This window comes from Lonchura striata, chromosome 1A (assembly GCF_050655825.1).
Source record: "Lonchura striata isolate lonStrDom1 chromosome 1A, ASM5065582v1, whole genome shotgun sequence".
NCBI lineage: Eukaryota > Metazoa > Chordata > Aves > Passeriformes > Estrildidae > Lonchura > Lonchura striata.
In genome coordinates this window covers 18630188-18753840 of record NC_140741.1, presented here as the reverse complement: position 1 = coordinate 18753840, position 123653 = coordinate 18630188, and the positions used below count along the sequence as shown (strand labels likewise).

The following is a 123653-nucleotide window of genomic DNA, read 5'->3' as shown; positions in this document are numbered from 1 at the left end:
CATGCTGAGATACTGGCAGCTTTTACTGCAATGTCCTAATGGCTCCAATTAAAAAGGCTTGTAAAATAGCCCTGTTTGCCTCACTGGGGAGCTCCAAGGGGGCTCTGCCAGCACAGGGCTCCATGACCACTCAGTGCATTTATTGGCTGCTATCAGGAAAGTAGGAATCAAGCCTATATAATATACAAAATCCAAAGGTGTTAAAAAGCAGCAGCAAGAGAAGTACAATGAAAGAAACATTTACAGCTGTGTCATTAAGGATTTAAAAAGAAACTTGGACAGGAAGTATTGGTCTCCAGCTGCAGAAGAACCTCTTCAGCTTTAGTTTGAGCTGTGCTGCTCCAAGATGAGATTGACTCTCCATCTAAGGGCTCTGTATATTTGGAGGCAGCCACCTGTAAGAAAAAGCCATAAGACCATCTGTGCTAGGTGTGACCATGGGTCTGTGTGTCCTCCCATGGAGGCTGCCAGCAGAAGGTGACCAGAGGAGACTATGAACAGAGCACAAACACTGGAGATGCCCTATATTTTGTACACACACACACACTGTACTGTACACAAACATTAAACTTGCCTACTCTAGTGTCAGGGGTTTCCTGCACCAGAGCTGGGTCTCTGTATAGCAGCCTTGGACGAGTTTGTGCTCCATGACCATGTGTACAAGGGTGTGGGCAAACGTGCTGGGGCCAGAGGCCAATCTGGGGACAGTACAGATTTACCAAAGGGTGCTGGAGAATCAGAACACTGGTTAAACATTAAAAGCTGTGATCTCTGCTCCCTGACAGTTCCTGCCTAATTAAACAGCTCTCACACATCAGTGTGAGCAGCTCTGCAGGGCCCATGATGTGCAGGACTGCACTTGCTGACTCCCAAGCTACTGGCTAAATCCCAAGCTCTGTACCCCTCCTTGGTTTTCCAGCTGTCAGTGTCCTGTGACAGCTCAGGAAACCTGTGAAATCCTAGGCCTCCCAGAAAGTTTTGGGAATATCCTATCCACCATTCAGTTGTTGATTTACCTGTAGCTACTGCTGTCAGGACAGACAGACAGCTTTGGGCAGTCAAGAGACTACACCCAGCCCTGCATGGGGCAGTCAGATTTGGGCTTGGAGTGTTGCAACCAAGGGGGGTGTGTTTGCACTTCGCTGCATGTGGAGATCCCTGCTGCCAGTTGCCAGGAGACTTAGAACTCACCTCTTTGCCTGGAGACAGATTTCAGGTTGCAGGTGCCAGCAGGCAGCTTGCAGGTGTAGAGCCCCAGGCAGCCACCAGTCAGAGGGCTTCTGGCCTCTGGGACTGGATGCTGTGGCAGGAGTGCTGCTGAGAGAAGGGAAGTGGTGGCTGCAATGCCCATGGCAGCCAGGACCAGCCCAGTCCCAACTGCGCCGTCACTCTGCAGCAGCTCACCAGGGTCTAGAGCAGCAGCTTCATTGCAGGGAGCTGGAGAAGCTGGGGCCCAAGGCAGTGCTTCCATGGGCAGTTCATTACTGGTTTTGGCTGGAAACACTCTAAGCTGGCCCCCACAGCCACAGCACACCCCTGCAGTGCCTCTGCCCTTTTGCTCTGGTGGCACCCGCCCCAGCTGAGTGGCATCTGGCACGGCGTCACCCAGCACTTTGTGGTTAAGGCAAGGTCTACTTGTGTGCCGCCAGTGTGGTTTGGGTTTGATAAAGGAGAAGTTGGTTATTTGTGGGATTCTGTGCTGAGCCCGTGGAGCAGATTTCCCATGGGCTGAGAAAGGCTGAGCCTCCTTCAGGTGCTGAGAGGAGCTGTGCCCATCAGGGCATCAGGGCATGGTGTCCCATGGCAGAGCTTGGAGAGCTTTGTTAGCACTGCACAGAGTGAACACTGCAGGGGCTGGGGCTGGAGCAGGGCTGCCCCTGCAGCTCTGAGGGCAGCACATGGGGACAATTGCAGCCAGACCTGCACCCTCATCCTGAGCTGCTCACAGCCATCAGCTCTGCTCTAAGCCTTGCCAGGTGCCAGCTGGGGATGTGGGGATGTCACTGCCCCACTCCCTTCTCAGACCTGTGCTGTGTTGAGAGGCCATGTTGTGACTGGCACCCTTAAGAGGAATGGCCTCAAAAACACCTTTTCTACCTGGTGTTTGCAGGATCACGGCATGTTCAGCTTGTCCTGCTCCTGCTGTCCTGTCTGATCCCAACTGGTACCCCGCTCACCCTGCAACCCCCAGCGCAAACCCTCTCCCTCTCTGTGCCTACCGTGTCGCTGTTGAACTTCCCGTGGTCCTTCAGTCTAGCCTCACCATCCTGCTGTGGGAGGGCTGCAGTGGGAGCCTCCAGGGCTGGCCAGGGGCAACTTGCTCCCCACTGCCCAGGAGAGCTTTGGCCATAGCCACCCTGAGCTGGGGTGTGCCTCTCTCATCACTTTCCATGCACTGGCCAGAGGGTGGCTCCTCTCTGAGCCCTGCCCAGGTAGCTTGTCCCCTCCATCTCCAAGTGGCCAAGGGGTTTCTTCAAGGAACTCAGCCGCTGCCTGCCTCTCCAGGTTGCTGGCCTGGCTCCCCAGATGGTGCTGGGGCTGAGCAGAGCAGCACCAGGAGGAGAGTGGTGACTGCCAGTGCCTGGACATCCATCCTCAGGTCCTGCCTTTGCTCAGGGTCCTTCTGCCTGGACAAGGCTGTTGCAGTCAGTAGCAGAAGTGGAAGCTGCTTTTTTCCCCTGACTCTGGATCCAGCCAAAGTGATTTTTATAGTGCAGGGACATACCTTGGGGGCACAGCCCTCCTCCCCCGCCCTGCTGTGTCCCACCTCACAGTTTGTGAGCAAACCCAGCTGCTCATGTGGGCCCCAATCCCCCTCCCTTGTGTTCCCAACCATCCCAGCACCCTTCTGCCACAGCCACCCTGTCCCTGCTCACATGGGTGTGTGCCATCTGAGCACAGAATCTTTCAGCTGAACCACAGTTGCAACCAAGGTTTCAGTAAAGGAAAGCTGATGGTAGATGTTGTGTGTCTGATGGAAAGGTGTGGGCTCAGAGAGAAGGAGTTGCTAAGAGCCTGGTGGAAGCAGCCTCAGGTGGGAGAAAGGCACCCAGTTAATGCCTCTATCAATTGCAGTGGGAGCTCACTGGTTAAATGGCAGAGCCCACCCAGGAGAGTGATGTTAGAGCTGTCCTGATCAAGCTTTGGTTGATCTCAGTGCTGTGTCAGACACCAGGGAGCTGCTCCTCAGCCAAAGGGTCTGACCATGGTCTCTAGATGAAACGGAGTCTGTACTCCAGGTTTACTATCAGTCAGTTTAGGAACCAGCTAGCACCGAGACCCAACTCTACTAGAAATCAGTTTTAATGAGTTTCAGTGGTCACTGATCTGTTGGCACCCGCAGTTGCATCCTGTGCACATTACATGCTTAGAGAGAGAAGGTGACTTTTCCTCATGGCTTCCATGGGAGATGCCTTGGCTCCCTCTGATCTCTTTTGCTTCAGACTTGACACTCAGGACTTAAGAAGGAGGAAGGAAGCCCCAAGTTCAGAGGAAGGCATGTGGAACAAGGGGCTATCATCTTTTAAAGGCCACCAGCTGGTCCCTGGTCACTCTTCTTTACTTTGTCTTGCCTACTTTCTCCAGGGGCATTGGGACTTCAGAGCAAGAAGGTGTGGTGTGTGCTGGCTGGCTTGGGAAGATGGATAAGATTATCCTACAGTGCCATGTTCCTGCCAGCTGCACCCTGCCATCGACTGTGATCCGTGGGATAGGAAAGAGTAAGCGGCAAGAACAGATGTTGCTGCTGGGCCCAGCTGAAGAGACATGGTCCTGAAGATCCAGGAGTCAATGACAGAGGAACTACTGTGATAATGGACAACAGTGACACAAGGTGGAGGAAGAGAAAATTCCCTCAATAGAAAATCTAGAAGGCCTGGAGGTCAGAAGACCAGGAGGTCTGAAATGCTAGAAATCAGCTTTTCATTCCACAGAAGTTCCCTGGGTAGGGATTTCCTTTCTTGAGGGTTTACTCAGGAGCAAAGCAGATAAATGTTCTCAAAGTTCAAAACACAGTCCAGTTCCTGAAAATAGGATCGCTGCAAGTGTGATGAGGGGATAGATGAGAAAGCCACAGTGATCTAGTCCATCTTCCACACCTTTGCCTCTGGCCAGCTCCTGCTCCTGACTTGCTCCTGGCTGACACTGGAAGTGCTGATTTCTGGGGAAATGGGCTCATAGGAACGAAGAGACAAGCTGGCAGCCAGCAGACCCATTCGGACACATGTGCCTGTGTCATGTTTAGCAAGCATCCCTGCAAGGATTCCTGCCATTAAGCTGTGGAGGGAAAAGAAAGGTGGCTTTGAACAAGGGGAGAAGAGCTTTGGACCCAGGAATGTGGCTGTTCATTTGTAAGAGCTTTCATTTGGACCCCAACCAGAACTTACAGCAGCAGAATATGTCACACAGGAAGGCTGAGGTTACAATGAATGGGTTTTGCTTTTTCTGTATCCATTTTAGAGTACCTAGTAGAGTAATTTATTTGCATTTTTTATTCTTCTCATCTGAGAAGTTGAGGTACTTCCTCTTGTACCATGTTTTCTATTCTCCTCAGATTTCCAGGTGAGGCAGGGGAAAACAAAGGAGCCTAAGAAGGGAAGAATCTAATTTTCCCCAGCTCTGTAGTTATTTTGTCACTTATCTGCTCTTTGTTGGTGCCTCATTATGTTCTCATTATATTGGTGCCTTCTCTTCCCAAAGGGTTGGATAGGGTGGGAGATAAAGTTTCTGTATCTATGTGAGAGGGACAACAGGCACAGCTGGAAAAAGAAACCCAAAGCTGAAATTACACTTTAAAGTCAGATTTTTGGGAAATATTTGCTATGGTTTCTCATTTGAGATTTCCCAGTAAAAGTGATGTAAGTGCAATGTTTGGGGCAGATTGGGAGCAACTACTCCATTCACAGCAACTACTGAAAAAATGTTCAGAAGCTAGGAGAGACAAAGGAGAAGGGAAAAGGAATGGAGAAGACAATCACGTTTTAGAGGAAGAAGCAAGGACAGAAAAATGTGATGGCAGGGAGGATTAATAAGCACATCTATGGGAATGGTAAAAGGAGCCCTTATTTTGCACTCCATCTAATTACATCAACATCTTTTTATCCATAACAAAGGCACTGAAGATTATGACTTCTACAAAGTGTCCAGTCTCTCAACAGCTCCAGGAGTTGAGTGTAAATATTTGGGGGAGCATCCCCTAGCAATGCCATAGGTGGGCATGTGGTGTTAGGTTGTCATGGCAGCCAGGGGCAAGGAGCAGACAGGCACTGCACACATGCTCAGCTCATGGGCAGATCTCTGGAGCTGCAGAAGAGCCATAGGGTGGAGGGGAGGCATGAAGTGCCCTGGGTCACTGTTTCTGGATAGCGTTGTCCCCTGACCAGTACTTCTAAAGTGTGAAGGTTCACAGGGGCTAAGCTGGGAAAGTGTTACATTTTAGATATTAGGAAAAAAATTCTTTACAATGAGAATGGTGAAACATGAACAGTTTACCCAGAGAGGTGTTGGATGCCCCATTCCTGGTTGGATGGGACTCTGAGCAACCTGATCAACCTGCAGATGTCCCTGGTTATTGCAGAAGGATTCAAAGTAGATGACCAGTAAAGGTCCCTTCCAACCCAAACCATTCTGTGTTTCTACAATAGTCCTTTGAAAGTGCCACCAAGCTGGGCTTGGGACACGTAACCAATTTATATGCTGTGGAGTTGGCTTGTATGGCATTGCAGTGTCCTAGCATTTCCAGTCTGTTCTGGCACTCTTACTTTCTAGAACAGGGATTTCCAGAGTTCAGGAGAGCAGGTGGGGTTATTAAGAAAAACCCTGGATGAAAATTCCCCCATGTGGCTTTGGGGACTCTGGGGAGAGGAATTTCCAGACCAATGTTACTTCAGGAATGGGAGCAGGAATAGGCCCCAAGCTTTCAGATAAGTTTGTAAGGAAAAACAAGCTTCCAGGTTCGCTAGTGTAACTCAGTGGAGGTGGTTGGCAGTGGTGCATTTTATCTCACCTTTGATCTTCCCTTGAATTTTAAAATGGGAAAGGAACCCCTAAAAAAGACATTTCATTTAATTAACCTCTAGGAAAAAACCTTGTCCTGCAGTAAGCAGTATTTTTGTTTCGAGCAGATGGTGCAGAGGGGAGGCTGTGTCCCTGGAGGGGCTGGCTGGGGTCACCTGCCTGAGGTAATGAGCAAAGCTGAGCTTTCCTTAGGTCAGGCTGACCCCATGACACTCCCCATTCCTCTGCTGTTATTACACCTATTGCTGCAAACAACCATTTGGTCTTTGTTGGAGAAGACCAGCTTGCAGTTGAGTCAGCTCACTTCAGAGGTGATCTGGGACACAAACAGCATGTCCTGGTGTTAAGCGGGCTCAACAGCTTGGCAAAAAGTTATTGATTGATTTTAAGTAAAATATTGAGGAGTCTCTATGTTTAAAAAAATCCAAAACCACAAAAAACCTTCTCATTCTGGACACTGATCAGAGAAAAAAGTGTTGCCATGTTGAGTTATTGCTAGGTAAGAGTAGAAAGGGAAAAAGGAAATATCTGTCACATAAGGACTTTTGGTCTAGCCCAAGACAATGAAAGGACAGAATCAATTATTGCAACATATAAAGAAAGAAGAAAAAAACAACCTGACTGCTACATATGGTTTGTCAAGTTAACAAGAAGCATAATAAAATATTACTCTGACAGACTGAGAATTGATCACTGGGGCTAGGAATAATAGCTGTCATTTCCCACTTCTATGTATGGCGTTGTGTGAACAGCTAGGCCAATTATACAGCAGACTCTTTTGAAGCAAGAGTTTCAAAATTGCCAGAGGCAAATGCAGAACCTGATGAAATGCTTTTACAGGGCCATTTTAGCTCTTGAGTGGCAGTTCCACTTCCATTGGAGAAGTATGGAAGTAAGGCAGTTAGTAAGACAGCTTTGATGTAAGGTGGTTTACTTTGCTTTTAGCAACTCAACCCGGAGTAATTCAGAATTCTTAGATTGCCAGGAAAGGCTTGGATCTTGAAGAAAAGCAAAACTAATAATGACAAGCCTGGCTTCCAAGATGCTTCAGGGTACATTTTTAGCAAGCTTTGCAAGGAATCACTGTAACCAGCCCTGGTCTTATCCTTAATGTCTCTCCCTCAAGCAGCAATTGCTTTTCCAGTGGAATTTCAAACTAATCCGATTAAGGCCCTTTCACATGCAGCTGGAGAGGACAAAGCAGCGAGGATATACCTGTCACCAGCTCCTGAGACGTTGACTATCTCCTCCCTGCTGATGGGGATGGCGGGGTAGTGGGCAGCACAGAGCCTGGCAGCAGCAGCCTGTGGGGGGAGGGAAGGGAAGTTAGTGGGAATTGCCCAAGCTGGTAAGGCCTGATGCACCTGATGCCAGCTCTGCAGGGATGGCAAAAAAAGAAAAGGCTGAAAAAAAGGCAATAATTTTTTTTTGCACTTTGATCATTTAAATGAAGCTTCCTGCAAATGAAGCTCACACTCATGAATATTCACATAAGCACATTTAATTCTAGCTGACTTTAAATACTGCTGCTAGGAGCCAGCAGTACAGGGACAGACAACTTGATTTTCTTTCAGAGCTGTGTATTCCACCCTCTCAAACACATACATTTTCCAGCAGTGATGCCATGTTTCCCAGGACTGCTGCCATGACACCAGAAATAGCAACAGTGCCATATGGTCCAAGAAGGAAGCAATTGAGAGCTCAGAGTTAGTTTTCCATGCCCTTACCTGTTGGTGAGCTCCTGGATAAAGGGAGATGCTCCCACCCAGGCTCTTGCCGCACAAGAGGACGCCGTGAGCGCCGAGGGTCACCACCACACAGTGCAGATGGGCCAGCAAAGGGCAGGCCAGGGCCACTGCAACCTGGATAACATCCTCCAACCTGGACGGCAGCTCTTCAGAGAGAGGGGAGGGAAAAATGTGCTCTAACTGTAAAGGTCCTCAACCAGCCTGTCTGTGGGCTGACAGCCTATTTATGGCACTTCTACTACTATTTATGGGCACTTCTGAAATGTAGTTGGTAAAATTTTTTTCTTTATATTATGGGAAACATGGAATTCTCCAGAGTTAGACTTCCACACTGTACTTCTATGCTGAGGAACCAAATTCTTAAGGGACTAAGCATAGAGATCAAAAAGGTGTCTTGAAACATGTCTTCCTTGTTTCAATGCTGTTGGATTTCCATCTGCATTTGGGGCGTGTCATTTCTGCAAAGGGCGGCACTGCTGGACCAGGTGCCCTCTGAACACCATGATTCAGGGACATGTTGACAAACCAGACATTACTCCTGTTTAGGTGATGAAGTGAGGCAAATGGGACCTCTGGTTTTGGCCAAGGAGCCAGCCCAGGCCTACTGTGATCTCTGATGGGTCATCAGTCCATACAGCCCAGAGAGAGATGGCAGTAAGGGGCAAGATACCATGAGCACTTATGAATCCCCACTATGTTATAACCCAATTTGCCTGTATTAGAGGCTGAAGCAGAAAATGCTCTTCTCCAGGATCTAGGTTATCTAAAAGTCTGACTGACCCTTTAAGTATTCAATACCTGCTGGCAGAGGGTTCCCGAGGGTCCGATTTATTGCTCTCAGCTCTTGCAGGTTGGGGGAAATGTATGTGAGTGCTTTCCAGCTGTCTGAGAGAAATGGCTTAGAGGCCTTGTTCTCATCTGTTGGCTCATAGCACACTTCAAAACAACAATGCAATTGGTTAGTTAATTAATTAATTAGTGGTTTATCCCTGTGTCAGAGCAGGATGCAATGTAGAACACTTAGCATAATCTGCACAACTAGAGTTACACCTTTAAATTATGAGGCACTTAAATATTATTTCCCCCAAATTTGGGACAAGGTCTCCCAAGGTTTCCTTCTCAGTGTCCAGCAATGAGACAGCTGCTTCTGGCTCTGGATGATATAACCAGACACCAGTATTGTTCCTCCAGTTAGCTGGTTTAGGAGCCTCTGCCAGGTTTTTAGATCACTGTGTCCTTCTGTGGGATTTGCTTTAAAAAGGAAGGTGTAACTCTAAAGGTTTAGGAAGCCTTGTGAAAAGTCTCCAGCATACCAGTGGAGGGGAGCACTTATTTTATGGGAATGGAAGAGAATTCCTCTCAAAAGATGCCTAGTACTGCTGAAGAGTGGGATACAAGAAATTCATTACATATGATTTTGGGGGTTTGAAACTCAAATTAGCTGTGTGTCTCATCTCCAGAATTACTGGGAAGAAAGGAACCTACATCTACTTCAGAGGTGTGTGTTGTGTTCCACATGCCCTCCCCCCATCTTTCTTCAGGGGAAGAGCATCCTAACTTTGAGTGGCTTAATCCTTCCCTCTTTCTAAAGTACAGAGTGTGAGACTGAGGTCTCCATGATTGGTATTTGAATGGATTGTGTGATAGATATCCATGTCCAGAGTGTGGATTAAACCTTTCTGCAGTCAGCCTGAGAGCAGGGCATCACTTCAGCCCCAAGTAGCTGATGACCAGATGTCATCCCCCTAAATGTGGAACTTAAACAGAGAGAGGACCTTCATGCCAGGCTTCAACTCACAGTTTCATTGAGCAACTCCAAGCAGAGGACTGGAAAGAAGGAAATGTAGTTATGAACTACAATGTGCATGAGAACATCACAGCTCTTCTGGATGCAGGAAAATGAACGTGAGGGCTCACAGGGTCTTTTTCATCTGTAGTATCTGTGATATGTTTCTAGGACTGCATCTGTCTGTGTCAGGGTTTGGACACTGTCCAGCAAGCAGCTGGACTTCTAGGACTATGGAGAGAATGAAGCAATTGCAGGAATGCTTGAGAACAGGTCTTTATGTCTGATGTGGGAGGTGGGAGAAGACCGGCGGATCCCTAAACAGATTTTTATGGCAAACCTCAGAAATTTTCTGCTCTTAGAATCTTTTGTTTTTGGCTTTTTGCTGCAGATCCACCATCAAAGGAAAACCCTTATGAAGACATTGAGACCAACAGCCGCTGTTTGGGGAAGAAATGTGTCCTGACCTTCCCAGCATCCCCCACCTCTTCTGTACCTGGGACTCCCACAAAGGTACTGTGAGTCAAGTGGCCACCTCTTCTGCTCCAGAAAGTTTTTGGGTGAAATCCAGGTCCTGTGTGGAAAAAGTGGATACCTTCATCATGTTAGGGATTTTTCCTTTATGTCTTTTGCCACAGAGTACATTGTGATAAGAGGGGATTTACTGTCCTTCAGTGAGGTAAAAAACAAACCAGCATTCCCTTACATAAATGTTTTGTTTGCTTTCACTTTTTTTTTCACTTCAGGATTGCCTTCCCTGGTGGTGTGGGAAGATCTTTCTCCCCTCAAAGAGGGCATGGAAGTATTTGGGTAATCAAGGGCTGCAGTAGTCCTGTCTCAGTGTCTGTGGGCTGTGCAGTCTGCCCATGCTGGTGCCCAGGTTCCCCTGCAGCACATCCCCCACCCCCCAGGAGCCTTTTTTGCTCTCTCCATGAGACAATTTGCTGGTAATAAGGCAGTGCCAGTCCCCTGGGTGGAGAGCCAGTGCTAGAAGGGTGTCCCCACCACAGCCCAGCTTTTTCCTCCTTGTCCATGGAACCAAAAGAAGAGGTAAAACTTTGACTGGAGAGAGCTCAGGGTTTACCAAGGTCCTTCTCTCTCAGCCTCCCAAGCTGCTTTGCTTGATTCATGGTGCCTGTTTAGATAATCCAAGCCTAGGACAGCAGGGACAGCATGACAGCCAAAGTCATCTTGGCAATAGATGGGTCCAGAGTGGATAGCAGGATCTAAACACAACTTTCCTAGCCAAAGGGTTTTCTCATGCTTTCCAAGTAACAACTATTATTAGAGCTGTTATTCAACATTTTCAGAAGTTGTATGTGCAGCATTCCTTGACATGCTGCTCTTTTCCAACCCACTTAATCAGCAGCTGAGGTGATTTTGGATAATTCAGCTCTTTAAAGTGAAAATTGTTCTGTGGTTCTCAATCCATTTTCCTTGTTGCTAGTTAGGCCTAGAGCAGCAAGGTGCCATGTGTATGAGTGTTGGGATGAGGCTGATCTCCCTCAGAGAGATTTGCAGTCACCCATGCACCCAGATTTCCCACATGTGCTATGGGAAGGGGCTGCAGTGCTGCACGGGGATGCCTTTCATTAGAGATACTATTCCCAGAAGGAGAGCTGAACAGGAGTCATGTTACTCTACTGTGCTTTGGTGTCTAAAAGCCCTGATCTGCATCAGTCAGAAAAGAAATGCTGCAGCTCTTTTGGCAGCTAATGGGTTTGCAGCTGCAGTATTCATCCTGCTGGAGAGCCTGGCCAGGCTGCAGTGATGAGGAATGGGTCTGGACACTTTCAGGACTCCTATAGATGTAGCAGCTCATATCCCTAGTGCAGAATGAGATTCTTCAGTGCAAAGACTCCTTACAGCCTCATTTTCCACGACTTGTCTGTAGGTGGCAAACGTTTTTGTGACCTGAGCATCTTCTGCCAAATCAACAGACACCTGAGCTTAACTGAGTGGATTAATTGGTGTGACTAATAACTGCTGAGTATGTCTGTAGATGGAGGCAAATGGTGGTGCTGCCTGAGCTGCAGTCGTGGTGCTGCTGTGAATTGCTCAGAACTAGGCTGGATAACTCTCCCCCACACTTCTTTGTGCCATATACATCTTCTGGCAGTGCAGCTACTTTCCCACAAAAGGTGCAATTTACCTTGTCATAACTACTGGGAAGTTCTATAGGAGAAGATAAAAAGTGTTCTTATTGAGCATTTTTCTGGTGAGAAGTGGTTTGCCCCTCTTTATCTGGAGCTTAGCTTTCTACTTCTCTGATGCTATTTTTGGTCAGAGACTTTAGGAGATTTACTCTGCTACTTAAACATCTTCTGTTGTACTCCCACCAAATTTGCTAATGAGTTTAGGAGGAAAGCAGTCTCAGTAATTGTCTAACAGCATCAATTGTACCCTTTGAAATATCTGATTCTGGCTCCTGTCAAAGGCAGCCATACTGACAGTGCTTTTTGCCTGCTCTCACTGCTTCTCTGTTCCTCCTGGCTAGCTGATCCTTATCCCAAATGCCTGTGGTTGGTTGGTTAGTCTTGTCCTGTTTACAATCCCAGCCTCTGGATTACCCAAATCCTGGGAGATTTTTTTTTTTTTCACACTGGAGCAAGGACTTCTTGCCCAACTCCTGAGCTTGTGTTCTGTTCTGGAATGAAAATGGGGTGGTTAAATTGCTGGCCAAGATGTAGCCTGGCAGCTGGATGGGTTTCTTGCATGTGCAGAAATCCATGGGCACTCTCAGGCTGTTTTGACTACTGAGTGCTGTGGCTGCCCCACTGGATTTACTGATATGACAGTGCAAGCAATGGAGTAAAGATACACAAGGTTCTGGTGGTCATTCATTCCTTCTCCTCCATTTCCAGTTGCTTTCCAAACCCATGTTTTTCCGGCAAAACTCAGAGCGGCGGAGTTTCAAGCTGCCAGACATACGGAAACTGAGCCGGGACGGGATTGGGTCACCATCCAAAGTCAGCCCTCCCTCAACCCCCAGCAGTCCAGATGACACCTTCTTCTCCTTGGGAGACGCTCAGAATGGCAAGAGGAGAAGGAAGATTCCCAAGGTAAATCTAGGGCTTTGCCTTTTTTGTTTGGCTTCTTCCAAGCAGAAATGTGAGTGTGAGACCAGGTTTTCTTTAGTTTCCAGTGTGTGGCATCCCTGCAAGTTAGCTGCTATCCTGGCTGTTGACTTGACTTGTGTTTAACCCCCTTTCTGCCTGAAGGAGAAGGCACACAAACATGTCCTTTCAAAGAAGTTTTTTTTCCATCTGAGATTTCATAATAATCAAAAAAAAAAATCATTGTAATTTTGGGATAGAAATTGAAGTATGTCAGAGGGGAAAAAAGCAGGTCACATTTTGCAGAAGATGTACCCATCATACTTCCTTCTGTGCTTCTTGGATGGGACAGTCAGAAATTGTCTGTGTGTTGTGTGTTTGTTTCCTCCTGGAAATCTGTTTTTTTTTGCTCCTTCAGATTGATGTACTGGCTGTTTATAATTTAAGGTGTGACTGTAGATGAGCAATGAACATAATGACAATTGGGTGACAAAAGGACTTGTCTGCAGTTATGAACATTTTCTGCAGCAACATTTCCTATTTCTTACTTGGATACAACACTACTCCATATTAATTTTATTTTCTTTCAGATCTGGCAGGATGTTTATTTCGTCCAAATGAGGTTTGGCAGCAGTCTATCTATTGAATGTTTCAAAAACAAAGCTATAAAAAACACAGTTGCTTATCCTGGTCTTTGCAGGACAAGCAGAGGCAACCAGGGACAGTCTGTGGTGATTTTTTTCCAAACTCACAGTTTGCATTTGGGGAAAAAGGGATGTATTTGTGTATCTTCTTTGTTTCCAGGTTGCCAGATCTGTGTTCATGTTTGCATATCTGATTTTTGAATGCCCTCTCTGTGTGCCTCAGCCTTTCAGGAGTAAGCCAAAGACTGAAAATGTTTAGGGTTTCTTTCCCAGTATGTCTTCACATCTGTACATGGCTTGAGCTCTGTCAGTGTGTTCACACATACTTTTATATCAATTGAAGAGAGGATTCCAAGTATTTATTTACCCCACAGTACCACTGAGCAGCCTTGCAGGGCCAGCCCAGAACTGAGGTTTGCTGTGTCAAGGGCAGCATCACCTGAGGCTTGAGCTGGGCATCTGGGTGAAGGCTGCACTTCCACATCACAGCATCCTGCCTCCCACTTAAATATTTGTGTTCAGAATTGCCTGACCAAGTAGGTGGTGGGCCTGTCTTACCTTGAGCTCACCAGGTGTGTGGAAATTAATAAATTCAGATTCCACATTTCAGTTATTTATGGAATAAATCAGAATGCTGTGTCCATATCCTACCTGGAACCCTGAGAAGGAGCAGATCTGCTCAGGCATGGCTCTGCTGCAATTCCCCTGCCCTGCAGCAATGGACAGGGAGACCAGAGGCACTGAATGAGCCACTAAGCCCAGCTCTGCCCAGCACTGCAATGTTCTCTCTCTTGGTCAGCTGGGACCACAGGGGTTACAGGATTTGTAAAGGAAACCACTGATGTAAAATATTTCAGTATCACTGGCCTCCACCCTTCTCAATTTCTTCAGTTATCCTCCAGCCAGTTTTCTGCTTCCAAACCTGCAGACCAGGACAGGTTGCCAAGGGACCCTCTGGTGCTCCCTGGAGCATGGATCATGGTATGGAGAGATAGACTCTGTGTAGCCAATACATCTGTGGAAGTGCATTAAGGTGGGGCCTTTGATCAGGGTTTGTTACCCTGGGCTCTGCTGGACCAGAGTGAGTGTGGCCACAGGCAGTACAGCGTAGATCCTGGGAATTGTGCCTCCTGCACCATCAAGGGAAAAGTTTTAGTATGGCCAAGATTGGAATAAAGAATGTTTTGCTCTAAATTCTAACTCAGTTTTTTGCCTGGGGAAGAAATTAACCTTGTTTGTTTGTGTGTTTGCTGAGCAGCTAGTGTTGAAAATCAATGCCATTTACGAGGCTCGGAGGGGAAAGAAACGTGTCAAGAGACTGTCACAGTCTACAGAGAGCAATTCAGGGAAAGGTAAGTGAGCTTCAAATCATCGTATATCTAACACTTTCTGAGGATCTGCCACGGACTTTAGACTGCCTTAGTTGTTTATGTGACACTTTGTAGCACTTCTTCCAGTCCAGACTAAGGCTGAGTTGGGGTTTCCACTCTTTTTTTTTTTTGTAAGATAAGGGCTGTTCCTCTGCCCAAACAACTTTGGTTAAAATGGAAGTTTTCTGTTTTTCTTGCTTCGTTTTCAGTTCATGCTTTGCATGATAACCTTATAGGTCACCCCAAACATGTCCCCTCTTTTTGAAGTTTATTTCTGGAACTTGCTGGAAACTGTGGAGAGGAATGTTCTGTCCAAAAACTCTGATTTGTTGAGATCAAAATATTCTGTGGGAATGTGTCACTTCAGTGAACTGTCCAATGGAAGACAAGAGATTTTGGAACAGCCCTGGTTCTTTCACCATCCCCATAAACAAATAGCCTCAGTTGTGAATCAGGGTTTCTGCAACTAACTGTAGGACCATCTCCATCATAGCAGGATTGAGACTTTCAGCCTCCTACTGTCAATTAACAACTTGCCCAAGGCATTCAGACCCTTCAGAGCAATTACATTTAAGCATCTAATCTCTGTAAAAACTGTCTTACCAACCCAGGATTTTTGTTCCAAAACACTTTAATTTCCAGCAGAAGGTGACTACCTCTATTTGTTTCCCAAATTATTTGTTACTGTTTATCCTATTTCATAAAGCATAGACAGCCACAGGGTGGATGAGTGGGTTTATAGAACTTTCAGGGGAAGCATCCCAGACTTTTTATACCCCTCCCTATAGCATCATTCAGAGAAACAGATCATTGGACCATATAGACCTTGAATCTGATTTAGTCTGATGATTTTGTTTGTTTCTTTCTTTCTTTTCTTGGTTTTACCACATGTCCCAGAAACTACTGCATATTAATGAGTATTTTGCTTTGGTATTGTGCTTATACAAACTTGGGTAAAATACTGTTCTGGCATTTTATTCTTTATGCAACTCTTCTGGCTGTGCACAATTGATTTTGCTGTTGTTGCTGGTTTGGGTGTTTTTTTTTTTTCCTGAATGAATGGGAAGATACCAGTGTTGGTAAGCTGAATATCTGTGGTTATGTGCATCATTGAAAAGAACAAGGCCCTTGGGACCTAAACTGCTTCCCCCTGAAGTTGCCAGGCCCAGCTTTCTCATGCCAGGAATAAAAAATGCACATCTATAAATAGGCTTTCCTTAATTCATCTTCCCCTTTCTTTCTTTTTTTTTTTTTTTTCCTAGTTACAGATGAAAACAGTGAATCAGACAGTGACACTGAAGAGAAGCTGAAAGGTAAGGCAAATGTGTGGAGAGAGCAAATGGCTCCTATTAAACTCTGCTCTGAGCTCATAAGACAAGATCTCTCCTCTGTGTTCTACCTTTGGAGAAGGAACTTGTTTCTGTATGGAACACAGTGAGAAGGCAAAGATCTCAATGCTGCAGGATAAAATCCACGGGCAGAGGGCTACAGGAGCCCAAAACAAACATCTCTTCCAGCTCCCATCAAAGCTCTTTGTTGACTGACTTTCCCAGGAGGAATATTGGACACTGAGGAAATACAGTGGGATTTTTCTAAGTGCAGAGTCAGAAATGTGTGACCAGACTGGCAGAAGCAGTGTTGCATTGCACTGGCTGTCCAAACACCTCACCACATGCTTACTATGGGAGAAAAGCCAGCAGCCAGACTGGCTAGCTGGGAAAACAGAGTCACACTATGTGATTTATTGTTGGTTAAACTCTCCTGTACTGGCTGGGTTGGGATAAAGCATTGCATTTCTTCCTTCACTCTTGTAGGATTATTTGGTGTACGGGTCTCCAAAATACTCTCCTGAAACCTTGTACTGGTAATTAGCCCCTGCACATTCTGGGGATGTTGCTGTTTTTTGGGAATTTGTGTGGCATATTTAAAATTCTGGCAGAGTTACAATGGAAGATGGAAACTCCCTCATATTCCAAAGTTTCCTGACTCACATGCACATCAGGTCTGGATAGCAGGTCAGTTCAGTTCCAAGCTGAAAAGACAGGCATGAGCAGCAGTTGGGCTGTGTGTCAGCCACCATGCATTGTGAGTGGGAGTGCTCATTCTCACCCTCTTCCAGGTTTTTTAGAAGTGAAAGCTCAGGCTGAGTTCCCTCTTGTGAGCACAGCTTCCCACTCAAGAACTACTGATGCTTTTGCTTTCATCTGCATTGACGCTTTTATCTGTATTGCTATGTTAGCAAGAGCAAGCTGAAAATTGCTGCCAGTGCCTACCTTCTGACAGGTTCTAAGGCTAGCCTGGAGACAGGAGAGAGGGTTTGAATCAGGATGGTGCAGAAATTATATTCACAACCCTCCTGAAATGTGAAAATACAGACCATGTTCAGATTTAGCTGAGAAAGGCAGTGTAGATGTGGCCAGGAAGACTTGAACTCTTGTCTGCTGCTGGTTGCCATAGTGAATCACGTGCATCATCCTGTGTTTCTCTGTAACTGCAGATCAGAACTCCCTAGAGAGAGGATGATGGAGATCATATGAAGTCACCTCAAATCCAACAGCACTGGGCTCTGGACAATATCCAAATCCAGACCTGTGTCTGAGTGACTATGCAAGTCTGCATAAGTATGAACAGGTGCTCTGGAACTTGCTGTTTGCTCTAACTGCAACTGTATTCTGCTTTATGCCTTGTTGAAGTGTTGACTTCCCTATTTTTAAATAGGAAAGTGAGATGATTTAGCAGGTCTCTTGTATTTGGGACTTTGTACATTTTGTGTAACACATCAACCACACCAGCCAGGTACCTCTGCATGCGAGTCACTGTACATCATCTGAGACCCAGTGAATCATAAGGCTGCATGTCAGAGCTGGAAGTGCTGACCCTCGAAAAAGAAAAATCTTGGAAGACAAACTTTGCCATGATGACAGCAGTAAAATTCTGGTATCTTTAGAATATAAGCAGTGCAGATCTTGAGCAAGCTTTTCAGAAGCACTCAGATTTCTGTGACACTGCTCCTTTTGAAGTCCCTGGTGAAACAGAAACCACTTCTGAAAGGTTTACAGCCCTAGAGCAAATAACATAGTAGGTGACAAGGAAAAGGACTCTAAGCCTTCTTTTCCAGGCCTTAACTGCCCAGGGTTTGTTACACTTTCTGATTTGAGAGGCGCCTCAATATTGCTTTAAATTACATTGTCTGGAATAGTCCATGAGTGGCACAGACAAAAGATCAACAAGTATATACAATTTCTCAGGAAGTCCTGTGTCCCAAGCAGATATATTATATATTGGAATTCCTATAGTGTCTCTGGGATGGTTGTTTCCATCAAAAAGTTGTATTGCCACCCACCTTCCCAAAAAACAAAGCTGTGAGAATGTGCTGTAGTCTCTACTTGTAGTAAATTCTTTCTTTCTTTTGTATCAGGGATAAGGGAGACACCATGGAGATTTAATTTGGATGCAACTGTAAAACTAAGCAGGGGGGTAGTCTCAAGGAATCTCATCTGGTCTCTTCTCAGCAGGCAACTTTTCATTACTTTCCATGCTGGAATGTTTATTGTCCCATGGCTCATGTGTGTGTTGCAGTTACACATTGCTTGGCAATTTTTCTTGTTTTCCCATTGTCTTGGGTGAACTTGTAGAAGCATGGCACTGAGAGATTAGTTTTAGGCACAGGAAGAACTGGCACGAGCCAGCATTTTTCACTGGCACCTCTTTTCACATGTTTTCTGTTGTTGGCCTACAGCCCAGCCTGTGTGCTGGAGCTGGGAGTTCCCAGCATTACTCAGACTGCAAAGCCCTGGTCTGACCCAGGTGCTGGTCTTGTAAAACCGTGGGGATTGCTGCCCACAGCCTCCTCTAAACAAAGGTGGTCAACCACCTCACTGTGCTGGCTTTGAAAAGTGCATAAATGAGTGCTAGGATGAATGAATGGCTGGACCTTATCTGTTATATCATGTCCTACATGGATCTCAGCTTGGGCTGTAAAAGCTATCCATGGTATCCTGCTGCCAAAGTTCTTCAGGGTGATGGCATAAGATTATGGCCCTTCTCTGTCAGTGCTTATAATGCAGTTTCCAAATGGTTTCCACCTCTTAGTCAGCCACTGAGAAAGCCACTGCAGTGAGGAGATTTCAGGTTTATCCATGGGTCTCTGCAAGGCACTATTGATGCTCTGTGCAGAACCAGACTAAGCCAGGCTTTCTGTGTGTTTCCAGCTCACAGCCAGCGCCTGGTGCACGTGAAGTCGCGGCTGAAGCAAGCCCCGCGGTACCAGACCTTGGAGCAGGACCTGATCGAGTACCAGGAGAGGCAGCTCTTCGAGTACTTCGTCGTGGTGTCGCTGCACAAGAAGCAGGCTGGGGCTGCCTACATCCCTGAGGTCACCCAGCAGTTCCCACTGAAGGTTTGCCTGACTGTCTTGGGCTGTGTGGGGCACTTGGATCCCTGGAGGAGCTGCAGCTTCTCAGTTGACCGCGAGTTGTGTCAGTGACCCTCTGCTGTGTCAGCATTAAGGGAGACTGAAGACAGTGGGAGGGCTTCAATCACTGCCTGAGAATTGTCATGGTATTGCTTACTCCTGAAAGAGCAGCTGATTTAGATCTTTTGCTGCCCTTGACTATGACTTTTATGTAGCTATTCCCTTTCTCCCCCTTTCCTCTTTGAAGAGAACTGATGGCTGGGAGAAGATACATGTTCTGAAAGGGAAGGAATGACTTTTGGTGATAGTCTAGCTCAAAATGGGGAAGGAGGAATGGGAGAAACACAGAGCCAGTGTGACAGAGTGTTTGTAAATGGGATGTGACCAGAGCTCCCCTCAGACTTCAGTTCTCTTGCCCCTTGCTGGAAGGTGTGTTAAAGATTAGAGGCACAATATAGCAGAGGCAGGTGATGCAGAGACAGGGCTTGGTGGAATTGGGGGCACAGAGTTACCTTGAGATATCTAAAGATTAGGTGAGCCAGAATCACAGAAATTTTAATATCTTCCAGGCAGAAGCTTAGCCTCTGTCATCACCTCTTCATTTGTCACAGGAAAAATATTTGAAGTCATTCCATCCCCACATGACTAATTGGAAACATTCCTTCTCTCTATTCTGCTAGCTTGAGCGCTCCTTCAAATTCATGCGTGAGGCAGAAGATCAGTTGAAAGCTATTCCCCAGTTTTGCTTTCCTGATGCAAAGGACTGGGCCCCCATTGATCAATTTGCCAGGTAAATACTGTACATTGTATCCTGACTCATGAGAAACAGATTTCTTTATCAAGCTAATTAAATACAAGAGCTGTTATGGTAGAAGATTGGGCAGAACTCTGAGAGGGGTGTATGGGAAATGCAGAAATACTGGGGGTTTATTGGATTTGCATGTCTGGGACTGGTAATGTGGCTGATGGTATCTTGTCATTCTGATTTCTCCTTCTGCAGTGAGACATTCTCATTTGTCCTGACGGGGGAAGATGGAAGCAGACGATTTGGGTATTGTAGGAGGCTGCTGGTAATTATCCCTGAGTTTTTTTCTTTTCCTAGTGGCGCAGCCGTCTGTGGGGTTGGTGTTACTGGCACCCATTCTGGAAAATGGAAAGCTGCTGCTCTTCTCTTTCAGTGTAGAATGAAAAGAGTGACAACAGAGCAGCTTTGCTCTCTTCTGTTCAGTGCCAAAGTCCCTCTCTGTGTCCCATCCTCCTCTCCAGACATAACTGTGTTGCATTCTCCTTGCACCAGCACTTTACCATGGCCATGGACTGTTGTTTCACCCCTGAAGCTGAAAACAGGGTTTATCCTCTTTAGGTTTGGATACCTATTAAACAGTTGTCTAAACCTGTGCTGGTCCTGAAAGTTCAGAGTTGTCTCTGTAGATCAGTCTGCTCTGCCTTTGTCATTTGATTTAGGTAAACTGGGACCACATGTGGATGTGCCCATTTCTCCTCCCTGTTTCTGGTGTACCAGGCTTTGAGCCAGGTTGTCATCATCACCATACTGTCAAATGCCTGCCAGTTTCTGAGCCAGCCAGTGAGATGCACAACTAAGAGACGAGTCACTCTATCTTTGCAGTAGTCATAACTCTGACATTTCCTTGGTTTTTTGTGTGTGTGTGTTTGTGTTTGTCTTGAAAGCCTAGTGGAAAAGGGAAGCGTCTCCCAGAAGTTTACTGTATTGTGAGTCGCCTTGGATGCTTCAATCTCTTCTCTAAGGTGAGGGGGGAGAAAGAGGGAATTTGTGCTGTAGGTGAAGAGGGGCCTGAGAGTGAAGCCAGCACCTAAATGAATGGGGATCAGGGAAGCCAATAGCTGAAGAAGGGAACTGAAATGGTGTTGGTGAGGCAACCACATGCCAATTCCAGAACCTAGCAAAAGCATTGTGAGTTAATAGTTAATAGTTAATAGGAAAACTAGATTGTCAATTCTTGTCTTCTTCCTTCAGCAGAACTCCCAGAATGCAAGAGAGGTTAAAAGGTGGAGTCCTGGCTTTGAGTGTAGTGGGAAGTTTGCAAATTTTCAGCTTTACAGTGACCCCACTGGAGCTGTGTTTCTCCTGATAAAAGAAATCAAAGGTCTTTAGTTGCACCTTTTGCCTTCTTGCTTTTGATACAAAGCTCCATGTCAATACTGGATTAAGAAGAGGACACAGATAGATACTGGTACACTTAATTCCTGGTGTTATCTCCCTCTTCATGATTTCCATGGTTTTGTGTCTTCATGCCTTTATTTCAGATCTTGGATGAGGTTGAGAAGAGACGGGGCATTTCCCCAGCCCTGGTGCAGCCTCTCATGAGGAGTGTCATGGAAGCACCTTTCCCAGCTCTGGGCAGGACAATTACAGTCAAGAACTTCTTGCCAGGCTCAGGAACAGAGGTAAAGACACTTCCTAGAGACAGGGAAGCAGGTCAGCAAATGGTGCAGGATTAGCAACTGAAAGTTAGGACTGTGGCATAGGATTGGGGATCTTCAAGAAGAGATCATCTATCAACTGTGGGGGGAAGCTGGGGAGTAAAACAGAGGGCCAGAGGGGATGGTATGGAGACTTCAGTGACTCAGAATCAAAATGGAAATCCTATGATAAAAATGAATGTAAGCACACAGCCTAATATAGCAAAAGGATACAGGACGGTGGCCTTGAGGCCAGGAGGCACAGACAGCAGGTCCTGTGCTGCCCATCATATGACCTTGGATCTGCTCAAGGACACCACACTTAACTTCCTAATGACAGGTTTGAACAATACAGAACCTCTGTTTGTGTGGATCAGGTCAAAGAATTCTTGAAACCCCACCAAGCTAATGTTGCAGCCTTTGAGAATGGCATTTTCACAGTGTGGAGGTGAAGCTTTGTGTTGCATCTCACATGATGTGGTGCAAGGACAGCAGAAGGGTTTTAAGAGTGCAGACCTTTAGGGCATGGCATTGAAGGATTGTGGGGGGATGGAGGGAGACAAATTGAAAGTAGTTTTGGCCATACTTGCTCCATGGCATGGTATGCCTTGAATGTGAGAGGGAGGAAAGCGAGCAAGTTGATTAAGTTGTGTCTGTGGGCTTTCAGCAGAGCACTACATGATGACATTCTCCTCAACCCAACTGGAAACAGTCCCAACTAATGACATTATTGCAGAGAACATGCAAAGCTGGTTAAAAATGTGTGCTGGAGGAGCAAAGTCCCAGTGGTGTGCTGTGAGAATGTTGTGGCTGGTTTGTGTCTGGGATTCTGTTCATTAAATATCTGATTGATGGCATAAACTCCACATTTACATGGTACAGCACTGGGATGGGGGCAGACACTTTGGAGAGTAAGGGATTAAAAGTGCCCCACTCCCCTAAATTCAAGAAACACATTGAAGTGTTCAAGAAATGACTGCATGTGGCACTGTGGTCTAGTTGTCATGGTGGTGATCAGCTGGACTCAATGATCTTAGAGATCTTTTCCAGTCTAAATGATTCTGTGATCCTGTAAATGGAAGATCTGGTGTGAAAATCAATATGGACAAGAGCAACATGCTGGGAGGAAGAAAGGAGTAGTCTAATACAACATAAAAGTAACTGAGTGAGCAACAGTACTTCAGAGAAGGATCTGGTGGTACTATGGTCCATAAAGTGAGGAAAAGTAACAGTGTAGTATTATTTAGACAAAATCTTTCATTGTGAAAACAAGTGAATGGATGAATAATAAAGGAAAGCAAATTTTCTGCTTTCCAGTGTTGATGGAATTTTATTTAGAGTATTGTTTTCCAAACCATGCACCCACTAGGAGAAGGCCCTAGAAGGGCAGTTCTGCTTCCTACGTGGTCTAGAAAATAGAGGCAAAGCTTGAGAAAATTGTTTACTTAATATAGAAAACAAAAGACAAAGGAAGACACATGATAACCTTTCAATACACAAGAAGTTTCCTACAGAGAGGAATGTGACCAGTTGTTCCCAGTGTATACTGAGGGTAAGACAACAAGTAATTGAAGTAATTTGCCACTGACGTGCTTCAGCTGCAGGCTTGGTGTTGGTGAGGGTAGTTCAGAACTAGAGTAATTTTCTTGTGCGATTTATGAAATGTGTGGTGTTGGAGGCTTTCAAAAACAATTTCGATAAGCATCTGTCTAAGATAAGGAGTATGAAGTGCTAAGGTGCTATGACAGGCATTATTTAAGCAGATATGAACAAAGAAAAATACCCACAGACTGTTCTTGTCTGTAACTGATATAAAAAATTTACGGTCAGGAGGTTAGGCATCCAGATTCTTGCAGTAAAAAATAAATAAATTGTAACTGTAAAAGTCAGAATGTAGATTTGAAAGGCTCCATGACATTCTGCTGCTTGAATACCAGAAAGACTGAAAACCATTCCTAGCTGGACACAAAATAGTTTTCCTCCTTATGAAGAGATCCCTCTCTTATCAAGAGTCCTCAGTCCAGTGGGACAATCTTGTGGTTGATCTCATGCTGTGCCTATTGGAGTGGACTCTGGATCGTCTTCATCTGGAAGAAGGATTTATGGGAGGCTTTTGGAAGAACTGTGTTTGAGGACTTCCTGCTGTGTGGTGGGTGCTCACCAGCAGTCAGTGAGGGCTGCTAGCTGTGAAAATACCTGCTAGTCCTTGGCACACTCTGGGTGGGCAGCCAGAGCTCACCTGTGCTCTTTTTGTCCCCAACAGGTCATCGAGCTGCGGCGGCCCCTCGACTCCAGGCTGGAGCACGTTGATTTCGAGTCCTTGTTCACCTCCCTCAGCGTGCGGCACCTGAGCCGAGTCTTTGCCTCCTTGCTGCTGGAAAGGAGGGTGATCTTTATTGCAGACAAGCTCAGGTACCCTCTTGCATTTCCCTGAAGAAAATGCTGGCAAGGAAGGGAGGCTGGGAAGGCTGCAGTGACAGACCTCTCTGCTTTGTTCTTTTTCTTCTTCTCTGCCTTTTTCAGCCTCGCAACGATGTGAATAGGGATGTTCTTCCCAGGAATTGGGAACTTAGGCCACAAACCATAATTTCATTTTGCAGCTTGCAAAAAGTGCTGCTTCTCGTCCCCAAGGAGAACCAAATTCCACTTCCTCCAGATAATTTCAGAGCAGATCCCTGGTGCTAAGGAAGTGAAACCCCTCCTTTTGCTCCATCATGCTGCACTGTTCCCTGCTGAGCTGTGCTTGGGTTTGCAGGGATCAAGCCTTGTGCAGAGATCACTGTCCCTTCTGAGTTTTCCCCTGATGTCACAAAATCATCTTGATTTTTCTGCTTGTATTTTCATATTGGTTTCTAAAGACTTCTTTTTTTCCTATGGGGATGAAAGCAAAGGATGCAGCAAAATGGGGAAATGAGGAGGGTAAATGACACAGAGGACTTCCCCATTCTATTTTGAATCTGCTCAATTTGCTCTTTTAAAAATGTATTTGTTTGCTCTCCTAAATTATGAAAATGGGTCCAGGTTTCTTTAAGATCTTTTGCAGCTGGTGGCTGGCAGCTCTCCAGCCCTTGAAGCACTTGAGGATTCAGGGAGGAAAGTTCGCCAAAGCTGGGGAAAGAAAAGCTGCCTGGATGAGTAATGACACTGAGGAGCACGCTCAGGTTTCAGGAGTGTACAATGCCCCTAAGCTGTCTGTTTTCACAACTCCAGGCAGCAGCCTGCAGCTCTGGGACTGAGCACTGGGGCAGAGAATGGAGAGGCCCCTTCTAGAGGAAAATGAAGGGGAAAAATTCATTCTACATTCATCCGGGGCTCTCTGTGGGCAGAGCTCAGGCAGTCTCATCACAGGGATAGAAAGCCTGGGGAGAGGGAAACTGTGGCACTGTCTGCTTGCGGGTTTTGGCATCTGTCTTGGTTCAGAAAGAGGAAAATTTGCCTCTTTATAATCACTGATACATTATTTGTGTAGAGACTTGGTATTCTGGATACTTAAACCACACATTTCATGCAGAGCATTTAGATTTGTATTGAAAGTGAGAGAATTCATCCAAACGCTAGATCTCTATGTAACATGTATGATTTATGGCATAATCTATGATCACAGTCTCTCAAATATTTTTCTCTTCTTCTGTAGGATAAATTTTACATTCTAAGAAAAATTTTAAGGACACATATTGACATTGTAATCTCTACATGAGAGCTGGGTGGTATCAGGAAATGGCAGGGAACTTTTTGGGGGGGCATTGAGACATTGCTTTAGAATGAACATTTGTTTAACAAATCTTTTCCTATCACATCTTTACATGACAGTACAACACTGCATATTCTGAGCATGGGGTGTGGTATCTCTAATTTGAAAGCGCCTTGATGGGTTTTGGTGTTCTTTTCCCACCCCTGCATCTTTTGTCAGGATATCTAGGGTCCTTAGGAATGAATCCAGCTGTACAAGCCTGTAAAGAGAGTGGGAGAGAGCTACAGAATCATAGTTTCTAGAATCTTTAAATATCTCAAACAGCTTTATTTTTTCCTGTGGAAAAGGAATTATCATGTTGAAAAGATCCAGTTTGTTAGACCACAGGGCTCAGATTCAAATATTTACCATAGATTTGCCAGCTCTCTATGAGACTTTTAATATTTAATGTTTCTGAGAAGACCTTGCTCTTAGCAATTTCAGGATAGTCTTTTTGTTTTCCTCTTAAAAAATATGAAGTTTCTTTGGCTTATTTTTGTGGAGCAAAAGCTTGGAAATTATCCCAAAGGACTGTAAACATGTGAAATGAAGAAAACAAAGAAAATGTCCCTCAAAATTAAGTAACTGCTGTATTTTAATCCAGTTCAGTGACTTGAACAGACTGGCGTAATGGGCCTTTCCTAAGGTGAACAGTCTTTTATACTCATAGGTGGACCTTCCATGTTTTGAAAGGTGATGCTTGTCAATGCAGGATCTTCTATTCAAATTATATTTTTCCTGGGACAGGAACACATTGAACTCAGTGAGTATAAAACAGTGTTCACTCTAGGAGTGAAAATGCCAATTTGAGAGGAAAGATAAGAAACACTTTTTGGAAATGGCTGAAGAGAAGGAAAAAAAACTATAAAAGCAGCTATTGGAAACTGCTCAGAGGTTAGGAATGCTATAAATAATCCATCTGAGATGGATTAATGGGAAGAGTGCAGGTGACACAGTGAAAGATGCACAGTAAATTACATTTATCATTAATCTTTGCAGTTCTTCATGTGGATGCTATCAATAATTATCTGTCCATGTTTGAAAAGGTGTGTCTGGGTGTGAGTGACAGAGAAATGGTGTGTACAATTTATTTACATTGTTTAATTGCTATAAAATCAGTCTGTGGGAAAAGAAAGCTGAAAGGTCTCCTGCCAAATACTGCATGAACTGTGAAATGTTTTCAAGCTGAGCCAAAAAATGCATCTAACAAGTGTACAGCAAGTGAAATACTTTGTCTTTTCCATCTTTAGAATGAGCACTGAGTGTTTAAATACCTGTCAATCCATAGCTTGGCAGTGGAAAAGGAAAGTATTTGGTTTATTAGTTTTTGGGTGGGTTTTTTTTCTCTGTCACTATGGATACTGGAGTATACATTGCCTTGCAACCCAGGAAAATGACTTTGTTAAAACTGTGTTGGTCTGTGTAGTCTTCCCCCAGCTTTTGTTCATTGCTGCAATGTTAACTTTAGTCCTGGGGCAGTGGAGACAGTGTCTGCAACATGAGAGCTGCTTTTGTTTCAAAGGGACATCGCCTGGCATGCAGCTCCTGGCACTGCCAAACAACCTTTTAGAAGGCATCTTTCAGCTAAAATCACATGTCACAAGGTACCTCAAGCTGGGCAGTTTTTAATGGCCTGAGCAGGAGATCTTGTGATTCAGAAGGCTTTTTAAAAAGAAAAGCTTGCATGAGTGTAAAATCAAAGAGTCCTTTTTCCAGATCTCAAAAGCTTGCTGTGGATCTGACCAACTCAAGCAATTGCCTCTGTCTCTGCCAGAAACCACAGCTGTATCAACAACACAAAGTGGTCATTGTTATCAAAGGCAGATCTGAAAGAATTAGAGTAGACACTTTAAATGTGGTCATCCCCAGAAAAAGGTAATTAATCATCAGGAGGAACCCTTTACCATGTGCTACAAAAACAAATCTGGGACTGAATATCAGCCTCGCAGGTTTCTCCTTTTTTGTCCTTTTTGCCTTTTTGATTAGGGAGAAGAAGAAACCCAAAGATGAAGTTTGGATATCAGATAATAGTATTGTCTCTTCAGATCATCTTAATACTAATTTCTTCACCTGCACAAACCTACCAGGTTCGTGGGAATCACTGAGGGTCCCCAGAGTGCTGGTGGAACTTGGCATCCTCCTGGTGGGATTTGCAGCACTGCTGTGTGAAGTCATAGGACAATGCTTGGAAGCTCCTGTGCCTGCTGCATGTTGTAAACCAGAACTGTAATCCATCATAAGTAACTCCAGATGTGACACAGTGTCAGAAATCTGAAGGTGTTTGTAAAACAAATCCTACTGTGGCAGAGCTTTTTCTAAAAAATACATATTCAAACTCTTACATATTCAAAGTCTTAAATTGCCAAATGCCAGCATATTTTGAGCAGTTTAGTTAGTGCATGTACCACAGGACTTCCTGGCATTAAACTACAGCAGGATGTTTGATTCAATGGTGTTTTTCAGAATTCATGCAGTATCCTAAACCCAAAGATGGAGTCCGATTTGGAGGCTTTTTATCACATATACTTGCCTTTGGAGTGGAAAGCAACCAGGCTGAACAGCCAGTGTCCCTCTGTAGAGGCTGTTGCAACTTGTCAAGGTGTCTTTTAGAGCAAGTCAAGCTCATCTTGGAGTAAGTTTTCCCAGGAGAGGAAGGGTTTCTGTGTAGCTGCAGCTGTCGTGTTCAGTGTCTGCATTGGCCACCTGTGTTCAAGGTGGCTGCCAAGAAGCAGCAGCTTCACAGGGTGCTGTGTGGTGGGTGTGTGCTGTGTGCTGGGAAGGCCTGTTGTCCAAGCAAACAAGTGTCACAGGTTGCTGCAGTATCATTGTTCTGACCAAGGGTATGCTTACCCAGAGAGATCTGTGTGCCAGTCCCTATCCAAATCAGCCCTCTAGGGAGGGGTCTGAGGGTTCTTGTGTACTCAGTACTTTTTAGCCTCTGTACTATTGATATCTCAGCCTCAACTGCAAGCAACACGCAGCTCAACCATGTTCCCTGCAGAAGGCTGAATGAACCCATGAAAATGTGCTCAGCATCTTGAAAGCATTCTTCAAAGACCAAAGACCTGCAGCATTTTAAAGGTTACTTATGAAACCAAAAGCCTTAGAAAGTGGTGTCTGTGTCCTGTTTGAACGGCTGGACTGAACCTGTGTGGCCTGAGGGTGGCTTCTGACACTTCCCAGAGCACACTGCAGTCACGGCGGCTGCTGGCTGAAGAGTCACACAGATGGCATAAAAGTGATTCATCAAGCTGGATTCTTTTGCAAGGCTCATCAGCCTGGTGTGAATCAGCAGTCCCTTAGTGCTTGTTGCAGTGCCAAATGCAAGAAGAAGAGAGATCTTAGGCTTGAGTCACTCCAGATGGCCATGGTTCTCCTGGGCTCCTGGCAACCTGCAGCTCCCTGAGGCTACTGCAGAGCAAGTCTGACATGTGACAAAGGTACCTCAGTGGTACCTCCTCTGTGTCCATCCCTGAACTGCTCTGCCTACAAGGGAGGCTCACAGACCTCAACCCTACCAGCAGTGTTCCCTGGAAAAGTCTTCCACAGTGAGAAATGTTTGGAAGCAGAGATCACTGGGTTTCACCCTGGAGGCGTTGAGTCATGCACAGATGGAAGGGTGGAAGGGGAAGTTATCTTTACTTCCCACTGCCTGGTGTGTACAATTTCAGACTTAACACAGCTCTGTCTTAGAATTCCACTCGCTGGAGCTCAGCCATCTCTCCTCCCACTCCATCTCTCACGTACCATGTGTACTCGCTGGGACTTGAGAGCTGGGCTGAGGGAAGAACAAGCCACCATAAATATAGTAGGAGACAGCTTGCCATAATATCTCACCATGCCATAAATAACCACGGGCTTCAGCTGCTCACTGTTCCTCTGTGGAGCTACCTGAAATCAGAGATGTTTTCCATAGGTTTTCACATGCTGTCTATAAATTCAGGTCCCATGTTTAGGCAGAAAATTTTGATACACCTTCAAAATAGAGGATTGGTGACAAATGTTAAACTTCTAACACTTCCACATTCACTCTCTGCTCAAAGAAGAGGAACAGTGGGTGGTGATAATGCCCCACTGCTGTGCACAAGTGATGAAAGGTGCAGTTTCTTCAGCTTTCACTATGCTGCTGCTGCTATTACCAGGTCTATTATCAGTCAGAAATTGAGGAGTAGAAAATATGCTCTGCAGTAATGGAGAGGAAGAGAAACCCTTGCTTTTGTATCTGTTAACATGACCTGGAATGTATGAGTAGCACAGCTTTGAAGGGGATAGTTTTTAAAGGATTTCATTAGCTTGGAGTGCACTGCTAAGATGACATTAACTTTTGTTGCAGTTCTTTTCAAGATTAGCTTGTAAGAAAGATACAACAAAAATAATCTACTTTGATATTATTCCCACATTTTTTCTGTTTCTTTTTTTTTTTTATGTTTCTGTTTCTTGCTAGCTCAGTGTTTCTCATTATTTTAATTTTGCTTCTCTCAGATTCATTATCTACCTTCCATTTGTGATAGACACAGCAAGGTATGGGCTAGCTGATGATGGCAGGCACAGCTGGAGAGCAGCACAGAGAGGCAGCCTGGAGGAGTCAATGCAGGGAGGGGGATACATTCACACCTTCCCAAACAACAATGTGGAACTGAAGATTTTTTTCCATTTAAAGCTACCAGTCTGTAACAGAGCCTTTGAAAGGTCTTCCTCTTTTTACAAAGTATGCCTTTAGAAAAGACAGTCCTCTGGGAGTGAAGGGAAAGGAAACTGTCCCCAGTTTGTGAAGAGACTTCCCTACCTGTCCTACAGTTCCCTACCTGTCTCAGTCTCAGTAAAATTTTCAGGTTAAGCAGATTGCAGCTTCTCCCCTGGGATCTCCTCATCTCCAAAGAGTGTCATGTGTTTAACAATGTTTGTTGCCTGATTACTTCATACTGTCAGACTGATGTCCCAGCAACTACAATTTTGTTCTTCCAACCTGAGCTTACGTGGTGGAAGCCAGCCAGCTGTCCCCCAGCCACACTGCTCTGCTCAGCATGCCCTAGTGCACAGGGATGCATATCCACCAAACTTAACTGGAGTAGAGAGGGAAAGCAGGCTTCACTTTTCAGAGCAAGCTCAAGTCCACACTCATCAAACCCCTTCCCTCTCAAGTCAGCAATAAACCCAGCTTGTTGAATGTAAATTCTCCCATGGAGTCTAATGGGAGCCAGCTGGGCATCCTTCTTTATCCATGTGACTTCTCCATGCTGTACCAGACTCCTTCCTCTCCCTCCTCTCCTTTCCTGGATGCTGGTAAAACCAAATGACGTTATATATACAGGATTTATAGCAGCTAGCCTTCCCCCTCTCTTGACACGTAAAAATGCTTCCAGACCCAGAAGAGATTAATAACTGGTGCCCTCTGGCGAGCTCTGCCATGGCTAACTGGCTGTCCTGCCTGACTCCTGCCAGAGAGCTGTGGGAGAATGAACTCATTTCTCTTAGGAGAGGCGGTGGCATAGAAGATGCAGTGTTTGTCTGATATTTTCATTCAGGACACTGGAGCAGCAGATCTCCGATTCATTGCAACCCATCTCTTGTCACAGGAGCGTGGGCTGGGGTCATCTTTCAGAAGTCATTGCTTCTGAAGCTGAAAAATGGGGTCAGAAATATGGGAAAGCCCCCAGTAATTAGCGAGATCTGTCAGGAACTTGATTTCTAGGAGGCACCCCTCATTCCCTGACTGACCAGGGACAGTTGTGTTTTGACCCTTGGTTGTGTTTTGTCTTCTAGCACTCTCTCCAAGTGCTGCCACGCCACGGTGGCCCTCCTGTACCCCTTCACCTGGCAGCACACCTACATCCCCGTGCTGCCGCCGTCCATGATCGACATCGTGTGCTCGCCCACGCCCTTCCTCATCGGCCTGCTCTCCAGCTCCCTGCCCCGCCTGAAGGAGCTGCCCGTGGAGGAGGTGAGTCCTGCACCCACACCGTGCTGTCCTCCAGGCTGTTCCCCGTGGGCTAAGCTGTGTTCTGGCAGCTGGCAGCGCCAGGGAGCAGAGCTCTCATCCTCTGGCTGCCGTGAGTGTAGGGTAAGGGCAGAGGTGGATGTTCCCCCAGGCAGACAAAGGTCTGTGCTCTGCCTTGGCCATAGCTTGGGAGGCACGGGGCTGGAATCTCCCACTGTGGGGCTGCTGTGGGTAGGAGGAGGTTTTATTTCAGTTTGTACTGGTTTCTGCATGGTGCTGTCATGCCAATCCTGTCAGTCCTAAGTGTGATTGCTACAGCCTGGCCAGGACAGCTGCCCCTCAGGTTAACACAGATAGCAATAAATAATTAAAAATTGGATTCCTGAGGTACAAGGGTGAGCACAGCAAGGCTGAACGTGCTGAGAGAGGGATTTCCCTCCCTGCCTGCCCTGAGAGAGCAGTGCAGCACACAGGGAGAAAGGAGGAAGCTCTGACCCTGCTGGGTGGTGAGGAGCAGTGGGCCAGGCCTGGAGCACAGCTCCTGCTGTCCAAGCTGAGCTGTGGTTTGCAGTGGCATCCCCTGAAAGCCACAGCACGGGCTGTGCTCCTGGGTCATGCTAGGTGCCTCCTCCAGCTGCAGTGGATGGTAGGAGGAGCAGACAAGTGTTTCCTCCAGAGCAGTTACAGATTAAGATAAACTCTGATGGTGGAAATAATTACTTTCCCTTTTGATTCTTGCTCTTTCATTCTTAGGTCCTCGTCGTTGACCTTGTAAATAATCGGTTTCTGAGACAGGTGAGCAGAGCTAATTCACATCCTTTTCTCCCCTTTTTCCTCCATAACTTAGCTCCATCTGTGTTTGCTGACCTGCCTGGCTGGATGGATCACTTTCTCCCCACTCAAAAATCAAGGCAGACTTGCAGTCGGCAGGATTATAGGGATTGCTGTATATATATTTAACATCAGTATCCCAAACCACAGCTGTTGAGGACTATATCATTGGGAATTATCTCTTTCTCCTTTTTTTTTAGAGGGGAAAATGGTGGCACTTAGACACTATGGGTCCTTAGGTGTCACCCTGAAAGGCAGAGGACAGAGCTGGAAAGCTTTGGCTCAGCACTGTCTGTTGGGGAGCAGTGTGGGTCCTTCTAGACTGTGTCTGTCAGTCCAGCTCCCATCACATACTCTGCCCTGAGTGGGAAGGCAGGCTTGATGGTTTTTTGAAATCCTTACTGCCTCAGGAGCTTGTGGTTCCTCACTGCAATCCTTGCACTGGATGGGTCAGAGGCAGGAAGGTGGTACCTGGGAGCCTGTGTGTTGCCCTGCAGGCAAGATTGCCTGCTGATTTTCACTTCCCTTTGTTGTGGAGAGGAGGAGTGGGAAGGGGAGGAGGAAGGGAAGAGGATAAATGAGCAAGCATAGTCCTGACCCAGGAGGCTCTTTTCCCCCCGGAGCTCTTTGGCAGGCGCTGAGCAGGGCTGGCAGCGTGGGTCTCTGCCGGGGCTCAGCCCCATGACTCAGATGGGATGATCGCTCCTCCTGCTGCACGGAGCAGCGTGTGGGCGAAGGCCAAGCCCTCCCACCATCCTCGCTTGCCAGCTGCCTTAGCTCTGGGGTAATGCTTTACCTTGCACCTCTCTTCTGAAGGCTTCAGCTGAATCAGCCAGGGCTGGTAGCAGGTCTGCACAGTCACTGGCAGTTCCTTGGCTCCGATGCTCCCTGGGAATTCCTTATGCCTGTGTAAGAGGTTTGGTGCCTGAGCAGAGGCTCTGTTCACCTGGCCACGTGCCAGCATTGTTCACACACCTCCTCTCTGTGGCCGGGCCAGTGCTCATGGGCAGATGGTGAGGCCACTGGTGAGCCCTGCCCAGTAGCCTCTCGGGTCAGACATGTAAAATTCTTCCAGGATAGGGGAATATTTAGGAAAAGACACCCCCTTTCTCCTTCCTCTTGTTCTTCTTGATAGTACTGCGCAGGGTGGTGCTGGGAATGTGCCAAACATATTACGCCTTCTCCCTCTCCTCATGGTTCATTTCTAGCGCTCCCCCTGCTGTGCTGGAGACAGGGTGGGAGAGGTTTTTGTCCTAGCCCCAGTCGCTGAGGAGGTGGCTCTTTCTTACAGATGGAAGATGAGGACTCCATCCTGCCCCGCAAGCTGCAGGCTGCACTAGAGCACATTTTGGAGCAGAGGAATGAGCTGGCAAGTGACAAGGAGGAGGGCCCTGTCAATGGCAAGCAGGGTAAAGCACAGTGCCTTTCAGCTTAAAACCATGTCTTTTCCTGCCCCTTTCTTATCTGTCGCTTCTTAGAGGAGAGCTAGGCTTGTGCTGAATTTAACACCACAGGTATTGGAGGTAGATCATGATTTTGTTTAAGCTATATGAAGTATTCCAGTGCACAGGGGACAGTTCTCTGTGTGAAGAACAATAGTACTTATCTCTTCGCAGCTCTGGCCATGCTTCCCTTGCAATTCCAGTGAGCCCCTGTACTCCTTTTCAGAGGGGTTTCATTCATTCCACTCTGCTGCTGGCCATGAGTGATGCAGGCTACTCCAGGGGACAGCCACCTGCAGAGCTGCAGACTCGGCGATGGCTATGTGGCTTATGGTGACTGGGCTGGGACAGCTCTCTTGGGGGACAGTATGGACATCTCCTTGGTGCAGAGGAGCCTGGAGAATGTGCTGGTTTTGGCTAGGACAGAGTTAATTTTCTCCATAGCTGGTATGGGGCTGTGTTTTGGACTTGTGCTGGAAATGGTGTTGATAATACAGGGATGTTTTAGCTGTTGCTGAGCAGAGCTCATACTGAGCCAACACCTTTCTGCCCCTCATCCCACCCCACCAGTGAGTGGGCTGAGGGTGCACAAGGAGTGGGGAGGGGACAGAGCCAGCTGACCCCAAATAACCAAAGGGTTGTTCCACATGGAGTCATGCTCAGCATATAAAGCTGCAGGAAGGAGGAGGAAATGGGGAGACATTTGAAAATAGGGCATTTTGTCTTCCCAAGGCATGCATACTGGAGCCCGATTTTTCTGGGAAGGGCTGAACACCTGCCTGACTATGGGAGCTACTGAATAAATCAATTATTTTGCTTTGCTTGCATGCACAGTTTTAGATTCATCCATTAAACTCTCTTTATCTTAGCCCATAAGTTTTCTCACTTTTACTCTTCTGATTCTCTCCCCCATCCCACTAGAGAAAAGTGAGCACCAAAATAAAGCTTGGTGTCTTTCAAAGTAGTACCAATTTGGTCTACTTCCATGACAAGCACTTCCTAGGACTCTCTCTCTCTTAAGCAGCCTTTTCTTCTCAGGCTGGATCTGAAAAAAGCCAGGGAATTTTTACCCAGAGATATTCCTAGCACATTCTTACAGCACTGTCCTGACTACTGCCTCTTTATTTTTTCCTTAGAAACCAGCCCTTTGAACGAGGTGGTGTCCGAGGCCTTTGTCCGTTTCTTTGTGGAGATTGTGGGCCACTATTCCCTCTTCCTGACCCCCACGGAGCGAGAGGAGCGGACCCTGCAGCGTGAGGCTTTCCGCAAATCCGTCTCTTCCAAGAGCCTGCGCCGCTTCCTGGAGGTCTTCATGGAGACACAGATGTTTGGGGGCTTCATTCAGGAGCAGGAGCTGCGGAAGCAGGGGGTCAGAGGTGAGGGGCTCCAACTGGGCTCTGCTGTGCTGGAAGCTGCTGTTGCTCCTACAGGAGCAAGGAGATGCTCCACAGCCACCACCTCCATCCCCAGTTCCTTGGCTGGAGGCTGCAGTGTCTGTGCAGGAACACCAGAAGGGAAATCTGCTGGTTTCTTGATGGGGTTGGGATTGCAGGCATCTTTAACTCTTGCAGTATCCTCCACATGTGCCTCTTCCATTCCACGCTGAATTCCACTGCTGCAATGACATTTATTCTCACAGTCCCTCATGTCCTCTTCTTATGTCTAGAGGAAAAATGGGCTGGATTGGTCATGGTTCTTTTGTCTAGTAGGAAGCTTGATGCTCATCTGCTTCCCAGAGCTGTGACTTCAGTTTCACTCCTGTTATCCTGCAGTCCCAAGGGCTCTATTGGCAGCTGAGATTTCTTATCCTTGCTGCTACTGGTGCTGGCTTAGCAGCTTCCTGATGAGCATTAGTAAGCAGGGGATGCTTGAATAGGTGGCTGAGTAAAAGAGATAAATTCTGCATGATGATTCCCCAGATGATGTCACTCCCTGGGCTTAGCTGCCTTCCTAGCAGAATGAAGGGAGGTACATTCTGTACCCGGAGTGAGGTAAAGCAGCTTAGTCACCCTTGCAGTGGGGAGGGAGGGGATAGAATAAAGCTTCTGTGCCAAATCTGGCCTCAGCTGATGGAGGAGGTGGGGTGAGTTGTTCTCTCTCCTGTGCAGTAATATGTCAGTAAGCTGAGACAGTACACTTTCAGGTGGGCATTCTTACTTGGATTTATAGAGAGACAGCATAAAAGCTGTTGATTTCTGTCTTTCTGCAGGTCTGTTTGAGGTACGGGCTCAGGAGTACCTGGAAACACTTCCCAGTGGGGAGCAGAGTGGAGTCAATAGGTTCCTGAAAGGCCTAGGTAAGGAACCAGCAAAACCCTTGGCTTTCCAAGGGCTGGGCTTCTTGTTGCCTTCAGTTGGGCAGCACAGTACCTGCCCAAGGGTGACAGGGCCAGTGACTATGTGTGGCATCCAGTGCCTGGCCATGTATCCATGTGCCGGCACGCTGTTGGCTCTGGCTCTGGTCAGTCACTGTCTAGAGGCTGATGGAGAACCAAAGACTGGGCTATGAGCTGTATCTGTGTCTTCTAAAGGAGACAGGTGGATATGAGGAGGCAGTGGAGCAGCCAGTGACTTGGGGATGGTGGATGCAGTCTTTATGGGGGGATTGACAGAGTTTTCATTGCCTTCAGGTTTGCCTTTAGGGATCAGCAGTGGGAACTGCCCAGGGGCATTCTAAGATTGAATCTATTTTCCATTCTAAGGGGAGCTAGCCAAGAGCTCCAGACTGAGGTTAGAAGTCATTTGACATGGTGGCCGAGTTTGATCTGGTGTTAAGATCACATTGCTGGTCCTCTTCTCTGTTCTTGGCCATTTAAGAGCAGCAGTGCCTGAGGAGCTGGTTTGCCCTGGACAAATGGGCTCTGGAGGGTGTGCCTGGGAGCTTTCGGGGTCCCAGCCTGCAGCACTGCTCCCAGGGAATGGGCAGAGCTCTGCAGGCCCCTGCTTCCAGCATTGCAGAGCAGCTGCCTGTGGACAAGGAGCCGGGGTGGCAGCAGGGCCAGTACATACTGCACAGGACAGAGGTGGTGGGAAATGACACTTGTTTGCCTGTTTCTGTGGGGAGTCAATTTTCTTTTCTCTGTCTCTTCAGGCAGCAAAATGAAATTCCTCCACAAAAAGTAAGAGTGAAGCACATCCTCACGCCACAGAAGAGAATGGCTTTACCACTTAGCAGCAATAAATCAGACTCATCAACCATTCCCACTGAGCCTGCTCCCAGGAGCCAGCAGCCTTGGGCACGCTGGCCACGGCCGGGACGCGCTGCACGCGGCGTGGTGCTGCAGGAGATGGGATGGCTGCGGGGCTGCCGGGACAGGCTTCTGGATGTCTACAGTAGCAAGCACTGGACCAAGCACTCCCTCTGACCTCTGCACTAGCATGTTGCAGGCATCCCAGCGGATTGGATCTCTTAGCTAGTCAATTCTTTATTTGGTTGTATTTTTCTATTTATATTGAGGTTAGAACAGTTATTAACCGATGACTCTTGCCCTGCCTCCTCTCTGCCTGGTGCTGCAGGAGGCCAAAGCGGGGCTCCCGTGGGACTGAGCAGGCAAACAGGGCATGGAGGGGAAGAACAGAGATGTATGAAAGTAGATCTCTGCAAAGCAAGGACACTGAGGGCTGCAGGGATAATGTGGACTGACCAGGAGGAGCTTCCAAGCAAGGGAAAAGGGTGAGGGGGAACCACTAAACCTACTGAGGACTTGGTGAGCCAGCCAGCTCCCTGGGTGGCTGTACCAGGGAGTCTTGGCACGAGGAGAGGCCTTTCCTCATGCAGTGTAATTAAAAGCGAGTTGTGTAAAAAGCACATGGATCCATGGTGTTTTCGTGGAAAGGGATGAGCTGTGTCTTCCCACCATCCCAACTAGCGCCAAGCATGAGCCAGAGAGGACATCAAGCAGCTGGACCCTTGACCTGGCCAGGCCCTCAGCTTCCCTGTGAGTCTCAGAGGCCGGGTGGTCTCGATCCCTCACCTGGCAGCTTGCCAGGAGAGCCCAAGGTGGAGCTCACCTGCGGGATCTTGTCTGGGAGACCTGTTTCCCAAAGCTCAGGTGGGCTCTCCTCTGCTGTCATGGATGCTGCTGCTGGGAAGCACAGTAGGGAACAGGCAAGGGCAGAGTGTCTGCTGCTGCCTTCTGTGCTCCTGCCTGGGCAGGAGGTGGGGCCTCCTGCTCCCCTCTCCTCTGCCTGCGGTGTCCTCCTTCAGTGAGGAGGTGTCAGGGGAGTTGAGTGGAGGTTGAGGCAGGGTTGAGGGCTTTTTTCCAGCTGGTGTGAAGGCTGTTGCACTTGTACTGCTTGGGAGGGCAAGAGCACCTGGAGCATCCTTGAGTCTGCTCTTTGGAGGAGAGTCTCTTTGCCAGCTGCTGTGGGGTTGCAGAGTGAAAGCTGCATATGGATACCTTTGCTGCAGCTGTGCTATGCTGGACTGCACAGGACTCCCAGAGGCTTTGAAAATGATCCTTGTGCTTCTGTGGTTCATGGGCCTTGCCAGGTGAGAGAACCTTTCCGACCAGCAGTGGCGTTCAGAGGACCTCACCTGCACCCCACACCAGAGCAGAGCAGTGCGTCCAGTGCTGCTCTGTGAAGCTTTTGAAGCCATGTAACCAGGTAGGTTGGGCAGGTGGGTGGCCCTGCTTGAGCAGGGGCATGGCCCAGGTGACCCCCAAAGGTCCCTTCCCACCTCAGCCTCTCTGTGGTGAGCACAGTAGGTGCTGGACAGCCACAGTGTCATACCAGGCAGGAGGCAGGCAGACAGCACCTGCAGCTCTGCCCCCCAGCTTCTGTGTGGAGACAGAGGAAGCAGCAATAGAGGGGCTCAGAGAAACCAGCAGGATTTACTCCCCATCCCCACCCAGGGTCAGGCTCCCTCAGAGGTGACCAGGTGGAGGGTGGTGGGGCTGCCCCGTGGGTGTGCACAAAATTGGTGCCACTTCAGAGTCACAAGAGGTGGTGGTGGCTCATTGAATGGAACTGCAGTGGGGTTCGAGGGGCATCAAATGCTGTGCTTTGGTTCTCATTTTAGAAGGAGTTTTTAATGAAAACATGAAGCTTTGCAAAGCTGGGGTCACCCCCACACGTGTAAAGGTGGCCAGGATGCCTGCAAAGCTCTGTGGGATGCTAAATAAAGCTGATCTGTGGCTCGGCTCCAGCCTTCAGAAGTAGGTCTCCTACATGGTCCCACACTGCCAAGCCTGCTCCTGGGGGACTCCACATTCCTCTTCTTAAGTGATGTGGGACTTGGCTTTCCTTGGCAGGAGCTGTGGTAAGGAGCAGGGAGGGATCCCAGGCTGCCCAACGCTTAGCTCAGCTTGAATTGGTATGCAAGCATGCTGAGATACTGGCAGCTTTTACTGCAATGTCCTAATGGCTCCAATTAAAAAGGCTTGTAAAATAGCCCTGTTTGCCTCACTGGGGAGCTCCAAGGGGGCTCTGCCAGCACAGGGCTCCATGACCACTCAGTGCATTTATTGGCTGCTATCAGGAAAGTAGGAATCAAGCCTATATAATATACAAAATCCAAAGGTGTTAAAAAGCAGCAGCAAGAGAAGTACAATGAAAGAAACATTTACAGCTGTGTCATTAAGGATTTAAAAAGAAACTTGGACAGGAAGTATTGGTCTCCAGCTGCAGAAGAACCTCTTCAGCTTTAGTTTGAGCTGTGCTGCTCCAAGATGAGATTGACTCTCCATCTAAGGGCTCTGTATATTTGGAGGCAGCCACCTGTAAGAAAAAGCCATAAGACCATCTGTGCTAGGTGTGACCATGGGTCTGTGTGTCCTCCCATGGAGGCTGCCAGCAGAAGGTGACCAGAGGAGACTATGAACAGAGCACAAACACTGGAGATGCCCTATATTTTGTACACACACACACACTGTACTGTACACAAACATTAAACTTGCCTACTCTAGTGTCAGGGGTTTCCTGCACCAGAGCTGGGTCTCTGTATAGCAGCCTTGGACGAGTTTGTGCTCCATGACCATGTGTACAAGGGTGTGGGCAAACGTGCTGGGGCCAGAGGCCAATCTGGGGACAGTACAGATTTACCAAAGGGTGCTGGAGAATCAGAACACTGGTTAAACATTAAAAGCTGTGATCTCTGCTCCCTGACAGTTCCTGCCTAATTAAACAGCTCTCACACATCAGTGTGAGCAGCTCTGCAGGGCCCATGATGTGCAGGACTGCACTTGCTGACTCCCAAGCTACTGGCTAAATCCCAAGCTCTGTACCCCTCCTTGGTTTTCCAGCTGTCAGTGTCCTGTGACAGCTCAGGAAACCTGTGAAATCCTAGGCCTCCCAGAAAGTTTTGGGAATATCCTATCCACCATTCAGTTGTTGATTTACCTGTAGCTACTGCTGTCAGGACAGACAGACAGCTTTGGGCAGTCAAGAGACTACACCCAGCCCTGCATGGGGCAGTCAGATTTGGGCTTGGAGTGTTGCAACCAAGGGGGGTGTGTTTGCACTTCGCTGCATGTGGAGATCCCTGCTGCCAGTTGCCAGGAGACTTAGAACTCACCTCTTTGCCTGGAGACAGATTTCAGGTTGCAGGTGCCAGCAGGCAGCTTGCAGGTGTAGAGCCCCAGGCAGCCACCAGTCAGAGGGCTTCTGGCCTCTGGGACTGGATGCTGTGGCAGGAGTGCTGCTGAGAGAAGGGAAGTGGTGGCTGCAATGCCCATGGCAGCCAGGACCAGCCCAGTCCCAACTGCGCCGTCACTCTGCAGCAGCTCACCAGGGTCTAGAGCAGCAGCTTCATTGCAGGGAGCTGGAGAAGCTGGGGCCCAAGGCAGTGCTTCCATGGGCAGTTCATTACTGGTTTTGGCTGGAAACACTCTAAGCTGGCCCCCACAGCCACAGCACACCCCTGCAGTGCCTCTGCCCTTTTGCTCTGGTGGCACCCGCCCCAGCTGAGTGGCATCTGGCACGGCGTCACCCAGCACTTTGTGGTTAAGGCAAGGTCTACTTGTGTGCCGCCAGTGTGGTTTGGGTTTGATAAAGGAGAAGTTGGTTATTTGTGGGATTCTGTGCTGAGCCCGTGGAGCAGATTTCCCATGGGCTGAGAAAGGCTGAGCCTCCTTCAGGTGCTGAGAGGAGCTGTGCCCATCAGGGCATCAGGGCATGGTGTCCCATGGCAGAGCTTGGAGAGCTTTGTTAGCACTGCACAGAGTGAACACTGCAGGGGCTGGGGCTGGAGCAGGGCTGCCCCTGCAGCTCTGAGGGCAGCACATGGGGACAATTGCAGCCAGACCTGCACCCTCATCCTGAGCTGCTCACAGCCATCAGCTCTGCTCTAAGCCTTGCCAGGTGCCAGCTGGGGATGTGGGGATGTCACTGCCCCACTCCCTTCTCAGACCTGTGCTGTGTTGAGAGGCCATGTTGTGACTGGCACCCTTAAGAGGAATGGCCTCAAAAACACCTTTTCTACCTGGTGTTTGCAGGATCACGGCATGTTCAGCTTGTCCTGCTCCTGCTGTCCTGTCTGATCCCAACTGGTACCCCGCTCACCCTGCAACCCCCAGCGCAAACCCTCTCCCTCTCTGTGCCTACCGTGTCGCTGTTGAACTTCCCGTGGTCCTTCAGTCTAGCCTCACCATCCTGCTGTGGGAGGGCTGCAGTGGGAGCCTCCAGGGCTGGCCAGGGGCAACTTGCTCCCCACTGCCCAGGAGAGCTTTGGCCATAGCCACCCTGAGCTGGGGTGTGCCTCTCTCATCACTTTCCATGCACTGGCCAGAGGGTGGCTCCTCTCTGAGCCCTGCCCAGGTAGCTTGTCCCCTCCATCTCCAAGTGGCCAAGGGGTTTCTTCAAGGAACTCAGCCGCTGCCTGCCTCTCCAGGTTGCTGGCCTGGCTCCCCAGATGGTGCTGGGGCTGAGCAGAGCAGCACCAGGAGGAGAGTGGTGACTGCCAGTGCCTGGACATCCATCCTCAGGTCCTGCCTTTGCTCAGGGTCCTTCTGCCTGGACAAGGCTGTTGCAGTCAGTAGCAGAAGTGGAAGCTGCTTTTTTCCCCTGACTCTGGATCCAGCCAAAGTGATTTTTATAGTGCAGGGACATACCTTGGGGGCACAGCCCTCCTCCCCCGCCCTGCTGTGTCCCACCTCACAGTTTGTGAGCAAACCCAGCTGCTCATGTGGGCCCCAATCCCCCTCCCTTGTGTTCCCAACCATCCCAGCACCCTTCTGCCACAGCCACCCTGTCCCTGCTCACATGGGTGTGTGCCATCTGAGCACAGAATCTTTCAGCTGAACCACAGTTGCAACCAAGGTTTCAGTAAAGGAAAGCTGATGGTAGATGTTGTGTGTCTGATGGAAAGGTGTGGGCTCAGAGAGAAGGAGTTGCTAAGAGCCTGGTGGAAGCAGCCTCAGGTGGGAGAAAGGCACCCAGTTAATGCCTCTATCAATTGCAGTGGGAGCTCACTGGTTAAATGGCAGAGCCCACCCAGGAGAGTGATGTTAGAGCTGTCCTGATCAAGCTTTGGTTGATCTCAGTGCTGTGTCAGACACCAGGGAGCTGCTCCTCAGCCAAAGGGTCTGACCATGGTCTCTAGATGAAACGGAGTCTGTACTCCAGGTTTACTATCAGTCAGTTTAGGAACCAGCTAGCACCGAGACCCAACTCTACTAGAAATCAGTTTTAATGAGTTTCAGTGGTCACTGATCTGTTGGCACCCGCAGTTGCATCCTGTGCACATTACATGCTTAGAGAGAGAAGGTGACTTTTCCTCATGGCTTCCATGGGAGATGCCTTGGCTCCCTCTGATCTCTTTTGCTTCAGACTTGACACTCAGGACTTAAGAAGGAGGAAGGAAGCCCCAAGTTCAGAGGAAGGCATGTGGAACAAGGGGCTATCATCTTTTAAAGGCCACCAGCTGGTCCCTGGTCACTCTTCTTTACTTTGTCTTGCCTACTTTCTCCAGGGGCATTGGGACTTCAGAGCAAGAAGGTGTGGTGTGTGCTGGCTGGCTTGGGAAGATGGATAAGATTATCCTACAGTGCCATGTTCCTGCCAGCTGCACCCTGCCATCGACTGTGATCCGTGGGATAGGAAAGAGTAAGCGGCAAGAACAGATGTTGCTGCTGGGCCCAGCTGAAGAGACATGGTCCTGAAGATCCAGGAGTCAATGACAGAGGAACTACTGTGATAATGGACAACAGTGACACAAGGTGGAGGAAGAGAAAATTCCCTCAATAGAAAATCTAGAAGGCCTGGAGGTCAGAAGACCAGGAGGTCTGAAATGCTAGAAATCAGCTTTTCATTCCACAGAAGTTCCCTGGGTAGGGATTTCCTTTCTTGAGGGTTTACTCAGGAGCAAAGCAGATAAATGTTCTCAAAGTTCAAAACACAGTCCAGTTCCTGAAAATAGGATCGCTGCAAGTGTGATGAGGGGATAGATGAGAAAGCCACAGTGATCTAGTCCATCTTCCACACCTTTGCCTCTGGCCAGCTCCTGCTCCTGACTTGCTCCTGGCTGACACTGGAAGTGCTGATTTCTGGGGAAATGGGCTCATAGGAACGAAGAGACAAGCTGGCAGCCAGCAGACCCATTCGGACACATGTGCCTGTGTCATGTTTAGCAAGCATCCCTGCAAGGATTCCTGCCATTAAGCTGTGGAGGGAAAAGAAAGGTGGCTTTGAACAAGGGGAGAAGAGCTTTGGACCCAGGAATGTGGCTGTTCATTTGTAAGAGCTTTCATTTGGACCCCAACCAGAACTTACAGCAGCAGAATATGTCACACAGGAAGGCTGAGGTTACAATGAATGGGTTTTGCTTTTTCTGTATCCATTTTAGAGTACCTAGTAGAGTAATTTATTTGCATTTTTTATTCTTCTCATCTGAGAAGTTGAGGTACTTCCTCTTGTACCATGTTTTCTATTCTCCTCAGATTTCCAGGTGAGGCAGGGGAAAACAAAGGAGCCTAAGAAGGGAAGAATCTAATTTTCCCCAGCTCTGTAGTTATTTTGTCACTTATCTGCTCTTTGTTGGTGCCTCATTATGTTCTCATTATATTGGTGCCTTCTCTTCCCAAAGGGTTGGATAGGGTGGGAGATAAAGTTTCTGTATCTATGTGAGAGGGACAACAGGCACAGCTGGAAAAAGAAACCCAAAGCTGAAATTACACTTTAAAGTCAGATTTTTGGGAAATATTTGCTATGGTTTCTCATTTGAGATTTCCCAGTAAAAGTGATGTAAGTGCAATGTTTGGGGCAGATTGGGAGCAACTACTCCATTCACAGCAACTACTGAAAAAATGTTCAGAAGCTAGGAGAGACAAAGGAGAAGGGAAAAGGAATGGAGAAGACAATCACGTTTTAGAGGAAGAAGCAAGGACAGAAAAATGTGATGGCAGGGAGGATTAATAAGCACATCTATGGGAATGGTAAAAGGAGCCCTTATTTTGCACTCCATCTAATTACATCAACATCTTTTTATCCATAACAAAGGCACTGAAGATTATGACTTCTACAAAGTGTCCAGTCTCTCAACAGCTCCAGGAGTTGAGTGTAAATATTTGGGGGAGCATCCCCTAGCAATGCCATAGGTGGGCATGTGGTGTTAGGTTGTCATGGCAGCCAGGGGCAAGGAGCAGACAGGCACTGCACACATGCTCAGCTCATGGGCAGATCTCTGGAGCTGCAGAAGAGCCATAGGGTGGAGGGGAGGCATGAAGTGCCCTGGGTCACTGTTTCTGGATAGCGTTGTCCCCTGACCAGTACTTCTAAAGTGTGAAGGTTCACAGGGGCTAAGCTGGGAAAGTGTTACATTTTAGATATTAGGAAAAAAATTCTTTACAATGAGAATGGTGAAACATGAACAGTTTACCCAGAGAGGTGTTGGATGCCCCATTCCTGGTTGGATGGGACTCTGAGCAACCTGATCAACCTGCAGATGTCCCTGGTTATTGCAGAAGGATTCAAAGTAGATGACCAGTAAAGGTCCCTTCCAACCCAAACCATTCTGTGTTTCTACAATAGTCCTTTGAAAGTGCCACCAAGCTGGGCTTGGGACACGTAACCAATTTATATGCTGTGGAGTTGGCTTGTATGGCATTGCAGTGTCCTAGCATTTCCAGTCTGTTCTGGCACTCTTACTTTCTAGAACAGGGATTTCCAGAGTTCAGGAGAGCAGGTGGGGTTATTAAGAAAAACCCTGGATGAAAATTCCCCCATGTGGCTTTGGGGACTCTGGGGAGAGGAATTTCCAGACCAATGTTACTTCAGGAATGGGAGCAGGAATAGGCCCCAAGCTTTCAGATAAGTTTGTAAGGAAAAACAAGCTTCCAGGTTCGCTAGTGTAACTCAGTGGAGGTGGTTGGCAGTGGTGCATTTTATCTCACCTTTGATCTTCCCTTGAATTTTAAAATAGGAAAGGAACCCCTAAAAAAGACATTTCATTTAATTAACCTCTAGGAAAAAACCTTGTCCTGCAGTAAGCAGTATTTTTGTTTCGAGCAGATGGTGCAGAGGGGAGGCTGTGTCCCTGGAGGGGCTGGCTGGGGTCACCTGCCTGAGGTAATGAGCAAAGCTGAGCTTTCCTTAGGTCAGGCTGACCCCATGACACTCCCCATTCCTCTGCTGTTATTACACCTATTGCTGCAAACAACCATTTGGTCTTTGTTGGAGAAGACCAGCTTGCAGTTGAGTCAGCTCACTTCAGAGGTGATCTGGGACACAAACAGCATGTCCTGGTGTTAAGCGGGCTCAACAGCTTGGCAAAAAGTTATTGATTGATTTTAAGTAAAATATTGAGGAGTCTCTATGTTTAAAAAAATCCAAAACCACAAAAAACCTTCTCATTCTGGACACTGATCAGAGAAAAAAGTGTTGCCATGTTGAGTTATTGCTAGGTAAGAGTAGAAAGGGAAAAAGGAAATATCTGTCACATAAGGACTTTTGGTCTAGCCCAAGACAATGAAAGGACAGAATCAATTATTGCAACATATAAAGAAAGAAGAAAAAAACAACCTGACTGCTACATATGGTTTGTCAAGTTAACAAGAAGCATAATAAAATATTACTCTGACAGACTGAGAATTGATCACTGGGGCTAGGAATAATAGCTGTCATTTCCCACTTCTATGTATGGCGTTGTGTGAACAGCTAGGCCAATTATACAGCAGACTCTTTTGAAGCAAGAGTTTCAAAATTGCCAGAGGCAAATGCAGAACCTGATGAAATGCTTTTACAGGGCCATTTTAGCTCTTGAGTGGCAGTTCCACTTCCATTGGAGAAGTATGGAAGTAAGGCAGTTAGTAAGACAGCTTTGATGTAAGGTGGTTTACTTTGCTTTTAGCAACTCAACCCGGAGTAATTCAGAATTCTTAGATTGCCAGGAAAGGCTTGGATCTTGAAGAAAAGCAAAACTAATAATGACAAGCCTGGCTTCCAAGATGCTTCAGGGTACATTTTTAGCAAGCTTTGCAAGGAATCACTGTAACCAGCCCTGGTCTTATCCTTAATGTCTCTCCCTCAAGCAGCAATTGCTTTTCCAGTGGAATTTCAAACTAATCCGATTAAGGCCCTTTCACATGCAGCTGGAGAGGACAAAGCAGCGAGGATATACCTGTCACCAGCTCCTGAGACGTTGACTATCTCCTCCCTGCTGATGGGGATGGCGGGGTAGTGGGCAGCACAGAGCCTGGCAGCAGCAGCCTGTGGGGGGAGGGAAGGGAAGTTAGTGGGAATTGCCCAAGCTGGTAAGGCCTGATGCACCTGATGCCAGCTCTGCAGGGATGGCAAAAAAAGAAAAGGCTGAAAAAAAGGCAATAATTTTTTTTTGCACTTTGATCATTTAAATGAAGCTTCCTGCAAATGAAGCTCACACTCATGAATATTCACATAAGCACATTTAATTCTAGCTGACTTTAAATACTGCTGCTAGGAGCCAGCAGTACAGGGACAGACAACTTGATTTTCTTTCAGAGCTGTGTATTCCACCCTCTCAAACACATACATTTTCCAGCAGTGATGCCATGTTTCCCAGGACTGCTGCCATGACACCAGAAATAGCAACAGTGCCATATGGTCCAAGAAGGAAGCAATTGAGAGCTCAGAGTTAGTTTTCCATGCCCTTACCTGTTGGTGAGCTCCTGGATAAAGGGAGATGCTCCCACCCAGGCTCTTGCCGCACAAGAGGACGCCGTGAGCGCCGAGGGTCACCACCACACAGTGCAGATGGGCCAGCAAAGGGCAGGCCAGGGCCACTGCAACCTGGATAACATCCTCCAACCTGGACGGCAGCTCTTCAGAGAGAGGGGAGGGAAAAATGTGCTCTAACTGTAAAGGTCCTCAACCAGCCTGTCTGTGGGCTGACAGCCTATTTATGGCACTTCTACTACTATTTATGGGCACTTCTGAAATGTAGTTGGTAAAATTTTTTTCTTTATATTATGGGAAACATGGAATTCTCCAGAGTTAGACTTCCACACTGTACTTCTATGCTGAGGAACCAAATTCTTAAGGGACTAAGCATAGAGATCAAAAAGGTGTCTTGAAACATGTCTTCCTTGTTTCAATGCTGTTGGATTTCCATCTGCATTTGGGGCGTGTCATTTCTGCAAAGGGCGGCACTGCTGGACCAGGTGCCCTCTGAACACCATGATTCAGGGACATGTTGACAAACCAGACATTACTCCTGTTTAGGTGATGAAGTGAGGCAAATGGGACCTCTGGTTTTGGCCAAGGAGCCAGCCCAGGCCTACTGTGATCTCTGATGGGTCATCAGTCCATACAGCCCAGAGAGAGATGGCAGTAAGGGGCAAGATACCATGAGCACTTATGAATCCCCACTATGTTATAACCCAATTTGCCTGTATTAGAGGCTGAAGCAGAAAATGCTCTTCTCCAGGATCTAGGTTATCTAAAAGTCTGACTGACCCTTTAAGTATTCAATACCTGCTGGCAGAGGGTTCCCGAGGGTCCGATTTATTGCTCTCAGCTCTTGCAGGTTGGGGGAAATGTATGTGAGTGCTTTCCAGCTGTCTGAGAGAAATGGCTTAGAGGCCTTGTTCTCATCTGTTGGCTCATAGCACACTTCAAAACAACAATGCAATTGGTTAGTTAATTAATTAATTAGTGGTTTATCCCTGTGTCAGAGCAGGATGCAATGTAGAACACTTAGCATAATCTGCACAACTAGAGTTACACCTTTAAATTATGAGGCACTTAAATATTATTTCCCCCAAATTTGGGACAAGGTCTCCCAAGGTTTCCTTCTCAGTGTCCAGCAATGAGACAGCTGCTTCTGGCTCTGGATGATATAACCAGACACCAGTATTGTTCCTCCAGTTAGCTGGTTTAGGAGCCTCTGCCAGGTTTTTAGATCACTGTGTCCTTCTGTGGGATTTGCTTTAAAAAGGAAGGTGTAACTCTAAAGGTTTAGGAAGCCTTGTGAAAAGTCTCCAGCATACCAGTGGAGGGGAGCACTTATTTTATGGGAATGGAAGAGAATTCCTCTCAAAAGATGCTTTAGTGCTTTTTCTGAGAAGCAAACTATATTGCTGTTCAGACTGGCAGAAGTGCTCAAATTGCCACTCGCATTGAGATTAAAAGGCTCAGAGAGCAGCATTCCCTGGCCTTCTGGCAGTGCTCAAGGGCTTTACCAACTATGCCTCAGGAAATGTGGTTCAGCTGCAGAAAGAGGAAAACTGCAGAGAAATCCAAAATGTTTTTCACATCTGAAGCAGAGTGGCAGAGTACAGAAAGACGTGCTGAATAACCTGGCATGTCAGACAGTAAGTGGATATCTCCAGGAAGCAGCAGGGATGTGCCTGGACTCTCTTGGCACACATGCTGTGAGGGCAAGTTCTCCTTACCTGCTAGCTGGTGCTCTCTAGCTAGTTGGCAGATGTACTGAATAGTGGAGAGAGGCACATTTCCATCAATGCAAACAAGTGGGGCTTGACACAGGTTCTCCTTGAACTGGAAAACCTAGTTAAAATCCAGGACACACAGGAAAGACAGCCTGAGTCATTGCAGGAGGACAAAATAATTGCTACTCAGACTTCATGTAGGATTTTGACTTGTATTCCAGCCTTTAGGTGCAGGCATGAACCTAAAAGAGTGATTCCCTAAAGAAAATGGATTTTTCCATTTACCTCATCTCCTCCCCTTCTCCTTCCCCTGCTCCTGCCATTAGGAGCTGGACTCAACTGGGGTAGGGCCCCTCCAGCAGAGAAAGAAAATTGATGGTCCTCACTGGACCACTACAGGGAAATGGAATGCTGCTGTTGAATGCAACTCTAGGATTCCCTGGGCCATGCCTGGCTTGACTCCACCTTTGCTTGCAGTCCGTGCCATTTGGATGTCCTCTCTGCACAGTGTCTCCTAAGACAGGCTGTTCATCAGTGTTTGACTCCTGGATCCCACAGGGATGGACTACAGCTGAGCAGTGGAGTAGAGAGCTGCTGTTCTCTCCTTTGGCTCACTGAGGTTGCACAACCACTTGCTGGGATGCCAGGCCAGTGCTACGGGCACTCGAGCAGCATCTCCCCATGTCTCTGCCAGCCCTGGTGGGAAGAAGGGCTGCCAAAATGCACTTTACAGCACAAGACTGGTTCAGAATTTCCACTGATCACAGCTGCTTGTTAAAGCTCAGAAGAAATAATCCCTCATGTAATGTTTTTTTTTTTCCGTGACAAGGCTTTGGGGAAGCAGGGTGGGGATGGAAGTGGGAGTAAAACCAGATTTTTCCCTAGGAAGGCTCCACCTCATGGAGATGCCACTGGTGAGTAAATTGCACTGAACTTCCATGTTGCTGTCAGTCACGAAAGCAGAAGCTTGTGTTCTGTCAATAAAAGGCTGAGCAGAAAAGGAGGGTGAAGTGATAGGGCTTTCACTGAATCACTCTTTAAACACTGCTGTCATTATGCTTCCCTGATGTTTTTGAATGTTTGGATGTGCTGAGCAACAGTTTCTGTTGATACAACTCAGCATGTAGAAACAACAGGGATGGAAGGGAGGGGATGGAACAGGAAAATTTGCTTTAACCAGTGTTCTGTCCACTTTTTTTTTCTGCTTTTCCCTAAAGGAAGAAATATAGGTTAGGGTTATAATCAGGTTGATTTCTTGCTGGCTTTAAGATGCAAAATTATAAGTCAACTTGGACAAGTTAATGAAGAGGATTCTGGCCTACATATCATGGATGATGGTAGTGGTGATATTTATAAACAGAAACAGATAGAAACTCCACCTGGGTCAGCAGTAATAGAGGGCTCTGGTGGCTTGTTATGCTTCTGTGCCAGTGGCCAGTGTCCAGGGTTAACCTCAGCATCTCCCATGCCCTCTGCACACCCATTCCCTCCTGGTACAAATGTCACCAGTGGCCTTTTGTCACAGCCCACACTCTTTCTCACAAGAAAAAGCTCATATATCTGAGGGAGTGCATACATATTGCTCTGTTATCTGGTGGTGGATGTCCATGTCTCCCAAGCTAACGCTGAGCTCCCCAGCACTGGTGACCACAGCACAGTAAGTGGCTGTGCTCCTCCCCTCCAGCTGAAGGACACCGCTCATGTCCTGAAACAGAGAGGACAGTAACACACTGAGCACATTCCTCTTCTCTACCACACTCAGCTCAATCATTTGTGCCCACCTGGTCTCCCTTGGGATCTCACTGCTCTCCCTTGGGATAAGCAGCCTGTTAAGGATATCTCAGTCTAGACAATGCTGGCACATGGCTATTTGTTAATACTTGCAATGCAACAAATGCTGCAGGTTCAAGCAATCCTTTAGTAAATGAGTGGCAGGTCTCTGCCATGCAGTTCCATGGGTTGTGTTTTTGTGTTTCCTGTAACAGAAGAGTGGTCTGCAGCCCTGCCTGCTCCAGTCACCCGTTCTCACAGCTTGTGTGGGATGGCATCTCTTGGTAGCACTCTGCAGACAGCAGTGACTTGTGTTGGCCACCTCACTGACTGCCCAGCCTGATTCTGAGCACACCCTGGAGCTGTTTCTACAGCACTGGGGCAGAGAGCTGTGGGGTGTCCTTCCTTTGTGGCTCCTGGGAACCATCTGCTTAGGGAACACAGGGCATCTCTTGGAAAGACCATGTGGATGGAGAAATGTACCTATCTCAGGAACTGACAGGGAAGCTGGAGTTTTTAGGGAAAGGTTCCTCTCCAGCACTGGTGGGAATGTACTTTGTTACAGGCAAGGATTGCTTGGTGCCTGGCCAGCAAGTCCACCTCCCCTGGGAGACTGCTCACATGGATGGCACAAACTGCTGTGTAGAGAAGAGATTATAGGCCAGCCATGGTGAAGCTTTTACAACCCAAAATAGAGTTCATGTTCTCATTTCTTCATTTGCCAAGTTGCTCAGGTAGCCACAACCAAGGCCCCGTGGACTCTGTTTGGATCCCAGGATCATGAGGGCACTAATAATAGTCAGTGACCCTGACCAGCCTCACCTGGGGGCTGCACTCACACCCTGCCTTGCCTTCAGTCCTGCCTTTTCTCCATGGAGTTGCCTGATGGCCTAGGTTAGAGCTGCCCTCCTGGCTTTTTTTTTTTTGTTTTGGTTTGGTTTGGTTTGGTTTTTTTTTGTGTGTCTGCTGGGGTGGTGATATTCTGCCTTGCTCTCCTGGGAGCTCCTGCTGCTCCAGCTCCCTGACCTGTGGAGAAGCTGCTGCTGAAGTCAAGTATTCCCCTATGCACAGGTAAGTGGTGTATGCAGCTCTGGAGAGGATCCTGTCTTCTGAGCTGGGGAAGTGTCCAACCTGCAATTTCTGTTCCACATTTTCTCTGTCTTGGGCTTTAACTAGACCAGGTTGGTTTTGGCAATGCTTTGTGTGTCCTTGAGTTCAAGGTTTGCATATTTCTTGCTATGCTTAGCCTTCACTAGAATTGTACATGGTTCCTCCTGATTTACCTCTACCTCATCCAAGCACCACTTTCTGGAGCTGAATTCAGAGCCCATGGTTCAGACTCCAAAACACACCTAACCTGTGTTTTAGGGGTGGTTCATTGCCTTCCAATTGTCTGTAGCTAAAGAAGCATTGAATTATTCCTACTCTTAGCCTGATGGAAGGTGGTTCTGATGTCTGCCATGGTTGGGAAGAATTTTCCCTCTGTGTGATGTCATATCTTCCAAGATTCTGAGGTGCTACTTCTGTGATACATACCATGTGGTGGCAGTAGTGCAGGACAGACTCTAAATGCTCATCCTTTCCCACGGCTGATAAAAGGAGAGGAGCTTGTCCAAGACGGCTTAAGCAGTCTAAAAATCAAATGGAAACAAAAGCTGTTAACAAATCCACCAGGGTCCTGTGAGCACAGTGACAGCCGGTGCAGCATGGGTGTCTCTAGGAAAGCCCTCTTCTGAAAAACTTAATGCTCATCAGTCCTTGCCTAGAAGGATGTTCAAGATGAAATTGAGCTGTAGCTGCTGCAAATGACTGCTTAGGGCTGAGCGAGGTATCCTACAGAGAGCTGAACCAGCACCCTGAAATTTAGGATTATCTGGAGCATCTGGGAGTGGAGGAAAAGAGAGGGAAGCAAATTCTGCTTTTTTCTGGCATGTGGGTTTTCCCACGCTGTTTCTGAGCACAGCGTTTTCTGGTGCTGGCCCACTCACCATGATATCTTACTAGAACCACTGAATCTGAATGTATTAATGGGAAACCTTTCCTCCTCTCCTTTCAAGTTATCACACATTGTACCTTTGTGGGTGGCGTGGGTATTTTGGGGGATTTTTTCCACTCAAGCTTCTTCATTAGTGATCTGAAGTGACAGTAGATATATGTTAGGAGACTGGGAAATGTCTAAAAGCTGGAATAATCCTAATATATTTTTGTAACTGTTAACTTCAGTACAAGAATATTGGTCTGCTGCTGCTTGTGGTGGAGCCACAGGTACTGTGTGCTCCTTTCCCATGGACAGGACTGTAAACTTTCTTCTTCTACAGTAACTCTTGTACCCCGGTTCCTTTTGTCCATGGCATGAGGTTTATCAGTTTGGAACTGTGATTATTCCTTTCAACTTCTTGCTCTAAGCATACTTCTATTGTGTCTATATCCTGGCATGAATTAAATATGAGGCTGCTCAGTAGTCATTGGAGATACTGACGCTTATTTACTTTGATTCAGGGTTACTGCACCATGTGCTAGTTAACATCATATTTGCAGACCTTCCTTTTCCTGATCTCAACTCCCTCCACTCTTATTTCTTGGAAATGGCTCTGCCTTTTCCAGGCAGTCTGCCCACTAGTATATTGCCTAATGTGTCCCAAATCTTGTCAACATTGACTCCCTCCTGCTGTTGAAGGAATACCAAAGGACAGATCACAGCTGGCATGCACCCACAGGCAAACCCAAGCACCAGGCACCTGCCAGGTTCCTTCCAACACCGCCAAATGTTCGTCTCACTCTTCCAGCATTTGTTTGCCCACCACCCTGGAAGAAAGAACAGTTAATTGGCAAAACTGGGAGGGCTGCTTGGCATAGTTGCTACGTCTCCATTGTCATCTGAAGTTGATACTGCTGAAACATAGGTCAGCAATCAGACGGAGCAGAGAGCACCCAGCGCACAGGCTTCCCAAACATCTCCCTCATTAAAAATACCCTTCTTTTCCACATGTTTGGCTACCAAATTCTTTTCTCTTGCCTCTGCCTTCCACTTCGCTGCCCATCTCCTTTCTGTCACAGACAAATTGTCAGAACACAGGCAGTTGCTCACCCATCTCATTGTAATTCTGCCAGAAAAATTGCTTCAGTTAGTGGTCAGATCAATTTGGGCTTCATCTGGTTATCAAATGGTTTTAGAGCTCTTGTTTCACAAAATCCTGAAAACTATTTTCCATCTTTGAAGACAGCTTGCCACTGGCAGTCCTAATGCCTCTATGCAGAAGCTCCTGGCCCAGTCCCTCTGCCCAGGTACACAAGAACAGCCTTGAACGTAACATTTTCCTTGCTTGTAAATACCACTATCTATTCTAACCAAGAACATGTCTTGCCATCTGACTGTAAGGAATATTCTGCTCCCAACAATCCCTGTGCTTGGGTATTCTCAACATTCATTCTGAAGCTCCCCAAGGATTCTTCTTCCCCTGCGTGAAGCTGCACATCTGTTCTTTGCACACAGGGCTTTCTCCTGCATCCAGCAGTGTGAGAGGCTGCTCTCCCATCTAAATATGATCTTTTATTTCTCTCATCTGATCTTCAGGCTCTTTTTTTAGCTCTTCGTCTCCCCATTTCTGTAGTCTGTAAGATCTGGTGCTAATTTTTGATATCTTGGCTTTTCTGTCTGGCAGCTCTCCAAGCCCTAAGCTGTTCAGGCCACCTGAGCAGAACTGCCTCTACGTAAGCAACCAACTGATGGCCTTTGTTCATCTTTGCACTGCTTGTTACTCCTCATCAAATGCAAATGTCACTCCTTGTCAAACACCCCTCCCTTGCCTTTGCTTGAGCTCCCTGGGAATTGCCACTGGTACTGTTGGGATTGAGTATTTTCCATCTGCAACTGTATCTTGTCAAGAGTTGCAGATTTCAAAAGCAAAGTGAGTCTGGCTATTTTAATTCTGAAGTTCATTCTCTGTAATATAGGCAGGCAAGGGTTAAAAAACCCAGACCTTAGCACTCAAAACTGCAAAGCAAGGGTGCTTTCTTAAGCAAGTCAAACAACATGGCTTTGAACACTGGCCCCTATTTCAGTCTTTAAAGAGGATGCTAGCTGCCATCAGCAATAAGCACAAACTGTGGTTTATGTAATTCCATTATCTGTGTTTTAAAACGGATGCCTGCAGGAATAGTGAAAATATTCATTAGCCCCCTTTGCTGCCTGGCATGCTGATCCTCTCTTTTAGTCCCCCATACACCACAAAGGCAGAGCCTCTGGTTGTCTTTTTTATTCCAAGCCTTGCCCTAAGAGCAGATGTAGCAGCCTCCTGCTCAGGGATCCAGCTGTGGGTGATCTCTCCTGTCATAGAACCCCACCAAAAAAAATTAAGATGCTACATCTCTTTTTAGAGTAGCAGGTGGGTACAGTGAGAGAGAAACCAGCAGCTGGCTTTTAAAGAAAAATAAATGAGTGGTTCTCTTCATACCTTGCCAACTCGGTTGTAACTCTGAGTGGTATTCAAATATCTCTTCTTGGGTTTGTGTGGGGCTGGCCCAGATTAAAGAATTTAGGTGAAAATGGGCTTGCTAAAAGTGATCTGAAATGAGGCTGTGTTGATGCTTTCTGGCAAAGTATCAGAGAATTTAGATAGTCTCTGGAACCTTCTTCCATGTCTTAAAAGATTTGAATTCTTAATGTGAAAATGAGACTCTGCTCAACTTCTGGGTATCCTGAGAGAATGATAACCATAATAGTTTTTCCAGCAACTCTCTCTGAGCAAAATTGTTCATCCTTCTCAGTAGGTCAGATAGTTACTTATTAAGCATTTAGCTTCTGGGCAGCCTTGAAAGCCATGTGGGAATTACAACCAGGTCAGAATACAGCTGCTTTCCTGCTGAGACAGCACGAAGAGGGAGTGGTACCCACTGCTCTGCAACAAATCCAGCAGGCCTAAACATGGGATCTGCTGGGTGTGGAGCCCTTTGAAAAAAATCTGTCTTTAAAAAGCCAAAACAGCGATATTGAGAGGGGCTTTTCCTCTGTGCCTAACCACAGTAACTTTCAGCAGGAGCCTTCTGGCTGGCAGTTCCAAAATCCAAGACTTGGCACTTGGGTACCAGCCTCGATGCACCATGAGCTCCAGGGCTCGCTGAAGGCAGAAGGGCAGCTAACACCTCACTTTTTTATGCAACATTAAAAGCCCCCTTTTCCCCTTGTCAACTGTTCCCAGCAGGACCTACACTGGTCCTTGGCCCCCTCACCATGCTATAGGTAGTCCAGAAATCTGCACTCAAGCCTGACATGCCAAGAAGTGCCTATCCTTCCTTGGACACAGCTCAGCTCCTTGTAGTGATGGCCAAATGTGGGCTGTGTATGGCATTGGTTACATCACAGCTGAAGCAGCGGAACTTCTGCTTTTGCAAGCTTTCATAACTGATGACACAGTATATTTCACCCTTGACCATTATAATATTGTTTGGCCCCTACTATATTAAATAGCCAAATTCCTTACAGACAGCTTCCCCAGCACATTTTCCCTATCTGACTGAGAGGTCTTCATAGGCTGTCCCATCTGATGGCAGAAGCTTCCTGCCTTGGCTATCATCAGAGTAATTTGAGACACCAAAGAATTTTTGAGCAAGTTTTCCCACCTCAATCTGCAGTACTTGGTAAAGCTTGATAAAAATTGTATAGGCCATGCAAATAGCGGTCATTTGCATGGGGGAGTCCCAGCTTTGGTCCGCTTTAGTTTGTTTGCTTCTTGTTCAACCCAAATTGAGACAAAGGGAGTCTGGTAACATTTAAAGTTCTATTTTTAAAGCCATCTTTGGGGTTTTTTTTTCCTTTTTTTTTTTTGCTGGTTTTTTTTGTGTGTGTATAAGACTCAAATCCTTCATGAGTACTCTGCACAAAGACTCTTGCTCCTATTTGTGCTGGTTCCCATAGTTAAGACAGTCTCAGACAGCCAGAGATGGGTACCTGGGGGTTTCCCCACTGTGGGGAGGTTGTATGAATGTCCCATTGCTTTGTCCCTCTCTTGAGTGTCAGGGATGGTGATTTTCACCATGGGGACAGAGTAGGTTGGTATATATCATTCCATTATCCATCTAAACAACACACCAAGCGTGCAGCATTCCCAAGTGCGTGCATGCACACATGTAGACATCATACATGGATAACACCTTTCCCCCAATCCCTGTGGCTTGGTACTCCTGTAAAAGCAGCTGGAAATACATTGGTGCTGAGAAAACTGCTACAGATACAGTACCAGGATCTCAGGGTTCTGTGCCTTGGCTATAAAGTCAACGTTGATGCCGCCAATCACCACCTTTAAGAGGGAAGAAAGAGGTAAAAAGTGGTTGGAAGTACTTCAGGAAAAAGTTTCCAAATCTTCTTTGCTTTACCTAGTCACTTTTCTCACCCTCTTGAAAGCTCTCTTATTTACAGTGTAAGGGCCAGTGCTTATTTTGAACAGTTAGATGCAGGTTTGTACAATCCCAATTAAAAATTATCAAAATCTCTTCTCTTTGTTGCTTTCTGAATTATGCTTGCTGACAGCCAGCCCCAGTGTGGCAGGTGGGATGTTGCAGTGGACACACAGGGATACTGATGATTTCTCTGTGTGATATACCAGGCCTCAGAAACATTCAAGCACTGGTGTGTAAAAAAGCAAAGAAAATGGGAAAAAGTGGGCAGGAAAATGCAGTAATTTCTTGTAAGCTCCCAGGAGAAACTGCCATACCCAGTGACACAGGTCACTTCTTTTATTGTCCTACAAAGTCAGAATGAGCAGTTTAGCTCCACAAACAGGAAGTTTCCAGATTCTTTAGGGACATACAGATGCTTTTTCTCATCAAATGCTGGATTATTGCCTCTGGAGTCACTGCCCTCTTTTATGTTGACAAATTTTATTGCAAATGCATTTTAGAAAACTTTTCATGTCTCTAAAGACCACCTAAAATAGATTTCCTGCAAATCGCGTGGCACAGACAAAATCCAAGAGAGTGAGGAGTATTAGGGTTATAGTAGATCTTGTTTGGGATGTGCTGTAACTCTTGTGATTTTGTCAGTCATGACCAGGAGGCCAACAGAAAGAGCTATTTATGGCTCAGCAGCTCAAAATATCTCTCCCCACGCTCTTCCAGGTCTATTCCTGTAGTCACAAGTTCCCTGGTACTAAGAGCTATAGAGATGAAGCTGTACATAAGGGCTCGGTAAAAGGTGAAAAGGTGATGAAAGTTTTAATAGCCTTTATGGTCTAAGACTTAATGAGATTAGGCCACTGTCAGTGTCTATTCCTTGTAAATGTGGATAAGGGGAGGAGGAGAAGGCACTTACCTTTCAAGAATAACAAGGGAAACTAAAGGGAGATGTCTGAGAGCGTGAAGGAGAATGATTGGTCCCTGGCTGAGTAATCTTTTACTTTTGGGAACAGATATAAATTTGTCTTGTGCTGTCAGCAGAGAGGCACCACATGGAGGCCAGCAGATGACTCACTGGTTGGGGTGTGGTCATGTCCCTTCGCCCAGGCTGGCTCCCATTCCTTCTGGCTTTCTGTAGCTTGCTGAGGGCCACTGCAATGCAGCTGCCCACTCTGGCATTGTTCTGGATCAGTGCAAGGTCTGTTGAGCATTTATTTGAGGAAAATTAAAAATACCAGCAAGTCTTATCTGTTAGAAGCTTATGTAGGAACTGTTTAGAGGAAGAAAGTAGTAAATACATTCTGGGACTTGATAGGTTTGATCCCCCAATCCCCCATACCATAATCCTTTGGGAACAAGTATAGTGAGTTACAATGCTGCATGAAAACTCAGATTTTTCTTTCTGGTTTTCTTGGTTTTTTTTGGGTTTTTTTTTGTTTGTTTGTTTTTGGGTTTTTTTGTTGGTTTTTTTTTTTAATTCACCTTCCTCCCCCAGTGTCCACAGAGAGGAAGACTGAGTTTGATATGAGCGGAATAGAAGCAAAGATTTCTCAGAGAAAAAAAAAGATGAAGTACTTAAATTACAGCAGAGACCCTAAAAACCTTAGAGGATCTTGGTCAGCTTTTCCAGAAGGAGATACCTACTGAGATTTTGCCAAGTCACTATAAGCAATTTTTTTAGCAAATTGCACCGGGAGCAGAGTATCAGAGTCTTTGAAAGCCCTACTTTGTGGCTGCATATAACTCTTATATCCGAAAATACCTTTACCATTCTGCCCTGATTGGTCAGTCTCCTAGAGGGCTGGCAGCAGAGCCTGGATGTGCATCTGGCTCTCCAACTGGTATCCCAGCCAGTACCTCTGCTTTCTCTTGGCTGTGCAGTAGGATTCCTGCTCACCCAGGGGTGTTTGTCCCCCAGGTCTCTCCTTCTCTGTACCCACAGGGAAGGCTGGATAAAGCAGTGTGATGTACAGCACAGCTGGGAAACCCAGGGACCTTCCAGTGTGCAACCCCAGCACAGACAACAGCATCCAGAGATTCCATCACAGAGCAGGCAAGATCCAGGGTCAGGTGAGAGGGATTTCTTTGGGCTGTGGACCAGCTGCCATCTGTGCTGCCCTCGAGTTTTTAATGTAAAAGGGGATGAAAGCAGTAAGGATGCTCCTGAAAAATCAGGATGCAGGTGCTAAACTCTCATCTGTTTGCAGATATGGAAGTGTTTGCTCCTTGCTAGACTGTCAATAAAGTGATGGTGTTTCCTACCAGGCATTATCAGAAGAGATAGGAAATAGACTGGAATACTTTCTTTTTTCCCCCCATTTAGTAAGAGGATACTAGAGTCCAGCGATTTCCCATCAGTTAATTCTGTGAGCTTCTGTAACAAAAAGGGGGTCACTTCTTTGCCTCTGATTCCTTTGGACCTGCAAATATAAAGAAAATGCCCACAGATGAGCTGAAATGGCAGCAGAGGAGAAGCACTGTTGCCAGCAGATACTTTATCTCCATAACCACATATTGTAACAAGTCCTGTAAACAAGCTTTGGGTTAGATAAAGGTACAGTTGAAAATAAGTTGTGGGCTCACCCATGCCCAAGGTTAAGCTGTGCTACGGCTCCTGCAGCAGTGTCCCTGCATTTGTTTACTGCCCCAAGACCATGGGCTGAGCAAAGGCAAAGGTTTAGGTTGCTTCTCACCTGGCTTGGCTGAGAGCTTGCTGGATGGCCTCTTCAATGGCCTGGCCCTCGGCAGCTCGCTCCTGGGGACAGGGCACTGCTATCAGCACCCCACTGCTCAGGCCCAGCCCCAGAGCACTGTCTGGGAGAGGATGGGAATATTGTTAGTGGCACTCCTTGGAGAAGTCAGGTGCTGAAGGAAAAGGACAGAGGAGAGTGGGCATGAGGTGTAGGAAGCCTCAGAGCTCAAGCTCCAGTTCTTAGCTGACCCAAGATCAGGATATTTTCCAGCTACCCAACCAATTCACATCTGCCTATTTCTTTTGAGTCTGTCTGCACAGTAAAAGGCTCTTTTTTTCTTTTTTAAACTGATTCCCCTTCTAAGGGCCCAGAAGCTGTTTTTGTCTACATGTTATTACATGCTGCCTCTACTTCACCAGGTGGAATAAAACATGAATGAGCATGCCAAGCTGGCTGCAGCTGGCTTCCAGTTTTACTTGCTGTAAAGGCTGGACTTCTCTGCTGCTGTATTTTCAAAGCACTTTTGATGCAGGAATGGGGGAGGCAGGATGGCACAGTTTTCCAGGGCAAATTCTTCTGTAGACTTAAAGAAAGTGCCTCATCCAGGGTAATTCTTGTGTCCCTCCTTTCCAGGACCTTACATGGGCCTTTGCCATCTGAAACACACCAATGAGTTTAGCTGCCTCCTCTTCATCCTGGACATGGTATGGTGCTTGGAAGCCACTCTGACGTGAGAAGAAGGCTGGGAACTCTCTTGATTCTCCAAAGGCAGCCACGCACACACCCTGAGTCTCCTGAAGCAGTGAAGGTGAGACAAGCAGGTGATTGGTGGAGGGAAACTGAAGAATGGGACTTTTTCCTCCTATCCAGAAAGAAGCTGCCTTTCTTCGGCACAGGTCGTGGTTATTTTTGTACAGCCCATTCTGTTCTATCCTCTCACCAAGAGCCAGACATGGTAAGTGGCTAGATCAGATCTGGCTCACTGAGGCAGAGGAGGCACTGTGCATCCTTTGTGTTAGCTTGGGGCTGATCCAAAGCCATGCAGCTGTCATTGGCACCATCCTGAGTCCAAGATAACACCCTGGGATCTGAAGATGTGTCATTAACTGATAGGATATAAACGAGTTCTGCTTGTGATTGAGAAATATCAATGTTGGCTGTCATTTAAAGTGCTAGCCCTGCCAGCATGCCAAACATTAAAAGGTGATTGCTGCAAATCATCTGATTCCCTTTTTGATTCTGGTTTTATTTTAGTGCTTGATGGATCTAGCTTTCCTGGTCTGTCAGTTTCTGGGAGCATCATCCCCGAAAAGCAAATCTAATGACAAAGAAGAAGGACATGGATGGCACTATCTTTGACCTCAGTTGGAGCAGCTGCTGGAACAGCCCCTTGTACATGGATGGGTTTATGTTAGGGAGCAGCCAAGTGTTTGTACAGCCCCAGGTCTACAGAACTGTAAGTATGGCTTCACAACCTCTCAGTAGCAATTTCTGAAAATCTATGGCTTAGGACCCATCCCAGTGCCACTGGGTACTCTGTGCACAAAGAACCTTACCTGCTTTGACACCACAGCCCATGCTACCTACCAGATATTCCAGTGTCCTGCCAATATCAAGGATAGACTTGGCTCCTGCAGATACAACAGCCACCGGCGTTTGTCCGAGCTCTGTCAGGTCAGCACTCACATCCAGAGCTGCCAAGGGACAAGCAGCACTGAGTTGGTGATTGTGTTGTAATCCAAGCTGATGAGCTCTGACCTCCTAAAAAGCCACATATACCCAGGATGCCACTGCCTGACTTTAAAACTGTTTAGATCCACAAGCAAATATTAAAGGTTTAGATCATGCCTTTAGGTGTTGAGATTGAAAGAGGTATTGACAAAAATAAGTCACATAGCTAAGGGCAGAGGTGCAGCCTTGTACTCTATCTTTTGGCTATTTGATCACACTGATAAAGAGCATGCAAAAATTTGGTAGAAAAGAAAGAAAAAGGTGTTGTGAAGTTCAAGGCGATGCAATATCATTGAAGAAGATTTTGAGTTTGCCACTGACAATGCTTGCAAAAAAAAGAAAGTACCACAGGAGCTGATCTCAGGAGACTCCCTGGTCTGGAATTTATATCACATCTGAAAGGGATGGCATACAACAGGGCACTGCACTTGGGCTGTGCTGGAAATATATACAGCTGAGAAGAGAGAATGCACTTAAAAGCCATAAAATGTATAGCCAAGACCGGGCCATCTTCCAGAGAGGAGTACACACCTCTAACACAGAACACACTCTTTTGTGGCAAGGCTCTTCTCCTCAGCCGAGAGAGCTGATAACAACACTGTGCTTGGCAGCCAGTATCAGGTTATGCAGCTGTTACAAAAAGGCAGAGGTGCAGTCAGCCCCTTTTGCACCAAACAATATCAATATAATCCCGTGTAAGCAAAGGATAAAGAGAAACTTCTGCTGCCTTAACAACTGTCCAGGGCTCAAGAGGAATATTTGGAAACTTCTGGAAAGGGGGCATCAGGGAGAAAGCTTGATCAAGAAGAATGTTAACTTTATTCCTCTGAACAGATAGTTACTGTAGGACAGGCTGGGGAAAAGGAAGAAGCAGGAATTGAATGAAACTGTAGCAACAGAGTGAAAAGTAGAATGCATTGATGTTCTTACTCTTCTCCCCATCCCGATGGACACCTCCTATGCCACCTGTCACAAACACAGGAATTCCTGCTTTGTGTGCCACGATCATTGTTCCAGACACGGTAGTGCCACCGGACAAGCCCTGTTGGGGAACAGCCAGTCACAGTCAGCACTCAGGGTGACATGGAGAAGCAGCTCCAGCTGTGGTCTGCCACACAGCAGTGTGAGCAGCTGAGCAGGGATATTCTAACACAAATACTCTTTTAGCCAAAAAGGCAGAGGAATTAACTTAGGAGCTGGACCCTCTAATCCCTGTGGGTCCCTTCCAGCTCAGAATATTCTGTGATTCTGTGAATCATCTGTCATCCCTGCTATATAAGCTGCTCTTGACCTGATAGCAGAGGCCTTTGTTGTCCAGGGTGTTCTGCAGGCAGCTAGTGGCACATTTATCCATCACTTTAAGCCTGGGATGGCTTAAGTGTCACATAGTTTACATGAGAGAATGTGCTATCGTGCCAATCTGAATATTCTTGGCCAAGCGCTTGCCAGCACAACCAGAATGACTTTTCAGAAGCCCTATTTCATGTATGTCATTTCCTTACTCTGATGTATTTTGAGTCTGGTTAGGGCCACTTTTGTACTTAGCAATAAGATACCACTTTCCATTATATTTTTGAGAGGTTTAAAAGCCAAGTGGCCTGAAGCTGGAGAGCACTATTCTGTTGCTAGAAAGGCAGCTATACTTTAGTAGGAAAGACCACACTAGAAAGTTTGCACACCATACCTGGCTGAGGACGAAAGGAAAATCTCTCCGAGACACTTTAACTGTATTTTTACTGCTTGCCAAGAACTCAAGTTCCTCATCTGTGAGTCCCACGTGGATTTGGCCCCTTAAAATACCCACAGTGGCTGGCACTGCTCCATTTGTTCTCACAATTTCTTCCACCTCTCTGGCCATGCTGAAGTAAGACAAACACAACAATAATAACAAAATTATGGATGGAAACAATCAGGAAAGAAAACTGTCATGTTTGATGGGCATCATTCATAGTTCTACAGTTCTTGTAATTTCAGCTACATACTGTTCTTGTATCTGCCTCATGGCAGAAATCTTTGCCCTTGAACTTGCAGAAGCGAAGAGATCCCACTTTCAAGGATGGCAATGTCCAAGCTCTGTGCTTCATTTTTAAGAAAAATTATTTGGTTTACAAGCAAATCTGGTTGTGCAATATACAACTGAAAATAGGGATCTTCTCAAAATAGGACTTTTCTGTATCTTTTTCCTGTTATTTCTCTGACATAATAGACCTTCACAGAAACCCCAGGTAGTTCAAGTCCTGCTCAAATCAACAGGATATATTTTTTAAAATACAGTCAGTGAGATATAGAGTAACAACAGCGCCAAAAAATCTGCTGTTTTAGGGTAATCCAGGGCTGCAGACTAAGCCAAAGTTTAGCAGATTTTGTACTTGATCATTCACACACTATCTTTTTTAGGACCAGCTTCTTCTTCCTTTCTGAGCTATCTGGACATATGCTTGGCAATCTTTAACTACTGAAAGTACCTCTTCCCCAAAATCAAGTTTTAGAGCTTCATTTTAAGAGAGAATGTCAGGCAGAATAATGGCCAGGTAAAAAGCAAGATGGAAAATCAATACCAAAACCTTTTTTTGCTTTCTGGTAGCAAGGATGGAGGGGAGAGTGCAATGATTTCTGGCACTGCAACTCGATGAAACACAAGTCTACTGAAAATTGATAAATAAAGAGTAGAGGTCAGGGGTTCCATGCAGGGTACAGAAGACAGTGAGAAGGAACCATGAGTTCTTACTGTAGCTGCTATGAGTGGGCTAAGGAACAGATTTCATTATTGTATTTCAATCCTTTTTGCATTACAAAAGATACAGGAAAAGAAACTGTAGAGAGTGTTCAGTGTCTGTACAAATGATGCAGCTGAAAAGGCTGATAGCTCTCTTTTAGAGCAGGTGGTGATATTATCTGCTGCTCTATTTTAAACTAAGCTAGAAATTTAAGGTGTTGGATAATGAGATAACTAAGCTCTCCATCTAGAAATGTAAGGTGTTGGATAAGAAGATAACTAAGCTCTCCGTATTTGTCCTTAAAAGTCCAAATTTGTCCTTAAAAGTCAATTGTTTTACACTTGAGCTCACAGCCTGAATGCCTAACAACCTGACATTTCCATTTGCTCTTGCAACAGCTCTGACTTGACCAAGAATACTGATAGCAATCCAGTAAGTTATGTGCTTCATTCTTACAACTTCACTGAATGAGGAACATTAAAATCCACCACCTCAAGTTGAGAGGATAGGCCATGCCATGTGTAATGATGGTGCTTTCCAAGGCTACAACGGGTCTCCCCTCCGCCAGAGCTTCCTGTACAGATGGGTGAATCCTGACATAACCACCTGGAGATAAACACAGAAGAGTGAGTTATTTGTGTGGGTATTTGCAGTAACTACTGAGCTGTTTTATAAAAAGCAAATTGTCGTCATCACAACAAATTTATCCCCCTCTTCAGCTGTTCTTTGGGGGGAATTTACAAATAACTTTAAGAAGACTGGAGCTGTGTTTTATGTAAGTGAAATGTGTGCAAAATATCTCTACTGTTAATATGAAGTATAATCTTCATCACCATCACTGAATGATCCTCTGCCACCATTTTTGAGGTTGTATGGTTACTGTTATTCCACTTGAACATTACTGCGAACAAACTGAGCCCTGCAACAACGCTTAAAGATGGAAATATGTTTTAGAAGAGTGGGAGCACCAAGGAACCCAGTGCACTACTCACCATGCAGAAGTCTTCTCACCTGGGTGGCCCTGCGTGCCATGGAGGACACATGTCTTCCCATGCTGAAGGTTATCTTCCTAATCATCTTGTGTGTATGGATGATCCTGAGATAACAGAGGTCAGGTGAAAAGGAAAGCTATAATTTAGCAACGATGTGACCCTATGAAGCTAAACTTTGGAAGGTAGACAGCCCTTGCCTAAGAGATTGCCTGGAATCTCCTGGTGTTTTGGGCATGAGCCAGGGTGGCAAAACAAAATGTTAAGCTGCAGAAATGGAGTTGGAAGGATCACCTGACCCATTGTCAATGCTGGGCTGAAATCGTGGTGGAGCAGAGGAAAGAGTAACAAACTAGGGAGAATTCTGAAGCAGAAAACCTCTTAAATTCCAAAGTGACCTGCTCATGATAGATGTCAGGCCCACCCACTGCCACCTCCAACATGAAAGGTCACAAGGAGGAATCTACAAGGCAGAATAGTACTATAGGGATAGGAACCTGTTTTTTTTGCCGGTGTCTAGGAGAAAATAAACAGCTCAAAAAGGAGCTGAGAACTGACAAACTAGACTGGAACAGCAAGGAGGAGAGAGCAGCTTTCCCTAGAGCTTTATGCAGGCTCATGTTACATCATCCTTTTTAGCACTGTGCCTTGGAAGCAGAGTGGCAATTCAGCCCCAGCAACAAACTCCAGAACTCCTCTTGTCTCTTAGCAACTCCTTTTCACTCTAATTAAATTCATTCCCAAACAGAGAAAGAGGGGGAGAGAGCTGTAAATGTTAAGAGAGTGGTCTGGTCTGGGCCTCAGGGCAGTTTCACTCAATGCCTGGCTGCTTTACATACTTTCCTTGGGCTTTTGGCCACGTCCTTCCAGTCTCCCTGCTCCTCACCCCTTCACTTGGGAGGAAACGATCCTCTTCCTCAGTTCTTTGTGCCTATTGTTAATGCAGATGGCGAATTAATTAAAAAGCAGTACTGTGTTCATGTTACAGTTGGCAGAACATGGCTCTGCTCTCAGTACGGTGTGCAGCACTTCAGCTATACAGAAAATTCTTATACCCAGGGAGAGTGTATTTGCCAAAATCTAAAGACTTCAACTATACAGGACAGCTTGGGCTGTGCTATTTAAGAAATGTGGGACTGGATCAACTAGACACAATACACACCTGACTGAAACACTAAGATTTTCCACCTTCCAAATCCTTTTTGTGCTAAGCTCAGCAGCTTGAGCTGTTCACGGGTTCATGCAAATGTTCTGGTGTGGCTGTGTGTGTGCCTACACACCCCTCACTCCCTGGGACAAAGTCAGCTTCAGAATAAATTCATGAAGTCAACAGGGTTATGCCAGGCATCGGTTGAGCTGCTCGAGTTGTGCTCTGAATTTTAACAACTCCCCAAACTCAGAAGCACAACACCAAGGAGCACCCAAGCTGTACTGGCCAGTGGATAAAAACCAGCTGGTGACCACCTGAAACTCAACAGAGCTGAGCTGATATTCATGGGAAGCTTAGCCAACATCCAGCTTGAGCTGGCTCAAAGATTTTTGAAGCTTGGCAAGTTTTGCTGCAAGACCCATACAACCTTTGCACGAAGTAACTAAACTTTGCACATTCCTAGTGCACGTTTCAGGCAGCTGGAGCACGGACCTGCTCTCCTCCCGCCTCCCCGTGACCCACGCTGCATATCCGAGCTCATGGAGCAATGGCCTGGTGTCTCTTACCTTGGGTGTCTGTCTCATGGAGGGAGGCTGGGTGGTACTGGAGCGGTGCCTGGGAAGCCCTGGGAGGAGGCAGAGGAGGGGGTGTGCTGGCCAGAACTCCTAGCCAAGAGAATCTATTTATTATTAACCACAGGCACAGCTGAGCTCCACAACTGCTCCCTGCCCAGGGTGCAGGGGGCCGCTTCATGGCAGGGCCAGGAAAGCTTCTGTGATTATTTTTGTTTACACAGAGCCAGATTTTCCCCTTGCTCTTTAAAAGACTTTTCTCATATTTCAGATTCCTTTCCTATTAGATTTTTTTAAAAATTGGTGAATTCCTTGCTCGCTAAAACAATGCCTTTGCAGACTGAGCCCCTTTGTGCTTATTCCTAAAAAGCAGAGGAATCACATTCATGCCTTCCCCACAACTTTGCCAAATGCAGCTGTTAAAGATCTTTCTTCCCAGGGTGAGAGCTCTACTCAGCTCTTGTCCTCTCCAGCAAGGAAGTCTGTAGGTCTAAAGACAGTTGTGGCCACGTTTTTTATGATGCAGATACCTGGCTACACCCAGAACATGAGTTGAGCTCACAGCAAAAATATCATAATCTCCTCCTATAAAGACAATCAGTTCTAGCAGTTCAAGGGCAACTTTGAGCAAGGACTGTGAAATTAATGTTTGTCCCCTCCTAAAAAAACCACAATACTTTGATATCTAATGCACTGCTATTGTACATGTTTCAGTTTTATAATCTGCAGAAAATATCAGAGCTGAGATTTAGACAGCCATGAAGGAACTGATTTACAGGTTAAAAGGCAGACATGATTCTGTGCAGCTTCCATGCACAACATAAAACTAGCTGAAGTAATTACTAATGTATTGGCTGAAGTAATCAGTGTCAGGGAACTGACTTTACTGCAATCCATTAATCAGGAAATTGTAAAACGTAGGTTGTTAAAGCAGTATTTGCACTTTACACTCGTCCCTTTCAAAAGAAATTTCTTTCTACTTCTGTTTAACCCAGCAGTAACAAATTGTGTCTTACTTTCTACATCCTTCCAGTCTCTTCAACTAAACACATCCAAGGAAACTTCAAACAAAGATTTCTGAGTTACAAAGACAATCTGCCTCTGACTTCTACTACCCAGTCTGGAGAGAATTTAATTGTGGGAATGATGGATTGTATCCTCAGATACCATAAATGGATGCTGAAGATTTTGTGAACAATATATTTTTCCTGGGAGGATGGGTAGACAGATGTATTGGAAAGAAAATGTGTAGGTAAAATAACATTTTTTAAGAATACACACAAATTATGATGATGTAATTTTATTTTCTATTAAATCTACTTGGAAAGATTGCAGTATTGTAGTAATCTATCTGGACCATCATGTTTTTGACATACTCTCAGGCAAGATGGCTTAGTAACCAAGCTGGTCACTTTGTTTCCAGTTCTCAACATCATCTCAAGGTGAATTTATGCAGTGGGCACCCAAATCCAGCCTGTCGTATTAGGTAAGTCAGTGGTAAGGATGTTTTGCTTAATTTGTCATTTTTTTCCTTAAATGCAATAGAAAATCAGCCTGATGGATTTTTAGCTCAGCCTTCCAACATGAACCTGTAGGTCTCTAAGACAAAATGGGGCACGTCAAACAGGTCTCTGAGGGCACTACTTCAGTCTTGTGCATATCCCAGCTCTGGAATTGCTCCCAGCAGGCTTTTGCAGTGTGATATATGGCTGACAATAGCGATGGTGGGGTTTGGAAGCAGCCATAGGGGAGTGGCAGGAGAGAAAGCCCCGGAGAAGAGCTGGAGACAGGTTTGTGTGTTAAGTGTGGGGCAGTGTATAACTCACTCCCCTGCCTGCTGCAGTGTTAGCTGCCTTTGCAGTCCTGTCTGCCCCTGACCCAGAGCTTGCTGCTGCTATTTCCTCCTCTGGGCCTCAGAAGCAGAAGTTAATATTAAACAGGTTCCCGAGTAAAATGGGAGTGACTGGGAACAAAGAAATTGCCATGGCAGATTCCTACTGCTCCCTGGGAGCTGGGCCCTATGGCCACCCTGGCATTTTTATTTCTGAGTGATTCCTAGGGTTTCTCTCCCCTGAAACCTTTCCTCTCTCAGGGGTGTCACTGTCAGAGGCATTAAGGAAATGGGACACTCCACATTACTTTTGTCACTCTGTCATGTCCACCATGGGACACTATTTCCCTTCCCCTGTGCACCTGATTTCTAAGAGTCTGTTTACAGTTGTTAGGCTGGGATTTGCTCATTGGTGTTTCTCTGTTTTTGAAGCTTGTTTCTAGGCTGCCAGTATTCAGGAGACCTCTTAGGGACATGAAGAATCATACAGAAGACATTTAACCAGTAACTTATTTTACCTTAGTGAGAACTGTGGTGCCTGGAACTGTCTTGTCAGGGCAACAATCTAATCAATATGAAGGTCTAAGTCACTCTTTAGTGACTTAACCTCTTTAACTGTCTTGACAGCCTCCTGCTTTCATCAGCAGATTTTCATGATTTCTAATGGATCCAAAATAACTTCCCAGATTATCTTAATGGCTTAAAAGTATTTTTTTTCCTAATGTGAAGTATTTTTTTCCTCCAGCTGTTTCTAACAGAATGCAAGACTGAACATACACACCTGGTGCACTTGATTACTGAACTTACTTATTTCGGTGCTGAACATTGCATGAAAAATGCTCTGTGAGGGAACCAGGTGCAGAAAGTAAGTTTCTTGTTTTAGATACTAAAAACGTTTCTCATTTCTCCTAACAGGGATTTGTTGAACTGAATTTATGAGCTATTTGGCATTGATCACTGTGCAGATAATATCAGGAGGGAGTCTGCTGCAAAGAGAGCCTGGATCAAGGTCTTTCTTTGCGTGCTCCTTGTCCTGGATGAAGACTAGTCTTATACAATCATTCAAAGAAGTTGTCCATTCCAAGATTGTTTGAGTTCAAAATTCACTCCAAGAACTAGACTTTTTTTGTGTTTTATGCATACCTGTACCTTGTTTTGAAGCCTGTTAAAATTGATATGTTTATTTCACCTCCTTTTAATTCAGAGCTCTGTTCGCCCAGGTCTGGATTCTGCATATTCCAGAAAATGCCAGCAAGCATTCCCATTGCCTCATTCCTTAGGTACTTTGAGGGCACTGAAGTCATTGTTTCAAGGAAATCTGAAAACGGATTTATCTCTTCTCTCCTGTGCTCTTCCTAAAGTCCAGCATCTTAGGGCACTGTCTTAGTGCCTATGTTTAGAGTAAAGGCTTAATTTTGGTATTTTCTGGAGTGACTGATGGCCTGGATACATTTGATTTATAAATGTATTTTCAAGGAGAGAGGCAAAATATCAGTAACACTGCACTGACAGCCTTCTCCTTCACCTTGCCCCTGCGCCCCAGCTTGTCACTATCTTTTTGGAGCGTGTTTAGTACTTGTCTTAAGGTTCTTGGCAGTAGGAAGCCAAGGGCACCATGTGGATCAGGCAAACACTAGTTTCACAACCAGGATTTATCACAGAAGCACAGAACAGGTCGGCTCGGTGGGACCATCACCCGGCCCAACCTCCCTCCTCAAGCAGGGAACTGTCGTAGGGCACACGACACGGGATTGCGTCCAGAGGGTTGTGGAATATGTGCAGTGAGGGAGCTCCTACAGCAGAAGGACGCGATGTTTCCCACCCCATTAGCGCCGCACCGGGCGGCTCAGTGCCAACTTTCGGGCTGGGCCTTTGCGGCGCCACTGTCCCGTTCCGCCCTCCGCCCCCCGCCGGCGCCACGTCGCCGTTCCGTGTCGTTCCCGCCTGGAAAAGACCCTTTCCCGCTGGCCTGATCCCGGCGGGGCGAGCCCAGCCCGGTGCCCAGGCGTGGGGCCGCGCCACGGGGCCGCGCTCCCGCGCGGGGGCGCGCGCCGTGCCTGCGGCCGCGCGAGGGCAGCACCGGCGCGGCCCCGCCCCCGGCGCGTTCGCGCGCGCCCGCCCCGCTCGGCCAACGGGAGCCGCCGCTCGGCCCGGGGGGGCGTGGCCGCGCCCCGCCCCGCCCCGCCGGAAGGATCCGCTCCCGGAAGTTCCGGCGCTGCCGCCGCTCTGCGGGATAAACAGTAATGGCGGAGGCGGTGGCGGCGCTGGAGACAACGGCGGGCGCGGCGGCCGCGGCCCTGGGGTCGCCCGCGGCGCCCGCGGGAGCGGCGGCCGTCGCCTTCGACTTCGCGGCCGTGCCGCCGCCATCCGCGGGGCCTGGCGGAGGCGGTTGGACCAAGCAGGTCACCTGCAGGTACGCGCCGTCCGCGGCGGGGGGGGAGCGGGAGGGAGGCGGGCGGGCGCGGCCGCCCTTCCCTGTCCTTTTCTTTTCCCGTCCCTTCTCCCCGCAGTGTCCTCCCCCCCCCCTCTGACCCGGGGCCTTTCCCTCACTGCCGCCGCCCCCCCCGCCCCTCCCCCCACGGTCACGTACGCGCTGCGCGCGCCCGCCCGCGGCGCGCGCCGGCCCCGCCCCGCGCGCGTCCCCGGGGGCGGCGAACGGGAGCGGCCCCGGGCGGGAGCGGCCCCGGGCGGGAGCGGCCCCGGGCGGGAGCGGCCCCGGGCGGGAGCGGCCCCGGGCGGGAGCGGCCCCGGGCGGGGCTGCGGCGCCGCCAGCCGGGCCCGCCGGTGGGGGCGGTGCGGGCCGCGGCCTTTCTCCAGCCGCGGCCTCGTGCGAAAGTGTTCCCTGCGGCCTAGCGCCCGCGGGCCGCTCGGTGCCGTGCGGGAACGGGCCCGCAGTGCTCGGCGCGAAGGACGCGGTGCGAAAGGAAGTCCTGCAGCCGCGTTCCGCAAAGCGCGACAAAGCAGGAAACGCGACGTAATTTAAGTTGTTGTGCGACTCAGTCGAAATTTGAAATTGGGAATTGACTCGTGGTTGGTATAGCGAAAACTATGGATTAAACCGGAGAACATGTTGCAGAACGTGCGAAGTGGCCCTGGCTGTGTCACATAGAGGTTCTGTGTGCTGCGTCATTTCCTATCCGTGTTTTCCTTTAAACTATATTTCTGATAAATCTTCTTTCTGGGGTTATGCAAGCCATACTGCGTGTTTTAAAGCTTGCCAGATGGACTATTTTTCAACCTACAGTGCTGGTCGGTTGGCAGACAGAAAGGAATTTAAAACAATTTTGTGAACATAGGCATATATTAGTTAATATAAAAGCAAGTGATAATCTAAGATTAACATCGATTAACGTCTCCTGATTTTTTTTAGATTTATTTATTTAATAAATTGCATTTAACGTGATTGTGGGCAAATAAATTCCAAGTTATGGGGAAGCAAAAAGGACCATCCCTTGGTTAGGAAGGAAGAGGCTCTAGATCTTGATCGAGTTTTTTTATATCTCCTCTGCTTGCTTTTTCCCCCATTTGTTTCAGCGGCAGATTGCAGCAGCAGCAGCATGAGGAGCCGCTGCTCGGCTTTCGCAGGGAGCTCGCTGGCTCTGTCTGTCTCGCATCCCTGCTCGCTGTTGCTCCACATCAATTCTGGCTAATGCCCAGCTAAGTGCTCCCCTTCGGGCAGCTGCGTTCAGCTGCGCTCTCGGGGTGCTGCTGCTGCTGCTGGTGCAGGCAGAGCGTTTTGCCTGCGAATCCCCAGGTTAATGTTTGATGCTGGTGATGAGGAAATGACTGGGAACGGTGCTTAGCTCAGCTTTAAGTGAGACACAAGGTCAGTGCTCCCTCTATTTAAGTTTGCCTCCTAATTTCTGAAGATCGAAAGGCTCAATTAGGCAAATTGGATTTGTGAGACAGCAATGGAATAGGTATAGATGCAGGATCGATTTACTGAAGACAGCGACTGCCATAGTACAGAAACAGTCAAGTTCATCAGTGTCCTGCAGTGCAGAGAGTCGAGGGAATATATTTATTTGCAAATGCACAGGCTGAGTGAGAAGCTAAAGCTACTCTTTCGTAATGGTTAATGTGCTTTAATTTGAGATTAAACAATGGGATCTTGGCCTTGGATCTAATGGATCTCCATTCGTTGTTCTCTTTGCCTAATCCTGATAGTTATCCCATTGCTTGCTTTATTAATTTTTATGGGACCGTTCAAGTTGGAGGGAGAATAGCTTTACTCAGACTTTAAAATGAAATTAGCAATTTTGACTTGCTCTTCTAAGAACCTGTGATAAAAATTTTGGATTTCTGTGTTTGATTTTGATAGGATATATTCATATGTAGGAAGATATGTTTCTTACTATTAAATTTTGGTTTACCTTTATAAATGAGCTAGAAAACTCAACAGTGAGATGAAGAAGTTAAATTTCAAAATGCAGGTTTTTAGTGTAGGAGGTAGAGCAGTTTCTGTTTGAGTAACACTGCACAATTTTTTTTTTTTTTTGTTCACAGGCTTTTTTAGTTGAATCATCATAGGGGTGACAGTAAATGCTGCCTGAAAAACTTTTGGGAGACAGTCCCTTCAGTATAAGGAGCTAGCACGTGATGGCTGGTGCATAAATGCTGCTGGTTTATGGAAACTGGAAGGTTTAAAATTGGTACCATAAGTTCTTGCTGCTCCTTTGAATAGCTGATATGATAAATAGGTTGGTTAATGAGTTTTAATATACCGGTATGATATCCTTGGGATGGATTATTAATATCTCAGGGTGAGAGACACAATGACTAAGAAGAAGGACTTTGGTTTCTCCTACACATACAGTTTTGTTGATGTTACCCTTCTGTTTTTCTTGCAGCTAAAGTTCAGAAGTCTCAGGGTGAAATATGGGAAATTATGTTCCCTAAGAGAAGATGAAAAAGGTTGTGTTTTTGTTTTTTTTTTTTTACCTCTGTGGTTTAGCAGTTTTCAAGACTTGTCTTTTGTAAAAATTTACAGTATTTTAATCTGGAGTAAGTGGCAGGGAAACAAAGTTAATTCAGAACTTGTTCACTATGATCTTCTTACTGATATGTTTGCAATCAAAAGAATGGTTGTCCTTACCAGGTTCCTCAGTCCTTCCAGTTCAGATGGCTGTGTGGTTTTATTGAGCAGTGCTATAGCCAATCTTTTTTTTCCAAAGGCTTAACACTGTTTGTTCCATGCTTGTGTTTTCCAGATGTCATGCGACATTAAAAGTCATCAAGTTGATGTAAACAAATTGCATTTCACTTGTTTGTTTTAGAACTGAATGTAAATAAAACCCCTAGCAACTAAGTGGTGTATTTTCAGAGCTGTCTACGTGTTTGTACCTTAGCTGTTCTCCCTGAAAACCTGGGTCTGGTATTTTTTTTCTTTTCATGTGAAGAGTGTGCATCTGTGATGTCAAGTCAGGCCTTTTTAATTCCATGCAGCACCAGGGATGAGGTGACAGCCTGCCTGAATTCCCCTTTCATGGCTGCTCTGGTCTGCATCCCCTGGTAACTTCTAAAGGAGGTTATGGAGAAGGGATAATGAGCTAAATGCTGTGAAGATCAACTCTTTTTTTTTTCCCTTTTATGAACTTGCATGAACTCCAGCAGAATTTCATTGGCAAGTAATGTGGCTGAACATCCAGGAGCTGTGCTAGAGCAGTGTGCTTAGCCTCTTTCCTTCTGCCTTCTTCCCAGGAATTCTCAGTCTCGGTAGGCACCTGAAGAAGCTGACGGCTGCAGGTGGATGTTACCCTGAGTTTCCCCATCTGCCCGTCATGGCAGTGTCTTGGGTTTTGAAGGAGGTTTGCTATTGGCTGTAACATTCTAATTTAGCTGAACCAGTAGTTTGATAGAACAAACTGACATTACCTGAAAGCAGAAACCTCAAGTAAAGAACAGACTACATCTGAATAAGGAAATGCATTGCAAGGTTCCAAAGCTACAGAAGGAAGATGTGTCTGTTGAGAAATACCTGTGAAAATCAGGATATGCTCTTTTGATCAAGACATTCATAACTAGATATGTGTTGAACCTTTTTCAGTGATAAAATGCCAGTGCAGGCAATTATTAATTTTGTCTGGTTGTTCCATGTGTTGGTGTCACTCATGTTTTTTACAGTCGTGCAGTGAGCTAAACTGGGGAAATTATCTGGACTTGGACCCTTATGACTCCTCTAGTCTGGCTTCCCAAGCAGCTTAACAAAATTACACTTGTATATTATAATTGGAAGGACAGAGAGCACTGCTTCAATAAGTGCTTTTTTGGATGACAGCATCACAGAGGCTCAGAGAAAATCCACTTATGTACTTGTCTTGATCTAGTTTTATCTTTTCAGATGAAATTACATGTCTTCTCTGACTACTTGACCAAATGCAAATTTTAGATATCCTTCTATATGTCAGTGTGTAAGGCAGATAACTCATATATTTCTCAGTTTTAAGGATGCTTTTTTTTCCTGTAATTAGAATGAAGAGGCTGGTGTTGCTGTTGAGTAGGGTTAAATTGAAAACTCTGTGTGAGTAAAGATGCTCTCCAAAATAAATTTCATTATCTTACCCAAAAATAATGCACTCTGTTTTGTTGGGTTTGTTTGTTTTTTTTTTTTCACTTGGCCAAAGTGTTTTAGCCAAACACTGAAATTTGATATGTAAAGTGTTATGTTCTTTGTGACTTTAAAGTAAAAATCTTATCTCTTGGTGAGGGGGAGGGTTGTGGAAGAAGTTGGGGTGTAATCCTAAGAGAAATACATTCTTCCCCTCCCACTCCAGCCTTCTTGTTCAAATAATGCTGAGTTTGCTGCATAGGATTGAAGGCCTTAAAGAGTGATGTGTGAATTAGAGCCTGGAGTGCTTTATGTTTATCTTTTGCCCTTCATAGCCTACCATCTCAATGTGAATTGTGACAACTTTCACAATTACATGGAATCTGCATTTGCAGAGGATCTTCTGATGTAAACTGGGAAGGAAGGAAAGGTGTTTGTAGCTTCATTTTCCCTATCACACAGTGGGACAATCCAATTTTGGGGCTTAGGTACTTACCATAAAACATGTCAGCCAAATAGTTTCTATCAGATGTCCTCACTTCAGGCAGGAGCCTTTCTGCCAGTCACTTACTTCAGCTGCAGTGGTGTGGCTGTGCAGAGTGTCTGGGCAGTGATCTGATCCAGATTAAAAATAACTGGGGGCAGCAGAAGGAATATCAGGTTCCATTGCAGCCATTTCCTGGTCTGTGCCAGCTGGTGGCTGTGAAGTTGCTGCCCCAGCACTTGAGGGAAGCAATGCTGTGTGGAAATAAGCAAAGGGTGAAGATAACACTGGTTAGAGAACAAACGTTAAGCAATCTGAAATCCTTTTTTTTTTTTACCCTATCGGTGTGACTCCCATTTCTTAAGAGCAATCAAGCCAGAAATTCTAGTTATATTCTAGTTCCATGACTTCATGGGTGGCCAGATTTGGTTTTGATTTTGTTTGGGGGGCTTTTTTGGTTTGTTTGGGGAAGAAGGAGGTTAAGTATGGGTGGTTTATTTTTGGTTGGGTGTTGGTTAGGTTTTTTTTTTAACTTTTGACATGGGTCATTATAGGTGGTTTATGCTGATGGGTGGGTGGGTGTGACTTTTAGGGGGTTTTGTGTGTTTTTTGTTCATGGTGGAGAGTGCTGGTTGTATAGCAGGGACGAGTCTTGTTCTGTTTTTGCAGCACCCTGTTCCGGTGACTTAGCTGCTTGTGCTTCCACCTGACCCTGCAGAGCCTCATCTGGGTCTTGTACTGCTTGTTTTTTACGTAGGATCACATTTCTTACCTGGTTAATTTGTCTGCAGGGTACAGACAGGACATTTGGAGTGTGAATTGCAGCCTGATGGCAAGTGTCAGGTTGTGTTCGGTAAGGCTAGTTGAGAATTTTTTTATTCTTGGTATGTTGAATACACCAGTGGTATTGCACATGGTGGGTTATCAGCTGCCTAAACGCTGAACCTCAGGTTTTAATATTTCTCTAAAACTGGATTGCAGATGTAGCTCTACTTATGTCATTTAGTGCATTGTTCACTGGCTTTATCTGATTTCTTCAAAATACCATGGACTAAATAGCTGTGTAGAAGTGCATGCAGTTCAACATCTTATCATATTTCCTGGTCAGGAATATTCAACTTGAAGGTACTGTTTGGTGAAGAGTTATCCTGATCTTAGTTGTTGCCGTTGAAAGATGATCCCTGTCTCTTGTGCTGGCTGTGAGGCTGCACTCAGCTGCTTGGAGGGCTTGGTTCTGCTGGCTCTGCAAAGTGCTGGAAGTGTGGAACAGGAGGAGGGCAGGACTGCCCCATTCAGCAGCAATGTCATCTGCTTCTCAGCCTTCCCTTCAGTAGTGTTTTGTATGAGAACTAAATCCTCACAGATTTTCTTCTTTACTAGCTCTTCCTATTTCCAGTGAGTTCAGAGTTTGCAGCTTGTTATCTGGAGGCAGTGCAATTTCTTTATAAACTGAAGTGTTGGTAAACGTTTATGGATTCAGTTTTTACACAGGATTTTTTCATTTGTTTTCTTTGTTTTTCTTGGCTAATACTTTTATGTGGATTGGGAAAGGTGTACTTGAACTTTTCGGTTGTAGTTTTGACCATACTGAATCTGTACAGTTATGGTGCCTTGAATTTATTGAAGCTTGTTCTTCTAGGTTAAAATTGAAAAATTCTTGAAAACCGCTCTGCAGTTCTCTTGAATAACTGAATTGAAGGTGCTAAATTAAGCTTGTGCTACTTGACATGCTGAAATTGATCAAACTATCCTCAAAAGCTTTGAAACTGTCCAGGTTTTTCAAGACAAGCAGCACAGTATTGAAGCAGGGTGCTTTAATTTATTTGCTCCTATTGCAGGAACTAATGTGTGTGTTTTGTCAGATGTGTATATGTCAGATGTAATTATCCATCACAAACGTGTTTTTCATTCTTGGAAAGGAAATCACATTTGACTGATTTATGAATCCAGAATAGATTTAAAACCTTAGGTGATTTAGGGTGTGTCTGGATTTCATTCTTGTATCCACTGTTGCGTTTTCGCTTGTGTCAGGACACAGGGGCTACAAATAAAACTTGTGTCAATCTGCTCGATCCAAGACTCTTTCCTCATAGTGTCACAGCCCAGGATAACTTTGTTTTTACAGTTATGTGTTTTTTTTCCCTAGGCTTATGTAAGAGCAAGTCCCTAAATGTGAAGCACAGTTCATTGTAGTAGCTGAGGCTTCATCTTTCCTCAAATGTTCTTATTTTTATGGTTATACTAGGGCGGGGTCCCATGAGTCTTTATTGTTCTTAATGCAGCATACCTTGATTTATAGTAACAAGATCATCCAAATACTTTTGCAGCTTCAGTGCTTCTCCTTAACTCACCATTATCTTCTCTTACAGATACTTCATGCATGGAGTCTGCAAGGAAGGAGATAACTGCCGCTACTCCCATGACCTCTCCACCAGTCAGTCTGCCATGGTGTGCAGGTATTACCAGCGAGGATGCTGTGCTTATGGAGATCATTGCAGGTAAAGAAATGCCCCTGGCCATCCTGCAGGAAGCTTGGCACTCTGAATCCCTGAGCAGAGAGCTCAGGGAAATACTCTAGATCTTAGTGCTTTCCTTTTACAATGTAACTTCAGATACTTACAAAAATAGCTTTTCACTGACTCTCTTGTCTTGCCAAATACCAGTGTTTGCTATGCAAAAAAATGAGCAAAGGCAAGGTGATAACTGGTTTTCATGAAAGTGATAGTTGTCAGTATGGGGAGTTTTCTTAATTTTTATTAATAACATGAGTAGATTAATTGAAATCTGAGATTACATTCAGACTAGCTGAATGGATGAAACTGAGTTACACTATTTACGTGATCATAAAAGCCTGAACAGGTAAGAATTTGTTTTCTTCATGTTGCTTCTTGAGGAATTGGTACCCCGACACTGGAACTGCTGTTTTGGGAAAATGACTGGAATTTGTCTATAATATAAGTTCTAAGATGTTTCCTGTAAAAATAGCTTTACTTTATGAAAATATACTATGAATTTATCTATACCCCTGAAATTACAGTAAAAAAGAAATTGTGAAGAAGAAAAACAGATACTTTCCTAGTGGAGCAAGGCTTTACAAAGGGTTTATGGATGTTTAATCATTAATTTTATTAAAACTTACTATAAATTTTAACATTCTGTCTTACTGCACCTGTAATTAGTGATTAAACATTTGCATCATTATTTTATATGGTAGCTCATAGTTAGCTTTGCTTTCATGTTTCATAAAGGGTTACTATATGTGAGAAAGAAAACCTCTCTGTAGTCTTCTATCTGCCAGTATTGCTTTTAGATCATGTAGATTAGTGGTCTTCCAACTTTGGATCATGCACAAATCAGTTCAATATTTTTGAACTCCTACCAACATACACACTTATTTATAGTTTATATGTGTATATCTACATCTACTGCTGTACTAATGTTATGTACATTATAAAAGATAACCCAAAACCAGAATTTTAAAAATGGTGTATTAAAGGTGAAATGAAAAATATTTAGTAAGTATTTTATAAACGTCCAAAGCAATGTTTACTGTCACTAAAAGCCTTACTAGTAATTTTTTTTTTTTTTTTACTGACAGTAATGTTGATTCAATGGGCTTTTTATTATTTAAAATCTCAGTGTAATAGTTCTTGATGCATTTATTTGAGGGTCTCATTTGAAGTTGAATTTATTTCAGTCCTGGGTTTTAATGGTGGTTGTAGCAGAAAAAACATCTTTCACAAAGATATGCAGATCCAAAAGGAAGTGTATTGTTGGCTGCATGTACTAATGGGTGATAAATTTAGCTGGTAAGTTTCCACCTTCCCTGATGCCAATCAGCTCTTAGTGCAGATTAACTGGAAGGTATTGCATTTTTATATTTTTAGCAAATGGGTCCAATATACACTGGAATTCTGAATTTCAAAGGTTTTTAAACATGTTAGAGAAATCACTTTGCAAAATTTTTAGTGTGCAAGATAATGAAAGGTTTTTTGTAGTTGACACACTTGGGTAGGTTTTGGCTATAAAATCACATAATGGTAGAAGTACTTAATTTTCAAAGTGTTGTCTCCATACCACAAATTTCCTTCAAAAAGCAGCTATCTGTTCACGGAATGACTTTATCTTGGAGAGGCATTTTGAAGGTGGTTGGGTTTGGTTGATTTGGGTTTGTTGTTTTTTTTAATATCTGCTCAGCAGCATACTGCTGACACTGATTTGTCATCACAGAAAAGGGCAGCAAATTTGCAGCACTTGTCTTCCTGAAATAAACATGCATAACTCATCCATGATAATTTTTAAGTGCTTTGCCATGAGATAATCAGCAAACATTTGTGTAGTACAGAAGACTTTCATGGTAGTTCTTCACCTCATAACTTCAGTGAACATTTGAATGTTTAAAGGTCTATATTCATTACATTTTCTAGTGTCACTTGGCTGCTTCTGGATCCATCTTCACTACAATAAGAGATTGTAGTGATGAATTTCTGGCAGGGTGCTATCCCTGTACCCTTACCCTGCAATCTCTTATTGTGGTCAGAGCAGCTGCTGCTTCAGTGGTTTTACTTGCAGTTTTTCCATAAAGCATTGTTTTTATTAAAGTAATTGTATACTATTGAGAAGATATCTCCTCCAGTGAATCTTTTTGCTTTGTTAAAGAAGTAATTTGTTGAGAATGTTCCTCTACTGGTACATCTCTTCTTTGGTGACTCACAAAAAGCAGTTCATATTGAAACAGAATCTAGCAAGTATCATAAGCTGAGACGTGAAAAACGTGTACTTTTTCTTCTTCCATGCAGCAAACTTCCCACTCTGCACAATTTATTCTACTGCTTGTTTCTTCAAATTCTAGCAGTGTTTTCTTTGTGTTTCCCAACAGTATTTGCTGACAAAGGAATGTGTTTTACTTTGTCACCATGTTGTTTTCCATGGGTTATTTCAGTAATTTTTACCACAGTAGGAAGAAAAAGTGGTCCAGTGGCACGTGGCTTTTTCTTTCATTGTTGTGTAACAAACCTCAAAAGAGGTTTCTAACCCCTTACTGCGCAGTTCTGCAAAGTACTGCATTGAGTAGCACATGGCTTGAAACATCTGGGAAAAAATGTGGAGGTTTGTCTTTTTGTTCTGGATGTTTTGGTTTTCAATGTCTTGCTAATTGAGATGGCTTCATCCTTTCAGTAGCTAATATCTCAAGGTACAGCATCACTGACGGCATGGCTCTTCATTAATAATAGTGAGTGTAAATTCATATTTCAGACTGCCTTCTTGGTAATCTTGATCTCTTCTGTGGTTCCCTTTCCCCCCGAGTTCAAGAGCTGATTAGGTTGGCATTATTTTGCCTCATAGTGTGGCTGATGAGGAGCTCGTAGTATGAGCAGAACTGTTAGCTCTGACATTTTCTTGTTGGCTTTTGCTCACATTATCAGTGCTGTTCTCAGCCCACAGTTGGAGGAATCTTTTCAAGCACTTGTTCACTTTATCAGGGCTAGTTTAGGTGAAACAAGATCAGATAATCTGTTGATCCATTAAGTGGGCACTAGCAAAGTGCAGTATGTCACAATGTGCTGAAAATGAGCAGATGGGGTGCAACTATCAAACCCACTGGGTGGTGGAACACCTCCTCCTTCAGGGTACCTCACACATACCACACATGGGCTCTCTGATGTATGAACTGTGAGACCACTGCCATCAACATGTATCTTAATAATAATAATAATTTATTGTGGTTTTTAAGGGGAAAAACAACTAAGTTCTAGTATTTTCTTCCTGCACCCCATTAGATTGCCTTGGGCAACCTAATACCTTGTATGGTGCACATGCTTTAGAGGCCACAGATGTAGAGACCTGAAGGCTAGGATTTTAAATTTGTGCTCTTTAGGAGTGGGATTTCCAAGCTGACATTTGGTTTCCAAGCTGACAAAGGAGCACCTCTTTAATATGCAAGAATTGTGACACTTCTTTTTTTTTTAATCTGACACAAGCTAAGTGAATCACAGTCACTTCAAACTTCTGTGTGATCTCAAAAAATTCCCTCCTGTTGTCCTTGAAATTAGTCAGCAAATGTCTTAAGACTACAATAGTATATTTGTCATTTATTTTCCCCATGTAATCTCCTAGTTGCTGGAAGACAGATTTTTGAGGGAAATGGTGCCTTGCTGTTTATTGTGGATGGTAGGGCTAAAAGTGTTCTGATTCTCATTTTCCACAATAAGCTGAAAGGGGCATTAGGAATAAGTGCTCAAATTCAGTGTAAAATTTGCATGAGGCAAGATGCTGGGAAACAGGAAGAGAATCATTTATGTTGGTGGGGATTTCTGAATCTGCCAGCTGAGGCCAGGTTGCCCAAGGCATTGTCCAGCTTTGAATATCTACAAGCATGAAGATTGCGCACCCATTATAGCGTTTAACTACCCTCAGAGCAAATTTTTTTCCTGATATTCATAACTAATTTCCCATTTTGGATTGGTGTCTACTGACTGTCATCCTATCACTGCACCTCTTAGAAGACTCTGGCTTATCTTTCCTGTGGCTTCCCATGAGGTAATTGGAGACAGCAGTGTCTGTCCTGAGTCTTCTCTTTATAAAGCTGGATGAAGTAATTTTTCTCATTCAGCAGTACTGCGCATGTGTAATAGATAACTGACTGGTTTGGGACATATTTGGAGATCACTCTGTGTGTAAGAATTGTGCTCTTTTTTTCTCTAAATTATCAGGGTACCTTGTGTTTTCTTTAACAGTGTTGACAGACTACGCAAGTTGAAGTATTTCTCTATAAAGGGTCATCAGTGACTTTCTCATCCTAGCCATTTCTGGGTCCTACTTCCACATAGCATGTTCACATCTTCATTAGTTTATTTCCATACATGGGGCTGCTGTCTGGAGGTATTTTTTGTGGAAAGTTGACATTATGTGTTTTAACTTTTTAGATATGAACATACCAAGCCACTAATACAGGAAGAAGTGACTGATGTTAACCCAGAGGCAGAAATCTATCCATCAGTGTCCTCAGAGTTCGCATCGCTCCCTGAAACAGTTGAAGAATTTATTGCTGAGATAGAAGATGAAAATACAGATCTGGCAGTGACAGGAGTAGGGGCTGAAGACTGGGTGAATGCAGTGGAGTTTGTCCCTGGGCAGCCATACTGTGGACGTGGTAAGCTGATCCTGGGATAACAGTGAATTTCCATCATGGCTCAACAGTTTCTATGTAGTGCATTTATTTTAATGCATTTGGGTACAGCTATTCATATTTATTGATGAGTTCAAGAGAGCTTGGGTTTTACAGCTTGAGTAGTCAGATTGATTGTTTAATTCAGAAACCAGATATATTTCAGGTTGGTCTCTGCATGACTGGCTTTCTCTTGCTATGTTTCTGAACAGCTTGAGAATCTCCTTTTTAGTTTGCATATGGGATGGGAGAGGAAATTACTGGTGATAATACTGCTACTCTGGGGAGATAGTCTGCTGCCTTTGTGTTTTGGGTTGATTGATTTGGCTTGGGGTGGTTTTACAGTCTTTGAAAGGTTTTTCAGTGCAGATGCAGATTCCTGTAGAAGGAATTAAAGCCTAATGCTTACTTTTGTGAATCCCATGGCCAGAGGCTGAAAATTATTTATTCTAGTTAGATTTTGGAACTCAACTTTCTAATACTGTGACAGCTCACTATGAGAATGAGACTGAGGAAGCTCATCAAATAGGACCATAGTATTTGAGTGGCATACTCCTCATCTGTTTTTTCTGTCAAAATATAACAGTCTTGACATTAAAGTGAAAAGTAGGCTGAAGGGGTTCACTTTTAAGATAACTTCTAATATTTGTCTCTCTAAAGCATTAGGAGGAGTACTTAAATAAATGTTTGAATTCAAAATGGACACCTTGCATCCAGGAAAATTTGAAGATCTCATAGAGTTCTCAGATTATACTGCTTTGTCCCACTGCACTACTCAGAATCTCTGACTTGATTTGGAAAGAGAATTACCTTCTCAGTATTACAGGGTGCTGGTTGGAGCCTCCTCCCATCCAATTTGAGGAGGATGAAGAGGGATAATCAAGTGACACAAACAGTTTGCTAATGCTGTTTAGAAGTTTGGTTATGGAATTGCATAATAGATCTGTGAACTTGAGTATATCCCAAAGGAGTGAAAACTTGACCTCTACCTGTGAATGTGCCACCTTACTGACATGAAAGATAGAGCTTCTGTGCTTGTTGAGACAAAAGATTTTTTAAAATATTTTAATCAGAATATAATATTTTGATTGGAAGGAACCTCTGGATGTCATCTGGTTCATTTCCTGCTTAAAGTTTGCCAGGGGCTTTGTTTAGTTGAGTCTCTATCCTCAGAGATGTTCAAAGGGCCATAACTACTGGGTATCCTTTGTGGTGTTTGACTTCTTTCACAAAGAAATACTCTTTCCTAGTATGTAATTGGATTTTTCCCTGCCTCAGCTTGCTTTCTGTCTCTTATCATTTGCACATCTGAAAAGAGTCAGTTTCTTTTCTTGGGAGTCAGCCCTATTAATGACTGACTGGCCCTCCACTGAAATCAATTAATTGCTAGTTTGAGCAGCCAGAGATTGTTTAAATACACACAGTCCTTACAGAAGAGCTGGTGCTTCCTCCTGAAGTCTTAAGTCACTATGCTGTTAATTTAGTTTTACTAAAGCAATTTTTTTTCCTAGGGGTTAGGTGTACTTTTCATGCAAACTTGTGCGAGATTAAGTTAAATAGCATTCTCTTCAGTGAATCTTGTTGCATATCTGTTTTATAGCTTTTGAAACTTGATATAAACACATGCTCCTCTGTTTCTGTTCTGAACAGTGCTACATGATGCTAATTCCCATGTTGATTTTAAAAAAACTTCACTTTTCTGAAGCAACTGTCTTTATTAAGCTACAGAAATAAAAATGTATGCAGTATGTTCTGTAGTGTGTGCCTTAAAGCAGATTATTCTCAAATTGCTGGAGAAATGTACAGATACTTGGAAACTTCAAAACTAAACCTAAAGATCCAAGGCTGGCAGTTTAACCATGCATAGCTGGGACTATAATGCTTGCCTTTTACCACAATTCTCTGATTTGAGACTAAACCTTGTATCTTGAAGATGACTTCAGGACCTAGCATAGAAAATAGTGATGATTATTCAGGTATTCACTTGTTAGTTGTACAGATATTTGTTCTGCAGCTGGAGTAGAAAGACAGAAATACAAAAAATAATAAATTGGGTGTCTGTTTCCTATTAGTGAAATAAAGATTCATGTGTTTAGTTCTAGGAAGAGTGTCCTAAAGTGCAAGCAGGTGGTGTGTGGATCAAAGTTAACAAACCGGTTTTTCCACTGGTATGAATTTAACCCAGTTTACTGGGAAATGGGTGATGAGAAGGTGGGGATTGAGTCCACCTACTGGTGAGCAGAGATTTGGAAAACAGAAAGCAATCATAGAGAACAAATGTTACTCTGAGGGATGTTGGATTTCTAACTGCTGAGGCAGTCAAGTTTTATGAGTTTTCCTAATTGTGGTTTCAAAGAGGAAGTAAAACTGTAGCCGCTAAAGTGCAGTAGATACAGAAAAAATACATGTTGTTCCAGCCTCACAGTAAATAGTTTCTTCTTAATATCTAGTCTAAACCCACCCTTTTTCAGGTTGAATTTTCGTTTGAAACTGTCACCCCTTCTCTTATTGCTACATGTCTTTGTAAAAAGTCCCTCTTCATGTTTCTTGCAGGCCCGCTTCAGGTCCTGGAAGGTTGCAGTAAGGTCGCCCCGGAGCCTTCTCTTCTCCAGGCGGAACAACCCCAGCTCTCTGAGCCTTTCCTCATAGGGGAGGTGTTCCATCCTTCTAACCATCTCCATGGTCCTCAACTAGGTAAAAAAATCTGTGACAACATTCACTTTAGCAAACATCTGCAAATGCAACAGTTGAGGGACTAAAAACTGAGTGGTAGTTGTGATTTTTATTATTTCTTATGGAAGTGGAGACCCTGGATTTCAAATGGGAGGGCAAGTGGGATTTCAATAAGTACATATTTTCATGTTTGCTGAGCTACTCAGGAGAGAATGGAGAGCCTCGTACATGGTTTCTTGTCAGTTTTCTTGGTGCTGGTTCACCAAAACTCATGGGGAAGAAGAACTAATGAACATTTGTTTGGGAATCTCAGACTGAAATTGAACAGGTTGCCAGGTGACTTGTTACTCAGTTACTCACTTGCTTTGAAAAGTATGTTTCTAACAAACAGACTTCTCCAGGATCACTGAGTGACCACTATAGTCTGAGATGGTTCAAGAAGGAGACTTGATCTTATCTTGAGAGCTAATATTTTTCTACACTGATCTTCAATATTTTGCTCAAGTTCCAGGGACCTGCATTTTTTTTTTTTCTTAAAACTAACAGACTGATACATACCTGTTGTTATGTCTTTGTTCCACGAGGATGAAAACTGTGCGAGTGTGCAGCCTGTGATTAATTTTGAGGAGTCCGTCCTTCACTCTAACTGATCCGAGTATGCCTTTGGTAGTTTTTGCTTGCTTCTCCAAATCTAGTGCTTGAACAGCTTCTAAAAGTTCCACTTGCTTACAGCACAGACGACTTGCTAGGCTTGTAACAGCTTATTGTTATGCAAATGAACTCCAGCTGCTCTTCTTCCTGGTGTTTACTCTGGATATAGTATTGCTTTATGTTTATTATACCTTCAGTTTCTCACTGACTGCTTTTGTTATGATCCTACTTATGTAACAATCTCAGAAGGCTGACTTGTGGTGAGGCATGCAAGCATGTGTTTGAGGTATAGGGAGGAGTGTTCAGCATTAACTGTCTAAAGGGGGAAGAGAAAAGATACAGATTTCAGTTCACTTGAAGTTTAGGGAGGGAATTGACTTAAGATTTTGCAAAACTGATAGCCAGCTTAGAATACAGTGATAATAGACTGAATTTCAGTTTTATGTGTCTGGCTAATTGACCAGATATCTGTTTAGGACAGGTTTTTTGGTAAATATGTAGAATGGAGTTAGTTTGAGAGATGTGAACGCCACTTTTCTATCAATCCTAGAGATGTATAGGATTTCAGAAATGAAAGTTTGTTCAGTTTGAACAATGTGCTAATTAATTAGCCTGTATGTAAAGAATTGCTGATGTGGTATTGCCATACTAGCATTTTGTTATGCTAGATACACCTTCATGATGCCAGCTGGGGGAAAAAAAACCTGTTAACTTCAGCTGATGTGAAAATTTTAGGTGAAGTGAAATTGATTCTAAAAGTAGTAAGAGATTTGGAGCCTTATTTAATGGTAGCTGAACCAGAGTCTGTATTAAGCTGCTGAGGACTAGTGTGATTTTTCTAGGTGGACTTAGCCTGTAAATGGATCTTCCCTGACCACTGAAACTTTGATAGCTTTACTCTTGTCTGGGTTGAAAGATGAAAAAATTGGTCTTGAAATTATTTGAGTGGGGAAAATAATTTAGTTCAGATTGAGGGTGTGTGAACTTGGACTGAAATGAACCGGGTAACCCTGAGTGTTCTTACTCCTGGTGCTCAAAATCTGAATGTGCTGCTTACTGTTCTTAATTCTGTTCCCAGCTGCTCCTTTCTGTGCTGAAGCACCCTTGCAGGAAATGGTGATTGAAGAAGAATACGAGAAGCAGCAGGCAGATGTGGAGATGAAGAAGGAGCTGTGCCCCTACGCTGCATTAGGAGAATGTCGTTATGGAGAAAACTGCGTGTATATCCATGGGGACGTGTGTGATATGTGTGGCCTGCAGGTCTTGCATCCCATTGATACTGCACAGAGATCTCAGCACATAAAGGTAAGCAAACAACTGTCTGCTGTTTAACAGCTGTGAGTTACTGCTTCCTAGTTCCCCTCAATCACTTGTTACTAATTCCCTTTTATTTGAAGGTGTGTGCAGGTCAGGCAGTGAATGAAATTCCGGTTGTAAACTAGACTGTTTCCTGCCAGGGCCATATTCAAAAGCAGCTGGATTTCCTTATCTGTGATGGGAAAACAGTCTGCTTAAAGACACTGGAGCTTTGTTCTTTGCCTAGTCAAAGTGGATGGTCTTTTAGATTGCCTTTTCATGTTTAAAAGCTGTGTCTGAAGGAAGGAATTTGAACTCTGAAATGATTGTTCCCCGGTACTTGAACAAATTTTTTTTTTTTGAGGATGAAGATTTTTTTCAGCTTAATCACACCTCAGACATTATGCAAAATAGCAAACTGTGTTTAAAAACCTGCTTGGACTTCACCAGGTGGCCAGTCATGTCTGTAGTTGTTTTCTTTGTGTCCTTTTCAGTCTTGCATTGAAGCTCACGAGAAGGACATGGAGCTTTCCTTTGCCGTCCAGCGTAGTAAAGACATGGTGTGCGGGATCTGCATGGAGGTGGTGTATGAGAAAGCTAATCCTAGCGAGCGCCGCTTTGGGATCCTCTCCAACTGCAGCCACACTTACTGTCTCAAGTGCATCCGCAAGTGGAGGAGTGCTAAACAATTTGAGAGCAAGATTATAAAGTGAGGCACTTTCCCATTTCGATTGTGCTTTGTTACTGTGGAAGAACTTAGTAACTTGTGACAACTTGCAACAGACTTCCAGATGCAGACTGCACAGAGACTGCATTTAATGCATACTAACTTTTAGTTTAGGAGTGAAGTAATTGTTAGGCCTAACATTTACACTCTGATTTGGTTAATACCGGGTTAAGTTTGCAAAACTCTAGTAAATAACTGTTGTTTCTTTAGTAGCATGTTGTCCAGTGGTTACTGTTTATGTCTTGGACACCCAGGCAGAAATCTGGAAACAGATTAACCAGTTCAGAATGTATGCTCCATAATTCATTACTGCCTTAGAGCATTACTCAGTTGGCAAAACATTTCTCCATTTAAGGCTGTTCTAGAAAAGACAAAGTTCCAATCAAATAAATATAGGAAAAATACCAAAATAAATTTATTTAATTCTAAAGAAAAAGGAGTCTGTGTGAAGTGTTTGTTTCTTCAAGCTTTTCTGAGACAAGCTGACCAGCTGCCATTGCCATTGAGTTCTTGAAGAAGAGAGTAGGTTATCTTCACTTATAAGAGGGTCTAGATTGAAAAGGTTGTACAGCAGGTATATGAATACAGTACCTCTTTAAAGATGGATATATGCCATGCCTTGTTATATAGGAGAGAGAGCACCCTGTAATGTGGAATTTTGCAGCACAGTCTGTTCATTTCCCAGGTCCTGCCCAGAATGCCGGATCACGTCTAACTTTGTCATTCCAAGTGAGTACTGGGTGGAGGAGAAGGAAGAGAAGCAGAAACTCATTCAGAAATACAAGGAGGCAATGAGGTATGAGTAATGCAGCCTTTTATCAAATTGAGACTGCAGAGATAAAGGCACACATGGAGAAGGGTGTTAATGTAAAGCCCCTTTTCACACTTCGTTTCCACCACCACATCTGAAGCACCTCTGCCTATCTGCCCACAGGTGCATGCACACAGTCCCAAAGCTGTTCCTGTGTTATTTCACCCCAGTCTTTCCCTTCTCTACACAAAACACTGGTGGTGTAGTCGTAAGGCAGTCCAAGCTCGCACACTGCACACCATTGGTGTCCCTCTGCATGCATCAGTCCACACATAGTGTAGTAAATAATTTCTACATGTAGGTCTTTTACTCACAAAATGCCTTCTGCTCCTGGTACCTGAGATCCCTGTGGTCTGCAGGTAAATGCAGTTCTGAAGTCTGACTGGGGTGTGCTGTCAGTAAGGGTTGCGATATTTTCCTTTCCAGCAACAAGCCATGCAGGTATTTTGATGAAGGCCGTGGGAGCTGTCCATTTGGAGGGAACTGTTTTTACAAGCATGAATATCCTGATGGCCGCCAAGAGGAGCCACAAAGACCCAAAGTAGGAACCTCAAGTAGATACCGGGTTAGTGCTGCTGATTAATTGTCCTTTCAATAGACAGAGAGCACAAAAGGGGTGTGCATTATGTCTTCTGCCTTGAGAAGATAGGGAAATACTGAGTTTTCTTTTTTCCACTTCTGATAGACCTCTCTAATGGTGAATTTGAAGGAGTCGGTGCTCTAAAGTCTGTGAATGCTGGAGGCCAAGATGGAAAGACTAAATTTAAAAACCTTTCTTACAACATACTGAAGTAAAAATGTTGGGTAGCAGTAATAGGGGTGTGTGTAAGGGCTAATTCTGCTGGAGGTCAGTATCTCCCTGAAAGAGAAATGTAATTTCTTGCATGTCAGAAAGTACACCAGGGGCATGTCAGCCTCTGGAAAGGCTCATACTTTGTACCACAGGGTCACCTGGGGAAACCCTTGTGTTCCATTTGCAGGCCCAGCGGAGGAATCGGTTCTGGGATTTCATTGAGGAGCGAGAGAATGGTGATCCCTTTGAAACTGACGAGGATGAGGTGGTGACCTTTGAGCTTGGTGAGATGTTGCTTATGCTGTTGGCAGCTGGAGGTGATGATGAGCTAACAGATTCCGAGGATGAGTGGGACTTATTTCATGATGAGCTGGAAGATTATTATGATTTGGATCTATAGCACCTGTCAGTGGAGTGTGGACTGTTGTCTTGGCTTCAGGCAGTAGCTATTACCTGTGGTGTTGTGGCAGTGCCTGTGTTTCTCCTAGGCAGGCCAATCAATTCCAGGTGCTGTTGTAATAACTTTTACCCAGGGTCTGTCTCTTCCCTTCCCCTCCTTTCCCACCCCAGGAGTGTTGTTTTTCCTCTGTTTCAACAAATAACAATAAATAAATCTTTAAAATGTTAGTTTTTGTAAAAATGAATTTAACTGTCAAACAGTTAGCTTAGGTTTGTTGCTTCATCTGTGTACCCAACAGAGTTCACCCAGTTCTAGGGTTAAAGTGTTTACAGGACTTCCACACTCATTTTGAAGAGCCCAGATACAAAAATGAGCAGTGGCCATGCAGTGGGGATGTAAATTGGCTGATGGCCTTTATTCTGTCTTTGTACCAATATTTCTGATTTCAGGCCAGATAAAAATATGCTTTCTGGAATCAGCTCCGTTCCAGCCCCCTCATGTACACGTCTTCATTTGTGACTTTTGGTCTCTGTTTACTTGCACATTACTATTACTACTGTGTAACCAGAACCAGGTGTGAACGTTCTGGATTTTTACTGTGTTTAGCATGAAAGGAAAATGTCTTTGTGAAAGGAGAACTCTCTATGTATATATACAGATAAATGTAGAGTTGGACCTCAAGGATGGGGAGACTCTGTGTAAGTTAAAAATAACAAAACCATCTTTCACCCCCTCTTGGTGCATGAAGTCTTGCCTCCAATTGGACATGAAACTGATCTAGTGGTCTCAGCCCAGACTGGGAAACGATCCTGACTATCGCTTAACTTGATAGATGGCACTCCCTAATACACCAGCTCTCTTTCATGTGTATGATTAGGGTTGTCCAGGAGCAGAAATCCGGTTAGCCAAGGTGGGGTCAGAGGAACACCAGAGAGGACCCTTTAGCTTTATTGCTCTGTAAGTTTTAGAACTTCATGTAAACACTTAAGCCGTGAGCTTTGCTAGAAACTCGCTGTGCCTCCCAGCTGCTTTGAGGTACTTGTGCCTCTCTGCAGCTGAGATGGGCAGGTTGCCTGGTAAAGCTGTTCAGTTTATGTAAAGTTACTGCTTACAAAGGCAGTCGTGCAGTTTCTGGCTGTAATTCGCATTGAGAAATTACTTTGCCACCAAAGCCCCAGCACAGGAATTTTAACCTTGCATTACATTATTGCTGTTTTTTATTGACTTGTTGATGCCCCGTGATCTGTTCTCCTGCTGCTCTTGTCCCCTAGACTGCCTCTCCTTTCACTTTTAAATGGAATGAGAAATTGTTCTGAGGTCTATAACGTATTGTTTTGCAGCTGCCTTTTGTAAGAAGCACTTTTCCCAAATAAAAAAAGTAAAAAAAATTAAACAAGAAGTCAGTCTGTTCTTTTAAGTTCGAAGGTTCTGGTTTTTGACTTGATTATTTTTAAGTGTGTTTCTGTAAATACAAAGGCATTTATGTCACTTACTCTTAAATCCTGCAGAACTGACTGTGTTATGTTTAATACAGAATTCAGCATTGTTAGACCTTTACAGCAAAGAGCCTGTAATGCAAGAGAAACATTCCAAATGGACAACTGAGACAGCTGATGCAATGAAAGAATATCTGGGATCATTGGTAAGAACTGATGTGTCTTGCTTTCTCAGAAGTCAGTCCTCCACTGTTGTGTTAATTTTATTTGCACAGGACAAAGCCAGCTGCAGGACATACTCTTGTCCATAGTTTCCTATCGTAATGCTGTTTGGGCAGCAAGTCCAAGCACTGCTACAGGCCACTTCCTGGGGCTCCACATGCTTGCAGCCTGTGTGGGCTCAGATAAAAACGTTTTTCTGCAGAAATACACAAAGTTGGAAGTAAACTGCTAGAAGCATATTAAGATGCTGGGGACATGATTTTAAAAAAGTTTAAATGAACAGAGTAAAGCCATTTTTGGTTTGTTCAGTTTGCTTTTTTCCCAGGGTCCAAGTAGCAGAGGGAGGAAAGGAATGTAATTTTGAGCAAATTACACTTTAAACTAATAAAAGGGGGAAAAGAGAAAAAAGTTAAATCTTCCCTGCCCTACATGGTGAACATAAGTTTTTTCATCCTATTGGAAAGCTTCATTCAAATGTAGTTTGTAACAAAGCTGTGTTCTGATAAGACGGAAAAAGGCAATGCACTTACCAGCCAGAGCGCATGTGTGAGGTTGCTTTCAAAAGGGGTCAGGAATGGTGTGCTTTACTCCCTGCCTGGGTGTACGTATGGCACAGCGGTGGCTGCTGGTGCTTCTGAAGCTTCCTCCTGTACACATTACGGAGGAGACTGAGAATAGCCAGATGAGTGATGTGCTTTGGTGGAGGCTGGTGGGTGGAGCTGCACAGCCACTGATGTGTTCAGGGACAGCATGACAAATAATTCCTGTTGATTTGAGCTGTGCTGTGGTTCCTGTTGTGCAGGCTCAGGAACTGCCTGTATTTGTCCCTAAGCCAGCGCTGCTGGGTGCCACTTCCTGTCCAAACCATGCTGCGTGAGCCTTGTTTCTAAGCTGGCTGGAGCATTGTGATTCCCACCCCCACAAGCCCCAGACTGGGACAGCTGAAAATAGTAGGGTCTCTGAAATAAGTATGTTAGTAGGCTGCTGTGTTCTTCCTCTGTGAGAACAGGAATAAATTCAGTATAATCAAGCTTATAAGAAGATGGAGGGTGACAACTTTGGCTGTGCTACATTCTCTTCAAGGAAATACTTAAGGTACAGAAAGGGAAGAGGCCAATTAGAGTAGCGTCAGAGTGGAAAGGGTATGAAGTCTCTGTAAACTTCCACCAGCAGAATCTTAATTTCAAATCAAAAAGCTTTAGAAAAAGATGGATGCTGTCCTTTGAGGTGCCTTGACTTTACTCTTGTGGAAAGTGCAGTGTTATTGTGCTACCTGTTCTCCCTGTTTTGAACGTGATCATACAAGGATCATACTTGTTAAAACTTCTGCTGCTTTAGTTCAGATGGTGGTAGCATAGCCAGCCTTTGTGGCCAAGGTGGATTGTAATCTTTGAGGAAATACCTGGTTCGTTTAATGAAATACAAAGTAACTTCTGCTACTGCAGGTACAGAGATTTGTATTTGGAGGGTACCATGAGCTATGGGCATCTCATGTTTGGAACAAAACTTGTGTAGATGAAATTATTAATGCTACAGCAATTTAAAATGAGGGAATCTACATGTAATCCTTTAGGATTGAGTTACAATACAGGACTGTGCTGCAGGGATCAAGTAGCTACAAAGTCAGTTTAATTGCTAGCATTAGAAAGGCATTAAACTGTAGTTGTGGTGAGCCTCCTTTCAGGTTAGCAAAACTAGATTTAGGAGTGGAAACTGTATAAGCAGTAATGTTCCTGGACACAGCAGCAGCAAAGAAATGTAGAACTGCAAATATGCTGAACTCTGGTTATCCATGGGTATGCTGTTTGTCCCACACTGTCAAGCCAGTCAGCCCCTGCTTGACAACAGCTTGATGTGACTGCACTGACAGAGCTGTGTAGGCAGCCATGTGAATATTGATTTACAACAGCAGCATTAGAAAAAGTGCTTTAAAAGATTTTTGAAAGCCCTGTCCATCTGAAACAATTCCTATTTCAAAGTGGAGTACTCTTAGAACAAAGGGGCTCTTGGCCTGTCTAGAACTATTCTCAAAATAATGTGATATCCCAGCAATGCCTGTTGGTGTAGTTCCAGTTCTTAACACAGTTGCTTAAGAGTGGTGTTTGAAAATTATTTCAGGAGCCAGTTTGCTGAGCAATGACTGTTTGGGCCCCTCACACACACCTGCAGGCAAACATGGGTTCTGGGAGCTGAGAGCCAGGAAAATGCCTGCTGGGAAAGGGACACCTGTAACAGTGCTGCCGTTGGAGCACTCACCTGGCTGGGAGAAGCTTCACTTCTAGTTCCTTGTTCAAAAACACAGACATGCACCTTCTTCCTGAAAGAACGCTCCAGGATAGAGTGTTCCACCTCTGTTCAGCATCTGAAAATTGTCTCCCTTCCAACTATATTTAAACATTAACTGGAATGATTAGATGAGAACCTCAGCTTTTGTAACTGAGAGCCTGTCTCCTGCATATAAAGCAAAGCTGGACCATACAGGCAGTGCTGTGTGCCTTCCACATCACTGGGCTGCTGGGTTGTGTTGGCTTTTAACTAGTCAGTTTCTGGGAGGTGTCAGTTTGGTACATTTAAAAATATTTCTGATTTTTTTATTACCCTGTTCTACCAATAGGTAATGGTTCTCATCTGGCCTGGCTGTGATACCAGTGCAAGTAATGTGCCACACAGCAAGGATTCAAATACTTCTTCCCAGTAGATAGGAACGTAACAAATGAGCTCATCTTCAAGCTGAATGTGCAACTCTTGAAACTGAAACCTGTGGGGCAGCAGTAGTTTTTGAAATAGTGTTGTAATCAACCTTATAACCCTTTGTATGAATGCATTAATGATGCTGTCAAGAAGGACTTGGAATTTGCATATGATGCTGGGGAACAAACCATTAACAGAAGGCTCCATAGGAGTTAGTGCTACTTTGCCTTGTCACAGCTGGGTGTTTCCATCTGCTCTCTAATGGGGAAAGGCAGAACCACAGAGATTATGCTGAATTTGTATTTCAATCTAGTGGTTCTCACAGTCTAGAATAACAGGGATTTTTTAAAAGTTCAGAGCTTCCTGTATTACCTCACAAGTAATAGCATTACCAATGTACTCCAAAGAATCTTGTTAGTGAGTGCTGCTCTTCACTCAAGCAAGGACAGCAGGAAAAGCAGCTTTGTGGAAACCACTCAGTGTAACTGCCCAAATGCCTCGTGGAAAACACCAAACAGAAACAACCAAAAAAAGAGGTCACACTCCTGCTTTAGCTGCACAATGGGTAGGTATCTGACTAAGTTTCTTGGAGGAGTAGGAAGCCTGTTAGACCTATTAAAGGGAACAGTCACAAGCCTATTCTTCCTGATCCTGTGTTGCACAGCTTTCTGCCAAGGTCTTCCTTTGCCAGTAGCTCCACATGTGTGGGAGAGAACAGCAAGAGCCCTGAAACCTGGCAGTGCTGGGCACTCAGCATCACATTAGCCTGCAGAAGTCTCCATACTGAGGGTAAGCAAAATAACTTCATACAGTAGTGGTTAATTAAGATGGCAAACCCAATAAACCATGCAAAATTAACACTCTGCTGGTACCATCCTTCCTCTAATTCTTGACCAATTAAAGACTGGCTACTGGAGCTGAGAGCAATACATTTTCTATTGCGGTCTTTTGGAACTACCAAAAAAAAAAGTAAAAATAATAGATTACAAACTACTACCAGGAATATAAATATTAAGCTCACATTTGACTGCTCTGTAGAAACTCATTGTTTGGAAGCTGGCTTGCCACTTTGAAAGGCTATGGTATTTAATGTTGCTTAAATATGCAAACCAAAATGCAACTACTAGGCTAGCAAAAATGAAGGATTAAAGATTTAAAAAGTAAACATAAGGAGGATGCCTGAAGATGAAGCTTTCTCCACAGCAGGCTATAGCAAGAGGGTAGCATGGAAGATTCCTCCCTCAGCTTATAGAGCTGAATTAACCCCTGCTCTTTGCATGTAATAACAAAGAACCTGGCCAGAGGAAGCTTTAAGGATATTAGAAGTATTTCCAAGACTATTACTTAATGATTCATTCTCCTTTATTTTTTTGTGCTTCTAAGACAGGATTTTCCAGTGTTACTTGCTACATGTTTTTCCGTATTTTTCAAGGACTTGGGAAAGAGGGGCAGCCAGCCAAGGCTGCTTTGCATGTAATGCAGACTGTGTTTTATCATTACAGAGGTGGAGTTGCAGTTCATAGCTTAACGGTAACTAGGTGATACACTAGGTGATACACTTATGTGGACTGCAGTCAAAAAAACTTCCTCTGATATTTCTTTCCTCCTTCTCCTTCCCTGTTTCCATCTACTGGGAAAAAAACTTGCAAACAACAGGACAAAAAACCTCAAAACCCTCACTAAAAAAACACCCAGCCCAAACCGTACATTCAGTTCAGGTATACAGAAAAATGAGCCCCAAGTAGCAGAGCTTGCATTTGGGAGGAGCAGTCTAAAACCTTCCATTGCTACCACCATGTTCAGTCTCCACAGCAGTAGCAGATACACTCACCTAGGGCAGCTCTCTGGTGCACCCCATACCCCTTACCAATCTAACACAATTTATTTTTTACCTAATTTAAACCATCCCACCCCTTGTGGAGTTTTACAGGAGCTTGCATCCATCCTTAAAACTCCCTTGAAAACCTACAGGGATACTCTCAAGCTGCCATTGGCCCATCACACAAGCTACAGACGGCTTTTGGTTAAAATCAGCACATCAAAAGCAAGATGAGTTTAGCAGGGAGGAATGAAAATAAGGTTCTTTCACTGGAAGCTTTTCTGCTCCCAGCAAGTCCATGTAGCAGGATGGAGATCAGTACTGGAAGCAATCCTGTCTATTACAAAGCAAGTGAAAGGCAGCTTTTCTCACCCCAGGAAGAAGTGTATTCTGCCTGCTACACCACCCCAAAGATGTCTCCATGTTTATCTGATGAGGAACTCAGGGTAGATGTGAAATCCTCTACTCTTTCACAAATGTTATTAAGCTCCTTGGGATGGGTGGCTACCTGCCTGACCTCAGGAGAGCTCCTAAATGAAAGTTTAGGCAGGAGCAGGTTAGTGCTGTTCAAGCATATATCAGACTTTTTACAGCTGCTGGCAGAAAGTGCTTAAAGCCAGCAACACAGCTTAGAAGGGTCAGTGCAGAACTCTGGTGCAAATTTATCTTCTGACACAGCCAGAAAGACATGTAAGGAAATAATTAAAGGCAATAACTTTTGCAGTTCTCTTTGGTTAGGACAAGGGTTGGCAGCTTCCTGAGTCCTCTCTTGTCAAAGCAACCTGTGCTACCAACAGCAACAATGATCACTGAAAATACTCACAAGCCAAACTGCAAGGCAGAAATATCAAGAGAGATGGCTTGAGGCCACATAAAACACTTTCATCAACTGAACAAAACTGAATCAAACAGCCTCAGAAGAATGGTAATTTCCAAGTTCTCCTTAAAGTCTCTCTTCAACAGGAACACTGGGTCTTCTCCACACTTGGACTGGCAATCACTGGCCTGGAGTCAAGACTGAAGCTGTTTGGAGGGCTCTCCCCATGAAGCTGTAAGGTATTTCGGGCTATCAGCTCCTTAGCCATTAATGTGAACACCTCTTCTATGTTTTGAGCTTCTTTTGCTGATGTTTCCAGCACAGCTAAGAGCCCGTGCTTCTCTGCCAGGGTGCAGGCATCTTCAAACAGCACTTGGCGCTTGTCCAGCGAATCCGATTTGTTCCCTTAAAAGAAGGCAAAGAGATACTTCAACCACTTAGTCTTTCAAAAATTTATTTTTAAATGCAATGCAGGAATTCAATTTTGTTAAACAATAGTTTTATGTTAGCGGTAAGAGTTACTGGATAGAACAAGATGTGAGTACATCAGAGCCACAGATACAGACTGCCTTAAAACTGCAGCAAATCATATGATAGCAAAAGAGATGAAATCCAAGAAAAAACTAACAACCTGTGTTCATCTGTTTACTTAGTGTAGGTGAAAGATTATTTGGAAGCAAGTGTTGGTCCTGTTCCCTTGTGGTTTTAAATGTTAAGTAGCCTTTAAGTTGAGGGCTTGTGTCCCACTAAACCCACCATCATATTGTTGTGTTCCTGCTGACCTTCTTCAGGTAAGTTGAATTTTAAAAAAAAAAAAAAAACCTTTTAGGGTGATGTAACAAGAAAGACAAAAATTCAGGTCAGCTATCTTAATGCCTGAAATATATGCTTGTTTCTGCATGTATAGATTAAACTTTTACTTGCAGCACTTTAGTGAAAATCTATAATTAAACACCTCAGTTAAAATACCTTTGTATATTTAGGCAGTTGCAGCACATGTGGATTTATCAGTTTGAGGGCTATTTGCCTCCTTAAAAGGAACACACCCACCTTTTCCTCCTTCAGTTCCAGATAGGAAAGTTAGGTTTCCTAACCTTAACCTCCTGCTAGAAAGGCGTATAACATGACTAAGCATATTTAAATGTACAACGGCTTCTCCCAATGTAAGTAAAGCAAACAGCACCAGATCCGGAAGAAAACATCTAGCTGGATCCTTAATAAAACCTTCACTTTTTACTGATTTCAGAACTTCTCTCTCTAAAAAAACAACCACCACCATCCCCCACCACACACAGATAAGTCTCTTTCTTTAGATTCATGATAGAAGTTAGAAAAAACCAAAGTGCAGTGATTTACACCTCCCCTGCCCCAGTTCCAAGCACTGCATTAGGAGCAGGTCAGGATTTATCGTTTGCTTCTTCCAGAGGAAGGCCAGGAGAATTCTCGGCAGCACAAGCACGGAGGGTGCTGGGAGCAGAGGCAGCAGCTCAGGGGCCCTGCCTGGGACCCAGCCCTGCCCCGGCTGCTGAGCTGCTCTCAGCACACTGCAACAGGTTCAGCCACGCCAATGGAAATAAAGGCAAGAAAGGCTCTGGCGTTTCACTGCAACAGTGCTCTCGTTTGCAGCTTCTTCCTTGGGGGAAGGAAGAGCAATAATAACCATGAAACCCAAGAGAAAGGAACCGCGGCTTCCTACCAGCTCCATTCCCGGCAATTCCCAGCCACTGCTTTCCTCAAAGAGGCAGTTTCCTGAGCGCTACTGGAATGCAAGCAGGCTACTCCAGGCTCTGCAAAAGCCATCTCCCCATCTATTGTCTTACCTGCGCGGAATCCCATTACAGAGCAGTGCGCATGCAAATCAAGAGAGCAGAGAGGAAAGATGAGAACCACAGGAGTCTGTGCATCCCCCTTCACCTTGAATTATTGAGCTGCTACATTCCTCTGCAGCAGCCTACAGAGCCAGGCTTACTGCAGTTCTAACTCAACAAGGTGGTCCCTGCCTCCAGCCTGGCAGCAAAGCTTGTTGTGTTATTCCAACAGGAAAGGAATAATGTAAAAGGGTTTTGCTGTCTGCAATGGGTTTTGGTCCTGTCAGGACCAGGCTATGACTTTCCTCATTTTTTTAAGCTTAGGTTGAATTGACACACTTGGTGATCTATTTTAATTAGAACTGAATTCTTGCATAGTATATAGATGCTTCAAGTAGTAGTGGTAGGAAACGAGGGAGATTTTATGTCCGCATTAAAAATCTACATAATACAATATTTAAAACTAAAATCCTACCAATTAACATCATGACCAAGTTTGCAGCACCATACTTTTCAATTTCATGAATCCAGTGAGGAATGGATTCAAATGTGGACCTCCTAGTAAGGTCATAGGCAAGGATGGCCCCATGGGCACTCCTGTAATAAGACTGGGTTATTGTCCGGAAGCGCTCTTGACCGGCTGTGTCCCACACTTGGATCTGTAAGAGAAAGGATGGAAGTTGTAAAGACCAGCGAACACCACTTTCCTAGGTGCTTGCCCTCAGCATTTGAAGCCTCTTGTCCAGAAGGCAGCCAGACCTGTCCCAGCTCACTCTACCAGACCAGTGTGGCTTTGCCCTCCCTAGATCCAAAAAGCCATTTACAAGCCTGAAGAGTCAATCTACACAGACCAAAGAGAAAGCTCCAAGGGTGAACCCAGCTTTGCAAAAAGGCCAAGAAACCCATTTTCAACAACTGTAGTAAAAGATACAGAACGTTACAGCCTGTTAATAGCAAAATAAGAGTAAAGAACCCTAATACAGGACTGGGCAGAGCAAATCTATACATAAAAGCCAGGCAATCCTAACTTTCATCTGCACACAGAGGGAAGTTCTAGCTGATAATTTCTTCTGGTGTTCGTCTTGGAAGTCTTCCCTCAAATTAAGCCCACATCAAAGTGGAGCCTTTGCAAACTTTGGGGGTTTTCCCTTCTTGGTGTCCCAGCTCAAACTGCCACATCTCTGGAGGGAAGAGACATCCCCTCCAAACTATAGCCGGCTTCCAAAGAACTCCCTGCAGGCAAAGCACAAGCCCTCTCCGCAGGTGATGCAGAGAAGTCACGAGAAGAAGTATGTACCCAAATCAGGGTGCCTGCTTCCCCCAGGATATCCTCCTGAGAGAAAGCTCCACTGGGAAGCACCCGTGGTTAGAAGGGCAGCCAGCTGCCCTCGGCAGGGCCGAGCAGGAGGTGCTGTGCGTCCTGGCACCTGCACAGGAAGGTGCTGCTCGCCAGGACGCTCGGGCTCGCTCCCTCACCGACCTTCACTCTCTTGCCATCGATGTCCATGGAGCGCACGGTGAAGTCGACGCCGATGGTGTTCTGCTGCTTCTCGCTGTACTGCCCCGTCTTGAAGCGGTGCACCACGCACGTCTTCCCCACGTTGGAGTCGCCGATCAGGATAATCTTGAAGAGGTAGTCGAAGGCATCGTCCGCGCCCGTGCTGGTGAAGGGCATCGCGGCTGCCGGGCGGGCCTGCGGCCGGGCTGGGGAGGAGGATGAGGAGGAGGAGCCGCAGGCCCGGGGAAGGAGCCGCGTCCCAGACGCTCACCTGCCGGGACAGGTGGCGCCGCGCTGCCCCGCCCTGCCGCAGGGCCGCCGGGAGCTGTAGTCCACCCTCTCCCCTCCCCTCCCCGCGCAGGGCCCCGGCGGCGGCGGCCGGACTACAGCTCCCGCCGTTCCGCGGGGCCGCCCGGAAGGGCCGCTGCTGCCGCCGGCTTCCTCCGGCCGCGCCGGGCGCCGCGGGGCTGGGCACGGCCGCGGAGCGGCGGCGGAGCCGGGCCGGGCCCTGCGCTGCCCTGCCCGACCTTGCTTTGCCCTGCCCGGCCCTGCGCTGCGCTGCCGGACCTTGCTTTGCCCTGCCCTGCCCTGCGCTGCCCGCTCGGCTCCGCTCCCGCCCCGCCCCGCCGAGGACGTGGCCCAGCGCCCGGAGGGAGCCGCGTCCTCCTCCTCGCCCCCTGCTCGGGCTGGGCGGCCGTGCCCGCGGCCCGGGCCTCCCCGGCAGCCCGGAGCGTTCCCGGAGCGTTCCCGGAGCGTTCGGGTGCTCGGGGCAGCCGCTCGTCGTTCTTCCCGGAAAGCATCCGGCGGCGCACCCGCGGTGGCGCACGGTCTGCTTGTGCTGGCTGCCGAGGGTCCTCGGTGGGTTTGCGTTGTGCCGCTGTTCTCTCGGTTCGGAAAAATGGCATAGGGGTCTCTGGGGGGTGGACTGCGCCCCAGTCGGTTTGGGGTTGTTGGGGGTTTGGGTTGGGGTTTGATGGGGTTTTCTTTGATTTGTTTAAATTGCTGTTATTTTGAAGAAATAATAGTTTCGTTTGTTTTGCACTTTGGAATGTTAAGGCTGCCGGCTTTGGAGGGCAGTAGGGTAGCATTAAGGGTGTTTGTTTTGAACTTAAGGTGTCTTATTTTGCCTTTAAGTGAAAGGATAAGGAGAACTTAACAAATAAGGGTGAAAGCCTATCAAAAGCTTACTCAGAATACCAGCTGGCTGTAGGTAAATGGTGGTCAATAATTAGATGAGGCAGTCTAACATACTAAAAGCACTCCTTTTCCTTTCATAAAGACCTGTGCTTCACTGTCTTCAATTCTGTGGGTCATCCTTCTGACGAGCTTTTGCTCTTCCTCCACCACAAAGTTACTGTGGTGTTCTCACAATAATTAGAAGACTAACTTTTTTTCTGTGTCAGAAAGTATTCTAGAAAGAAGACCTGAGATTGAGAAGCTCTGGGGAACAGATTATTTCAATAGTAAATGCTTTTAAAAAAACAAAAAAAAACCCAAAAAAAAAAAACAGGTGACTTTAAGGTCAAACCAGGTCTTAGCTTTAAAAGGACTCGGTATCTTGGACAAATAAGATCTGTATTTGCATATGTTGACATGAAGCAAGTAGTAAATCTTGTGCTTTGGGCTGCAGACTGATTACCCAAGGAAGGAACTTTTCCCCACAGCATTGCACAACTGGCAGTGTTTTGCTTTCCTCAGGACAGCTCTGTTATCTGCCTGGTGGGAGGGGAGGGAGAGCCAAGGAATCTCTTGTTTGACCAGCAGACTGGCTCACAGGCCTGTGAGGATCATGGAGCTGGGAAACTGGAGTGCCTTGGCTTCCCTTCTCAGTGCAGCTTGCATGGGGGACAGCCTTGAGCTGTATGGTTACTGCTGCACTGTGTGCTTCTTGTGTGGGTGCTGAGTCTTCCTTCACTGGTGCTGAGAAATGGTCTGGGACCTCAGGTGAAGGTGGTATCAAGACTGCTTGCAAAGTTGCCTTTTCAGGGCTAGTCTTGCCTTCTCACAGCTCCAGTTGTAGGCACTTTTTTCTCCTCTGTGTGAACCCAAGCAGTCTAGACACATGTCCTTACAAAGAGGCGCTGTGTGCCAGCTGGAGCAGTGGCAGTGTGGCTCAAGAGCTCCTGGGCTGTGTAGAGACAGATGGTGTCAGGTCTTGTACAGCTTCACTGCATTTGCCCTGGATGAGAATGGAGGTGTTCAGGTGTGACGTACGATAAATGTGACTCCAGTGTCTCAAAGCTGTCTTAGCTGGGTCTGTGTTACTCAGAGAATGTCCATGCCACACTGTTTTTGGAGGTCAGATGTGCTGTCAGTTTCCACAATTGTTTGCATATCCAGCAGTAGCTGGATATTGCTGTTGGTCAGGCATGTCTCATCACTGAGAGAACAGGGGAGACTGCTTGCAGTGAAAGGTGTCTTGATGAAAGCTTTAAAAGGAGGAATAGAAAGTCTGTGTGAAATAAAGAGTTTCCAGCAGCAGAAATTTGGGTGAGAGACTGGACAATGACTTACTTTCTTCAGGTGAGGTTATGAAGCTGAACTTGAAAAGACTTCTGTCAGATGTGCAAATAATTACAAGCAGCACCTGTGGATACAAAAGGACACACAGGCATTATATTCTATCTTATTTCAGTACTGATCTTTTGGGGGAACAGAGGTAGTGCTTTATTTTACCTCTGCTCAGCATTCAGAATGTTTGCAGTGTTGGCATGTCCTCCGAAATGTGTGGTGAGAGATTCATCCCCACACTGCCCAGTGGGGCCGTTTCCCAAAATCTGTTAGCAGACATCATCCGTCGGCCATGCTAGCTCAGCTGGGGCATTGGAATGGTGTGGCATGGAGCAGCATGAGGAAACTGTATGTCTGCGATGGCCTTCCCTCAGTATTGATAGTTTCTGGTTGTCTCAAGGTTGAGGCAGGTGTCACCCATGCCCTACAGGAAAGTGTGACTTGTGTGCTGTACTAATGAGTTGGGGACTGATGGAACTGTAATGTCAGGCTTGAGAATAAACAGGAAAGGATTCCAGCTGTTGGATTTCAGCACTGTCCTCACAGCTACTTCCCTTTTTCCATCTAAGCAAGTCCACTCTTGGGTATATTCCTTCAACAACATCTTAGTGAGGCAGTCAGATCTCAAACCCTTCTCCAGCCATAGCCAAATTCTGCTCTTGTGGCTTCATCACCTGTCTGTGTCCAGCCAGGTAGCAGCAGAAAGCTCTTATTTGTGGTCACGCTCTAGTTACCATGTGTGTAAATGGTGCACAATGGTCTTTAATGGGAGATTGCTGGAAATTGGTAGATCCAGGGGATACTCCTTTGGTCCTGGGCACTGAAGAGGCATCTGCTAGGAGAGAACCAAAAACGAAGTGCCGCGGGGGTACTGGGAGAATAGGAATAACAAGATACCTTAAGCCATAGAAGTTACTGAGGAATGTACAAGTGATGAATGCGTGGTGGTGTGAAACAAGTTGGAAAGGCATGGCATGGAGTTCTTCCATCTGGATTCGAGCTGTCTGGGGAACAGAGCTGTACTTCATACATGTGTTTTAATTCAAATTGGTTTTCTCTTCTTCTCCCTTCCCATCTTCTTCTGTTTAGGGGGGGCAGAAGAATGACTTAATCACCATCCAGCCCTTGTGGCCAAATCAGGAGCAGGGGTAGGGCTGCCAGGAACATGGCTGTGCCTGGAAGCTTACGGAGGCAGCCTGCCAGCAGAGGCCTTGTGTCCCACTGCACCCACCATCATATTGTTGTGTTCCTGCTGACCTTCTTCAGGTAGGTTGAGTGTACCTCTGCTCAGATATTTGTATTTCCACCCTTGACCTCCAGAGGAGATTGGACCAACCTGTGTGTCTGTGTGTTTCCTGGCAGTTATTCCCTGCTCCATGCCTCCAGAAAGACATTCAGTAATGTCAAAGTCAGCATTTCCAACCAATGGACTCCCTTCTGCCTAAACAGCACAGCCCCCGAGCTCCGGCCATATGAGGTAAGGACGCAAGGGAGAAGGAGGTGACAGGAAAGGTGGGCAGCTGCCAGTGGGCTGAGCCTGTGGAGCTGAAGAGGCCCCTTTAGGTGTTCCTCACTTCTCAGAACGTGAGTGGAAACTTCAGGTGTTGGCATTGTAGTTTTATGGATCACCAGGCGATGCTGAATGCTTCCCTAGTGGTGCCCAGAGAGAAACTTCTCAAGAAGCTACAGTGTTCCAATGGAAATGGGGGCTCCAGAAGAGTCTGCAATAGGCAGTAGCATGGAGGAGGGGGAGAGGGACTCTTCCTCTGAAGTGTTGGAGGCAATAAACCAAAGCAGTTAATGGGCTTACAGAGGGTTCTGTGAAAATCCTGGCTGTGCTTTCTCTGTGGCAGTAGTGCTGCTGCCAGCCTCTTAAAAGGATATCCAAATTAGGAGAGTAAACAGCTGTCTGGCTGTGCTAGCTGTTTATCCTAAATTGATGGTGAAGAATGACATTTTATCTTGCATCTGAAAGGCCTCATTTCCATGCTGAACATCCAGTACCCCTTGTCTGTAAAAATCCTGGTTTCAGTTAAAGCAGTGGGAGTTTTGGCAGTGCTTGCTGGCAGGAAAGGAAGTTTTAAACTGCTTGGTTTTCACAAATGGGAAGGCAAGAACTATCTCCTGGCTTCTACCATGGGGGTTTTAGGGCTTGTTTTTTTGTAATGCTTTGTCCTGATGCTTTTGAGAAGTGGAAGAAATCTTGCATCAAAAGCTTGGTCACAGGCCATGAGATCTATTAGGGCTGGGAGTTCCAAGTCAGCTGCTGAAGCATTGCCTGCATTAGAAATCATTGGTTATTTGAATGTTTGCCAGAAGGAATAGAAAGATGATAAATGCTGACTTCTTGCGATAAGTGAAAACAGTAAATTTGGCTTGTAACGTGTTCAGGATTTTATAGTATGGCCGAAAGGAGTGAGCATCTCAGGGATGCTAAAATGAAATAGGTCTTTATATTTAGTTCTTTAACCAATATTCAAACAACTATTACATTCTGGAAGCTGTTTTTTTTAATATATAGATGATTTGGTATTTGCTGGATGTTAAGATGCATGTGTCTGATCAATAAAAATGGTCAAACTAGTATCAATTTAGGTTACATCTGTTAAACTAAGTGGATATATGATTAGTGTTGTTCTGGATGTTCTCCTGGAGAGGTAGAATAAAGCTGAAACTGATAATATTTGAGTTAGGTACATCTGTAGGTCAGGCTTGGGTTGGGTTCGTTTGTTTTCTAATGGAGGCATGGAGGAAGAGAAGAAAACTGTGTTCTGATTAACTGTATTAATTCTTCAAGTTATCCTCAAAGCTTGCTATTTTTTTTTATCTGATGTCACTAATCTTTCTTTGGGGACAAGTGAGACTTTCTCCCTTTTTTTTGATCATATTGAAACTAAAGTGAAACTCAGGGTAAGTGCAAAACCCAACAACATTAATGATGACTGGAGTTTGTTGTAAATAGCTTTAAACCAGTCTATTTCTTCCCCTCGTTGCTTTTGTGCTCTTTCTTTTCTGTTTGTATTCTGTCATTTTTTATTTTGGCTGCTGCCACAAATACTTTAAGGGAATTATTCATTTAATGAAGACAGCAAGAGAAGTACAGAAGAGATGCTGCACATAAAACAGAATATGCCTTTATTGTATTATTCATTAAAATGCTCATCAATGTTTTAGAGTAAGAAGCTGTCTAACAGTTGCATGCTTGTTAGAAGTAGGGTTTGTTTTGCCACTCATTTGTCTTGATCCAGTTTTGAAAGGAGCATTTCTCACTTCTGGCTTGCTAGCTTGCATTTTAGAAGGGAAGCAAAGTGTCAGTGGACATTTTCTGCCAGAAGATAATGCCAAAATTGTTCCTGATTTGATAACTAAAGTGTTGGAGAAATGGGAGCTTGCTTGAGCCAGATGCTGTTCTGCTTTGCAGCTGGGGTTTTCATTGAAAAAGAGTAGAATGAGCTATGCCTCTCCCTGTTTACCTGCCCAAATTTTCCCTCTGTAGCTCTGGAACAGCAGCCATTTATTTGCAAGTGCAGAAGAAGCAACTCTCTTCCTGGGGACACTGGACACCATCTTTTTGTTTTCCTATGCTGTGGTGAGTAAAGCTAACCCCAAGCTGCTCAGCTTTGGCTGACTCCTCCTGGGGAGATCACACCCACAATAAAGCTTAGTTCAGAGGCAAACCTTCTCTTCCAGTTTCTGTTAGTTCTGCCCGTGCCTGTCATCCATGTGAAGATGTTTGTTAACAAGCACAAGGGAAATACTATCACTTCAGAATTTCTTACACCCCTGTCACCGGGGAGGACTATTTCTGTCTCTCTAAGAGTTCTCAGCTGAATTCTTTGTAACAAAAAATATAATGAGCAGCTAGCTACAAGCAAGGTTTCTTTAGTGGCAGAAGAAGTGGTTAGAATCGAACTGTAAGCTGGTGTAACAGCAGTGTTTGGATTAGTGTGGCCTTTCTATGTAGCTTTGAGTCTTACAGCTGTAAGGCGAGAATCCTCTGGCTCGATTTAATGCTGTGTTTTGTTCCCAGGGTCTCTTTGTCAGCGGCATAGTTGGGGACCGCGTGAATTTACGCTGGGTTTTGTCTTTTGGCATGTGTTCCTCTGCTCTGGTGGTAAGTTGGAACATAGTAGTGGGTAAAAATTTGCCAAAGGGTTTCCGGGTAGGGTTTTGCTGCAGGGGAGAAGAGGCTCTGTTTCTTTGTGAATCTGCTCATGAGCTGTAGCTGTACCTCAGCGGTCTCAAAGCCTGCAGGTCTAACTTGGTTCTGGATGCATGTACTGCACTGTGTGAAGCATGGAGCATAGAAGAGTCTTCCCTTCCTGAAATGTCTAGCTCTGGACACTGTGTCATAAGGAAATTCCTAAGTTTGAGACAGTGTCTAGAGACTTGATGAAGAGCTTTTGTTCAAGATTAGTGTTTTGGGGCTTTTGGGGACTGTTTTGTAGTATAACTTAATCTCTTAGACCATGCATGTTTTTATTGAGGCTTTTTCTTCCAAACACAATCTTTGCTCTGTTCTTTAAAGGACATCCTAATAATACCAGGCACTCATTTACTTGTTTTATATAACTGCCAAAAGGGTATGTGTCAAAAAAGAATGTCTCTTTAAAACAAAAGGTGTTTTGTGTTCAAGTTCAAGCCACTTCAGATAAGTGTAAATCAGTTTTATCTCGTGGTTTTCTGGTTATTAAAGTAGTGGTAAAATCTGTGGAGTGTGTTTATTTTACTGGTGGCTGCAAACCCGACTGTGGCCTGTTGTGCTCTGCAGACACATGAATACAAGTGTGCATCAAGCACCCTCTTCCACAATGTGTGTTTATTTTAGAGCACTTAGTAATTTGAGACCTGGCTGTATTATTTGTATTAAATTTGGTGAAGATACATGACCTGTGAGCGTTCTGTGTTTACAGATAGCTTCACAGATTAGCATGTCAATACAACAACAGATCAAGAGGCTACTGTATTTTTTTTTAGTGTTCTCATTGAAACTATTTGTGTTTTTCTTCTCTTCTCCTGTTATAACTGTGCTGTTTGGGGAGACAGAAGTCTTGGAGAGGAAGTGCCATGACAGCACGTTTGTCTCTGGAGGCAGAGAAGTGCTGGCTCAGCAGAGGGTGCTATGAGCCCTGTGCTGTGTCTCAAACAAGGCCAGCCTGGCCTCTGCCCTGGCCCCTGCACAGCTCCCTGAAAGCTTGTGCCTTTTTTGGTCCTCACTCCTGCCTGTCTTTCAGCAGTAGCCTTCTCTGTTTTCCCCCTGCTCTCCCCTAGGTGTTCTCCTTTGGCACGCTCACAGAATGGTTGCATTTCTACAACAAGTGGTTCTACTGCTGTCTCTGGGTTGTGAATGGCTTGCTGCAGTCCACTGGCTGGCCCTGTGTGGTTGCTGTCATGGGAAATTGGTTTGGAAAGGCTGGGTAAGTTGTTTTCTTCAGTGACTCGCTTATCTGAAGTGCTGAGTAACAGATTGAGCTGGAATTTTCAAACCAGAAAGGCCAACTGTTAGATCATAATTAAAATTAGGTAGGATGAAATATGTCTTACTTGTTACATTCTCTCTTTCACTTTTTTTCTGGAGCCACAGAGCAGCCTGGTGTCAGCACAACTGTGTGTATTAAAAGCATAGGTTCAAGCTTCAGAAATCCCATAGTGTAGAGTGACTGAATTTTAATTTTCGTACCACTGAAAAACCTGTTTCTTCTACTTAGCCATAAAGAGAGCTAATGATAACTGAGTCATCCTAGGCTCTGTTCTCATTTTGGGATATTGCAGATGAGCTCCAGTCATAGTTTGTTACCTCATTTAACACAGATGTTGCAGGGCTCCTGCCTTATCTATTTGGCAGCTCCAAGTTACATATTTTGTTTTAAATGAACTTAGAGCCTCTTTGAAGTGGTCAGGGAAAATGGTGTAACTATTCATCAGTTAAAGTTCACTTGAATGTTTTGTTCTTGTCCTGTTCTTAATGTCATCTGTCCTCACACTGTTTGCTTCAAATCTTTTTCCCCTTCTGCAGGAGGGGTTTTGTCTTTGGACTCTGGAGTGCCTGTGCATCTGTGGGAAATATCCTTGGGGCATTCCTTGCCTCCTGCGTTCTCAAGTATGGCTATGAGGTAGGTATTGCTGCCTGGCTTCTAGCTACACCTGCATGTCTGAATGGGTTATGAGACACTGGTTTTTATCCTTTCTTTGAGAGATAACAGCCTCATGTGTCCAGTTTCATCTTCCTGAATTCTGCGGAGGCAGAATAGAAAGGCTGTTCCTTTGCTGACTCTTCCAAGAGACTGATGATATTAAGGAGCTCTAGTGTCTCATTGTACCTTCTTCTGGTTTGGGTGGCTCTTCAGAGTCATTCATCACAGGTTCTGAGTTGACTGGAGTCCCTGGAGCTGGAAGGGCATGGAGGCATAGCTGCTGTGACTGGGAAGAGGCCAGGCTGTCATGTGGCAGTGGACAACTGAGCATAGGGAATGGGAGTGACCCAGCACATCCATAGCATGGGGCCTCTGAGGACAGGCTGGGAGAGCCAAGCTGGTCACTCTGAGCATGAGAGGGCTTCCAAAGAGAGCAGCCCTCAAGAGCAGCCTTCCAAAGCTTGGGAGAAGATTGTTGAGAAATCGGAGCCAGAATCTATTTCCAGGACTCCACTTTGAGAGAGCAAAAAAGCAATGGCTGTAAAGTGAAGCAGGGATGGTTCCATTTGGATGTTTGGAAAACCATTTTCCTATTATGTATGTTAAGCAATGGAACAAGGGGACAGAACCTGGAGGATCTGTCTTTGGAGGATTTCAAAAATCTGATAGACCAAAACTCTGAGCACCCTTGTCTAAATTTGGTGCTTGACTCTTCTGTGAGCAGTCCCTTCCAATAGAGCTGGATCTCTGGTTGTGTTGGCTCAGCTCCTTCCTCATTGCGTCTCCTCAGCACAGATAAGCCTAGATAGGACCAAGTCTGTTCAGGAGAAGCAGAGATCACTTGTTTCCAGGTGTCATGGATGCAGTCTGGGTTGTTGTAGCAGTGTTTGCTCTCTCATGAGGTTGGAATGTAAAGAAACCCTCATTAGAGGTGTATGAACCTTCCATTTCAGGTGACTGAAAGTGCTTTAAAAAATAATGGTGTTTTTTTTTTTCTCCTCAGTATGCTTTCTTGGTGACGGCCTCAGTACAGTTTGCTGGAGGAGTCATTGTGTTCTTTGGGCTCCTGACGTCACTGAAGGAAGTGGGTGAGTGGAAGAGCTGTGCTATTTCAGTCCCTTCATGGAGAGCAGATCTGCAGCTTTCTGTGTAGTACTACTCATTCTGACAGCATTTATCCTCAGAGCTCTTATCAAATGGTACTGCACCTTAGTGCATTTAATGGAGCAAATGCTTTACTTGCCAAGATCACACTAAATGCTACCATGTGTCACGTGAATAGGGTCTGGATGTCTTTTTAAAGCGAAATAAAACAGCGTGTCTCTAACATCTCCACTAGGATATGCCTAATAATCAGTTTTTCTTCACCTGAAACATCAGTATTTATTAAAGAAACAGCAGGCAAACTGATAACTGGCTATTGTAGGAGAAAACTATGGCAAGCCTTAAGTGTGCAATGGGAAGGAAAAGTAATTTTGGTCTGCAGGTCTCCTACAGCCAGATAAATAACTCTGGGGTTGGACAGGTTTCTTCTCTGAGAAGGTGGTAGGCAAGTCAGAGTGCAACAGGGAAAGAAAAGAACTCTGGGGCTCTGACAGGGCCGTGGAGGGGGTTTCTCAGGTGCCTACAAAGGCTGTAAAGCTGGGAGCTCTAAAGCTGATATAAAGTGTGCTCATAAGAGTGCTCTGCATCCCAGGAAACACAATGCAGTTCCCAGGCCTTCCATTCCAGCAGAGGCGTTAACAGGCAGCAGATGTCTGAGTCCCTGCTGCTGCTCTCAGCCTCCACGCTCAAGGGAGGTGGCACCTAGGGCCAGGGCTGAGGATCCCAACCCCTGAATTAGGGGGGAAATGCACTAATATGTTGTGTCTTCCAACTGATGGCCAGACACTCAGAACAGACAAAGGCGACGCCAGGATCACACAATACTTTCAAGAGCCCTAGAAGACAAAGGGTAGAAAGTGGCGGCACTGCAGAACACCATCTAGAAGAGTTTCTAAGCTAAACGAGGATGGAGGTATGGGAGAGCAAGGGAACTGCTAGAAGGTAGAATTGCTTAAAAGAAGCAAGCATAGCTTTAGAGTGTGGAGAGGGTGAACAGGCTGTGGCCTGTTTTTCCTGTTGCTTATTCCTTGTAAAATGTAGGCCTCCCTGAGCTTGGAGCAGATGAAGATGAAGCCAATGTGGAAGAAGATGCCAACAGACCTCTAATGGGCAATGATGATGTAGATGATGATGACCAGAATTACTCCATTCAAGCAACTGACAATGACAACCAGCCCAAGGCCATTGGCTTTTTCCAGGCTTGTTGCCTTCCTGGTGTAGTACTGGTGAGGACACAGATTCTTAAGTAAGAGCTGACTTATCTGTTGAACATAAAGCTGGCTTTTTGTGTTGTCAGGATTTGTACACATCATTGTTGATGTGTTGACCATACATTGTAGTGGTTGGCATCTGACATCTCATGCTGTTAAAATGTTGGGGTTGGGCCTGCTATCCTTGTGTGCATGGATGATGCTGTGTGAGTGGGTGGTGTGTGTTGCTTTTTCCTCCTGGGAAGATTACATGCATGGAGTACATGTAATGAGCCAATGAAGTGCAGCAGAGATCCTGCCCTTCCTGCTGTGAATTTGCAAGGCAGGCCATGGCCAAAGGTAGCTGTATGATGCTTCCTTGGTAAGATAAGATGCCTGCCCTGAGGAATGGGGTTCTCACTCCTAACTGAGCATCATACAGAGCACGATGGCACTGATACTGAGATTTGGAGATTTTTAGTTATCTTAAAGCAGAAAGCTGGCCTGAAAAGCTTGAATCAGCATGATGTAACATCTGGTAAAGTGTGCAGGGCTTTTTATGAGCAACAGGAAACAAGGCCTGGTGATGCAGTTTCCACATATCCTTGTCCTATCCTTTGAAAACTCGTGCTTTTGTATCAGCAGTACTGCCCAATTCACGTTCAGCTGAAAAGTTAACCTGTCGTTAAAAAACGATGTTAACCTTCTGCGTCAGGACACACATTCTGTGTGTCCCCTGAATACTAGAACCAGTGCAAGAAAGGGGGCAAAGTGGCTGCTCAGCAGAGCAGTGGGAACTGCCTGGATTTGTCATGGAGCAGAACTACTGAATGGGCAGTGTTCAGGTACCCTTAATGAGCAAACAGTTGGCTGTTGTGATTGAGGCAACAGGAAGTCTAGAAGGGATGGATGCATTGTCAGTGTGTCAATTGCAGGACAACCACAGTCCTGTTGTTAAGGCTGTAGTTGAGGGATAGCAAAAGAAAGCAAACATATCTTGAGTTCTTTCCTGCTTTGGCTAAATGCCTCACACAAAATGTTAGTGATGGTGTCTGCCTCAGCTTGATGTGACTTTTTTCACTGGCCTGAGCAAAAGCAGATAGCAGCAACTGAGGTTGCTTGCTTTGAACTTTGGGTTTTGGGGATACATTCCATGCCCTAATCCAGCAACCTGAGCATCTCTGAGTCAGAGTTTTATCTGATGTCGGCTTAGTGCCCAGCCAAACACGGGTACCATGTCAGACTGGTGAGAGACCAAATACTGAGAGAATCTCCAAAGCCTTGTCAAGATTCTACAAAGAATTTATTTGACATATTTTTTCTGTAGCTCCTCTCATCTCCTGCTGAGTGATACAGTGGAAGAGTTCTCATACATACAGCTTTCCCCTGAGCCTGTAGGAATTCAATGTTTAATCACTCAGACAATCTGGTAGACAGTTTCTTAGGTGTTGTAATAAATATCACTTTGTACAGTGCACTTTTCACACCCAGAGGCAGGAGAACCCTACCAAACATCCCCATGTTTTCCATGTATGATGGAAATTAGTTTGTTTCCTATAAGAGTGAAAAAACATTAATAATAGAGCTAACAAGTCTGTATCTATTAAAATAGTATAAATTCAGAAGAGATGATTTTGTGGAATTTAATATATAAAAAGATTTGCTTTCTGAAATTCAAAATCAAGTGTCTGTATGCACAGAGCCTCAAATGTAGTGCTTTAAACATCTTCATCCTTGTTTGCCTTTTCTGATGGGTTCCTTGAACTGCTATCTTTACTGAAGTAGGGTGATCTGTCCCTCTGCATGCTGGGCCAGCAGGCCCTGAGAACTAATCTTTGCCACACACATGAAAGCTCTGAAAGAGGAGATCTTCCAGCTAAGGACAAATTGAGCCCAGCAGCCAAAAGAAGGTTGTCACAGCTGTTGGGTTTGGAAGCCTGTGCTCAGCTTTGGCCAAACCTTTCATCCCATGTCCTGGAATACCTGCCTGGGGATTAGGAGTGAAGCTTTCTCTTTTGGTGCTGTGAGCAGATGAGCCTTCTGAGCAGCACAGAGGAACCACTTCACATAACTTTTCTCAGCATGATGCACAGATGACTAAATCTCAAGCTTGTTTTTTGTCATGTGGCTGGCTCCCTTCTCTTCAGAAGGAGAATTAAATTGTCTTCATTTTTTGAAGCCTGGTGTCATTTCTTCTCAAAATTACACTGAAAGTGTTTTAACCCATTGCATTCAGTCATAAAAAAATAACCTTTTTGACAGTGATTTTTGTATTCCTGGGCTCCCTTTGAAGTTCAGCATTAAACTTTCATGATGCTTTCCCTTGAAAGCTTTAGCTGGCTCCAGAGTTTTATGGAAATAAGCAGAATGCTGTTTTCATTTCCCAAGTGCTAACTGCTCACTGGCCCTCTCTTTGTTCCAGTACTCCTTGGCCTATGCATGCTTGAAGCTGGTGAATTACTCGTTCTTCTTCTGGCTGCCCTTCTACCTCAGCAGCAACTTTGGATGGAAAGAAGCAGAAGCTGACCAGCTTTCAATCTGGTATGATGTGGGAGGAATCATAGGTGAGTGAGCAGGGGAGTGACACCTTCTTGCTACTGCCTCCCTAGTGTTTGAGAATGAAAGACAGTGGATGCAGCCAGAGCAATTGTGTTCAGTGGGATCTAGCTGTTCACCTAATGTGGGAAAAGTCTAGGTTTGTATGTGGCTGCTTGGCTTGTCTTTTTTTCCTTAAACACAAAGTATATGACCCCCTAAGGAGTTAACATAACTGATGACCACTGTCCTACTCTTGGAAATTACCACCAGCTGGCATTTTTCTTCACTGACTATGATTTCTTGATAAGTTCTGTGTACAAAATGGGGGCCCCTGCTTGCTACTTCTTCTGAAAGGTACCATTGGGGAAGATTTTGCTCTGGACTTGGTGGGTTCTGTACTGTTCTGTCATTGCAGATCTCAGGAGAGCAGGCACCAACTTTGTTATGTTCAGAAATTAAACGTAATTGATTTTATTTCTGGTGGCTGCAAAACCTGACCCGGTTCTTTCAGAATCAAGAATATATTCTGAATATGTGTTTAGACTTCCACTCTCCTGTGCTCAGGTTCTAGCTTTATTCCCTTGTCCAATTAGCTTTCCTATAATAGATGTCCTTGTTTTGGACCATTCAGGGTCTGCATTAGGCTTTCTCAGCATTCTGGCTTTTACCAGCAGAGGAGTTCCTGCTGAGGTACCAACAGTACATAAGGTGATTTTTATTTGCTTTTGGCATTTGTTGCATTCAGTTGCATCTGCCCTAAGTAGGTGAGACAGCAGGGAATGAGAGGCCCCCATGTGTTAATGTTTTCCCTGTGAGAAAGAGCTGCCTTTTCTTGCACTTTCAGTTAAAGGAGCCAGCCACAGTGTTCGGCTTGCTTAATCCAGGATTGTGGTGGTCCTGTAGGGGAAGAAAAAGGAAAGTAGGAGCATTGGCTAGTACCATGCCAGAAAAAAAAGAAGCAATAAATTCCCAGTAAAGCAGTATGAGTAGTTTTCTCTTTAAATTTACTGTTGTCTCTGTGTCTGGGGTAGTAAGGGCAGGAGGCTTAGCTCTTGGGATTTTAAAGGGAGTGTGTATTGATGAGGAAGCCACTGCACTCAGGGAAATGAGCTTTGTTCAAGGTATCAGCATTCTGAGCCTGACAGTGAGACTTCTTTTTTAACAGGTGGGACTATCCAGGGCTTGATTTCTGATGTGCTGCAGAAGAGAGCCCCCGTGCTAGCAGTGAGCCTGCTCTTTGCTGTGGGCTCTCTCTTTGGATACAGCCGTGAGTACTCCTGTGCTGCACAGGGATAAGAGGCTCATTCAGTACCTCCTAGAGAGAACCAGAGCACAGCCTGTTCTCATTATGTTTTCTGGTCTTCAAACTCCTTCTGGATCAGAATGGTGCCTTTTGGTCTATTTTGCTCAAGTGTAACACTGCACAGAAAGAAATCTGTTCTCTGGTTAATTGGGTGGAAATGAATTCTCTGATTTCCCTGGAGTGGTGAGTTATGGTACTGATCCTTCTCCAGTGTCAGTGAGATTTTTGGCATTGTCATTATGTCAACACCATAATTGGCAGAGCAAGAAATCTCAGGTGTGTCCCTACACTATGAGGAAAGAGAATCTGTGGACAGATCTGTGCTGGAGTATATATACACTACTCAGAGTCAGGAGAAGCTCTTAGGCTTCACTACTTATACTTCTGAAAATTGTGAAACTGGAGAGTTTCTGCCTCTTCTATCATAGATATAGTTCTTGGTGCCCAGCTTTTGAAAGGAGTCTCAGGAAAACACAGGGTAAGGAGACAGGAAGATGTAATTTCTGTGAAACATCTATGAAGCACTTCTAGGGATGACAGGTTTGTGTTTTCACACAATGTCCCGTGCTACAGAATGATTTGAGATTCCATTCCATCCCATCTCACTGGGATGCCATTTCACTTCTCTGTGTGTTCCTCCAAAATGGGGTGGTGGTCCAGACAAACTTTTATAGAGCACTTTGAGATCTGTGGGCAGAAATTTCTGCTGGATCTGGAAATGAGCAGTGTGACTTTTGGAAGCGTGCAGGCTTACTCAGATGGTCTCAAAGTAAGGTCAGTAAGTTGCTATCACTGAATAGCAAGGATTGGGTTTAGTGGAGTTTTTGTAGGCTCTTGTGCTAACTCATTGCTTTAAAAAGTGAATTGGCAGAAAACATGAAATTATTGCTGGTGAGGTTTAAAGTTTGTGTCTAGGTAACAACCAGAGCCCCAGATGCCTTGTGCTTAGCTCAAAATGTGCTACTGTCCAGGCAGATACAGAAGCCTCCAGTGATCCAAAGTTCCTGCAGTGTGATAATTCAGCTTCCATCAGCCAAAACAGGAAACCTTATTGTACCCATAGTGTGTTGCACATAAGAGTGATAATGGCCTGAGAATATTTATAGAAGAGGGTGCACCTTGCCTTGTGCAGTAACTTGCCATTTGTGGGCCCTGAGTGGAAGGGAGTGAGGAATTCAGGTGATGCCTGTAAATGAGATACCAGGGAAAACTGTCTGAAAGGCACTGAGGGGCTGTAGTGGAAAACTAGCTGCATGTACACATGCTGCTGGAAAGGCAAGGGGAACCTCTAGATGTTCAGACATGGCTTTGTAAGGAGGAATTAGTGTTTTGAAAAATGTAGGAAGAGTGAAAGGGCTGATACAAGTGCTGAATACTTTTTGATGAGAGAGTTGGAGACGAGTCTGACTTCCTCAGAGAGATAGATGAAGGATTCTCTTCCTACTCAAGTTTTATTTACACTCACCTGGTCTTTCTTTTGCAGGTTCCCCAAACAGCAAACCTATCAATGCTGTGATCATGGCAATTACAGGTAACTTCTCAAAATCCACTCTTATGCTGGTAGACATCTAAATTCATTGCAGAACAATCAGTAGCACCAGCCAAGTGGTGGTAAGGTGTTTATGTGTGTTGCCATGTCTGCTGGTTTTGCAGAAGGAGTGAAAACTGGGCCCAAATTTCTGTTACCTTTCAAAAACAGCTGTAGGAAAACTGCCTTACAGAGGGAGGTATAGAATATAGACTGTATAGAGCTGAGGCGATCTGCCTCGGCTCAGTATGATGGAGGTGGATTTATGCCAAAATGCCTAGCAATGATCTGGTATCTGAGGAAGTGGGTATATGGCAGAGTCATGAGCTGCAGCTCAAACTTGAGGGTGTTTGTCAGAATCCAGAATAGCCTGTGTGCTGTGAGAGGTCACAAGCTTTTTGTGCTACCACACATACTGTGCTGTGTTATGGAATTAGGCCTGCATGAATAGAGCCTTTCTTTCCAAACACTCTTATTTCAGAACTCTGTCCTGTTGTTGTGGGTCTTTTTTTTTTTTTTTTTTTTTTTTTTTTTTTTTTTTTTTTGCCTTCTATCTCTTCCATGAACCTCTGGAGACTGAGGCTGTAGCATGAGCATCCATGCTAATTAAAATGTTCTTGTTAGCTGTTTCTGCTACAGATACTCAGGGTGTTTCATGAGTGTGTGTTTCAGGCACCCCTCTACCTGCAGTTAGTCTCTGAGCACTGTCCCCTAGACTTAATTCTTGTCCTGAGCTTTCATGGTATAAAATCTGTGTTTTGAAGATGTTTTGTTGAGAATCTATCTGAGTATTTGTTTTACATCAAGGCTATTTTCTTGTCACTTCCAGGATTTTTCATCGGAGGCCCTTCTAACATGATCAGTTCTGCAATTTCTGCTGACCTGGGGCGTCAGGATCTGGTGAAAGGCAGCAGCGAGGCTCTGGCGACAGTCACAGGAATTGTGGATGGAACAGGCAGTATTGGTGCTGCCATAGGCCAGGTGAGGCTGCCAAAGGGAAAGAGAGGTCTGGGGAAGGAGGAAAAATGTCTCTTGGGGTTACAGATGTTAGTGCATTCCTCAATTCAAAGTTGTGTGAGGGGAGAAAGATAGGGTTGGGTTTTTTATAAAAAAAAAACCTTAAGAATGAACCTAGGGAACCTGTCTGTTTTAACAAAGTTTCCAGTGGAAACAATGTAATTAAGAACTAAACTAAATATTCACAGTGCTAATGTTAAGGCACTTTGGTAATTTAAGTGAATTTTACAGACTTTCATATCCTGAACTTCAAAAAGCTTTGCAAAGAGTGAAAAAAAATATTTTGAAGTTTGAGACTTTTTTTGTTTTGAGGTGATAGGCAAACCTTCTCTTACAGAAAACTATCTCTGAAACTGAGTAAAATTGGAATATCTAGTATGAATGTTACCGTGTTTATGAAATTATTTAAAATTTGCTCTTATTTGTGCTTTCTCTTTTTATCTGTGGATGTCTTTTACACTTTGTAAATCCAGCCCCACTTGCTTCAGTAGTCCTTACAGTATGCTGCCATGTCTGAGGAGTAGGGTGTTGAAGAGGAGGAAGCTGACATTGTGCCCACTGGGGATGTTTTCTTCTTAAATACAAGTGTTAGCTACGTGAAAGAACACAGTGGTGCTTTTGGGAGGACTTAGGAGAGAGATTGGAGCCAGTTCTACTCCAGGCATCCTCCAGTGTGGTAAAATAACAAGGATGCAGGCCAGGCGTGTGAGTTTCTTTTCTAGAAAGAGCTTTGGGTTTGTGCTTGCCATTGATTGCCTGATAAATGCAATCATTCAGTCACTGTTTTGTAGGACAGATGCTGCTTTTCTCCTCTGAATGTGGCAAGTTACAAGTGCTTTAAGGACAAATATCAGTGCACTGTTACACTCAGTGTTCTTCTGGCATGGTCTCAGTATTTTTGTCTTCCCACACACATACCATCCAAACTCACGTCATCATAAAAAGTGGGTCTTTGGTTCCGAGAGATTCCACCTGCCTCCCCTTCCAACACTGCATTTATCCCAGCAGAGACAACCACGACGTCATTCCGGGGGTGTATGAATGACAACAAGCGCACAATGAGCATGTTGGAAATTCAGATCCTGTTCTGATATACCCAGCAATGAAGAAGGGAGGCCCTTGTGCAACATCTGTGTATAAATCTTCTAATAAGAGATGCATTTTCTTGTGTGGCCTGGGCTGCCCAATTGAGCCAGGGTGCAGCTCAGAACAAAGTGTAGTCTCAAGTGTCTTGCCTAGCTGAAGGGTTAAGTAGTTACTGGTAGCAGAGCTCTTGAAAATGTGTCCTGTGTAATTTATAAGCCATTTTAGAGCTTTTAGTTCTTCTGAGAGTACTTACATCCACTTATGTGCCAGTGTTCCATGCAAAAACCTCGTATTCAGCAGAGTCAATTTATCACCCTTTGAAACTGTAGTTCAGTTCTGTCTTTGTGCTGTTCTGAGTTACTGTAAAGCTTCAGGGTGGTGTCTCTGCTTTGCTGAAACTGTGGGTTTCATACGCAAAAAGACTGCTGTCCTGAGTCATCCCTTCTGACAGGAAAAGATCAGTTGGAGGATTTTGTGATCAGCACTGTGTGGAGTGCCAAGAGCCCACAAAGTCTAGTAAATGAAAGTGTCATGCCTGAAAGTTATGCTTATCTTCCCAGTTTGAACAATATTTTTTTCCTTTCTGTTTAGTATCTAGTGTCTTTGATCCAGGAGAAACTGAAATGGATATGGGTTTTCTATTTCTTCATTCTAATGGTAAGAAATCACCTTTTTTAAAAATTCTTTGTCAATTTTTGTGGGAACCTGAGAACTGTGACTTCTGATACCATTCTCAAAGTGGCCTGTGGTGTGGCTTTGCCTCAGGTTGTCTAAGTCAAATGAGTTCATTTTGGATCCTTTAAAGTCATGTTACCCAACAGGAACTGAGATTGTAGCAGAGACACAAAAGTACTTGGCCAAAAATGCCTGTATGCATTTCCTAAAGCTCATAGCACCTGACTTCCAAGGCAGGGCTTCTCCCTCCTTCATCTCTGTGATATGTAATTTCTAATATTTTCAGAGAGCTGAAGTTAAGCTGCTTGTTTGTTAGGTCTTGAAGATTAGTGGGAAGAGTGGTGAGGATATTGAAACGAAACTAAAAATGCCTTGGCCCTGTTTTGGTGATGGGACAGAGAGCTGCTGAGGCCCTGATGTCCTCAGCATCACCACAGTGGTGAACGCTGCACAATTTACTTGGTCCTCCCTGCTGGAAATGCCAGGAGATGTCTTTGCATCTGTGCTGACAAGGGAGAAGGCCACTTTGGTAACCAGCAGAGGTGGCAAGGAGGAAGGTCACTGAAGAGCTGGAGACCTCATCTTTCTGAAAAAGTGATCATGGCAGCTGAAATTGTATGAGCTTTCCTGCAAGCTCAGCCATTCCTCTGCTGTGCCACTCTGTCATTGCTTTTCTAAGCTTCCTGGGATGGCTTTGGATGCACATTGGAGCAGGGCTGGCTGCAGCTCTGGTTGCTCTGTGCTCATTGTCCTGGATTTGCTTCTTTCCACAGACGAGTTCAACAATCCTGTTCATTTCACCGTTGATAGTGAGGGAGATCAGGTTGCTGCTGCATGAGCGGCACCTGCGAACGCTGGCAGAGTGAAGTCTGCTCCCCTCTGCCAGGACTGCTGTGTGGAACTGACAGCTGGGACACGCCTCAAGACTCTGGGAGACTTGTTTGTTACATCCTCCGGGTTTGGACTGATGCAAAACAACTCCACAAGACTTGATTGACTCGCCTTCGGTGAGCTCAGTCGTGAAGCACCAAATGCCTGTCCTGAGACCACCTGTGTCACGGAGCTGCTGACCTAAGCCAGACAATCCATGGGACTGATGGATTGCCCAGCCTCCCAGACCCTTCCAGCAGTCACACCAGGGTCTTCTCTTGGGTGTCCCATTCCTATACCTTTTCTTATTTATTTCTGGATGTGCTGACCAAAGTCAGCTCTTTAAAACTGACAGTTTTTGGGAGGCTGTCTTGCAATGAATCTTGATGCTCTTTTGTGCTGGTGAAATCATACAGTGCAGTTCATGGATAGTCCTAAATTTCAGATCACCTTAGCTTTTAGAAAGGCCAATAATAATTATTTGGCATTTACACTGTCCAGTTGTTTAAAAACTGCTGTTGCTAAATCTCTGCACAGATGGACCTCTGCTATTCCCTTGTCTCTTGACTGTTACATATTCCAGCAGAGTCACATGAAGAAGTTACCTCTGTATTTGTTTTTAACATTTTTAATGATGTTACTAATCTCTGAGAAATGAGATTTCATTTTTTTTACTATTGAAGTGGACAAATAGCGTGCAATACTTTATGTAATCTCTGAAATAAGCCTTAATAGGTCCTTTGTGTCTAAAGGATCCTCGAATGGCTTCAGGGATCAGTAATGGGACGCAAATACTTTCACTACTTTGTTTATTGAACCTGACCAATACTGACCAAAATGGGTGTGAGGTAACCTGAAGGAAACTGGTGTTACTGACTTCATACTCTTTGGGCAATTGCTCATCTCAGCAAGCAGGATCAGAATGGAATTAAAGGAATTTAAGGGACCTGGCTGCTCTCAGACAGGGGCTGAAGTGTACTCATGGAGTAGCATTAATGAGCAGCTGCTGCTGTCCCCCTCATGCTCCTGTGGCCATGGCTGCATAGGGGATCTCAAGCTCCAGGGTTTGGAAGCTTGAGTTGTACCTTGAAGGGAAAGGTAGATACAAGTCTGCCTGCAAGCACTAAAAACAAGTGGCTGTGCTTGGTGTGGTGGTATTTGAGTGCTTTGCAGTACTGTGGTAAGTGGGATGACTGACTGACTCTTGTAACATTTGTTGGTGATCTTAATGGGATCACTGAGTAACTTCTCAAAAAAATGTTTTGTGTTTATGCCTTGAGATGTTTCATTGTAATTGGTCTGTGCTAACCTGCAGAACTTGTGAGCAAACACTCTAACTAGTCAGTGCCTGGATGGAGATGGGGAACAGCAGAAATTAGAGCTGAGAATTTGAAATTTTGTAAATGGGAATGGTTGCCTTTTCAAAATGTACATTTATTTTATTTTATTTTTTAATTGATGAATGTCAGTTTTTAGTCTGTGTTGATTGTAATGATTAGTGCCTTACAATTTTACAGTTTTAAATGGTTGCTTGGTGGTTGCTGCTTCTGTAGTTATGTCTCCATGCACAGCTTTGCTTAATGTGGAGCTCAGTTGCCCCATTTTATACTTTTTTGGGTCTTTTTCTCATGGTGGAGGTGATTGTTGCATCTTTTTGTTAGCCCTCAAAGTATTTCAGTGTTTGGGAAAATGATGCCCCATTAAGCTGATATGGGGCCCGAGTCCTGTTCTTGACTCTTGTCATTCCCATTCCAATTTTTGCCTGTATAATTACAGCAGGAGACTGAGAATCTATCATCCTGTTCTCAGAATTATGCCCTGGGGTTAGTGTTCACATCCCAAGCTACTCATTAGCCCCTGTACAAATAGAATGAAAACACTCTGAAATTTAGTTGTAAAATTGATGGTGGCACCATTTGCCCCAACCACAGCATCTGAAAATCTCTGGTTTCAAATTCCAACCTGGATGAACTTTTTGGCTGCCTCTCTGGGCAGCAGATATGCTTCTGATGAAAGGCAGATTGGGGAAGGGATGTTGCTGAGGTTGGGAGGGAGGAGAGGCTGGTCCTTATAAAAAATGGCTTCCTGAAAACAGTTCTGTCCCCTCTTGAGAAGTGTCAGAAGTGATGGAGCGCCAAGCCCAGGCTGCCCAGCCACTGCATCCGAGTATGGAGGGCTTTGAGGCCACCCCCAATTAGTGAGGCATGTCTAAGGCCTGGGATTGCTGCTGTCCTTCTTGTCCTGGGTTTTCAGTTCTGTGTATTTCTCCAGGGTGCTCTGAGGGAGAATGGTTTTCAATGTGGTCATGTCTGAACCGACCTCACGTGAATAAACACTTTGACTTGATCTGGGCTTGTTCTTCTGTGTGCTTTATTCCACTCTCCCTGGTGCGGTTCTGCTGAGCATCCTCCTCTTCCTCCCTTCCTCCTCCTCACAGGTCTGGCTCTAGCAGCTGCTTTTCACTCAGCTGCTGTGAAGACCTGTGCCTTGACTACTGCTTAAACCAAACCCTCATCCCAGCCTAAAAGGAGACCTAAAAGTGTTCCCAGGGCTGCAGTTTGGCATTCTTCCTGACCAGGCTCCCAGGAAGTTTTGCGAGAGTTCCCTAAGAGAGATGGTGTAATAATGGTCCTAAAGGTACCAGACCACATACTTGATTTTATTAATTTATTTCTTTGTTTTTCTGCGTGTAGAAGTCAGGTGTTCTTCCCTTGGAATTAAATGTGCCCTGTGGCTGCAGGCCCTGCTGTGCCTTCTCTCCTGTGGCTCATTCCATTAAACATGAATCCACGTCTTTGGTTAGCTGTGTTTAAATGGACACAGTGGGGAACTTGGTAATTGTGTTTATGTTTTATAGTTTATAATAAATTCCGAATCAGGCACAATACCAGACCACTGGAGAAACTCCTGTGCCTGCATGTTCTGGTCTCTCAACCCCAAGTAGTTTGGTGGTGCTATCATGCTATTCCTCAAGGAAATTTACAGTTCATGTTTTTACCCCTTTTCTGTCATTTTTTTCCCCACCTACTCATCAGGAACTTCCCAGCCTACTCTGGAAGTACTCTGAGGAAGGAATAGAGCTTTGCTTGAATATCTGAAAATGCTGATAATAGCAAACCCCATCACCACCACCATGAATGGGATCTCCAGAACATAATGTGTGGGCAAGAATAAGAGAAGGGATTGCTTAACTTCAGAAGTGCAAAGAAAATGCATAAGGAACTGATCTCTGTTCCAGACTGAATGCCAGGATGTGGCAGACTGACCAAACTGATACTGAAAGAAAAGGTGTACTTCAGCCCTGTGACACTTGTCTGTGTCAAGGAAGGGCCTTGCAATAGATGTCCTACAAACCCAGGAGAGCAGCATTCCCTTCTGCAGCAGAGTGGGAGGAGAAGCAGCATGCTTTAGGAGTTGTTTTCTCTCAGACATAGAAGGAGAAAGTATTTTGAGATCATCTTGCAGACCTCTCCAGGACAAGCAGTGGCTGCTGGGAGATGGCTTGGACACAGTGCTCTGCCAAACCTGATTGAAATTTCTCCCCCCTTCTTCTTTACTAAGTTCTTTTCTAACTGGAATTGCCCACAGGGATGTTTTGGGTTCTGTATTGCAGAAGTTTTCTAAGGCACAGCATGCCCGCCTTTCTGCATCTTTGTCAAGCCTTATCTAATCCTTTTAGTAAACAGCCTCCTGCTCACAGGAGCCTGTAAATACAAGCTCTTAGGACACTGTGTGAGGCTGGACTGGGGCTCCCTGTGCTGTGTACACGCCCATGAAAGCATCCCCCATCCCTG

The 123653-nt window shown here is 45.2% G+C and overlaps 6 protein-coding genes and 1 long non-coding RNA gene across 22 annotated transcripts; 4 read left to right on the top strand and 3 right to left on the bottom strand.

Annotated features, from left to right (window-relative positions):
- Positions 1-3285: 3285 nt before the first annotated feature.
- On the bottom strand, positions 3286-9281 carry LOC146763399 (uncharacterized). The gene is made up of 5 exons (XM_085569116.1): positions 9230-9281; positions 8562-8699; positions 7743-7909; positions 7231-7319; positions 3286-4275 (listed from the first exon to the last, which is right to left on the bottom strand). The coding sequence occupies exons 1-5, from the start codon at positions 9279-9281 to the stop codon at positions 4080-4082; spliced, it is 642 nt and encodes a 213-aa protein (XP_085425242.1). The 3' UTR covers positions 3286-4079.
- Positions 9282-9931: 650 nt separating this feature from the next.
- Positions 9932-37223, top strand: LOC146763398 (DENN domain-containing protein 2A). The gene is made up of 16 exons (XM_085568199.1): positions 9932-10062; positions 12414-12611; positions 14508-14601; positions 15882-15932; positions 18831-19018; positions 19714-19823; positions 20034-20103; positions 20723-20800; positions 21320-21460; positions 23739-23887; positions 30969-31146; positions 31897-31938; positions 33266-33383; positions 34553-34792; positions 35626-35712; positions 36507-37223. Exons 2-16 carry the CDS (start codon positions 12429-12431, stop codon positions 36536-36538), a joined length of 1761 nt encoding a protein of 586 aa, XP_085424325.1. The 5' UTR covers positions 9932-10062; positions 12414-12428; the 3' UTR covers positions 36539-37223.
- A 4803-nt stretch (positions 37224-42026) lies between these two features.
- Positions 42027-66384, bottom strand: LOC110482628 (uncharacterized). 9 transcript variants are annotated; one of them, XM_085568191.1, is made up of 20 exons: positions 66226-66384; positions 65349-65440; positions 64513-64616; positions 64012-64126; positions 62488-62662; positions 61734-61845; positions 60660-60766; positions 59740-59866; positions 59073-59193; positions 58714-58799; positions 57455-57579; positions 56226-56285; positions 52728-52794; positions 51526-51620; positions 49796-49924; positions 48223-48337; positions 47303-47440; positions 46484-46650; positions 45972-46060; positions 42027-43016 (listed from the first exon to the last, which is right to left on the bottom strand). In XM_085568191.1, the coding sequence occupies exons 1-20, from the start codon at positions 66241-66243 to the stop codon at positions 42821-42823; spliced, it is 2238 nt and encodes a 745-aa protein (XP_085424317.1). In that variant the 5' UTR covers positions 66244-66384; the 3' UTR covers positions 42027-42820. The 9 variants fall into 9 exon arrangements, with proteins under 9 accessions (XP_085424317.1, XP_085424321.1, XP_021407700.2 ...); XM_085568192.1 differs by lacking the exon at positions 42027-43016 and adding an exon at positions 43088-43498; XM_085568195.1 differs by lacking the exon at positions 49796-49924.
- LOC146763397 (uncharacterized) lies at positions 59188-68930 on the top strand. 2 transcript variants are annotated; one of them, XR_014951740.1, is made up of 6 exons: positions 59706-59880; positions 60327-60528; positions 63919-64146; positions 67265-67479; positions 67655-67717; positions 68808-68930. It is a non-coding gene; the product is annotated as an uncharacterized LOC146763397 (long non-coding RNA). The 2 variants fall into 2 exon arrangements; XR_014951739.1 differs by lacking the exons at positions 63919-64146; positions 67655-67717; positions 68808-68930 and having other exon boundaries at positions 59188-59880; positions 67265-67565.
- A 1362-nt stretch (positions 68931-70292) lies between these two features.
- MKRN1 (makorin ring finger protein 1) lies at positions 70293-91011 on the top strand. 7 transcript variants are annotated; one of them, XM_085568188.1, is made up of 10 exons: positions 70293-70475; positions 77463-77591; positions 82020-82246; positions 83540-83598; positions 84552-84555; positions 86664-86890; positions 87376-87590; positions 88294-88404; positions 88846-88984; positions 89400-91011. In XM_085568188.1, the coding sequence occupies exons 1-10, from the start codon at positions 70306-70308 to the stop codon at positions 89610-89612; spliced, it is 1494 nt and encodes a 497-aa protein (XP_085424314.1). In that variant the 5' UTR covers positions 70293-70305; the 3' UTR covers positions 89613-91011. The 7 variants fall into 7 exon arrangements, with proteins under 7 accessions (XP_085424314.1, XP_021407709.2, XP_021407708.2 ...); XM_085568184.1 differs by lacking the exons at positions 70293-70475; positions 83540-83598; positions 84552-84555 and adding exons at positions 71193-72762; positions 72913-72976; positions 84815-84955; XM_021552034.3 differs by lacking the exons at positions 83540-83598; positions 84552-84555 and adding an exon at positions 84815-84955 and having other exon boundaries at positions 88846-88960.
- On the bottom strand, positions 84557-100217 carry RAB19 (RAB19, member RAS oncogene family). The gene is made up of 3 exons (XM_021552040.4): positions 99886-100217; positions 98881-99064; positions 84557-97002 (listed from the first exon to the last, which is right to left on the bottom strand). Exons 1-3 carry the CDS (start codon positions 100078-100080, stop codon positions 96737-96739), a joined length of 645 nt encoding a protein of 214 aa, XP_021407715.1. The 5' UTR covers positions 100081-100217; the 3' UTR covers positions 84557-96736.
- A 178-nt stretch (positions 100218-100395) lies between these two features.
- SLC37A3 (solute carrier family 37 member 3) lies at positions 100396-122205 on the top strand. Its single transcript, XM_085568189.1, has 15 exons — positions 100396-100762; positions 103506-103680; positions 103777-103891; positions 105911-106003; positions 106445-106528; positions 107686-107831; positions 108431-108527; positions 109552-109636; positions 110694-110878; positions 113265-113406; positions 114546-114647; positions 116167-116214; positions 117041-117192; positions 118906-118971; positions 119763-122205. The coding sequence occupies exons 2-15, from the start codon at positions 103580-103582 to the stop codon at positions 119853-119855; spliced, it is 1509 nt and encodes a 502-aa protein (XP_085424315.1). The 5' UTR covers positions 100396-100762; positions 103506-103579; the 3' UTR covers positions 119856-122205.
- Positions 122206-123653: the final 1448 nt, after the last annotated feature.

Bases quoted from the DNA above. Each gene is read 5' to 3' on its own strand.
- LOC146763399 (XM_085569116.1), bottom strand. From the start codon at position 9,281: ATGTGGAACACAACACACACCTCTGAAGTAGATGTAGGTTCCTTTCTT. The intron at 8,700-9,229 runs GTAATTCTGGAG...GTTGTTTTGAAG, and splicing joins TGTAGGTTCCTTTCTTCCCA to TGTGCTATGAGCCAACAGAT. The intron at 7,320-7,742 runs GTAAGGGCATGG...CTCCCCCCACAG, and splicing joins ATCCAGGAGCTCACCAACAG to GCTGCTGCTGCCAGGCTCTG.
- SLC37A3 (XM_085568189.1), top strand. From the start codon at position 103,580: ATGGCTGTGCCTGGAAGCTTACGGAGGCAGCCTGCCAGCAGAGGCCTT. The intron at 114,648-116,166 runs GTGAGTACTCCT...TTTCTTTTGCAG, and splicing joins CTCTCTCTTTGGATACAGCC to GTTCCCCAAACAGCAAACCT. The intron at 116,215-117,040 runs GTAACTTCTCAA...TGTCACTTCCAG, and splicing joins TGTGATCATGGCAATTACAG to GATTTTTCATCGGAGGCCCT.
- RAB19 (XM_021552040.4), bottom strand. From the start codon at position 100,080: ATGCCCTTCACCAGCACGGGCGCGGACGATGCCTTCGACTACCTCTTC. The intron at 99,065-99,885 runs GTCGGTGAGGGA...TTTCTCTTACAG, and splicing joins TCGATGGCAAGAGAGTGAAG to ATCCAAGTGTGGGACACAGC. The intron at 97,003-98,880 runs GTAGGATTTTAG...CCTTCTTTTAAG, and splicing joins CTTGGTCATGATGTTAATTG to GGAACAAATCGGATTCGCTG.
- MKRN1 (XM_021552033.3), top strand. From the start codon at position 70,306: ATGGCGGAGGCGGTGGCGGCGCTGGAGACAACGGCGGGCGCGGCGGCC. The intron at 87,591-88,293 runs GTGAGGCACTTT...TTCATTTCCCAG, and splicing joins TTTGAGAGCAAGATTATAAA to GTCCTGCCCAGAATGCCGGA. The intron at 88,405-88,845 runs GTATGAGTAATG...TTTCCTTTCCAG, and splicing joins AAATACAAGGAGGCAATGAG to CAACAAGCCATGCAGGTATT.
- LOC110482628 (XM_085568191.1), bottom strand. The intron at 48,338-49,795 runs GTATGCACTCCC...GATTTTAACTAG, and splicing joins ACCAGATAACAGAGCAATAT to GTTTTCCAGTTCAAGGAGAA. The intron at 46,651-47,302 runs GTATTGAATACT...CTCTCTCTGAAG, and splicing joins CGGGAACCCTCTGCCAGCAG to AGCTGCCGTCCAGGTTGGAG.
- LOC146763398 (XM_085568199.1), top strand. From the start codon at position 12,429: ATGTTTTTCCGGCAAAACTCAGAGCGGCGGAGTTTCAAGCTGCCAGAC. The intron at 33,384-34,552 runs GTAAAGCACAGT...TTTTTTCCTTAG, and splicing joins CCCTGTCAATGGCAAGCAGG to AAACCAGCCCTTTGAACGAG. The intron at 34,793-35,625 runs GTGAGGGGCTCC...GTCTTTCTGCAG, and splicing joins GCGGAAGCAGGGGGTCAGAG to GTCTGTTTGAGGTACGGGCT.